This window comes from Mytilus trossulus, chromosome 10 (assembly GCF_036588685.1).
Source record: "Mytilus trossulus isolate FHL-02 chromosome 10, PNRI_Mtr1.1.1.hap1, whole genome shotgun sequence".
Taxonomy (NCBI): domain Eukaryota; kingdom Metazoa; phylum Mollusca; class Bivalvia; order Mytilida; family Mytilidae; genus Mytilus; species Mytilus trossulus.
In genome coordinates this window covers 36,269,311-36,413,489 of record NC_086382.1, presented here as the reverse complement: position 1 = coordinate 36,413,489, position 144,179 = coordinate 36,269,311, and the positions used below count along the sequence as shown (strand labels likewise).

The 144,179-nt window shown below is 33.2% G+C and overlaps 4 protein-coding genes across 4 annotated transcripts; 2 read left to right on the top strand and 2 right to left on the bottom strand.

Moving 5' to 3' along the window:
- Positions 1-23,631: 23,631 nt before the first annotated feature.
- LOC134687277 (uncharacterized) lies at positions 23,632-35,775 on the top strand. The gene is made up of 9 exons (XM_063547429.1): positions 23,632-24,186; positions 26,357-26,425; positions 27,823-27,987; positions 29,068-29,188; positions 30,813-30,939; positions 32,445-32,627; positions 33,254-33,377; positions 33,879-34,304; positions 34,855-35,775. Exons 1-9 carry the CDS (start codon positions 24,006-24,008, stop codon positions 35,178-35,180), a joined length of 1,722 nt encoding a protein of 573 aa, XP_063403499.1. The 5' UTR covers positions 23,632-24,005; the 3' UTR covers positions 35,181-35,775.
- Positions 35,776-38,626: 2,851 nt separating this feature from the next.
- On the bottom strand, positions 38,627-54,067 carry LOC134686208 (organic cation transporter protein-like). Its single transcript, XM_063545886.1, has 10 exons — positions 53,772-54,067; positions 48,542-48,773; positions 47,090-47,193; positions 46,263-46,417; positions 45,505-45,673; positions 43,660-43,869; positions 42,699-42,925; positions 41,573-41,754; positions 40,435-40,586; positions 38,627-38,770 (listed from the first exon to the last, which is right to left on the bottom strand). Exons 1-10 carry the CDS (start codon positions 53,912-53,914, stop codon positions 38,683-38,685), a joined length of 1,662 nt encoding a protein of 553 aa, XP_063401956.1. The 5' UTR covers positions 53,915-54,067; the 3' UTR covers positions 38,627-38,682.
- Positions 54,068-75,605: 21,538 nt separating this feature from the next.
- LOC134687867 (exostosin-like 3) lies at positions 75,606-131,248 on the top strand. Its single transcript, XM_063548326.1, has 8 exons — positions 75,606-75,695; positions 79,051-80,296; positions 82,791-82,856; positions 83,988-84,139; positions 86,575-86,702; positions 88,094-88,244; positions 92,903-93,031; positions 130,826-131,248. Exons 1-8 carry the CDS (start codon positions 75,606-75,608, stop codon positions 131,246-131,248), a joined length of 2,385 nt encoding a protein of 794 aa, XP_063404396.1.
- A 9,228-nt stretch (positions 131,249-140,476) lies between these two features.
- On the bottom strand, positions 140,477-141,874 carry LOC134687866 (ATP-dependent DNA helicase PIF1-like). Its single transcript, XM_063548325.1, has one exon. It carries the CDS (start codon positions 141,872-141,874, stop codon positions 140,477-140,479), a length of 1,398 nt encoding a protein of 465 aa, XP_063404395.1.
- Positions 141,875-144,179: the final 2,305 nt, after the last annotated feature.

Below are 144,179 nucleotides of genomic sequence, written 5' to 3'. Positions count from 1 at the left end.
CATCAAAGCATAGCCAAAGAAATCAAGACCATTTGTTCTGGACCAAGATACAAGGAAGGACAAACGTGGCAACCTGAGTTATCGGACAAAGCAGCACGTATAAAAATCATCTTTATTGGGCAATGAAAAATTGCAATAAGGATCCAGTAAAATTTAAACTGAGTCTATTGAATATAGTTGAACATTATAAGAACAATCACGAACACTGACTGTAGTGAATTATCAAGGTGTAAAACTGATTCGAATTACGAACCAACTAAACATTTAATCAAGGAGCCCAAAGCAGAGATGTTATTAGGTCGGGCTCTAATGAACACCCAGGTACATAAATCGCCAACTGATTATGCTCATTGTACGGAAAGTTATTATGTGGAAAATTTCAATAATGCCATTCTTCAATAAAAAAATTTAAAACAAAAAGTTAACATAAAATATTTTAACTAAAAAGAATGTCATTATAGTTTTTTTTAAATCTTAAATCAGAATGAACAAATAATTAAGTTGACTCTCTCTTTAATGACTAAAATCCGCATACCGTATATTGATACTCGTGATTTCAGTTCATGATCCCCTTAAGTGCGCAGCTAGGGCAAGAATAAATAGATGTTTTAAATAAACCAAAACACGGGGTGTATTAGTAGATGTTTTGTCAACATGTTACGAGTTTAACATCTCCAATTAATTGGCTTTATATATAATTAGGTACCAGTCTTGTATTACAATAAAAAATGGAGGGAAACAAAATAGTACGGAAGCCGATAAGGGCCATTCAAAAAAAATAAATTATGTCGTAATTACGACATAGCATGTCGTAATTTCGACATAACATGTCGTTATTACGACATCGGTTTGTCGTAATTTCGACATAACATGTCGTTATAACGACATCGCTATGTCGTAATTTCGACATATCATGTCGTAATAACGACATCACTATGTTGTTATAACGACATCGCTATGTCGTTATAACGACATCGCTATATAGTAAAGAATATGTATTATGATTGCCAAGAGACTAAATGACACAGATATTAACAACTATACGTCATCATAATGCCCCCAATAATTAGAAAAGCCCCCGCATAGTCAGCTAATAAAGAGGGAGGAAAGATACCAGAGTCCCCGAAATGCTGTGTTGCACACAATGTTATTATTCAATTATTAGCTCCCTTGGTAAAACTCCAAATTTCATATTTAATGCATTTTATTGTTAAATGATTTACATGAAGCTTAATAAGTATATATTTGTTAATTGCATTGCTTTTGTTATTTGAATTAATTGGTTGAAGATATTTATTTATATTGTTAAGTTTAATATTTGCATCGTCGCAAAATCTTTGGATACCTTCTTTGAATACCGTCAGTGAGAAACTTATATATTTTATAATAAAACTAATTGAGGTGAATAAATTAACGAATAGGGCATTCTTTCTGGTTTTATTTTTTTGAACAATTTTTTTCTGATCGATTATAGGTTTATGCTGAATTGAAACATATATAAAGACTTTAAAACAATCTTGCATCTTTTGAGTGATATCAATCCAGGAAAGTGAAAGGAAGGATATCATGTTTACTGGAAGTGGTGCGGCCTAGTAAAAACAGCAAACAGAAAGTAGAAAAAAAAATGTTTTGACTTCAGGTTTACGTAACCTTTTATTCTTCGTGGCATGACCCACTATTTTTCGATTGAATCACAATTTCACATTAGAACATACTGTACATGATATGAACATAAAAAAAATATTCTATGAAGCATTTTTTTTTCAAAGATCAGCTGTTTTGCATGTAAGCCTATGGAGCAGTAAATTTTCAGACTGAAACCAGCATTTGGGCATTTTTTTTTATGTTTACTGCAAGGAAGTAGCTCATGTGGAGTTTTGTGTGCTCAGAAAGATAAAACATTCTGATTCAAGGTTTTTTAAGAGAAAAAAATCATGGGGTATTAAGTTACACGGAAAAACTGAAATAATGTAATAATTATGCTTATTTACACTAGGAACTATTCAAAAGTATTTATAGATATAAAGCACAACAGTTTGAGGCAAATTAAGATTTTTCACTTCTTATCAAGTGAGATTTCTGAAAATCAAGGACAAATAGTCTTTACTATCTATTTATAAATTATTTAAGAACTGAATGGTTCTTTCTGAAATGTATTGTCTTGTAAAATCGTTGATCGGTGCATTGCTTATGTAGCGCAGAAGTGTTCAATCTTCTTCTAAAAAGTTTTGCTAGGATCTTGAAAACACTATTTCTATAAAGTGTTCTTTTTTTTACCTGTGAACTTTATGGTGAGAGCTTGTATCATCATGAATGCTACATTTCATTCAAAATGAAACTTAATTTCACAATGACGCTAGATTGCTGTTTGCCAATCAAGAGCACAAATTATTATGACTAGAACACACCCGCTAGATCGCGGGCATATACAGCTTGTAAACTGTTGTAGGATGATTTTTTGTAATAGATGTTATGACTGGAGAATTTCATATAAGGTATCAAAAACCCATTCCTTTTCTTCCAAAGTCCGTTATGTGTTTCCTTTCTGTTAAATTCAATTATTTTTCGTGTTCCTGGCCTTATACCACAATTATTCTCCCCCTTTGCTACAATGCATTTTTTGGTAAAAGTAAAATTAAGATTAAAAATTTGCACCGCTACAAACATGAAATAAATGAAACTGCTTATAGACCAGTATTATTTAAATCAAATGTGCTTCTAGGACAATCCATCAATGCTTTTCCTTTTGAGAGATCTATAAATATGCCAATGGCAAGATTTGAATCTCGTATAAATGACCAAGGCAGGCTCATTTGAGGGGTGGCTGAGGGGCCCTGATCCCGAAATCCCGGGCTTAAAAACATGAAGTCCCGAGGTGCGTATTTTAACGAAGTTCGAGATCCCGAAATTAAAACAAAAATATTCCCGCATCCAGTAAAGATAAATCCCGAAATCCCGAGCTTAAAAACACCCGATCCCCACGTCCCGAATAAGTCCTGCGGCCCCCCTTTAATCTCTACCCTACTTTCATTTTGGCCAAATCACTACTTTCACTTTCAACAATAAATTTTTATGCCCCATTTATGGGAATTATGTTTTCTAGTCTGTTCGTCCGTTCACTCGTTCGTCCGGCCTTCTGTCCGGCTTCAGGCATCCGTATACTATGGACACATTCTTGTTTCCACATGTTTTACTTTTTTCAATATGTATGCAACTGGTATGACACAAGAGAGTCTCTGTATTTTATAGTAGTATAATCGTACTTTTCAGATGGACCAACGCGAAAACATAATTGTCTCTAAAAAAGTGTAAAAGTTGTGGTTCTTGCGATCTAAAAACCATGATATGGAGAACGCTCTGATTGGCTTATTTATTTTTCATTTTTGTAATCAATCATACGATTGGTTGTTCTTGTGCATGTTTAAAACCGGAAGTCTTATCTTTGACTAAAAGTCAGTCTGATAAAGGAAACCCAATCCGGACACCTATTTTGTCGTTTTTCTCCCAAAATACCTCAATCTGAATAATCATAAGAATGGATGACATATGCGACTATGCATGTTACCCAAAGAACACTAAGGCATGATGATTATATTATTGTGGAAGGAAAAGAAGCGACACACAAAATGAGGTCTACTCGTTTAATAGTATAGATTAAAGGCAACAGTTGTATACCGCTGTTCGAAATTCATAAACCGATTGAGAAAAAAACAAATCCGGGTTTCAAACTTAAACTTGAAACACATCAAATATAAGAGGAGAACTACGATACAACAGAAACACAACATTAAAATGTAACATACAGAAACGATCTATAATATCTCAATGGCCATTTTCCTGACTTGGTACAGGACATTTTAATAAAAAAAAAATGGTGGGTTGAACTTGGGTCTTTGGCATGCAAAACCTCCCGCGTTTATGGCAATAGTAAATATAACATTAAAATGACAACATTTCATGATAGGACTACAAAACAAATAAATTTGAGAACATTAAGAAGAGAGTAACACACGAATAATATCTAACAAAAGATGCCAGCTTAAAAAATTAATCCGCCAGACGTCATACGTTTAATTTTATTATTATCAATTGTTACTTAGTGCTGCAACACGTTTTATAACGGATTTAACTAGGAAATAAAATGGAACTCGTAACAATCCAGCTACATGTAGCTGCATCAATATTGTTCATTTTAATATTTTGAGGATTTTTTTTTTTTATCTTTTAATGATTGTTCCTGTTGTCATGGTAACGTTAAGCCTCCTTCTAATTTTGATTTTTAAAAATTTTATAATCTATATCTTTTGTTAAATTGTTTTCACTTCGACTGCTAAAGAAATGTGTTAAATCAAACCTGGAGATCTTTCTCTGTTTCCATATACAATTTAAAAACTGAAAGTCATATGCATTATAAAGTATCAAATTTCTTCATTATATATTATGCTAGGTAAACTACTTTAAAAGCATGTATATATTTACTAACATATGCGTCCTCTATGCACACTACATTACATTAGTTACGAATCCATTATATGTGATCGACAAGCACTATTTCATCGAGGGAAAACTTGAAAATAGAGAAATGAAATGGAGAATGTGTCAAAGAGACAAGAACCCGATCAGCAGAAAACAGTTGAAGGCCATCATTAGGTCTTCAACACAAAGAGAAAATCTCGCATGCGGAGGCGACCTTCAGCTATCCCCTTAACAAAAGTGTGTACTTGTTCAGTCAAAATAGACGTTATAGTAAATTCCAAAAACATATCAATTAACTACTTTTTTAAAGAAAAAAAACATAAAAGGCTACCAAACGCCAGCGACTACTGACTTATGATCCATACGACTATACGATATATATTCTTTTCTCATTGTTGAAGACCGTACAGTTGCTCATACATTTTAATTGCTTTGAAACTTTCGTGGTTAGTTGTCTCATTAGCAATCATGCCCTATTTTTAGAAAATTAGAACATTAAGAACATTAACAACATTAAGAAATTCCAAACTAGCTAACAAACGTTAAAGACTAAAGGCATCATATTATTTATTATAATATTTAAAAAAAACGAATTAGTATAGGGTAGTTTAACATTTGAAGTTAAATATCGAAGGTGTCTTCCTCAAATGCCAACAAGATCAGTTCAGATAAATATGTCATCGTTTTGAATATCTTTTTAGTAGGATAGTTATTGTGAAAATAAGAAAAAAAATCATTACAAATTAAATTACATAATTTTAATATAGCAAAAAGACACTGTCCTATCCCTCAATCATTTTAAGATATTTAACGTGATGTGTTGGTAAACAAACAGAACTTCTTAACAGATGATAGAAACTTTCAGTGCGCAAGGGTCACGCGAGTGCAATCATTTGCTTTTAAATATACCTTGCAAAATGATAATGCAATGTAGTCTTAAAGACAAACTAAAAAGAAAAACTATCAAGATAATATCAAAAGAATATAGACCAAATGGTTAAAGGTTTTTGATTCAACTGCACAAGTGTTCAATGATTTGAGTATTTTAGTTTTCTATGAATAGTTTTATGCTGCTCAATATTTAGCTGTCTAAGATTAGTTTTATGTTGCTAAACATTTTTCTGGTGTTGTTTTCCTTATTTTTATTCTGTTTATTAATGTATTGTACACCATTCAGGATTATTTTTTATGTCACTAGTACCTGTACCTTTTTTATGCTTGTTTTCAGAAAAATCTATGAAAACAAAAGATTCTAGTGGAATATTCAAATCATAATACGACATGCGCTGTCATGGCAAAAAAAAAAGGAAATAGTTATCACAGATACCAGGTTATATTTCAAAACGCCAGATGCGCGTTTCGTCTACATAAGACACTTCAGTGACGCTCAAGATCAAAATAGTCATAAAGCCAAACGAGTACAAAGTTGAATGCGACGAAAAGACAAACAACAGTACTAGTAGCTATGAATAAGAAACATGAACCACCAACAAAACGTTTAATAGTGTGATGTCAGGTACTCCGGAAGGGTAATCATATCCTGCTTCACTTCACTCGAGAAATTCTAAATTCATTTTATGATCAATAGTCAGCTCTAAAGCAATTGTGAACAAAAACATCCTCTGCAGACAAACAAATTACTCAAATCCGTCCCTGAGAATTTAATTTGACAGCTCTTCATTCGTATTAATACTGGTGAAAGTCCATTGTTGCGTCTTTCTGAGATGAACGGTGCTGATGAAATCTGGAACCATATGAGAAAAAATAAAGTATATCATTCTTCATGTGAATACGATGTTATTACAAATTACCACATGTAAATGTTCTAAAAGGATTAATTACAAATTTTATAGTCTTACGGTAAGTTAATTGGATGATACTAAATAACTGTCGGATCCGCATGTTATTAGACGACGAAGGGATACATGTACATATATTAGATCAAAATGTCGTTAGATAACGAGGTTTTAATTTACATTTATAGATCAGCATATCGCTAAACGAAATTTTTACAAATGATGAAGATCAGAATGTCGTAGACAACAAGGGGATACATGTACCGTCAGAGCAGCATTTCGTGAGACGACAAGGAGATACATGTACCGTCATATCAGCATTTCGTGAGACGACAATGGGGATACGTGTACCGTAAGATCAACATTTCGTAAGACGACAAGGGGATAAATGTACCGTCAAATCAGCATTACGTGAGACGACAAGGGGATACCGTAAGATAAGCGTGTGGTTTGACAAAAAGGAGATACATGTACCTTAAGATCACCTTGTCGTCTCACCTTGTCGTTAGACGACAAGAGGATATATGTACCGTAAGATCAGCATGTAGTTAGACGACAAGGTGATACATGAACTGTTAGATCAGTATGTCATTAGACGACAAGAGGACATATGTACCGTTAGATCATTATGCAGTTACACGATCAGGGAATACATGTACCGTTAGATCAGTAGGCCGTTACACGATCAGGGGATACACGTACCTTTAGATCAGTATGCCTTTACACGATCAAGGGATACATGTACCTTTAGATCAGTATGTCGTTACAAATCATGGGAAACATGAACCGTACTATCAGTATGTCGTTACTAGGTCAGGGGATACATGGACCGTTAGATCAGTATATCGTTACACGATCAGGGGATACATGTACCTTTATATCAGTATGCCGTTACACGATCAGGGGATTCATGTACCGTTAGATCATTATGTTGATACACGATCAGGGATACACGTACCGTTCGATCAGTATGCCGTTACACGGTCAGGGGATACATGTACCTTTAGATCAGTATGCCGTTACACGATCAAGGGATTCATGTACCTTTAGATCAGTATGCCGTTACACGATCAGGGGATACATGTACCTTTAGATCAGTATGTTGTTGCACGATCAGGGGATACATGTACCTTTAGATCAGTATGCCGTTACACGATCAGGGGATTCATGGAACGTTAGATCAGCATATCGTTACACGATCAGGGGATACATGGACCGTTATATTAGCTTGATGTTAGACGACAAGGGGATACATGTACCGTGATAGCATTATGTCATAAGACTACAAGGGGATACATGTATTATTAAAATTACAATTTTTCTATAGCGCTAAATCTAAAACAATATTACTCAAAGCGCTTTACATCACATGTTAAACGAAATATACACACATACAGTGATAAAAATATAAAACATGAACACACAAAATAAATATGTAAGTGTTAAAACTTTTCTAGATAAAAGGATTAATAATGTGGAAATATTTACAAAAAAGTGGAATATATATATCAATGAATCAAAATAAAAAAAACTAGAGGCTCTAAAGAGCCTGTGTCGCTCACCCTGGTCTATGTGAATATTAAACAAAGGAAGCAGATGGATTCATGACAAAATTCTGTTTTGGTGATGGTGATGTGTTTGTACATCTTACTTAACTAAAAATTCTTCCTGCTTACAATTATCTTTATCTATAATGAACTTGGCCCAGTAGTTTCGTGTGGAAAATGTAAGTAAATATTTACAAGTTTTATGAAAATTGTTAAAAATTGACTATAAAGGACAATAACTCCTTAGGGGGCCAATTGACCATTTCAGTCATGTTGAATTATTTGTAAATCTTACTTTGCTGAACATTATTGCTGTTTACAGTTTATCTCTATCTATAATAATATTCAAGATATTAACCAAAAACAGCAAAATTTCCTTAAAATGACCAATTCAGGGGCAGCAACCCAACAACTGGTTGTCCGATTCATCTGAAAATTTCAGGGCACATAGATCTTGACCTGATAAACATTTTTATCCCAGTCAGATTTGCTCTAAATGCTTTGGGTTTTGAGTTATAAGCCAAAAACTGCATTTTACCCCTATGTTCTATTTTTAGCCATGGCGGCCATCTTTGTTGGTTGGCTGGGTCACGCCACACATTTTGTAAACTTGATACCCCAATGATGATTGTGGCCAAGTTTGGTTGAAGTTGGCTCCGTAGTTTCAGAGGAGAAGATTTTTGTAAAAGGTCACTAAGATTTACGAAAAATGGTTAAAAATTGACTATAAAGGGCAATAACTCCTAAAGGGGTCAACTGACCATTTAGGTGATTTTGACTTATTTGTAGATCTTACTTTACTGAACATTATTGCTGTTTACAGCTTATCTCCATCTATAATAATATTCAAGATAATAACCAAAAACTGCAAAATTTCCTTAAAATTACAAATTCAGGGGCAGCACCCCAACAACGGATTGTCCGATTCATCTGAAAATTTCAGGGCACATAGATCTTGACCTGATTAACAATTTTATATCATGTCAGATTTGCTCTAAATGCTTTGGTTTTTGAGTTATAAGCCAAAAACTGCATTTTACCCCTATGTTCTATTTTTAGCCATGGCGGCCATCTTGGTTGGTTGGGCAGGTCACGCCACACATGTTTTAAACTAGATACCCCAATGATGATTGTGGCCAAGTTTAGTTGAATTTGGCCCAGTAGTTTCAGAGAAAAAGATTTTTGTAAAAGATTACTAAGATTTACGAAAAATGGTTAAAAATTTACTATAAAGGACAATAACTCCTAAAGGGGTCAATTGACCATTTAGGTGATTTGACTTATTTGTAGATCTTACTTTACTGAACATTATTGCTGTTTACAGTTTATCTCTATCTATATTAATATTCAAGATATTAACCAAAAACAGCAAAATTTCCTTAAAATGAGCAGTTCAGGGGCAGCAACCCAACAACGGCTTGTTCGATTCATCTGAAAATTTCAGGGCACATATATCTTGACCAGATAAACAATTTTACCCCATGTCAGATTTGCTCTAAATGCTTTGGTTTTTGAGTTATAAGCCAAAAACTGCATTTTACCCCTATATGTTCTATGTTTAGCCATTGCGGCCATCTTGGTTAGTTGGCCGGATCACGCCACACATTTTTAAACTAGATACCCCCCATGATGATTGTGGCCAAGTTTGGTTTAATTTGGCCCAGTAGTTTCAGAGGAGAAGATTTTTGTAAAAGTTAACGACGCAGGACGACGACGGACGCAGGACGCCGAACGCCGGACGCAAAGTGATGTGAAAAGCTCACTTGGCCTGAACAGGTGAGCTAAAAAACGAGTAAAAAAAAAATATACTGAATAAAGTTGGTAAAATAAATAGCCAAAAAAGTCTAAATCAAGATTGCTATTAAAAATTATCAAATATAAGTTAAAAATCAGAAAACGTATTCAAAAAATGAAAAAGAAATATTACCATGTAAAAATATAATCACTGAAATAAAAAATATGTGTGCTACTAAAAACATACAATGTACATATTATAAATGAAACATATTAAAGAAAACAGTTTAAAGAAAGGTTCGATAAATAAAAAGCAGGCTAACGTCTATATCACAGAAACGAATTCAAGGGATTAAAAATGATTGTCGAAAAAAAGTGAGTTTTTAAGTTCTTTTTGAATACAGGCAACGACTTTGCATTTTGAAGTTTTTGGGTAATGCATTCCAAAGGATGGCCGCTGCTTGATCAAATCTTCTATTGCCGTAGGTTTTGGTTCGCACAATAGGAGTTACGAGTGTTAAGTTGTTTTCAGACCTTTATGATCTTGATGGCCTGTATAAATTTACAAGTTCACTAAGATATAATGGCGCTTCATGTTTCACGGACTTGAATACATATAATAATATTTTGTATTGCACCCTGTATTGCACAGGCAGCCAGTGAAGAGACTCAAGTGACGAAGTAATGTGTTCGTATTTCTTTTTTCTTGTAACCACTCGCGCAGCAGTGTTCTGAACCCTTTGTAGTCTCTGAATCATGTAAGCTGGTAGTCCATAGAGTAAAGCGTTGCCATAATCCAATCTAGAAATGATTAACGAATTGACCAGAGTTTTACATGCATCCTCGTTGATGTACGGACGTATGCGGCCTATATTTCGTATTTGATAAAAAAACATGATCTCGAAACTGAACTGACTTGTTGGTGCATTAACAGAGTCTTATCAAAATGAACGCCCAGATTTTTAATACACTCAGAACTTGTAATGATGTTTCCTTTAAAGGTGAGATTGCAATTCTTCAAATCTTTCACTCGATTTTTCGGAGCAAATAGCATCAGTTCCGTTTTGTCCTCGTTCAGTTGAAGTATGTTTACACACATCCATGAACTTATATCGGCCAAACAGTCCTCAATTCGATTCGATGTGTTTTTCCAGTTATCAAGAGATTCGAAAACTAAATAGATCTGCGTATCATCGGCGTAGCATTGATAAGACATGTTGTGACGTCTACAGATTACGCCGATCCGTTAGATCAGCATGTCGTTAGACGACAAGGGGATACATGTATATAATTATCTAATTAAAAATTACTCTAAATGCTTAACATAAAACAATCAATGCAGTTAATAAAAGGGTGTTAAACATTAAAACAATCAGGGGATACATGTACCTTTAGATCAGTATACCGTTACACGATCAGGGGATTCATGGACCGTTAGATCAGTATGTCGTTACACGATCAGGGGATACATATACCTTTAGATCAGTATACCGTTACACGATCAAGGGATACACGTACCTTTAGATCAGTATGCCTTTACACGATCAAGGGATACATGAACCTTTAGATCAGTATGTCGTTACAAATCATGGGAAACATGAACCGTACGATCAGTATGTCGTTACACGGTCAGGAGATACATGGACCGTTAGATCAGTATGTCGTTACACGATCAGGGGATACATGAACCTTTAGATCAGTATGCCGTTACACGATCAGGGGATTCATGGACCGTTAGATCAGTATGTCGATACACATTCAGGGGATACATGTACCGTTCGATCAGTATATCGTTACACGATCAGGGGATACATGTACCGTTAGATCAGTATGTCGTTACACGATCAGGGGATACATGTACCTTTAGATCAGTATGTCGTTACAAATCATGGGAAACATGAACCGTACGATCAGTATGTCGTTACTAGGTCAGTCGTTATAATAGCTTGACGTTAGACGACAAGGGGATACATGAACCGTGATAGCATTAGGTAGCAATACACAGTTAGGAAAAAAAATTAAAGTTGACACTCATAATTTTTAAACACCCTCTTTCCCCTCCTGTCTAACAAAGAAGGCTTTATGTGTGTGTTATGCATGTATATAGTTGTAGAAAGAAAATATTCCATAGATTTGATTTATAATGGTCATAAGGGTGAAATATGATCCTTTTTGGGTGTAACCATGGCAACAATCTGCATTTCTTAGATACAAAATATAGCAAAAAAGGGGGGTAAACATGCCACAAAAGTCTCCAAAATTTGGTCTAAAGGAAAATTTCAATGAATTACAGTGATACCTTTCCTGAATCCATATGTTTATATCTATCAAGTGGTCCAAAAAAATCATATGCTTTCCTGCTCGTTTTTCCATAAAATTGAATTGAAAAGATCGAGCGCAAAATCTTTGTTGATAAACACTACAATAATTTAAGGACCTATGAACGGTACGGATAGGAAAATACGGACTGTCAATCATAGAAATGGCCTATAAAAGATGTTAAAATCAATCAAAATGTTCATATAAACCCACTAAGAAGGCTATATTATTCTTCAATTATCTAAAAATCAATTTTATTGTACAAAAACTTTCATATCTAAAAATTCACAGGGGCCATAATGCGAAACTAAACTTCTAACTGTGTATTGCTACCTTATGTCATTAGACTACAAGGGGATACATGTACCGTTAGATCAGCATATCGTAAGACGGCAAGGGGATAGATGTACCGTGATAGCATTATGTTATTAGACTACAAGGGGAAACATGGACCGTTAGATCAGCATATCGTTACACGATCAGGGGATACATGTACCGTTATATTAGTTTGACGTTAGACGACAAGGGGATACATGTACCGTGATAGCATTATGTCTTTAGACTACAAGGGGATACATGTACCGTTAGGTCAGCATGTCGTTAGACGACAAGGGGATACATGTACCGTTAGATCAGCATATATTTCATTAAACGACAAGGGGATAGATGTACCGTTAGATTAGCATGACGGAAGACGACACGGGGATTATTATTTACAATACAATATTTATATAGCGCATTATCTAATTAAAAATTACTCTAAGTGCTTAACATAACACAATCAATGCAGTTAATAAAAGGGTGTTAAACATTAAAACAATCAATGCAGTAAGAATGAAATAAAATTTTGAACACATATAAAAAAACCAAATGGAACAGAAAAGTTAAAAAAATAATTATCATAATTAAAAGGCATATTATACTAAAACGAAAAGAACAAAGTTAAAAGTCATTGTCAGTATAAAAAGTTACATGTAATCACTGAAAGCGAGTCTAAAATAATGGGTTTTCAAATTTTTCTTAAAAAGTTCGATTGAGTGTTCATGCCTTAGATGGCTAGGAAGATTGTTCCAGAGGCTCGGAGTAGCTTTGTCGAAACGTCTTTCTCCATAGATTTTGGTGCGTACACGAGGTTGTATAAGCTGCATGGCATTTTCCGATCTAAGTGGTCTTCATGGTTGGTAGGCTAGGCCATGCAGGTTTTTGAAAGTATACAAAAGAAGTTTATATTGTATTCGGTACTGCACCGGGATCCAATGAAGAGACACAAGAACTGGTTTTATATGGTCATGTTTCTTGGTACGTATAACGAGCCTGGCTGCCGTATTCTGTACTCGCTGTAACTTATTGACTAAGCTGGCATTCACTCCATAAAGCAGAGCGTTTCCGTAGTCTAGACGTGACGTGACGAGCGAGTAGACTAAAGTTTTACAGGCATCCTCAGTGATATATTGCCGAATTCGACCAATGTTCCTCATTTGGAAGAAGCACGACTTCGTGATGCCATTGACCTGCTTTTCCATGCTTAATGTTCTATTAAAATAAACATCAAGATTTTTTACCACAGATGCATTTCTTAATATTGATCCATCAAATAACAGATGACAATTCGAAAATTCCTTTACACGATTTTTTGGTGAAAATAAGATCAGTTCCGTTTTGTCTTGGTTTAGTTTCAGCATGTTTAAGCACATCCATTTACTAATGTCAGCTAAACAAGTCTCTCGACGGGAAGATATATTGTCCCAATTATCGAGTGGTTTGATAACTAGGTAGACTTGCGTGTCATCAGCATACCCTTGATAGCTAAAAGTTGTGTCGCCAACATATTTCACTGATCGGTTTTGCAAAAATACAATACAATCGGGGTTCCAATACAGAACATTGCGGAACGCCATATTTAATGTGTATTAGATCTGACAATACGGAGCCAATTGCTACACGTTGAGTTCGACTTTCAAAATAGGATCTCATCCATGCATGACAACGCTTATCCAGTTATGCCGTAAGAGTATTCTAACCGATTGATCAGGATGGGATGGTCGATAGTGTCGAATAGATCGAGCATAACAAATACCGCACAACAGTTATTGTCAAGTGTCAATGCTATATCATGGTGAACCCGTAGTAGAGCCGTTTCTGTTGAATGACAAGCACGATATGCTGACTGCATGTTGTCGAAAAGTGAGTTTGCTTCAAGATGCTGTTCAAACCGAGTTTCACTCACCTTTTCCAAGATCTTTGAGGTGAAATGCAAGTTCGAAACGGGACGATAGTTTTTTTTAACTCATCAGCGTCAAGACCGGGCTTTTTCAACAAAGGTCTTAAAACCGCTTCCTTGTAAAATGCAGGAACTTGTGATTCTGCCTTTGAAGTGTTTACTATCTTGGTAATGATAGGCAGTAAGCTGTCGAGACATGATTTTAAGAGGTAAGTAGGGATTGGGTTGAGTTCGCATGACTTTATCGGAGCTCTCTTGATAATCTTTCGAACTTCTTCAGTTGACGCTGGTGAACGCCAAGTAAGCGGATTTCCCTCGAATTTCACATCGGCTTCAAGAGCAATGTCAACTTCTGTTGATGTTTTGTTTGAATTACTCAGGTTGTTGCGAATTGTGTCTATTTCCCAACAAAGAATTCACCAAATCTATTGGATAGTGCATGTTCGTCCTGGTGTGATGGTAGTACAGTTTCTGCTTTATTTCCCATGAAATTGTTTGTAAGTTTGTGCAGCTGTTTTTGATGGTGTCCAATTTCTAGGATTTTGTTAGAAAATTACTCATTTTTACATTTCAAGAGAAGTATGTTTGATTGTACAATTTTGTCCCTATAAATCTGTTTGTGCACCTCTAAATTTGTTTTACGCATTTGTCTCTCAGCTTTTCGGCACTCTCTTTTTGCTGAATGCAATTCATCGGTATACCACTGCGTGTTAGGTCTTAGCAAACTGTCTTTTGTTTGTAATGGATCATGTTTATCGATGATAATTTGAACTTCAAAGTTATATACTTTCACCAGTTCATCAGATGATCCTTCCGGATTACAAAGAACGGCGGAAATATTCAAGTCAGTGATAAGATCTTTGACTACAATATCACGATATTTCCGAAATGTCACTGTTTTAAGCTGTTTTGGTGGTTTAGCAATGTTAATTTGTGACGAAATTGCTAGATGATCGCCAGAGGGTTTGACTTGGTTATCACAGAGATGTGGGTCCTAAAATGAAGGTATATCACTCAAAATAGAACTGTTTTCTCTCGTTATGACTACATCGAGGGTATGACCATGTACATGAGTTTTACCGGTGACATGTTGCGAGAGTCCATGTTCCTCGAGCGTTTCTAGAAATTTATTTGCATCGTTATCCGTCAGATCGTCTAGATAAAGTTTTAGATCTCCTGTTATAATAAGTTCTTCTCAAACAACAACAGTACGATCAAGAAACCGTGACCATTCCTCAAAGAAGATTGAATATCGGAATTTGTTCGCTTTCGATGGAGGTGGACGATATATCACGCATAATCGAAGGTGTTGATTTTTTGTAGCAATTTTACACTCCATTAGTTCGAAATGGGGATACAAGTACCGTTAGATCATGTCGTCGAACGACACGGGGATAGATGTACCATTATATCAGCATATAGTTCATTAAACGACACGGGGATAGATGTACCGTTAGATAAGCATATAGTTCATTGAACGACACGGGGATAGATGTACCGTTAGATTAGCATATAGTTCATTAAACAACACGGGGATAGATGTACCGTTAGATCAGCATATAGTTCATTTAACGACACGGGGATATAGATGTATCGTTAGATCAGCATATAGTTCATTAAACGACACGGGGATAGATGTACCGTTAGATAAGCATATAGTTCATTAAACAACACGGGGATAGATGTACCGTTAGATCAGCATATAGTTCATTTAACGACACGGGGATATAAATGTACCGTTAGATCAGCATATTGTTCATTAAACGACACGGGGATAGATGTACCGTTCGATCAGCATATTGTTCATTAAACGACACGGGGATATATGTACCGTTAGATCAGCATATAGTTCATTAAACGACACGGGGATAGATGTACCGTTAGATAAGCATATAGTTCATTAAACAACACGGGGATAGATGTACCGTTAGATCAGCATATTGTTCATTAAACAACACGGGGATAGATGTACCGTTAGATCAGCATATTGTTCATTAAACAACACGGGGATAGATGTACCGTTAGATATTAAGCATGTCATTAGACGACAAGGAAATACATGTACAATAGATAAGCATTTTGTTAGACAACACGGGGATACATGTACTGTTAAAACAGCATGTCATTAGACACGATGATACATGTACGTGTACGTGTACTAGATCAGCATGTCTGTAAAGACACATACATGTTTCGTCGTGTAGTCTAAAGACATTCTGATCTAGTACACGTACATGTATCATCGTGTAGTCTACAGACATGCTGATCTAGTACACGACCAGCATGTCGTTTGACAGAAAGTTAATTAATGTGTCTACAGATAAACACGGTATTAGACGAAAAGGTAATAGATGTACCGTCAGACTAACGTGTCGTTATACCAAAATGGAATAGTAAAATTACTCGGACGCCCGAATTGAAGGTCATCGTAGACAAAGTTATTCTGGACACCTGTTTAATATTCTCTGAAATCTTTCCATCTGTACTAGAAGTGATAAAATGATTTCACATAGAAATTTGTCACCTCTCATTAACTTCCATAGATTAAGGTATAATACCTTTCTTTAAATGATATATGATAAGATGTTTATCTGCACTTCACAAGTGTATAAGAAGTTTAAAGAAACTGATAAAATCAAAGATAAATATTATTTGAAAATAATATCAAATTCAGGTTTATACTCTCCGCTAAGACTCTTTGTAAAATATATTTTCACAAAATTAGAAGCAAAATGAATTAAACACTATTATAGTTAATGTATCATTTTAAATTTTGCATATATAAATGACTGTTTAAAATTCCCCAAAAATGAGAATTTAAAAAAAGATGGTCATTAGAAAGGAGCAAACACAGTTAATGCATAAACGTTGTTTGTTGATTTTATTCTATAACACAAATAGTCATTTTCCTGAGTCCACGCCTAAAAGCGCATCTTAAAATAAATGCATCGTCATTGAATATGAATATCCTCTATTATAAATTTTTTTGCCTTTTTATTCAGATATGAATACATTTTTTCTTTATACACCATACTAGTGGCTATCAAATTTAAACGAAATAATTGAAGCCAACCTTTTATGATCATAATTTTTATAAAGCAATCAAGTATATCATTGCCCTTAAAATCTTTCTTTTGAGTTCGAAAAAAGTTAAATCACAAAACATACTGAACTCGGAGGAAATCCAATCGGAAAGTCCATAATCACATGGCAAAATCAAATGACGATAGATATTTTCGGGTTATAAATATTGCTTTGCAATTTTGGAACATGGCGACATTTTCAAAGTCACATGTGAATTTTCAGATAAAAAAATAGAAAGCATGTCATTTGTTATTATCTTACCTCAGTCTATGATATACACAGAGTCGATGACATACTATTTGGTAGCGTGTTTCAAAATCAATCCATAACGTTTTAAGACTTGCAGCAGCTTGGGTATTATATGATACAGATATTTTTTTATTTTTTTTTTGTTGTTGATTAAAATATTCAATTTTCTACATTTATAATTATTACATATCTATTACTTCTTTGCATGTCTCGCCTAGTTTCGAGTGATTTATACGACTTAGAGAAAATACACAATTTTACTATATCTATACTAAGAAACAATATGGATAGTAAAATTGGGTATTTTCTCTGAGCCGATTTGTATGTTATTTTGTCTCTTGAATTGAGAGTTGTATCATGGGTTATCATAATATATATATTCTTATTTTCGTACTTTGATAAAGTACCCAGTTAAAACAAGTTTAAAACCAAATGAACCCTCTTTGTACTTTGATACGTATTTGACTTCAATTATATACTAAATTGTTACTTCTTTGTACTATGACACCAACACATTTAACACCAGTTTTAATGTACTAAATTGTCATCTAACTGTTTTTTTAAGGATGAAAAATGAAAAATGTCAACTTCAAATTTATTACTAAAATTTTATACGACTTCAGTTTATAATTATGTTGTATTTGGAAAAAAATTGTGATAATATAGACCGGCTTCGAAATCAAATTGTAATTGTGTAAATCATGATACGATGTTACAGTAACCTGCAATGGCATTCAACCAAATTTGTTTCCATCTCAAGATCGGTTATCACAAATATCACGACCTTTTGACAATAATTTTTTTCTGCATTTTTATTAATTCCCTTGAAGCAATTTGTATGAAAATTAAGATTTTGCCACGAAGACAAAAACTTTATATTATATTATCACAGATGTGGAATTTATCATATTGAAAATAAAAACATAAACCTTCATGGTAATTAATTTCAGAAAAGGGTTGCACAAAACAGAAACCTAACGATTGATAAAAAAAGCTCGCACTTCCTCCCTAAAAAAAAAAAAGGCAAGAACAAAACAACAACATAAGGCATATATATTCATTATCTTAAAATTATTTTTATAAAATTTTATAGAGCAGTAAATTTAGATAATAGATTTAAGAAGATGTGGTATGAGTTTCAATTAGACAACTATCTCATCAAGTCCCGATTTGTAAAAGTAAACCAGTAAATGATGGGCTTTGCTCATTGTTGAAGGCCGTACGGTGACCTATAGTTGTTAATGTCTGTGTCATTTTGGTCTTTTGTGGATAATTGTCTCACTGGCAATCATACCATATTTTCTTTTTTATATACAGTATATGATAAAGTATGGTCTTCATCGCGGGGCCTTTGCTCACACCGATTAGCAAGCTATAAAGGGTCCCAAAAAATGACATGTGGAAACCATCCAAACCGGAAAACCAACGGACTAATCTATATAAAAAATGAATAAATATGAACCCCATCAACACACTATACAGCTACTGAATATCAAGCTTATAATGCTATCGGAGAGAGATTAAAAGCGCATAAAAAATAAATAACTGCACTGGTTGCGCATTTCTTCGGCAATCAATGTCTCTTTAGTGATAACCAGTGATGTTCGAAGTCAAAATATTTGAAATCAAAATATTAAATAATTCATTTTTATCTATTTTTTAAAGTTATTTATCATTTAGCGCTATTTAATAGTAGAAATATAACTCAGTGAAAAGTGCATTTGAACTTAGTGAAAAAAGTAATCACATCATGTATGTGTTGTGGAGTCGTATTTATATGTGTCTCATTACCACCAAGAATATAATTGATTTTAAAGTCACTGTAATATAAAAAAGATATTTAATCTCGTACTTTTACTCTAATTTATGCATTTTTTTAATACCCTCCACAAGTTAAAACGTCACATTTAAAAATTAACCCAAAAAAAATGTTGCAATCATTTTCGGAAAACCAAGAGCTACAAAAGTGCGGTAGTACCTTATGATAAGGGCTTGTTAAGATGGTTAAGGTCTCTCAGTACTTTATATTCCATCCGCAGATACCCCCGCACGTTAGCTCTATTTATTGAAGATTTCAAAGAAACTGAAATGAAAGAAGGACATAATCAATTAATACGGATATAAAAACATTTCTGTTTAAAAAAGTCTTTGGTATATTGTTTTTTTCTTAAAAAAAATGAATAAATTTAATCGTTGTAGCTTTATTAAAAAAAGAATATGTGGTATGATTGCCAATAAGACAACTCTCCACAAGGGACCAAAATGACAGAAACTTTTGTTCATCTTAATAATATGACTCGCGCTGATTTATAAAAACGATTTAATTATGGTATATATACACTGCTCAATTGTTTAAGCAATACTTCCAACATCTTTACTAAATGAAGCTGCACTATCGTATTAAAAGTAAATTGAAACTTTTAAAACTAACAATAATCAAGATTAAAGTAAGGATGGAATATATTTTTGAGATGGAAGTGCTGCAGTAGAAGCAAGAGGAAAAATACCGTTGCAGTATCTGTCGAGGAGGATCGTGCAAGATGTCAGCTTCCGAAGCAAGGTTGTCGGCTCTCCGAACTTTCCCAAAGTCCTGCGCTTATTGCCGAGTATAGATCCTCCCTTGAAATGATTATGTAAGAACTTATAGAACTTATTAATTCTTCTCGCAACAACAAATAATTGTCTAGCTTTTTTAATAAATAATTAATTTTTATTCTTACTTTCCTTACTTAATTAGGAATAATGAAGACGTGGGGTATTCGTCAATGAGACAACAACATGTGAACACAAAAAACTCAAAAGTTTAATCTTCAATAACTGACTGATGTCTTACTCTAACAGTTTGTCAAACTTTAAACCGCTCAGGGTCTTAAAAGTAGGGAATAATGCTTTTTCGCTCAAAGGTGCGAGCTCCTTTATTTGCCTTAATTGGCAATTTAAGTTTGAGTTATAATATCAACTTCATGCAACTTTTGCGATAACTGACCGATTCCATTACAGTTCATGTACCAATACTACATAGACGATAGAAGCGATGTTGTTTGGAGTAAAATTATTATGTCGATGCTAATGACATAGATTGCTTCTTCAACAGTGACGGACCGTCGGTGTTTCAGGTTTTCCCTTAAATTAATAAGAGTACTTGCATACCTTAGTCCCTAGTGCTTTGTCTTCCTACTAAAGTAACCCATTTCCTGTATTAGGTAATGTTTTGAAAATACTCCCACTGTATACTATAGTATTTGTTTACAAAGTCTCAAGTCATATATTATGATTGACTCGTTATGTCATTTTAATCTTTTAAACCACTAGTAATTTCGTTGTTCAATGCGATACTTCTGTGACATTGATGAAATGAATGTAATTCTACCCATGTGTTAAAAAAAATAAAGTCATTTTCCATCAATCATGTTAACAAGGGTAAACAAGATCAGTACGAATAGTGTAAGCAAACAGTTATGCTGCACATTCGTGCACTTTAAATCTGTTATTGTTTATGCTGGTCCCTGTTTGAATGAAACAAAAAGGTTTTCCTTCATTAAATCCCATAAGTCTTAGAGTACGAAAGCTACATACTGTGGATTCATTGTTATTCGTTGCAATTGGATACCAATTTTCATGGGCTTCGTGGGTACAGGTGAAACACGATTTCAAATGTTCAGCGAATAACATATTTTTGATAGGCTCGGTATACAGAGATTGGAAAGACCACGAAATAAAATATCCACGAACAATCCACGAAAATTCATACCCACGAAAATAAATGAATCTACAGTATACAATAATTTTAAGTTGAAAATATATAAATTATGGAATGTTTTTAGGGATTATAAATTAAAAAGTAAAATAAAAGGGATGAAGGTGACGAACACGAAATTCAAACTAAGCAAAGAAATGCAACCAAAGTCTAGAAATACAAACATAATACATACTTGGCATTCTCGGCTTTCATATATTCGGCTTTGAGCGTTCCGGATAAGGATGAATTCTGAAAACTGCTTCGGAAGCATGAAATTATTTAACGAGCTGTTTTCATGAACACTTTGTTCCTATAAAAAGTGCAGTAAAATCGGATTCAATATGTGAAGTTTTTTTGTTGTTGCAAAAAATGATAATCAGAGCAAATGTTTAATAATAAAGGATCTGAATTAGGTTATACAAGAATGTGTCCTCAGTACACGAATGCCCCACTCGCACTATCATTTTCTATGTTCAGTGGACTGTGAAATTAGGGTAAAATCTCTAATTTGGCATTAAAATTAGAAAGATCATATCATAAGGCACATGTGCACCAAGTTTGAAGTCAATTGGACTTCAACTTCATCAAAAACTACCTTGACCAAAAACTTTAAACTGAAGCGGAACAGACGGACGGACGGACGAACGGTACAACGGACGAACGGACGAACGGACGAACGGACGGACGAACGGACGAACGGACGCACAGACCAGAAAACATAATGCCCCTCTACTATCGTAGGTGGGGCATAAAAATAGAGAATAATGAACTTGAAAAATAAAGAATGGGCGATAATAAACAAAGAAGAGAATAATGGGCAAAAATAAATAAAGTAAAGAAAGAAACGATAAAAAAATTAAAGAATGAAGAAATAAGAGAACCTTAACCAATCTCACATAGTACATTTGTGATTAATATGCATAATTCCTAAAAATTGTAGTAATTATCACTAAATTTACCATGGATTATACAAAATGTACATATCAAACACCTTTCTACAAGTTCAATGTAAAATATATCACGTCTGTTTGGTATGGATAGAGAGAATGCGGAATACCAACGAACCCATCATGCAGTTGTTTCAATGGTTCTTTTATGTATAAATTGTGTAACTCGCTCACTGCATGATGCATCAAATACATGTATACCCTACCGAATTTACACATCATGCATAGCCGAACGGACAACTCTTTAAAATATGTTTTACTGTTGGATTGAAGAAAAGTCAGAAACTGTCGTATTTCTGTATGTATACCTATTATAGTAAAACCTTAGAGTTAGTTAAGTAAGGAAAACCTTTAAAAACTATACTCTTTATCATTCGTCTCTACTCGACCGATTCCGTACCCTCATCTAGGAGAGTAACGGATTCTACCGGGAATTGCCGAATGTACTCTTTATACCATTCTTAATCTTAATGTTGATTAAACTAAATAAATGAAACACATGGGATATATATGTCAATGAAACATCAATCCAAATGACATCATAAGCCCAATAATTCACCAAGAGACTGACATGTCTATCTGGATGTAATGTTTGACAGCTGTTTTAATAAGTCAAATACTCTATTTTACTTGTACTTCTTGTAATCAATTATACAATGTAGCTACAAGATTGCTTAAACTTTAGTTTAAGACAAGTTATGTTCTAATGATGAAAGATTAAGATAAGGAGTGTTTTGGTTTTTGAGTTGTCTTATTGGCGTGTGCTAATTTGAGATTTTTCTCCTATTCACACCAACGCACGCATCCAACTCAATCGTATGCTTATAAAACCCCTATTTTACTATCCTGCAGAAAATTTTCAACTATTTCTGATGTAATCATAACAATATTTGTAAATAAACAAACATGCAGAAAGTATTTACTATGATGCATTCAGGTGAGCAAACACGTGACCACAATTTGTATTTGTGGTTTTAAAGGTATGCAAGTCATTGAAAACTAATGATGCTGAAATATGATGGTTTCAATTGAACAAAAGTAACAGTTATCTACATGTATTAATCATTGAGAAATCACTTCCGGTGCATAGACAAAACCCAATACAAACTTTCCAATTATGAAAATTATAATATTTTTTGCGATAGTTAGACTATAGACATGAAAAGAATACCATGCTTCAATCATGTCAATGTGATATATAGCTTGTCTATTAATGACCCTAGCAAAAACGCATTAAAATATTTTAATCAGTCTCTCATATGTTAATTCGTCTTTGTAAAAAATAAATAACTTTTATTCTCAAAGAAACGCACACACGTGTCTGATGTTAAATGCATTTGTGCAATTATGCACGTTCAGATGTAACTTTAAAAGGAAGAATTTTGGTAAAAAGTAAAAATCATTTTGTTCAACTGAAATATACTGTAGCATAGTTGTTCTGGTTGACCACTCAATATCGTTAACCGCAGAGGGATTATGGTTTTAACACACCTACGTATTTATAAATGTTACGACCGACTGAAGTGACCCGCTTTTTATGTACAATAATATTTAGATATTTATGAATGGATGCTACATATTTCATGTGTAATACTACAGTTCCGGTCTTAAAATGCAATGTGACAGCGACACAATACCAATAATGACGTCACAAAATATAAATAACATACGGAAACAATTTGCTCCTTAATTTCAAGATGTATAAAAAGGGCAAAATTTGAACGGACAATTTCAAATAAGAAAATTACTTCAATTTCAAGTGTTGTTTGTTCGTATAAACAATCTAACGGAAAGATAAATAAACTTTGAGTCGTGCACTGACTGTTAACCTGTTGTCTGACTTTCTTTGGACGTGCTACAGATATTGTATAGATTTGATATTTTTCGAGTTATATGATGAATACTAATAGTTATTGTATATTTGTGACGATATGTTTTGCCAATTGCATTACAGCGTTACCTATTGGCACTGAGGTACATGTACACGGACATACGTTTCCTAAGATAGAAAGAATAATTGTCCATGTACAAAAACGTATGGCAGATATTTGGGATTTTTGGCAGCTAAACAGAAGTAAGTTTAATATTTTAAATTGAGTTGTAAGACATATATTTAATATTGTACGTATATAATGGGCATATTTCTTCCTAAGCAATATTTACGTTATAACTAACCAGATAAATTATATCATAAATTTTTACCTAAATTTTTGACGTATAATTGAATTCGGAAATACATTAAAGCACCTCTCAAACAACTTTTAAAGAATTTAAAATTTGAATTAATATTTAACTATGCTTTTTAATACATATGATCGTCTATGTAGTTTATTGTTATGAAATTTGAAGTTCAGTCATTCGGTCGACTCTTTCTTTACCTTTTTTTAAATATAAAATAACCTAAATAACCCCGAGTCGTGTTATAAAATTTTCTCACAAATCTGAACAAAGCACTTTGAGATCAGCCGTTCATTTTCACTTTTGACACAAATAAAAAATGCTAATCAGATAAAATCTACATGAATCAAAAGTGTATAAGCTGTTAAAATCATTATACAAAAACTTCGATAAAATGCATTGCAATATTTTATTACATGTAACAATAACAACAATACTCGTTCTGGTCTGTAACCAATGTTTGACACACATTTAAAAATTGTGCATAATATTCAAAATTTTATCAAAACCTCGGCCTTCTATGCAAATATTTGATAAACCTACGTCCCGAAATGACCACTTGACCAAATCTTTTAATCTAGATTTTGATGACCTGACAAGTGTTATCATAGATTCCAAAGATCAGTAGCATGAGATTTTTTTAAATGTGAAAATAAACAATTCAACATATTAATAATATTTATGTCTCAAGTAATCAATGTTATGTGGTTTATAAATCTTCCATCACTTTGTCACAGTTTGAAATAGTATATGTCTGAAATGAAACGAGTGCCTTTCAAAGCAATCAGTTTTGTTTATCAACAAATTAGTTGAAAACGATGTAAAAATCAGATTTCCTATGATAAGGTATTTTTCTACACGTAATGAGGATGAAATTTGTGCACTGTGCATTAATTACCCACAAGAATTAAAAGAGGTTCAAGATAGGTATTTATTCCAAATTTTTGCTATCTTAAAACTAATATACATTGTATGTTCGTCGCTTGCCCCCCCCTCCCCCCCCAAAAAAAAGGTTTTTAAAGAGTTACTGCATTGTTACAGAAAATCATGACAATAAGCTGAATGAACAAAACTTCTTTAATATCAGAAATATCCCATCGTGGGATTTTATGTTAAATATTTGCACTTAAATGTTCAAGGTAACGGAATTGATGTAAAAACCACAAAAAATAGACTTCTTTATTCCACATGTTCCAATAAACGTGATGTGTTTTCATGTTCCTTCAAAGGGTTGAAAAAGCAAACATTATCTTAGTGTAAATATTTGAGAAAGTCATAATGTCTAACAGCAGACCAGACTAAAACGAAAAATTAGCCAGCGAATAATAAGGTGTACCAAGAAGCTAGCCCAGCAAGTTAGCGAACAATAAGCCAACAAACAATATTAGAAAAACGCACCAAATTGCACTGATCACGTCTAAAAACGGAACATGAAACGTCCATGGAAATCTTTTGAAAATCATTTTCAATAGAAAGATGAAACGATACACATTTTCACAAAGACTTTATTATTTTTCTATTTTTACATTTTTTTAAAACAACACATTTCTTCTTGATAACCGAACATCTCTTACAGGATTTTCCAAATGTGACAACTTGTAAAACTATCAAGATCATTTTAATTTTCAAATGTGTATAACGTCAGTGTCCTATCCACCAACAAATACTGGACAGACAGAACAAAACTAAGCCGGTCAACATTATATAGAATTTGATGATATTCGCGCCTATTCTGATATTTTATGCATGTTCTATTAGAAATACTCTACATCTAACATTACGGACAAAAAGAATATCACTGGGTCAATTTCGCTTTTAAAAAAACCCCAACAAGAACACAAACACAAAATCAAAGGTACAAAGATTTCATTGATGTTCTTCATTTAAAATTCATAATTAGGCTTTCATGGAGCGCCTAGCATCTAGTATATACATGTATCTCAACCAGCTACGATCGGTCGTGCGTCCATATCAACGTGTTGTTCATGTAATAACTACCAATTTACCCCATTTTCTCATCTGATGAACTTTTATCAACATGTTTTAAAATTTTGCTTACATTGTAGATATATGCCCGCCTTCACTGTGTATGTTTTCTGATGATTCTGGAGTACCTAGAAGACCAAGGGGTACCGGTGAGTTTAAAGAAAGTTCCAGATTTAATTCAAATTCATGTGTTTAACATAGAAAAGTTATAAGAATGGATACGGTGATTCATTGCCAGTTAAGACATCAGTCCTTCCTAAATATCAGCTATATGATATAATATATTATCTGAAAATTTAGGTACAGGACAAAACTGTTTTTTTTTTTAAATAGCACCATAACCTATCAATTCCTTGTTTTGTCAAGTTTTGAGGAACTTATGGTATAAATATGAAATATGGAATGACTTTTTGCAAATTATTTAGAATTCTTTTAATTCGATACTTGAACTCGTTATTTTAGCTCGATCATTTCTGCTGATTATGACATCAGAATCAAACCACTTGGAATCGGTATGTAAGTGCATGTCTAGGCATGTAGCCATTATGCTCTTACATGTGATAATGCCAGTGACAACTATTTCGTCAAGACTTTTTATGTTGCAGGATTTCCAGTTTCGTTGCTGGATTGTTATTATCATTTTGTCTTTTATTTCACGTCATGTCTGTTTTTTGTTTGTTTTACGCTTAAGTCAAGTTTCAAAAATCTGTAGCAGCCAGCTAAAAAGAAAAAAATAATAATATAGAAATACTAAACTAAACGCGCATACGTATATTTTTTTTTTAACATAAAACCAATTTGGTTCAATAATTTAATCGTTCAATTTCTACTCATAAGTTATGAATTTATTTAAACCAATTTGCAAAGGCCTACAAAGTTCAAAAATCCATTAAAAATCCATATTCTTTGATTTTCAAAAGATTAACCGAAATATGTTTCGTACTTGTTTTGGACCTCAGTCTCCCTAAAACCTTCCAGGAACTTCCTTGGCCTAAACACAATATTTTTGTCGTGTAATAAACTAGTATTTATATTGGATAATTTTCTGATTTACAACAGAGTTCAACAGCTCAATGACGATTGCGTAACATACAGCTTTTGATTTTTACAAGTAAAGCTTATTTTGTCAACCATGCATTAAGTATCTTATTTTAAGTTGATTGTAGCATAAAACGGTTCTAAACATTTCAATTACTGAAGTTTTACTGGTAAAATAATGGCTATCGTCTGATTAACAATATGATAACAAAAACATATGATGTATTAAACATTTGCATCTCAAAATCAGATGTGGAAAAGAGACAATCGGTACCGTACATGTATGTTTATAAGATAAAAACCTCATGCAATCAAAACTCTGCATGTAAATGTTTGCTAAAATTAGAATTAATGTTCTGAATTGAGCGAGAATCAAAGCAGATTATACAAGAGTTTTAATTTTTTTTTATGAAATTTCATATTGGTATAATTTATTTTATGCAAATATATTTGATTATTGCCAATATATTTTTTTTCGAAATAAAACCTTATTACTTCTTTTTTGCAGGAGGTTCCGTTTTTTATAATGGCGATATTGTCTTAGACAGTTCCAATGAGAAGTATATTTTTGGAGATAACGAAGTTTCCTATCGTAAAAAAAGATCTGCCGTTCGAACTCAGAACAAATTATGGCCTTATGGTATACTTAAATACAAATGGGCGTCGAATATAGGTAAGCTGTATACAAATAGTATTTAATGACAATCTGATCTTTGTAAATATACTATAATCATATTACTTTGACATCTATAGATTTACGGGTGTAATAAAAATTTAAATAGATAAAGTATTTGGTAGTATTTTTCACTTGACTTTTCATACGAGACTCTTTAACATACTTCTTGACGCATTAAGAACTTTTAATGACAAAGTAGTTTACAATTTGGTTAGACAATTACGCTAACTCTACTTTTAAATAAAATTTACTGCTTTCATATACTCAATGACAGTGAAATTAAAAAAAGGAGATGTGTTATGATTGCCAATGAGACCACTCTCCAGAAGAGACGAAATGACACAGTAATTAACAACTATAGGTCACCGTACGGCCTTCAACAATGAACAAAGCTCATTTATGATTTTGTTTGGGGAGGGCAATTTTTTTTTCGATCCCTGTTAACCCAATTATATACACCTGGAAAAATAATAAGAGCGAGGTGGGGTGTAGGGGACAAGGGTCGAACAAGCTTCAACCCATGCATATACAAAATTATTTATGTGAACAAATCTAATATATTGACTATTCCTTTATAGATCCTTCCAAAGATATTTTTTTCAGCACGTATACATACATATCTAAGATTATATTTGAATCGAAAAAAGGGAAATTTTAATCATGGTAGGCATGGAGTCTTAAGTTTACTCCTGGAGACCTTCCAGCAACTGTCTAGATGACTGATTACAACTATAAATAGATGACTTCGAAAACATGACAAAAATTAAAAAAACGAAATTAGTAAATATCCTTAATATAAGAAACGTAACAAGGATTTTTCTTATCTCCTTATCATACAGTTTTCCCAATTTGATAAAATATCGCAACACGCTCATGTTTCCATCGTCTTATATTTTCTCATCACGAACATGTTGAAAACGTCTTATATTTTCTCATCACGTTCATGTTTACAACGCCTGACATTTTCTCATCACGATCATGTTTACAACGCCTGACATTTTCTCATCACGATCATGTTTACAACGGTTTATATTTTCTCAGCACGCTCATACTTACATCGTCTGATATTTTCTGTAGATAAAAAGAGCAAACGAGTGATAAGAAAAGCTATGCAGCATATTGCAAACAACACTTGTATTCGATTTCAAAAAGCCAAAAATAAGGATGAAAATTACGTCAGATTTATTAGTGAGCCGGGGTAAGTTTTTTTTAAATTTCTAATAGACAGAACAAATATTATTTCTTATAATTTAATTATAAATTCCATTTTAAACTGGAGTAAACCATGAAAATACGTTTATGACGTCACGGTCACATGACAAAATTATGTCAATGAGCTGATAAACAAAACAACGTCAGCCAGTTAGAAGACGCGTTACATCCAAAATTTGTTTATTTCAGATTTGGTTTGATCATTTCTATATAGATTCCAGTGTTTTACAGTTATTTCTGCGAATCAATATAAATGCCCCTTTTACAACATTCTAGATCTGCGATTATCATGGAAACATCAAAAGCCACGAGAACAATAATCGAACGTACAACCACTTTGTCAAAAAAAAATAAGACAATGGTGTGCAAGTGGTTCATAAATGGTTCTCACATCTCGTTTTTGATAAAGATAAGACCTTTGGTTTTCCGGTTTAGATTTTTTTTAGACTAGTCCTTTTGGGAGTAAGGGTTTCGCGTTGAAGGCCGACATTTTAATTATAATTGTTTATAATATTATTTATACACTTTTAATTGTCTCATTGGCACTCACTACACATCTTCCAACAATCCACTAAACACAACATCAAAACTAAAGATAAGGGATAATCAGTTTCAGTTCTTGGTGCTTCGGATCATCTTGGAATAGGTGGTTTTCGGCAGATTATGTATGAATAATATGATTGGATAATAACGTCACATGCATGTTTAATTAGAATACTGAAATTTGATTGGTTGACACCAATTGCGAGGCACTCCAATATCATATTTCATTTCCGTATAAAATACAACAGCAATGACGACATGTGCTACATGTATCCGTGACAATGTTAAAAGGATATATAGGAAAACAATGAAAACGCTTGATATAACTTTTTAGTTGCGTGATTGTAACGTTAAAATGTAACTATAAGAATCTTATAATGTTATGGTGTTGTAAAAGCGTTGATCGTCAGCATATTTAAGTATAAAGCGCGTCCACCCCAATACAATTAAATAATTACAATTCTACATTTCGTTGGTGGAGAGTTCCAAAATAATGTAAAAGAGGAGTTAAAGGTTGCAAACATATATGTTTTGCTATTAGGAAAGTATGGAAATATACCTAAGGAAATTAAGAGTACATATTTTAAATTGTCAACAACTTCGAATTATATATAAAAAAAAAAACAACCACCGAATAAAAAACTCATTTAGTTTTTTCTAAATAGATTGTAACAGTGTGCGGTTCACGTTTCGTGACTAAAATTCACATTTCTATAAATTGAAATTGTCAATATGAGTTTTAAGTTACATGCACTGATATTGTGTCACGATATCTAACATTTCACATCAAAATCTTACATATGTTTAAATTTAATGCATGTATGTTTCAATATAATCCGTAGATTTGATTGGCTGGCAGCAGTCGTGAGGCACTATTATATCATATTTTATTTCCGTATAAAACACAACAGCTGTGAGTGCACATGCTATCCGGGACGACTTTAAAACAATGCACAGAAATTCAAACGAAAACCTTGGTATAACTTTGACCGTTATGAGATGTCCGTTTCATAGATAATTTCGGATATGTTCCTTATTTCGTAACTACAATCCCGTCCTTTTTTCAGGTGTTGGTCTAATATAGGACATGTTGGCAATGGAGAACAGAAACTAAGTATTGGAAGAGGATGTAATGAAGTAGTGGGTGTGGCTGTACACGAGTTATTGCACGCGCTCGGATTCTGGCATGAACAGGTAACAACATTTTTCAAGTTTATCTGTAGATAAAAAGAGTAAAATTTAACACCGAAATTCAATAGTGATCAATAGTTGGTGGTCCGTATCCATAAGCGGCAAATGTTTGAAATTTAATTGATAAATAAATGTTTATGCTTTAGCATGACTTATATTATTTCTGTAGTTTAAGAAAGTGTACATTCTGCATTGAGTCCTAAACGCTCTTTCACCTCGTACTTTATTTGTCCTTTTTTTTTCATTTGAGCGTCATTCATGAGCCTTATACAGACAAAATGCCCATCTTGCCAACACAAACTAAATTTTAATCAGCTAATATGTTATATAGATATATAGACAATAACTGTTTAGTGTCTTTAAATATCAGCTGTATTTGTACGAGGCTAGGAAACAAGGTGTATGCGAGCTTTTAGCGAGCTACTACACCTGTTTCGAGCCGAGTACTAATACAGCTGATAATTAAAGACACTAAACAGTTATTGTCTTTATCCTGCTGCAATTAATTCTGTATATTGTTTGTGTTTTGAAAGACACAAAAACTAACATATTTAGCATTTATTTTCGATTTGTAATCCCTTGAGGCCCGCGTAGTAATATCAAAATCACACATTACGCTGAAGACGGGTTCGCAAAAAAGAATCTCGAATGGTCAACAATAATACATCGCTCAAGGCGAATAATTATCTATTTTAGCATAACAACTAATTTCAACAGTAAAAACAAATAAAACACATTGTCAAATTTGAAACAGAAGTGTACGAGTTGTCCTACGCTTCAGACTTGACATTCACTAAACATGCATGCTGAAATTGACATGGTTAATTTTGTAACACAATCATACACATTCAAGTTTTGAAATCGACAAGTGGCATTGTCATTGGAATGCAACTGGAATACACATTCTGAGGTCACACATGTTCAAACAATACTCAGTCCGGCAGTGGGCGGAGCTTTAAAGCGATATCTGTATAGTATACAAATAAAGCATAGCGATATCTGTAGGGCTGTATCTGTATAGTAGGACACCCAATTGCAGGATAAAGGAAGATGTGGTATGAGTGCCAATGAGACAACTCTCTATTTTGGTCTCAATTTATAACAGTAAACCATTATAGGTCATGGTACGGCTTTCAACACTGAGCCTTGGCTAACAGCGAACAGCAAGCTATAAAGCGCCCAAAAATTGGGAGTGTAAAACCATTTAAACGGGAAAACCAACGGTCTAATCTATATAAAAACGAAAAACGAGAAACACTTATGAACAGCATAAACACGGCAACCACTGAACATCAGATTCCTGACTTAGGACAGGTGCAAACAATTGCAGCGGGATTATACGTTTTAATGGCACAGAACCTTCTCCTTTTTCTGATACAATAGTATAACTTCACGACGTATATAGAAAGACACACTATGACATATCAATTGGAATGACTTAACTAAATCAAAAACGTAGTAACACATATTAACACACAATGAATATATGAATCGTTGTTTTTGTTTAGTCTAGGCCAGATAGAGATGACTATGTAGAAGTACTGATGGAGAATGTAGCAGCGAGGTACAAAAAGGATTTTGAAAAGCTTAATAAAACATTAGTAAATTCAAGAGGCTACCCCTATGACTACCTCAGTATAATGCATTACAAAGAATTCACTTTTACAAATACTGGAGACGAAACTATAAAGGTAGATATTTGTTTTAGCTAAAATCTATAATGCAATTATACACCAGTTGATATATTAAACAACCCTACAAAAACACTACAAGCATATCATCTTTCTTTCATATTTTGATGTTCCAAAACCAATTAAAGTCAAAAACATGTACATGTAAACGTACACTTTCATAAGGTCGGTCGGCTTATGTTAGGGTCAACACATTTAGCATGTACATGTAGTAATGATTAACAGGAATAACACAAAATAAAATATTTAAGTAGATATGATAAGATAGTCAAAAACAACTTTTGATCAAAGTCTAAATGAAGTAAATGTTAGCACTTCATTATATAGTTCAACATACGGTTTAACTAAAAACTAAATGCCCATACCACTGAGTCAGTTTTTGAAAGCGCCGACATGACAAAATGTGGAACAACTCAAACAAACAAAAAACAGCAACGGCCTGATATATGACAAAACCATAAACTAAAAAAATTATAACGCAGAGAGCAACGAACGATAACAACTGCACTCAATTGTACTAAGGAAAAAGTCATTTATTAAAAAAATCTATTAATTATTGATTTGATTAGGTTTTTCGATTATTTGAATACGGAAATGTATATTATATTTTGATTTTGTTTCTGTAGGTTAAAGGTATCGGAAAGAAATTACGGATGCCAATAGGACAGAGAACTGCTATGAGTAATATAGACATAGCACAACTTAATGATATGTATCACTGTAATAAGAAGCAAGACGCAAACGAAACTGGTAAGCTATACAAATATATTCGTACTGAATCTGATGTTCAGTGGTTGTCGTCTGTTTATGTGGTTCATAAGTGTTTCTCTTTTTTCGTTTTTATATAGATTAGACCGTTGGCTTTCCCGCTTGAATGGTTATACACCAGTAATTTTTGGGGCCCTTTATAGCTTGCTGTTCGGTGTGAGCCAATGCTCCATGTTAAAGGCCGTACCTTCACCTATAATGGTTTACTTTTATAGATTGTAACTTGGATGGTCAGCTCATTGGTTCACATACCGCATTTTCCTATATCTATGTACAGTCGCATTTATTGTGTAACAAACAAATGTCACTTCTTTTCACAAACAAGTCTTGATATTAGATTAACTCATCATATGAATAACAAAAGTGCATTGAAAAGTAACTGCATTAGAAAGAACGGGCGTACTTGACAAATGAAAATACTAATTAGAAAGGATCGTTTTATTCATAGGAAAGCATTACTGAACATGTTTTGTTTTTATTCAGTGTGCCTACCAGGATGGACAAAATTTCAAAGAAGCTGTTACAACTTTATAAAAAGACCCAAATACCAGTTTGCAGCCGCGGTAAAATACTGCCGAGAGTTCAACAGTTACCTAGCACAAATTGACAATAAATACGAAGACAAATTCTTGCAAAAATATGTGGTAAAAAAATATCCCAATACACTAAGATGGAGACTAGGAGGAAGGAAAATAAATGATACTTTTTACTGGATAAATGAGCATAATGAACCAATAGAAATACACTATTCAAATTGGGCGGAAGGACATCCGGCAAAGTACACATCAATGGTTCTACGCAAACATAACAAGACGGCCGAAGCTATTAGTTGGCAAGGCGCATGGACGGGATCTTTCAACAATTTTCCGAAAAATGCATATGCGTTTATATGTGAACGTCCGGCTAAACGTAAGTTGACAAGTTTACTGTGATGTTACAAAATGATTAGAGATCTTTGTGAAGTGTGTGGATTACAAATCACACTTCTAATTTGACTTCTACAATTAAACATTTGGCCGATCGTGAAGTAAATAGATGTAAATCAATATTGCATATTTGCTTTTACAGGTTTTCATGTGTTTTGAAGGAAAGATGATGTCTTACGTCCTTTAAATAAGACATATCTATACGGAATAATTTGTTTTTGCAATTGTATTCCAGTTTTTCATCCTTTGTTTGAAAACATCTAATCATCTTTGCAAAGCGTTAAGAAGATTGATGCAATTATTCATTTGTCACCAAATATATCTCGGTATTTGCAATGTCTCAGAAAAGATTGTCCTCAATGCTCTTCAACTTTTTACTTGTTTGGCTTTATAACTACTTGTATTTGATCTGAACGTCACCGATGAGTCTTATGTAGACGAATCGCTCGTCTGGCGTATTTAAAAATTAGAATCCTGGTACGTTTAATAACTATAATATATGATATATGAACTATTTTTTTTGTAATTTACAGGCAAATGTATACCTGGTAATCACTCAGATGGTCGTGAGTACCGAGACACATTAGCTCACACATTTAGTGGCATAACATGCCAGAAATGGAATTTGCAGTATCCACATCAGCATAAAGTTATACCAAAAGGTTCATTACAAACAGACCCTGATGGACTAGGGGAACATAACTACTGCAGGAATCCGTCCAAGCTAAGGAGAAATAGACCATGGTGCTATACAACTAAATCTAAAATAGAATGGGAATATTGTGATATACATATATGTAGTAAACCTGTTAAGAGAACAGACAATAAAATTCCAGAAAAATTGATTAGTAGAGATTAACAAAAACGGACAAAGAGGAACACAGTTGAAAAAATCGATGACTGTTGTTTAACTTGAATGCGTGGTAGTTTTTCTCAAAGGACGACAGTGGAAGTATAATAACACTTTAAGTGGACTGTTTGTCTATTATATGGCAATAAAACGCATAGCATCTAGGCTGTAGACAGAATATAGATGGACAGAATGTCAACATTGGGGCCAACGACCATGATGTATACGCATAGTTGTATAGGATGGTATTCCGTTCATATTTAATTAACAGTATTACGACTTAAACTAGTAGTATGACAATCAGGTGACTGAAACATAGTTGTGAAGACTTTTCTTATATCTTGTTGAACATTTTTGCATAGAAGAAATGTGGACCAACTTTGGATGTTTTTATTTTATACATTTTTTATTTGTGTGAAAGAGATGTGAATTTGTTTTTTTAATATACAGATCTATGTACAATGTGCAATAATAGTAGTAACTGATTTATCATAGTATGTTTCTTGTTTTTTAGCATTTTGATAATTATTTTTTTTCGAAATGAATATAATATAAATTATCATTGTCGTGTTAAGTTAGAACACTCTCAGTAGAAAAACAGGGGTTTTATCAACTTTCATTTCTTTGTAACTTTAAAACAACACTTGTCATCATAGTGGAAAGCATAGCTACTAGCTATACAACCAGGATTAACTCACTATTTTCATCGAAAAATACATGTACTCAAGCAGAACAAAATTTGTGATTTTTTCTCTCACTCTTTTGGTTAGTTGATAACGTATGGTGTTGACTGCTGCATCTTGTACATGTTTACCTATTATGTCTGTTTATTTTGTTCCCGCATCGTTGTCATTATGATGGAATTTGATGCGACTGTCATACAAGGGAGAGGTTAAACTAGCTACACAAGTAGGTTCAATCCATCATCCAAGTAAGGAATAAGACAGCTGTTATTCATTCGTTTGATGTGTTTGAGCTTTGGATTTTGCCATTTGATTAATTAGGGACTTTCCTCTTTTGAATTTTCCTCGGAGTTCAAAATCTTTGTGATTTTACTTTTTATGGACTTTACCTTCTTTAATTTTTTCTTGGTTCAGTATTCCTAATAATTTTTTAGAGGGTTTGATAATTTAAGTTATCTGATGGAACATTTGAGTTTAGGGTACGTTTTGGGAAAGTTTCTTGTACTGTAAACCAACTTATTTTCGCGGATACTTTATTTCGCGTTTTACCCTTTCTAGACTTTTTCGAGGCTATTTTATTTCGCGATTTTTATATTATCTTGATGTGGTTTAATAAGGAAAGATCTAAGTTTTACATATTCGCGATTATTTATATTCGCGTTATTTTTCTACTCTCGAAAGTCGCGAAATTAAATCGCTCGCGAAAATAAGTTTAATTACAGTATAGTATCGATGTTGAATGACATGTTTATTATTACGCAAAACCCTTGTTTTCAATTTGAAAAAACTCGTGTATAACTGCCAAGATAACAACATCTTAACTACTTTAATTCTTCTAAAACCATTTAACCAGTTTCTACAGCAAATTCGATTATTCGATAAAATTAAATCTGGATTAAGTCTATTGTTTTAAATATTTCAAATACTGTCAACAGTAATACTAGTATACCGCTGTTCTAAGGTAATAAATTTATTGAGAGAAATTTGGGTTACAAACTAAAACCGAGGGGAACACATCAACTATAAGAGGAAATCAACGAAACAACAGAAACACTAACGTGCAACAAAAAACAAACGACTTTGCAACACAAACAGAACCGAACTATAAGATAACAACTGCCATTTTCCTGACACAGGACATTTTAAGAAAATTGGTGAGTTGACCCTGGTTGTGTGGCTAGCCAAAACCTCTCCCGTTTATTGCAATGTAAACTTACACTAAAATTACAATATTACATGGCGGTTAAATGGTCCACAAAAAAGAAAACTTTTAATTCAATAGCCTTACCAAGAAGATCCTTGAGTACGTAAGAAATTAATAAGTTGAAAAAAATAGAGATAATGTCTTTTTTTATTGACAAAAAGTAAAATTAATGTATATCTTCTGATTTTATTGATTGCACGGTTATGAAATAAATATGATCTAAATGAAAACCTTTGATACAAGTAACCAAATGATCTCTAACATACATCTGGAATGACAAGTATACAGGTGTTTCATATATATATCTATTCTAAGGACAATATAATGTCATATATATATATAATTAAATATTTACCCTATATTTAAAAACATATTTACCCTATATTTAAAAACCCCATTCATTTGAAGTAGATGTAATTATGTCGACTATTAATATGTACTTATTCAAATATAATGTACTTCACTTCATTTCATATCATTCTTAAGAAATTCAAAAGAAGTAAAAAGTTTCAATGAGAAAGATCAAATTATGGAGTTTTGTATTTTAAAGCTTATGCACCGTATTTAAATTTTACTGTTAGTTTTTTTTTAAACGGTTAAAAAATTATGATCACAAAAGTCATGCTACACTACGGTTTATAATTTCATGAATGTGCAAAACTTATCTGTGGTGTATAATCGAGTATGTTTAATTTATTATTTCATGAAGGGGTCAAATGATTCAAATGTAAGTGTGCATAACCATTTGGTATATAATGTTAAAACACAGATTAACTATTTGTTCTACATATGTTCGAACTTTGAATATGTGTGAATTTTAAATAAGTTCCGATGTTCTGAAAATTAAATTTACGATGAATAAAAAACAAGTTTAAAGAATGCATGTATGTATCATCGCAAAAAAGTTTACTACTTTACTACTTCAATTTCAAAAATTCCTGTCCTAACCATTTTCTTTAAAGACAAAATTCTATTGACACTGAACCACATCTCCGTTCATACAATTTGAAAGTAAAATAACAAAAATATAAAACTCCGAGGGAAATTCAAAGCGGATAGTCCCTAATCCGATGCCTAATTAAAAAGTTGAAACACATTAAGCGAATGAATAACAACTGTCGTATTCCGGACTTGAAACAGGCATTTTATTTCTATGTAGAAATGGTGGATTCTACTTCTTCGTCAAATTCATCGTTTACAAATTAAATTTAAAAATTATATCGCAGTTATTTTCACATTAAAAAAAATGAAGCATTTTATGGAAGTCCAGAAAAAATATAAGTTCTACTGCTGCATTGGGTTGTAGAATAATGATGTTCCCCCGTCGAGGTAAATATTGATTACTATTCCTGACGTCATATAATAAACTATTTCTTTCCTTGTCGTTATCATAACACCACACTAATTACATTTGACCAATGTTAAAAATAGGGAACGAACAAATGTCATGTTGAAGTGATAAAATAGTTCTCGTTAATTCTATTATTTATTATATAATAGCTGCAGTCTATTTAAAAAAACGTAACATCTACGGATTCGTTTTCTTGTTTTCACAAGAATTTTATCAACAAAACATGGTATGAAACGGCTACAAAAGCACCAATTTCCGGCAATGTTTTAGGTTTTACAAGGAATCAGATGATACAAGCTGTTTCTCTTTTTTTGATGTGTACTTTTCTACCATAGTTGTGGAATCATTGTAATCATTTCCTCTGGAAGAATAAAAATAAATTGAATGTTTATGCAACACTCCAAATTGATGGGAAGCTATAAATTATATTAGATCGGCGGGTCAGTTATGACACTACATTGAATTTGTAAAATATCCCAGCACATTACATTTACATTTTCGTAAAAGAACAAATGACCGAAATATTTCTGATGTTCATTTCAAACATTTTACAGGGTTAGCGCTATAGAACCAGGTTTAATCCACCATTTTCTACATTTGAAAATGCCTGTACCAAGTCAGGAATATGACAGTTCTTGTCCATTCGTTTTTGATGCGTTTTGTTTTTTGATTTTGCCATGTGATTATGGACTTTCCAAATTGATTTTCCTCTGAGTTCAGTATTTTTGTGATTTTGCTATTTACTAGGATTGTAGTACTGTGTTTGTAGATTTTCGATATTTGACTGTGTTAAATCTTCACACAGCGTACCATCATTCCTTAAATCTAGTATCTTTTTTTCTTTTTACTGTTGGTGCGTTAATTTTGTATGTTTGTTTCGTTTTTTATTCCATTTATTATTAATAAATGTGTCAAAACAGAATACAACAATAAAATTAAACTCATCTCTTTATCCGATAATATATATGAATCAAGTTATCAATATATATTATCAACTTATCGTACATTGTTGAAACGTCCAGAATTATCGTACGTAGCATACCTATACATTTGTGATAATGCATTTGTATAAATAAAATTGAGAATGGAAATGGGGAATGTATCAAAGAGACAACAACCCGACCATAGAAAAAACAACAGCAGAAGGTCACCAACAGGTCTTCAATGTAACGAGAAATTCCCGCACCGGGATGTATACTAGGTTCGATTGAGTTATCTCCCGTACATCAGAAAAATACTAACTGAAATATTAAATATAATTTATTCCTGGTTATCTTCTTTTAACACTGTTGGTGATCATGTATCGAGGCTATACCAAATAAAACATTCGATAAAGGAGAGACGTAAAACAAACACATTATAAACAACTCAACATAACAAACTAAAAATTGAGCAACACAAACGCAACAAAAAAAAAAGTGACGGAAAGGTGAGCAGATCCAGCTCCACATTTTGCACTCGTTTTGTTGCTTATGCACGGACACTAGCTAACATGACTTCGAAGAAGCAAAAAATCGTGATTGCTGATCTTTTCAAGTAATCAATTCAATGTTATTCAATGAAAAATATATCGAAGTTACAGCAAGGCCTGTTTTATTACTTAATTGGTACCTAGAAATGGACACAGATAATAGTGGGATAGAAGAAAGAAAAGGAGGTATTTGGAAAACGTCAATATTTAATAAAGACGATGACGCGGCCTTTTATGTGGTCATTTAACAATTGTTTTGATGTGTTCTGTAATCGACTTATTTTTTTAGAATTTTCAATATGACAAGAACAAATAAAAAGACTGTAGCGAATAAAGCAAGAATGTCAACAAAGAGAGGCATTTGATAATATTAGGAATCCTAAATGTACAAACACACATGTTTTTAATCAAACATTTCTCTGAAGGGCTGGAGTTTCTCGCTGCATGAAGACCTATTGGTGACCTTCTGCTGTTTTTTTCTAAAATGTAGAACATCATGCATTTAAATGTATCATGCAACTACGCAATTGTTATTTATTTGTAAAATATTTTACCTGCCAAATCTGTTGCCATCCTCTATCGTCTCTGGGAGTCTTTGATTCAAGGTCTCAGGTAATAAAAGACACATCAAACCAGCAAATACTGAAGCTGCCCCAAATATTACTAATGGTAAAGCTTTTCCAAACTTGCCATCAACTAATTCTCCCTATTTGAATATTTGTAGAAAATATCACTTAACCAAAAACAAAATAAATAAAAAATAAACAGTACTAACAAAAAAGAATTATGATGTTGCTAATAAAATGTAAGTATACATTCTGTTTACTTTAGAACAACTTTAAAACTTAACAAGTAATGAGAAAAAAATCCCAAAAGTCTTAGATATAACTCGAGACATAATTTGCATGGTTTACTGTTCTATTTAGGCCCTATTGGTTGCCTGGTCAAATATTCTATATGTTGGCGTTTTCACCTTCAGAGTCGATATTATTTTCTTTTTCAAAAGCACGTGTACTGCTTGCATATCTTTATCATTCGTTTTTACATGTTGCCAAAGTGTTTTAATACACACGACGGGTGATTCATGAACTATATATAGAAGGTCCCGTTTAACCTGACCGAGTCAGGAATATGTGAGTTGTTATCAATTCGTTTAAAATGTTTGGGCTTTTGATTTTGCTATTTAATTAGGGACTTTCCTTTTAGCATGTTTCCTCGGAGTTCAGAGTTTTTGTGATTTATCTTTTTCTAAATTTACTCTCCTATTAAAAGAAACACTAGATAAATGTACAGGGCCAATGCGCTGTCATACCGCAATTCCTTCTGTTATGTGTATATTCTTGTGTTCCTTCCAGTGCACCTGAGATCAACCCCAGTGTTTGGTGGGGGTCGGGTTGCTTTGTCTTTAGGTTTTATGCTGTGTCTTGTGTACATGTACTATTGGTTTTCTGTCTCTTTTTTTTAACCATGGCTTTGTCAGGTTATTTTCGATATACGAGTTTGAATGTTTCTTTGGTATCATTCGCCCCTCTTTTGCTTGATTCGGTTCCTTTTTTCAGTTGAGCATTTCTCAGTCATTTACAAGACAAAATATGATTAAAGTAAAACTGAAATGATAATAACAGAAAAAACGAACTTTGTTTTGAAATGATCAATCATGTTTGTTACTACGTTCATTTAACTAAGACTTACAGATTTTGCTACATATGGAGCTAACATTCCACCAATACGTGCTATACACGAACTGGCACCCATTCCAGCATTCCTTACAACTGTTGGGTACAACTCGGCTGAGAAGACATATATCACACAAAAAGCTCCACTTGCACCCAACTTTCCAATTATGGCCAATGCTAAGGTAAGTGGCTCTAGAGCTGTTGTCATAGTGAAAGATAAAGGTACATAGTTTTCAGTTTGAAATACAATGCGCCTGCGCAAACACATTATAATTATGCTTCATTTTGTTTTCTAAGATCCATAATTTAATAATGTTTTTCAATAATTCGTGACTATCTTTGCCTAGAATTTCAACAAAAAAAGGACATACAAAATATTGATAATTTGTGTACGAATATGATATACGTATAGCTAACAGATGGGCGAAAGGCATCAAACTCAAAGATAAAAAATAATCTGACAAAGCCATGGCTAAAACATAAAAATAAGACAAACAGACAAATAATAGTACAAAAGACCCAACATTCGATTCGAACATTTCTTCATAACAAAATTATAGGACCATATCAATGATAGTCCATACTAACACTGTAGAAAGTGCTGAATTCTAGGCTGGGTATACCATGTAAGGAACCCCCCAACAGCAGTGGCATCGACCCGGTGGATAAAATATGCACTTTTTAATATATAGACATCTTTACATACAAATAGATGTGTATCATTTATGTACAAAAATAAGATAAGTTAAAGCTGATTCGCGTTATTTAAAAAAAATTAAAAAAATTCACAATTAAGATTGCAATTAGAGCAAAATACGATTCAACTAATTTAGAAATTGAATATGCCATTGCCTCCCAGTAATCATCTTTCTATCGGCAAATATTGATAATACTATGTTTATTATTTTTTCTTTTGTCAAATATAGCATTTTACACAATTTCTTTTTTAATTGAATATGCATTTAATATTTTTTTTTAATCTAATCACAATATACGGACTTCCAAAGATCATTATTCAAGTGGTATTTGTAAACAAATCTATTTATTGTTTTAAATATGAATGAACATGCATATTGATAACATGAACCTATTGTACTTATATAAATCCTCGCATGAAATAAAAAGATAACCGAAACACTTACATTTCCCTCCAAATAAAACTGTAAAAATTGTCGATGCGCACGCAAATCCTCCTAACAGCATACACCCACAATGCAGTTTCTTTCTTCCTATCTTATCTACCAGGTATATACATATACTATATGCAGGAAATTCTATTAATGCTAGTAAGAAAAAGTTTAGATAAAAATCTCCTCCCATATTTCCAACATTCATAGTAACGCCATAATACATTAGACTAACAACTGCCCTGGAAAGAGAAAGAGAGAGAGAGAGAGTCATATTATATAGTATTTCATATGCAGGGTAGATGCACAAAAATGTACATTGTACTGTATTTTTTCATATTTAATCTTAAGTTTTCTAGGTTGTGTCTTCTGTACTATTATTTGTTTGTTTGTCTTTTAATTTTTACCCATAGCGTTGTCAGTTTATTTTCTATCTCTGAATTTGACTATCCCTCTGGTATATTTAGTCCCTCTTATCTTGTGGTTTTCTTTGAAATATTTTCCAAAGTGTTTAGTGGTTTTCCTACATAAATTTGTCTAAAGGTAGAACATCTCTGATTCAAGTATTGCATCCTCACCAATCTTGATTTTTTTCATTTCTCCCAAAGGTGTGGTACGTACTTGAGAGGTTACTTTTGCATTAATTGCGAGACAATTTTCACTATTTAACGACCCCAAAAGATCCTCTTGTGAAACGTTTTCTAGTATTGAAAATGTTAATTTTCACCAAATGAAATGATCTGGAAATTCAGTTCTTTGCATATATAGAATATTTGTTTTTTGAAACTGTAATCCACAATCTTATGTCCTTTAAACCAACACAAATACAATATTTAGTTAAGCTCGGTCAATTACATGTATTTAATATCGCAGCAAGTCATCATTGTTTTTGGGACAAGAACCGTAATGAAAGTGTTTTCACCTCACCATACATAACAAGGAAGAGAGTATTCAAGTTCTTTTAAATAATACTTACCAATTTAGAAAAATTATCATTGTTCTTACGAAGAGCACCTTTGATGAGAATAGATGCCATAAATTTCCATGTGGGTCGGGTTCATCCTGAATCTGTAGTAATTTTTCTGGAATATTTGCTTTATTTGTTAATGCCACTTTCTTTAAAATTGTTACTGCTTCTTCATGTCTACCCCTACTAAGCAGCCATCTTGGGGATTCTGGTATAATCCTTTGAATAGAAATTTGTAACATTAAAAATCTAAACAGGAGTTTTGCATAAGATGCACATGAAAGCCAGTTATTCTCTACGGTTACGGTGTAGATGATTATTATTAGGTTAATTCTAACAAATCTGATAATAATTTTATTAGCAACACGACGGGTATAACATGTGGAACAGGATCTGCTTTCGGAGCACCAGAGATCACCCAAGGTTTTTGGTGGGGTTCGCGATGCTTAGTAGTGTTCTATGTTGTGTCATGTGTACTATTATTTGTCGGTTTGTCTTTTACATTTTTGGCCATGGCGTTGTCAGTTTATTTTCGATCTATGAATTTGACTGTCCCTCTGGATCTTTCGTCGCTCTTTTATCTTATTAATAAGAACAATTTGGGTTTTCTGCGGCAAACTTATTCACGTGTATTTATTCATTATGTTTATGTAATATGTTCTACCTTGAACAATTATGATCAATTATTGTCAGAAAATGGCTAAAACATACACGAGAGACAAGGCATCTGATATGTTCCAAAAATGAGGTTTCCTCATATTGGCAAAGTAAAATATCAACTGAGAATAAGAAAATTAACTCTTGTGGTGAAGATTATAAAGCAAAGATATTTCAATATGTGACGTATACTTCCGGTTACGTTGGAACGAAAAGAATATACTAATTTATTAAAGCAAACCATTATTTCAAGAAGAACAGATAACAATAGGATCGAAAGAAATAGACAAGACATTATGATAATGAATATTTTATTTTCAAGAATTCACAGGTATATAGAATATTTGACAGATAGAAAGAACCTTTTTTTTTTTTTTTTAAATTAAATGCCCGCATTCGTTTGAAGTGTTTGAACTTTGGATTTTGAAGTTTGATAAGAGTCTTGAAAAAAAAGTTCTTCTACAATTACTACGCCCATTGACTACCAAACTCTAAAGTTCAAATTAAATACCCACACGACAGTGCCATGTGATGATTTTAATTGCACAGTATGATACATTATATCATGTCGACAAAATATAGGCAAGTAATTTATAATTACTTCTGAAATCAAAACATTTCATATAACATCAAATAAATTCACACAAGCAAGATAAAACATGTCAACTGAGAAACACGTCTAATCGAGTCGGCTCTGTCGTGCTGAATGGCTATATCCCATGAGGCGCGGGAAAAGAAATAACGGTCTATGGGAGACAACTAGAAGAAATTAATGTCAATCTAATTCAGTTCCTTCAAACGGTTGAAATTACATTTTCTGTTTTATTTACTTGGAGTTCGGTATTGTGTTACTTTACCGCTTACACCCTTCTCCTTGTCAAGAACTTATGAAAAATTCAACTGAATTCTACTGATATTAAAAAGTCAATGAAAAAAATATTACAAAAAGAAGTTTAATAATTTTATGTTAACTGTGCTACAATCAAAAGTTGAGACGGGTCTTTCTATTCAGTTTCAGATTTATAATAGTTCTTCCTGTAAAATTGTTTTTCTAACAAACAGATTTTTAAAATAAAAGCTTGATAAAATCTATAAAACTCCTTTTTTCCTTTAGAAGAAAGGCAGGTATTCATACTTGGCAATCATTCTTATCTCTTTAATTTATATACTTGTATGGACAAATGTAGTTTAACCTACCACCAATAACAAAGAAACAACACGCATGGAGCTGCAATGGCCAATCCAACATGTTGCCAATTTCTGAGAAAGTATCCCATTCCAGCAAGGTAAACAAGTCCTACTGCAAAGAACATGTGTATGACAATCCCAGCCCAGTTCCTCTTTGAAGGCCCTACCATCTCTAAACCTGTTGACAAACATAGAAGTATATGTTACAATCAACAATAATTATTGCCGTCTGCCATCACAATACATGATCATGATGTGACCGGGATTTTTTTGAACACACTAATTCATGTATTAAAAATAAGAAACATTTATTCTATGGTAACATTGATTCCAAGTCATCAAGTTAACATACTATTTACATCTAATATCTCAAAATAATTCTATACTTAACAGTTGCGAAACGATTTCTACTGTGTGTCTCATAATGTATCGAACGGTGCATTACATTTGCTTGCACTATCATTATATTTGGCGTAAAAATCATTACATTTGCGTGCGACTTTTTATTTCATTTGCGCCCATTCATTTTACAGATAAAAATTGAACGTGTTCTTCTGTGTTGTCAGAGAATATGTTTACGTACGTACGTCATATGATTTCGAATTATGCATTCTTTTTTCAATTAAATTGTGATACGTTTTACATTTAGGTTGCACTGTAATCGGACATATCTTAAATTATTATAATCATTGTAATAAATTTTCTGTGACTGTGTTTGTCTTCATTTTTTTCATAAATTATTTTTATTGATTTTATTCATTACCCACCAAGAACGCAACATATCATGAAAGCTCCATGGTTGGCAGCTCCAATGATGAACTCCAGTATAACGAATGTAATATAGCTAGACGACCAACACACTCCAAACGCAGAACCAATCAATATTATTATAGCTAAATACAGAGATTTCTTTCTTCCAAATCTGCAACGATAAAAAAGGGGATATAGCAATGTTAATATAAACTAGTTCGTCCAATATGTTAACACATTACATAATTTCTTAGTTGGAACTTTTGTTGAATGTTCACAAAGGTGACTGGTGGGTACAAGCTTTGCCAAAGTTGCTGCTGTGCGGAATGTATAAATAAGCAGTTCATCCGGTAAAATAAAGGGAATTTGAAATCGCCGAGTAGAGACAGTGTCACGCTCTCTGCACGTTAAAAACCCTTGACAAAACACTTTGAGGGTCCATTGTGACCAGTCAAACATATGAATACTCTAATTTTCCAGTGGTATACGACCTTCATCCTCTATTTCAGGACTAAACTTTTGTATGAATTGTAATTTGAATAATCTCGCCCTGATCATGGATCAAATATTTGCCACTAGATGTTAGGCAACCAATAATCAATCAATCAGATAATCAAGTAATTTCATAGTGCAAAACGCAGGTACGTCCAAATAAATGGGATTTGTATAAATTAGACTGTTGTTTCTTTTCACGCCTGGTGAATGAAATTGGAATCAGAACAGGACACTTGCTGTATAATGTGAATTATATAGGTTCGTGATTAAAAATACACACATTTGAGCAGACCAGGCATGTTTTAATTCTTTTTTGAAGTATCGTTCACTTTATAATAAAAGTTCTTACGTGTCTGCTAGAATTCCAAATAACAAATCTCCAACCAAAACACCAAAATAAAATATCATCTGAGCGTGTGACGTCAATAATGTATCTTGACATACTAAATGCATCTACAATTTAAAATGCAATATTATGTTTTTGGAACACAACCAAAGAACTCACGCAAAATTGATGGAGAATTAATAATGATAATAATTAGAACAGTGGCAGATCCAGGGGGAGGTTCAGAGGGTTTGACCCCCTTTTTTTGGACGATCAATGCATTTGAATGGGGATATTAGGTTGGAATCCCCGCTTTATCCTGGGTTGGGACTGTATGAATCCGCCTCTGATAAATAACAGTGAACACAGCTGAGGAAACAAAATACACTTCCAAAGGCAAATAAATATAAATTTAAGGATTGACTTCACTACGAAACTGATGAATTTAATACTATTATATAGTTTGAAAACTTTTTCTAGTCGTTGGTGATCGAATTTGAAAATGTTTGTTAAGCCGTCACAATTAAATAATGAAGTATACGTTTCTAATTTTTGTAACTTAATGTTATTTAATGTGGAGACCGATTTTCCAACAAACAGATCACAGTCTGTATTTCTTTCTTTTAACATATCATGTTCTTGGATTTGCAATACACTTTTGTTCCATGTTGATGGTTTTGCTGACGTAAAACATGTAAAACATTAAAATATTTATTTTGTTGATGAATTTTTGTGATTTGCTTGTAGGAAAAATTAAAAACTATTATTTTAGCAAAAAATAAAACAACTCCAAGGAAAATTCAAAACGGAAAGTCCTTTATCTTATGGCAAAATCCAAAGGTCAAACATATCAAACGAATATAAAACAAATGTTATATTCCTGACTTGGTATCGGCATTAAATTTCCCCAGTAACAAACGGTGTATCAAACCTGGTTTTATAGCTAGCTAAACATATGACTTGTATGACAGTCGCATATAATTTCAATATATTGACAATAATGTGTGAGCTAAACCAACAGCCATAATAGATAAAATTGTTTACAATTGGGATTTCTGTTTTGATTAAGGGACGACATCAAAAGTTCAATGTAGGATAAAACACTTAATTCATATAGTTTTTTTAATGACCCCCCTACCCCCCTCTTAACTTAACTTGGGAAAAATTGATTGACCCATATGGATATATGAAAAATCGATGTAGGATAAACAAAACTTGCAGCAAGTTTAACCCCCCACCCCCAAACTATTTGAATTAAGTTTTTTTATCATTCATTGATCTTTTGATGTCGTCCCTAAATGCAGCTGATTATCCCTTTCTACATCTTTTTATATTTTGATTTGTTTTGATTCGGTTGGTTGCTGTCTTATTAACATTGAGTCCAAATATACATATCATGTCTTTAATTTTTGAGTCAGCTTAAAGATAACTAAACCTAAAAGAGATGCCAAATATATCAATCTTTCATTTTCTTACCTCCGATGCAAAAGACTTTGTTATTACTGATTTATCGTATACCCATTCAGTACACGTGATTTTTGTTGCATTCTGCTTAGATGGACTTTCGCCAAAAGGGTAAACATAATAATGACATCGATCATAGTCTATGGTTTCATCGTCTGATTCCGGAATCGTAATGTTGACAAGATGTCGCTGATATTCACTTGTGATTTCGTACGTATCATTGTCCAGCTGAGGCAATTTGCATCTGTCAAAAAATGTATCAAAATATTAAAGATAAAAAATAATGAAAATTATTCATATTGATCATTTATGAATATATTCGCATGCATACCAATAATTGATGATTATTGTTAAGGGAGAAACCATTTAACTTGAAGGAGGGTCATGTTAATATTTTTTGTCTGTGTCCAAAATAAATTCGCGAAATTTTTTTTTTTCGATCAATCAAATATTTTTTTCAAAATCTAACACTAAAAGGTATGGTAAAAATATGCCAATTTGAACATTTTTTAGTTAAAATTAATGCTTGACCACAATATGTTTTCCCATCAAATTGGGAATTAGAATATTTTCTTATGAAAAAATACAATAACTCCCCTTTGAAATTAAATGGTCGTGGTGAAATAACATAACACATTTGTTACAGTGCTCCAATCTACTGTAAACCGGTTTATTTTCGCGGATACTTTAATTCGCGCTTAGCCCTCTGACTATCCCATTTCGCGGCGATTTAGTATCACGATTCTCAACCTTGATTGGTGCAGTGGAATTAGAAAAGATCCAAGTTTTACATATTCGCGACGATTTATATTTGCGACATTTTTCTACTTGCGAAAATAAATCGCATGCGAAAATTAGTTGGTTAACAGTATACTATTCACATTGTTGAAGGCCTGCGGTTGTCTATAATTGCTTATATCAACTACATTTGAACTTTGGTGCAGTCAATAATATACGACATCTCCTTACATATTGACCAAGTCTGTTATATTTTGGTAGTAAGTGATCCAAATAGACGGTGGGATGACCGTCTTTTTTTTTTATTGCCACACATTTTAAAGCGACCACGTGTCACGTTTTTAAAATTTAATAAATGCCTATGTATCTATTTATTTAGACACTCATTACTCAACTTTGACACAGTAACCTGAACAATTTAAACAAATATCTATATCTTTAATTTTGAAGGGGAGATATTCAAATATCAGAATAGTCAACAATTTCAAAATAGATACAGTGATTACAAAGAATCTTCAACATAAAAGAGCGGGACTATTATGGTTTTCAAGATTAATGTTATCTAACAATAAGAATTGCGACTCATTTATTTACAATGTACTAAGAATTTTAGTATATTCTTAATGTAGAGTGAATAATTGCGTATTTGAATAATTATTTGATACGTTTATCTAAACGGCAATTAAAATTGAAAATATGTAAAAAACAAAACAACAAAAAAACAACAAAAAAAAACCGACCCGAAGAAAGACCAGACAACAGACGACGACCACAAATGACCATTGCGTCTTCAACGCAGCGAGAGAATATCGCACCCGAAGGGTATCATCAACTGGCATATGTTCGAAAATTATTATAAATACTTGAAATTCCTTTGATGATTCCCATTTTTATGGTTAATTTTTAAATGAAACGCATGTACCAACTTCTAGTAAGAGTTTAGCTATAGATATCGATCACGCAATTCTAACAGGGGCAGATCCAGAACATCGACTTCGGAGGTTGGGTAGGGGTGGATCATAAAACAATAACTTAGGTATTTGTTTAGATATGTTACAGTGAATTTTTATAATCATTGAATATGTAGAATCCCTAAAATGTTATCGTTACTAAGAGCAATTTTCTGTAACCACCAAGCGTTTTGTTGGGTCCATTTGGTTTACTATTAGCCCCATAATTCAATAATAAATCCTGGTGGCCATCTTGAACAGAAAATTAGCAACAAAGTAGCAACACTTCATTAGCACCTCATAAGAAATATTCATGACATGTTTAGTTTCATTCCAAGCAGTGTTTCTCTAAAAGAAGACATTTGTATGTATTTCCCATAGGGTCCTTTGTTAAACTAAGCCCCCGCTGGAGCGATCTCTTGGATGATGGATCAGCTAAAAAATAAACAACACTTGGTCAGCACCTCATAAGGAACATCCATGCTATCTTTTTTTTCATTCCATTTAGTGGTTCCTTAAAAGAAGACATTTGTATGTATTTCCCGCAGGGTCCAATGTTAAACTAAGTCTTCCGCTGGCGGCCATCTTGGACAATGGATCGGCTACAAAGTAACAACACATGGTCAGCACCTTATAAGGAACATTTATGCTATATTTGGTTCCTTTCCATTCAGTTGTTCTCTAGAAGAAGTTCAAATGTAAACATTTAACGACGACGGACGACGACGACGACGACGGACGCCAAGTGATGAGAATAGCTCACTTGGCCTTTTGGTACTTGAGAGCTAAAAAAAAAAGGAGAACATACACAAAAGTAATAATTGTGACCTAAACATTTTATATTTTCGAGAAGAGCAGAAATTGGAGAAAGTTGGACAAATGTTATAAGACAGAAAATCACAATTTCGTTTTGAAAATTATTATTAGTATTTGATTATTATTTGATTGAGAATCATTACTTTCATATAAAAATGAAGATAAGGTATGCTTGCAAATAAGACATGTTGAACTCTCGAATACATACAAAATGACGTAGAAGTTACATTGTAGCAACTATTGGTCATAATACGGCCTTTAAAAATGAGCAAAACCAATACTACAAAACAAGCTCAATTTGAAAAATATTAAACAATTCAAAAGGTAAACGAACGATCTGATTATGTACAACCGAGTTGAAGTCATCATTGTGACAATGAGACGAAGAACACCATAAATGCAATATACTAAATTTGTGTCAGCGATAGTTACCCAATATAAATTCTTTTCAGTTTAGTTTAAACATATTTTATTTGCTGAATTTAAGCAAAATGGATTAGACACAAGTAAATCATACTTATGAAGTCTTCTCAATAATACAATATAAATTTACAATAATAGTATAATATATTGGACATGCATATAAAACAAACAGTTTATACAATATAATACTAGCTTTCATGGGTAAACAAAGAGGTGAGAAAGTAAAAAGAGAAAAAGAAAGTTTGAAAAATCGTATAATTCTGTGAAGATGACTTGTGAATTGACGACAACGATGACGTTCTGCGTCAGTAATAATAACGCTCTATGAAGGCAAAAAAAATCTGTTTGACCTTTTTATGAAATTTTGAACGTGTTTGAAAATTTGAATATTTTGTTCGTTCGAAAGTTCCAAGTGTCCGCAAATTAATAGTTTTGTATCTAAGAAAATATTTAAATTCTATTAGTTTAAACAATTATACACGAAAAATCCAAAATTAAACTCGTAAGTACATTTGTGATTCAGTATACATTTCAATTGACCAATATTTGCCAGAATAAACCGATATTTACTGCTGGTCTGTTCAATACTAGTAACAGCAGGCTTTTTGCCAACTTTGACGAAAAACAACAATCATTTATACGTCAGTTGATATCAGTGAATGTTCATAGCTACATACAATGAAAGCAAACACACTTATTTAGCTTCACATGGTGAAGAATAAAACAAGTCCCCCTACCCTGAACTTTAATATTGGAAAATCTTGTTTGATATATTATAAATGATATCAAATATCATAAATTACAACTGTTCATCAAAATATTGCTTGTTCAATAATAAATCTATGATTGTAAATAAAATAAAATAATTTTGAAACATATTAATTATATGTATAAACGTGTGTGTGGTTTTAGTAAAATGCATTTTTCCAAAAAATTTAATATACGTTCGTTGCCATCTAAGACGTCGCTGCAAAATCGCATATTTCGAATTATCCGAGTCATACACATTCCAATACCAAGCCAGGAATATGACAGTTGTCGGTCATTCGTTTGATGTGTTTGAGCTTTTGATTTTGCCATTTGATGAGGGACTTTCCGTTTTGAATTTTCCTCGAAGTTCAGTATTTTTGTGATTTTTATTCGATGAAAAATTGGTAAGATGAAAATATGAAAGATTACGAACTGCAAATTTAATTTTTGAAACATGCAATCTTGGAAAACAATGTCTTAAATCTGAAAGATAAATCCATTCTAAAGAGAAACATTAATCATACTGATTTTACTTACTAGCTGTGAATATTTTTTTTCGATTTTAATTTGTTTGTTTATATTTGTATAATTACACGGTGGGTGGGCAGATTGTTTGAGTTTAGACAGGGGGCTTGTTTAAGTTGCAATTGAAATGTGCACGCCGCTACTATATGATACAATATTGTAAATATACATTTTTTACAGAAATATCAGGGTAATTATCATAGAAAGACATTCATCATTTCATTAAGTACATACAATACGTATTATTTATGATTACATGTAAAATAGAGCCAACATTTTTTGTAATGATAATTGTTTGCAGCATGAAGCATTCGTCAAAAACCCACATAACTCATAGAAAATATGTATTTTTTTTTACATCAGAAAATATGCATCATTCAGTGACATTAATAGGACAATGACCTCAAACAATGAATCTGTACATAGTGATCATCAGAAAATATGCATCGCTGCACTCGGTGACATTTATATAATAGAGGCACCCCGAACCTCAAACCATAGATCTGCGCCAAGTGGTCATCAGAAAATATGCATCCGGCTGCACTCGGGACAATATAAAAAGCATAGATACACCCGAACCTGAAACAATGGATCACCGCCAAGTGGTAATCAGTTGAAAATACTACGAATTGTCAGAGTCAAGTTATATTAATGATTCCACCCCGCTTACCCTACGTTTATTTCAAATAACTTAGGGAACAATCGTTTAACTTCCAGGGGGAGGGGTGAGTGGGTTATGTATTTTTTTTCTTAAATAATATTCTGATCCCCAATTTTATGAAAAAAAATAATAATTCTGTTCAAGCAGATGACATTTTTTTTAAAAATTCTGAATGCTAATTCCACACATACCTTATGTTGTTAAATTCTGAATGCTAATTCCACACATACCTTATGTTGTTCAATTTTGGGAAAAACATTTAATGATTGATTGCATGGAAAAACTAAATTAATTTATTCGCTAAAAAAAACTTCCGATTAAGAAAAAACAAAATACCCCCCCCCCCCTTTTTGAAGTTAAATAATGGTTGCTCCCTTACCTGTGCTCGGGTGTCTTCATAACAAAAACTAAATTCATCATAAAAGATCCGACAAGAATTGCAGGCATGCAAAGTAAAACATATAAACGTTTTTGGTAAAAACCAAATTCTCCAAGTTTCATCAAAATATCATCGAATTTCATGTTGCCAAATTTGATGTTATAAAATTTGACAGAAATTAACGAATCAATGATCGTCAAATTTTGAAAAGTGCAGACACTTCGAACGTGTTGCTTTTCGGACGGATTTTACACTGTGCGAATAGTACTTGCAACCTTAGTACATGTACATGTGTAAAGACGGTTTAAGAAGATACTGATCATGATTAAATGTTTGACCCAGTTTTAAACTAACGTGAGAGTAGAAAAAAAAGATAACTGATATAATCGAAACTTCTTCTTATACATTGAAGAAGTGTTATCAAACTAAAACAGCTGGTTAAAATTTCCTAAATGATTTTGTTCTTCTGTATTTACAAACAATTGTCAATATTAAGTTACTCTTCGTTTGTATTAAGTCACAATAATCTAGAAATAATGCAACGAGGGTTATACACAAAGTATATATTTTCTATCAGATGTAGTAACACACAACTTTTACTGGGTATAAAATTATCGTTACCTTTACTTCTCCGGTCCTACGGTAAACCCATTATAATGAGGCAGTGGCGGATCCAGAACTTATCATTAGGGGTGGGAGGGCTTCTGACTGACCTAAAAAAAGGGGGGCACTTCAGTCATGCTTCAGTGATTCCCTAAACCAAATGTTCCCCACGAAAGCCCCCGCCCCCCTGATCCGCCAAGTGAGGGTACACGTTCGGATGATAGGGATGTATAATTATACAGTAATGACCGTATGATGAATTGTGAAGAGAATTTGCCACGCACCCCCTCTTACACATCATTTTTTCCCTCCGGTCCCCAAAGCTTCCTCCACAAATAAAAAAAAACAGAGACAGCTACACTGTAAATGACCAATGGTGCGAAAAATGCGTTAAATACCAATACTCACTCAATCAATCAGTCTTTTTTTTAATTTAATGTTTGGAATGCAACGTGTTGATTACATTGCATACGTTCTATGCATGTTAACAGTGTCGTTCGGGTTATTGAGAACTAAGACCGGTAATTGAAAATAAAATTGAAGTTATATATAATAAGAAAAAAGTCCATTTGGTCATTCTTTTTTTTTTTTACAAAAACACCATACTTTCAGCACCTCAAAATGGTGAAATGCCGACGTGGTTAAAAGATAAAGAAGACATCTTACTGAAGGATGTACTTAGGTGAGGTTTTGGAATAAGTGTCAAATGTTCTGACTCCTTTTTTTTTCCATACGAAACAAGGTAAAATGTTTCGCGCCATAACACCTATTTATCTTTTAACATAAGACTTAATAGCAAATAAAAGGTCATTTGAAAAATTTAAGCAGATTCTTGATTTTCTTTCTTTTGATTAGTGACCCAAATAATACCAATGCAAATACCAGGTAAAGTCCGAGTCAGCCTTTCCCGCCATATTTTATAAATCAAATATCTCGAAAGGGAGCTGCATGACTTATCAATATTTTTTTAGCTTATTTTTAACCTTTACTAATACTCTTCCAGTTTAAAGTATCAAATTTAAATTCTTGATTTATTTAATTTGACGTTAGAACACCTTAGAATATCCTTAATTGTTGATTTTGCAAGAACAAAATGTAAACATTCGAACTTTTCTACATATACATGAAATACAATATACAGTGAAACCTGACTAAACCGAATCCTGTATAAACCGAAAACCGGTATAAACCAAACATGTTCGTGAGAACCGTCATATTATGTGCGTTGTAAACCTGATAAAACCGAACTTCGACTAAAACCGAACACAATCTTAAGTCCCAAAGAGGTTCGGTGTAAACAGGTTTCACTGTATTGCAGTTTTAAACATAAGCATTCAATAAACATGTATAGTTATACCAACCAGCCTTTAGAGGCTTATGATGCACTGTCATTTATGTACGAATAATTATATTGATCACATGAAATCAAAAATATTTCAAAAGTTGCGGGAAGCTGTCATTGGTGTGGTTATTTTGTTTTATCTACCTAGCATCACCTGCATACACAAAATTAAGATAGAAAAAAAGTTCTTAAACGAGAAAGTTACTTAACTTTGGATTTGTTGATCAATTCAACTTCAGTAGAGCTAAAGAACATTTTTCTTAGTTTAAACTGATTGATTGATTGATTTTTACTGAACGTCAGGTTGCAAATATTATATGACGAATTAAAAATATACAATAGGTAGGTTGTTTAAAAGAGGCCATCTATGATGAAGGTTTGGAAATCTGGATCGTCACTGTGAACGAGGGTATATTAGAATAGATAGGGACTGAAATTTTGCCTTGAAACAGGTCACCTTTCAATTCTCATAGAGTTGTTTCAATGGCTATTGACGAACATTAAGCATGACACTTTCACTAAACGAGGTATCTGTTTTAACATCCTTATTCTGAATGGAAGTTGCTGCGTACTTGTACATCCGAATCAGCCAAACGGACGTCCTACTTTTACTGCCTGTCAGAAGAAGACACAAGTGACCATATGTCTATTCACATTCACCCTTGGTGGCCATCTTCTTGAATATCGTAAACCGATACTGTTTAAGGAAGTTTGCTTGTCATGTGTGGGGCTTTTTGTCACATTTTCGGAATTCTCTGGTTTTATCCATTTGAATACCTTGATTATTTTTAATAGTTTTTTGAGAACTTAAGGATGTACTACGGTGAGGTTTTCGGATAAGTGTCAAATGTTCGAAATCCTTGGTGTTTTTCCATACAATGTTACATGTAGGTAAAATATTTTGCCCCATAACACATATCTATTTATTAACATAATACTTATTAGCTCATAAAAAGTCATTTGACAAAATTTAAGCAGATTCTAAATTTTCTTGCTGTTGATTTGAGATCAAAATAATAATAATGCAAATATATGGCAAAAGTCCGAGTCAGCCTTTTCCCGCCATATTTTATAAATTAAATATCTCGAAAAGGAGCTCAATGACATATTATTTTTGGCCTATTTTTATCCTTAACTAACAATCTTCCAGGTTAAAGTATCAATTTTGATTTCTTAATTTATCAAATTTTACCTTAGATCACCTAAGTACATCCTTAAACTTGTCAATGATAAAGCTATAAAAAGTCAAGAGAGAACATTTTCCCGCCCAAATTTTAATGGCTAATATCTCGAAAACAAGCACATTGACCTGTATAGACGTTACGCTCGATGTTGGTGTCACTTTTGGTAACGTCGTATGTTAACGTCAAAGTCATGTTCTATTGACGTTTCAGCAGTTGGGAAGCAAGTCCCTCGATACGGCCGTTGTCGTCAAGCTCTATCAGCAACAATAGCAGGGTGAATTAATTAGGTGGCGCTACGGTAGTCGTCCGTAACGTCAAAAAGTCCGCCAAATCAATCGGCCAAAAGATTTTCTTCAACTTGTCATGCTTTTATTATAATTAAATTTTAAAATTTGTAGGTTTTGTGATCAATATAATTTCTTTACGACATACAAACATTACAAACAATAGCTTTTTATTGCTATTCCTTTATCCTGTCCGTTCTGAAAAAAATAGCCATCTTTTTTGTTCGCCAAAAAGATCGATTTTTCCTAATTTGACGTTTGCGTATCCAAATACAGAAAAGAATGGTTATAACCTTAAATGAAACCGGGAAACCTATTTCAAATTTCTACACCATTTTGAAGCCATCATTTTTTACTTGTATACATCAATTTTGGTGACCACCAGCCATGTCAATTTGTATCTGGTTTTAGCTACGTTTCTACTTCAAAACAGTGATGTTTAGCTTCTTTTCATTGTACCTGTTTCAAAGTGCTCTAAAATACTGATTTTATTAAAGACACGAATGAAATTTTGATTAAAAGTTGTGGATTTTCACAATTCCATACGATACTTGTATTTTAAAGTAACTAAAACCCCTATTGATCCCCTACATAAATTGACGGTGACATTGTTTTCTTTTTTCAACATACGTCATGTAACGTTTATAACAAAAATATATGTGTCAGGGTCATGTGCATAGTAAAAATTTACACATTGGAAAAGTGAAACAACAAACAAAGATCTTCTTTATTGCGTTTGAAACTAAACGTCTTGGAAAATTCTGACAGATCTGACAAATTATTGATAGCCTACTGTACTGTATGGATGGACAAAAGCACAACAATAGCAATAGAAAATACATTGCAAAGAAAATTCTGTAGGAAAAAACATATGAAAAAAGGAAATGAAGGTCAGTTAATAAAATCTTGCTTAGATAATTATCTCTTTGCTTAGTAAGCTATAGTAATAAGAGCAAAAACTAGCTTATCAAGCCAAGTCAGCAAAACAAGAAGTTAATTCATAGAGATATGTTCTTACGAAATGGAATATATGGCAAATTCTTGTCAAATTTAAGCATCATTGATCATTATTGAAGTAAAATGCACAACATTTGTCCCACCAGTTTCATTTCATTTCCTATTACTAGTATTCAAGTAAAGAATATATATACAATACTTTGTTTATAAATATGTAATTAAAGCAGCTGATACAGCAACCTGTTCAAGAGAAGAAGCCCCATTTTTTCAAAAAAGTTTACTTTCATAATCTATAAAATACCCTGAGAAATAAGACAAAGGGCTAGTGTACAAGCTAATCTAGCTAATAAGTTAATTTTATAATAATAATGATTCTGAAATTCAAAATTGTGTCACTTTCACTTATAATTTAACTCAAGCCTATGTTTCTTAGTAAAATACAGAAAAGGAATTTCTGTCAATATTTTTGGTACAATTCTTATATCATTTGCATATCTATAAATACTTGAATTGGATTGGTCAAGTAGAATTTTTCTCTTGGTTTACACTTCGATAAACCATGTTTCCGAAACTACTTTTGTAATCTATTCATGCGCGATACACATTATTGCAGGGATACTCGGATTTTCAGCAAGTTGAGATTATAAAACAATTGCATAACAGTTTTTTCTGATCTAATGCATATATAACCAAAAAAAATATGAAATAAAATAAATGCACTAAAGCTTCGAAAATGTATAAAAATAAAATTTAAATAAAATTCCGGGAAATTTCACGAATGATTTGGCGAATTTACGTCATGGCAATACACGACGTCATACGATTGAAAACTTTCAGACGGGAGATTATTTCGTTACTTGTACGCTTCAAATTTGGAAAATATCTAATTAAAATGAAGTTTTTGAGGTAGGTGCTAGTTCATTTTAGATTCTGTTACATTTATCGAATATTTAAGCTTTTTAGAAAGTCAAGATGGCGGCGTACTCCTTAGTTATCCTACCGTAGTCTAAGATCGTTCATCTTGTCAGTTCGTTAGGTATTTGTGTTTGAACTTAACACACGGGGAAACTCCGCATTGATGTCACTACGGTACTTCTGGCGTAGAAAAACAGTGCAAAATACGTTTTTTCTCCACTTTTGAATAAAAAAACATTTCTAAAGGTAAGTTTTCATTGTTGTTCTCAATTATTGCCAAAAAATGCCAATTTTCTAATGCCCGTTTCAATCCCAACTTCCGAATATTTAAAAACATTCTAGAACTTCACAAAATCCCCATTTCCGGCCTCCATTGCTTTGTGTACATTCCATTCAGCGTCATCAATCTTGTGGCAGGCAATACAGGTCAAGCAAATCGTATTTTTAGGAATTTATAAATGACATGCTCCTTACCTCTTTCTCGATTTTCCCGCGAAAAAAGCCCAACCAAAATAAAAGGAAAACTATATGAAAAAAACGATGTCCATGCCATAATTTTGAACAGGAAAATAGAGTTGGTTAATAAGAAACAATTTACATTTATTTTTCATAGAATTTTCTTTTTATTCATTATAAAAAGATCGATATTCTGACCATCATGACTGTAGGTAAATATTCATACAAAATTCCCTTGATGTCAAAAGGGATGGCAAAACAAGAGTTTTCCTGTTGAATAAAACCCAGAACTATTGCAAAATATTTTGAAGCAATATCCCAGAAAGAAATAACGTAATTGCTGTAGACTGAAAAATCCCCTAATTGACAGTAGAGCAATTTGATTGGATATAACGAATTGACATCACGTGATTTTGACGCCATTGAAATTTTAATGTAAACAAACAAGGTCAGAAGGTTCCGTATGGGACATCATCGTACATTTAGTTACTGACAAACAATTACGAGTTATCAAGCTTGCCAATGCATGGTTATAAAAAATTAAAGCTAAGTCTACAGAAAAAATAAGAAAAAAATAGCCTTAGTATAACGACTTAGCATTACACCTGGATACGACATGTCATTGTGCTTCTGATGGTACATATAGTAGCCATCATAGCAATAATGTAAATTAATAATCGCGTATGTTTGGCTGAAGAATTATAAGGATTAAACACATTTTTTCTAGAGGTTATTGATGTGTAAACCTGGTCTCTAACTCACAAACTTGACATAAAAGTCCTTCGGACTTTTATTCAGTTTGTGAGTTAACCGCCCCGGTTTACACATCAATAACCTCTAGAAATTTACGTGTACGCCCGAACCTTCGCGAGGGATATGGGAGTGCCAACCGCTCAATGATAAAGCACCTGCTGATAGTGGGTTCCAAAGGGGGGAATCCTTGATAGCAACATTTTTTTTAATCTAAATGGTTTATTTGTTTCGGTTAAATTTTGTTATATGTTAACTAATTCATCGTGTTAAACTTGAAACTAGCCTAATGGTCATTAGTTTTAGAGAAAACGTTCAAACAAATATTATTTTTTAAATAAGTTTACCTCATGAGAGAGTATACAATCAACAAAAGCACCTTTAAATGAACACGAAAAAAAACATCTTAGAGTTGCTATATAAAAAAAAATCTGGAACACCTAGGATTTCTTTCCAAAAAAAGTGAATCAATTTATAATTCCTTTAAAGTGATTTAAATAAAAATCGAAAATTTTATTTTGATATTTTGGTATTCCACGACAATCTATGAAGATTTATAATTTGAGCATGTAAAACAATTAATTGCATAAAGAAGAGTCCGGCTATCTGTCTATCAGAAAAGAACAGAAAATTAACGAAAACAACTGCTTTCAAAATTTTAGCTTTAGACATTAGTCATAGAAAAAACTTCTTCGGCATTTTCATAAAATTCGATGAAGGTTCGATAAGTAGTTAATTTAATTGAAAAATAACAAAATGTAAGCCAAAACGGCGACCACTTATTATTTGCAGTCCTTATAATACGAGAAATAAAAGATATAATTGCATTATTATAGTGATTTGAATACTCTTTCGATCATAAACAGTTTCTGTCCAATTTACGTACAATTTCACGGAGAGTCATTCAAAATACTTTATCCACAATCGGAACCTTATTGACACCGCTTTGTCTCGCTTTTGGGTCATAAATCACAGGCTCGACAAAAATACAAACATAAAATTGAGAATGGAAATGGGGAATGTAAACAGCATATCGCATCTGAGCAGATAGTACATTGCTTTAAATATAAGAAAAGTACGTAGAATTCATAGTAGATTCAGACGTTTGCAAAAGATTCGAACAAATATAGTAAATGATCTATTTGAGTAAATGTAGTCCTTTTTTTATTCAAAACTACAATCCATTGAAAAAAGAAGCACAAGGCTGATGTGATTTTGACCAGTTTTTCTTATTCTCTAGCGATTATTTTTTTATTTTCAAAATTCAAGTGTACGCCCGGGCGTTTTGACGTAAACGTAGCTACGCGCATGAATCCCTTTTCTGTATTTTACTAAGAAACATAGTCTTGAGTTTAAAGGCTCTCTTGATTTGAAGAAATTTGTTGTGACTCTTGGTCACACTTTATAAAATATAAAATATATACAGTATGGTCAGTACTATTTATTTAATAATTATATCAATTTTCAGAATGATTATTCAAATTGTAAAAAACTATCATGTTTTATTGCATTAAATATTATCAGAAGTGTTTAAAAAAATTCTGCTAGGAATGATCCCACATATAAAAATTACATGTAGTATATTTCATCCACAAGATCTAATTTCTTTCAATATAGCTAGTTTTTTATTTACATGTAGGTGTCATTATCCACATTTCTGAATTGTTTTTTTTTTTACCTATATTTTGTCTTTTAATTTTTTACATTTAGTCCTTCTCTGAAAAATAGGGAAGTATCTCTTCTTTATATTATCATAACATAGTTATAAATCGAGTTTCGTTTATTTTCTTTCTAATTTTTGTAGAGTAAACTCCTTTCTTAATTTTTATGCATTTTCCTGTGTTGTTTTTATTTGACTGGTGATAGTAAGGGGAGATAATCACTCGCACAAATCGGCATAAAAACCACCGCTTCGTTTTGAAATCAATTTGACGTTTGCGTATCCAACATTCTATTGCCGAGATATTCATATCGAGTTTTTGTCTTAATGAGATGCTTTATTAAATTTAAATTCAGCCCATCATTTTTAGTTTCCTCGTAGATATTTAGATTTTTCGATCAGGAGACTTGACAATTTTCACCCAAACTCCAAGTTTGCAGATAAAATAAAGAATAAAGGACTTTGATTTGATGCGTGAACTTTGACGAGAATAAACTATGGATACTCAAGATTATTTAGGTCAATAGGTTTTTATTACGACAATTGTATTTAGTGAGTTAATATGAGGTTTGTCTCGTCCGTTTTTTTACTGAATTTTCACGGTCACGTGACTCTATTGTTGCTGATAAACTTGGGGTCAAACCGTGACCTGCTTTCCAACTGTCAGTATACTCGTTAAACACTTGATTGTTTGGGGAATGGGATAATTATAAAAGAATCGCCTCCGGGTGCAGGAATTTCTCAGTCCATTGGTGCCCTTCGGCTGCTGTCTGCATGCTCTTTAATTTGGTCGGGTTGTTGTCTCTTTGACATATTCCTTGTTTCCATTCTCAATTTCATATTTCATGTTTTACTTTGTTCTGTATTTGATTTGCTGTTATTTTTCTCTCTCTCTCATTAACGTGTTTTTGTCGCTGATGGTATCTATTTAATTGTTCTTTTTTGGCGCATTCTTTTTTTCTCAACGGAACGATTTTCTGTTCCTTAGAATACAATTTAAGTAAAGATGTACTTTAGCATGATTAGTGTCATGTGATTTTCTCCCGAGTAATCATAATGTTGCTTAGGGCCATTTGATTTTTCGGGGGGTGGGAGGGTGCACATGTGTAAGTTGAAAAATTGTAATCTGTGTCCTGACTTTTTTTCTACATAAATTGTCATCCTGACTTTTTTTGGCAGGTTGATCTTCTAGGACTTTTTTTTTATTAACTAAAAACTATTGTCCTGTTTTTTTTTCAATTTAAATGTCATCCTAGGCCCTCTTCACAATAAAAATAAAATGGTAATTACCTGATTTTTTTTTGTGGGGGGGGGGGGGGGGGGGTTTCTACTGCTAGACGTTGCACGTTGTATCTTTATCACTTAGCAATCATGAAAGTTTTTATCTGATTGTGTAATACATAAACAATATAAGGTCAATGTCAGAAATATATATATATATATAAACCTTTTTTTGTACGTGGCTGACAAGTTTGGGATAAGCGAATTTTATCGAAACCTTCCCAATTAAGTTCCTTCCAAAGTTTTATGCGGATACTTAAAAGTTTATATTTTTATGAAATTTACTTATTATTTTTATACTGCAACTTAAATTAATACATTGATATTTAACTTGTAACACAAATTTATAACTTATTTTCATTCCTTAATGAACCCCTACTTATGGGAAAAGTGTTTCATCATGCATCTTGCACAAAATATAACTGTGCTACTATATCAGCATAATCAGGGAATAAACACACATAGTTTGAGTTTAAAAATAGTTTGTTCTTTATTAATAATAATAATGAAATTAGTTTGTACTTCAATGCTAATAAAAAAAACATCCGATAGATATGACAATGAACTACATGTACTGTAATGTTTATTGGTCGTTATGGTTATAAACCTGGAGAATCTTGTTTAATATAATATGCATATTTTATGCTGAAGGAAACGTTGTGTGGATTTAGACGTTTGACGTGAAAATTAGTGGCCGGGTCGAAAGTTATAGGGATGATCGTAAGCGACTTCTATGATCCATACAGGTAACAAATAGACAACACCCTATCAAGGAAATAGCGGTATCGACCACGGGTTTATAAGAGAAGGAGAAACGACATTCGACGCAAACGACCGTGCAAGTAGATATAGGAAGATGTGGTGTGAGTGCCAATGAGACAACTCTCCATCCAAATAACAATTTAAAAAGTAAACCATTATAGGTTAAAGTACGGCCTTCAACAAGGGCTGTTTAGCCAGTCAAGGTCGTTAAAACTTCCCGATGATTTGTTGTATTCGATGCTGTCGGTTGGTTGTCGATGAGCTGTCAACCTTCAACAGAGCGTATGTCGGATATATAAAGCGCTAGAAGAGCCTTGATATTTATTCAGAGGACACCTTGTACTGGGTACAAAGTAGATAACATGCGTACCATGTGACTTGATTGAAAGCAAAATCTTTTAACAAATATTCATACAAAAAACAAAAACCCCAAAAATCACCCTACAACAACAAAACAAGGAAGTTCCAAAAGTATTGCATTGTATAGCCATTTCGATGGAGTTTGTGTTTTCGCAGTAAACTTTTATGTATATATTATTCAGCATTTAAGTTTAAAAGCGTTCGTCCGGAATGAAACATTTATTCGTTAAAATTCATGTGAATCCTACGACTTAAATGGCTGCGTCTTCATCTCAAAATTTACTCTGAGAACAGGGTCGTGCTTAATATCGTAGCAGCTACGTAGCTGGGCCGCGTTCAACTTAACTATGTAGAAACAGTCTATTATAGGCTAAATAAAAGTTCAATAGACAAACATCTACGTAGCCCTACGTAGCTGCTATGATATTGAATGCGACCCATAGGGCTACGTAGATTTATGACATTGAACGTGTAGCTAGCATAGCTGCTACGACATTGAACGCAGTCCCTATTATACAGGGATAACACCATAATTTGTATTTACCTCGTTTCAACAATTTTACTTGGATCTGTAAATTTGCATAAACAAGTTTTATTCTTCTCGTAGAGGTATTCGAACCCCAGCATCTTGGCAACACTGCCTGCGCTATGTCCAGCTCCATAGAACACTTGACCATCACTAGGCTAAACATAAGCTGTTTCGGGTATATAGAAATTAACGTTATGCAAATGAATATCGAGTTAGAAAAAAATCTATTTGCAAAGTCTGTAACTGTTCGAAAACTAAGTTAATTTAAAAAATAAACAACACAGACCAGTATCCATCTTTTATTTCGTATTTGAATACAGTCAAATTAAGTTCCAAAATCAGTCAAAGTCTTACTCACGCCGACGAATATGAATACAGAAAAGGTTTATTTAGTGTTATTTTTTTTATGTTAACCCCGACGTAACCTATCTCCGTGAAACGTTCTCCTGTGTATTGCAGTTTAGCTCTGGTATTGCAATATTCTGTCAGAAGCTGTTGACAGTCCTTCAATTTCAATCCGAAAAAGTTGTCAGGTAGGTCAAGAAGAGTAGCTGATAACGAAAGATCTATCGCTCTTTGATTGACTTGAAGTAGTTCCAGAACTCCAAATTTTGAAATGTTGGAATTCTTACATATAATCAACTTTTCTATATTTTGACCCTGAGTACCTACCGATGATAGTACTGTGTTGGTAAATTTAGATCGTCCAAGAGTTGAACCTCCCGAAATATCCGAGATACTTATATTAAGACATTTCTGGAGTAGGTCATGTATTGCCTCATCACAAATTATACGAGTACCAGTGAGGTAGACTTCCCGGAGGTCACGACAATAGTCTGCAATTTGCTTTATTGAGTCGTGGTCTATATTTGGACAGAATTTCAAGCTTAATTTTCGAATATGGGAGTGTTGAATGATGTTATGGGTCATATTAAATGTTGTTTTGTTTTTCAAATCCCATTCTGTATTTTGTTTATTTGCGTCTTCTGCTATCATGAATGATCCGAAGTCCAAATTGTATATATGATTGCAACTGTTAAACTTTGCTGTTTTCAACCAAAGGCATTAACCGATTAAACGATTTATACTTTTATGTGTAATTTTCACGCATGTAGTAAAATTCACATGCTCCAAATATCTGCATCTATTCGAAAGGTCCTCTGTCCCAGTGTCAGTCACCCCCGAACATCCCGACAGCTTTACCGACAGTAAGTTTCTACAATGGTTTGCTAACGAATGCACTCCGTTGTCATCTATTCCCTCACAATATTTTGCTACAATAACTGGTAAATTATGAACAATACTGGTACCTTCTTTAGACGACGTGTCAACAAGGACCATGTTTTCCATGGTAAATTTTGAATATTACTGGTACCTCCTCGGACGACATATCGACCAAGCCCAAGTGTTCCTCTGGTAAATTAAGAATAATTCTACTATTTTCTTCAGATGACATGTCAACCAGGCACAAGTTTACGCCTCCTGAAACAAAAATACGTTTTCAAGAATGTGTAATGAATTATAATACTAGAATGCATACTTTGGATGTGGTGTACAGAATAGAAAATAAAGAAACTTGGAGAATAAAGGCAAAAAAGTGTGAAGAATATTTACAGTCAGAAATATGGTGATTCAGTAAATGTGATACATTTTGTATTATCGGAAAGGTTCATCTAAAGTTGTGTACGTTGCTTATAAATCTGAAATCTTCCATTCCCAACTGTATAATATACGGTGAGCTCGGACGTTTGTCACTTGCTATTGATGTACAATTTCGGATGATATCCTACTGGTCGAAATTGATTATAGGTAAACATTTAAAGTATTCTTTCATTATGTATAAAAGATGGACGAAAGATACCAGAGGGACAGTCAATCTCATAAATCGAAAACAAACTGACAACGCCATTGCTAAATGTGAAAAAAATCAAACAGACAAACAATAGTACACATGACACAACATCGAAAACTAAAGAATAAGTAACTCGAACCCCACCAAAAACTACGGGTGATTTCAGGTGCTCAGGAAGGGTTTATTAAGTAGATCCTGCTCCACATGTGGCACCCGTCGTGTTGCTCATATTATATTATAAAATACTGTACCATTTGTATCGTTCCAAAAGCACATAGATTTTATATGATTAATATTTGTCAAACATAATTATATATGTATTTGATGAATGTGGACTTTCTTATATCTGGAACACACAGCTCATTTTAAATGTTTGGTTGAAATATAATATCAAAGCAAGATTGCGTGATTGATTCAAACAAACATGTTTTTTACATATCAGAAAGATGGGACAGTGATTACTGTAAAACAATTCTGCAATATTTGAAACCAACAAAATGATAGAAACACGAAAATGACCAGATTATAGTACCTACCGGTTTTATACCATCAAGTTTGTTCCGCTTTACGAAATATAAAATATAATAAAAAATTACTTTTACAATCTTTTATGTAGTATTTATTTAATCTGTATCAATTCAAAATCAAAAGTACACTATTTACTGTTAAAGTCGAAGTTATCACACAGATATATTATATATAAGTATACATATGTTACAGTACACTTTAACCTGATGTCAGCTGTAAAATGTGTTAACAACGATTGATTGATTTATTGGGCGGTTGTTTGTTTCTTTCTTTAGGTACATTAATGAATATCTTATGGATATCCAAGACGAGAACACATATTAACAAGCAATACAATATGTATGCTCTTCATCAAAGTAATAAACAGGAAGCATTTCCTATAGGCTATGTTCCGTACGAAAGAATATATTTGAAATGTACATTTTTTTTTTTTTAATTTTACATCCTTTATTGAAAACTTTCACATTTGTTAGTTTGATACAGAAAGTACCGGTACCTTATCCCGGCCTCGTTAAACGTTAGATTGTATATTTATAAAATTTGTTAGTAATTGTTAGTATTCAAAATTATAAAATATATACAATATATTATTGTGTATCAATTATTTCAATATTGATCAATAAAGGGAGAATTTTATTTAAGAGAGAAAGTGAGATTAAGTTTTATCACCAGACTAAGCTGGCAGCCACTTTTTTCCTGCAGCCAATAAAGATGATAAAAAAATTTACGTCTTAAACAAAAAAAGCTGGTCAAGACTCAAACGTTCCAAAAATCACAAAATCTGTGATAAATAAAATTTAACAGCGGATTTTCTCCAATTTCACGGCTTATAGTGAATCTTAAAGCAATTCAGCCCGTTTTAAGGGGGTAGGCCTTGGTAATACTAAAATGTTTATCTCATTTAATTTTTCCTATATTTACATCATTGAAAAGGTAGGAGTCCATGGATTATCTGCTGAAGTCTTGGTGAAACTCAGTTTTATTTTAAAACAGGAAATTTCAAATAAAGCTAAAGTGAAAACAACATATTAATATATTACTATGTATACGCCCGTCTGGCGTTTTGAAATACAAAATTTAGTGCTGGTATCTATGATGATTTTGTATATTATTCATAGTTTTTCGTTGGATACTAATTTTCGAAGATTTGGTAGGTATAAATAAACCGCGAATTTAAATGTTCAACGAATAACGAATTCCCAATACGTAAAGTTTAATGCAAACTTGGCAAAACGACGAAATTAAATACACACGAAAATACAAGTTAACATCAACCCAAGAAAATTGGTATTGTGTTATAATCTCAATCACTATAAAAACAAATAATTTCGAACAAAACACATAAAAAGTTGCATATATACAGTCTATGAAAAGAGTGCGTAAGCAAATACGAAAGAAATGGACCATATCACGATAACACAATCGTGGGATATATAAATACCGAGCCACGTCATAAGCATATTACCAATTATGGAATAAACAGTAAAGGTTATAAATATTAAACATACACAAATAGAAACACTTTAACACGTAATTAAGATGATAAACCAAGTCCTAGAATATACACGCCAAGACCATCATTTATTATTTATGGTGTTTATATGGACTAATACATGTAAATGGTGTTGGTATATGCAAACTCCAGAATACCAAATGAACTGGAAAATAAATATCCCATATAATGTTGTTGATTTTTTTTTACAGCTGTTAAGGTTTAGGGACATGAACTCATATCGTTTGTCATATATTCTTCACCTTTACACACACACAATGTTCTTTGGAGAAAAGTGTTATACCTAATTTTCTTAAGTCAGTTAGTTGACCAATTTATTCATATTTAGATGAAAACTTTGACTTAATTGTGGTTTATAACATTACAGGGAGATAACTCTTAAAAAATAAGGATGTAAGTAAATGACATAAAAGGGCATTATGAAAATTAAACGATCCAAATTTAATAATGATCAAGGTGTTTGGGACCACTTTAATTGAAGAGACATATATTGTCGAAATGCGCATCTGGTACAAGAAAATTGGTACCGTTAATTTAATTACTACCACTGGGTCGATGCCTCTGCTGGTGGACTATTAGTCCCCGAGGGTATCACCACCCCAGTAGCCAGTACCTCGGTACTGGCATGAAAATACGGATTTTTGTTTTATTAAAATTTGCTGTTACAAAATGATAAAATTTATTTTAAATTTATAAGGAATGTATCTCCCTCTTGCAAAGCTCTGATTCCTTTCACGGATTTGGCTATACTTTTTGGACCTTTTGGATTACAACTCTTCATCTTTTATATAAGCTTTGGATTTCAAATATTTTGGCCACGAGCATCACTGAAGAGACATATATTGTCGAAATGCGCATCTGGTGCAAGAAAATAGGTACCGTTAATTTAATTAATTGGTATTTGAAAGCAATGAATGTGAAAGGCTATATCTATATTTCATCAATCACTAACATTGTAATACCACTGCGGTTCATAAATCAAAAAGACTGGAATATATTAATATAATATTTGGATTTAGTTTGTGACTATATTTATTATACACCCGACAGTACTCTAACAGTATTCTCTACGTCATTAATATATACTTGATATTTTATTTCAAAGGCATGATACGGGAAGGTAATAAATCATTATATGAACCTTTCAAGCAGACATTTTGTTTAGCTATATAAAGTGTGCTATTCAATATCAAATCATACATATGAATTGATTTTGAGCAAGAATAACCCAGACTCCAAGTTAAATCAACTAGGTTTTGTGAAATGTCGAACACATCAGGCTTTCTAGAAGGAATACAGAGTGCAAATGAAACAGAAGCTTACGTGCAAGAACCAAATATGTCGTCATCATTGATTGTATTTATAACAGGATTTGCTATTTTTATTTTGAATGTCTGTTGCCTTGTTGTACTGTCAAAAGAAAAGAAACTAAAAGAAAAAAGGTTTTACAAATTAACCATATGTTTGAGTGTGAGTGATGCTGCAATTGGTTTAATATCATCAGTCTTGAGCTTTCAGAATTTTTATTATATCTCAACGGGAAACGGATTAGCACCATTTTGTTTTCTTTTTACGCCGTTGATTACAACAACGATTTTGTTTTCTTTATTGCAAACTTTGTTGATTTGCTTGGACCGACTAATTGCAACTTTCCCAGCAGTAAGAAATCCTTGTCGAAATGTGTCTGTTGTTTTTGCGACTGTAGTATTGTTTTCATTTTGTGCAACATTTGTTTTTCCAATGTATGTAGATTTAGGAAATGTCTGGGCTCCGGGATGTTCAGTTCATACTATCTTACTGAAGAATAGATTAACTGTTTTAAGTATCATTCAGCCGACCATGTTAGCGATTATTTCAATTATAGTTATTGTCTATATTATCACTATTTTGCGTATTTTGCTATCATGGAAACGAGTTCATCCCCAATCGTCTGAAATTCAAAGACAACAGATACAAAACAGTTATTCTAATCGATTTATCCGACAAACATCGTTTTCAAGACAAGCTGTAACCGATGAAACCACCACCAGTCACATTTCAAACAGAACTACTATTCAGATCCCCGAAGGACATAACCCAAATGAAAACGTGCAAAACATAACAAAACTGAATTGGAAAACATCTGTAACACTTGGCCTGATTGTGTTAATTATGCTTTTGTCGGTATTACCAAAGGCTGCACTTGGATTGGCGGAAGTTTATGATCCATTTAATATCAAACTTACCAACGCTGTTAGGACTGCGGACTTGCTCTTATTTCTTAACCCGTTAATGGATCCTGTTGTTTATGTGCTCAGAATACCAACGTTTCGTAAACGACTTAGATGCAAGTAGATTAAAAATAATAGATTCAATTATAGACTACAAACAATTACACTTGTTTGTAATTTTGTTGTAACAGAATGGTAAACGACTTGCCGCTTTCTTTTATACTGTGTTTACAATTGTATGCCTGTTTGTGCTTCTTTGTTACATTTGTTTGTTTTATAGTGATTAAGATGATAACACAATGTTGACTGCTGTTCTCTATTCCTGACATTTTTACTAATTATGTCTCTTTGTTTTGTTCACGCATTCAATATAACGAAATTTGATGCGACTGCCATACAAATGAAAGGTTAAGCTAGCTATTAAACCAGGTTCAATCCACTATTTTCTAAATAAGTCCGACATATGACAGTTGTTATCCATTGGTTTGATATGTTTGAGCTTGTGATGTTGCCATTTCCTCGGAGTTCAGTATTTTTACAGCATGCAGGTATTTGATAAATAGTGATACATACGTACAGTAGGTCTGAATGAAAACAAATCCAAAATAAATCAGATATTTCGAGCAGACTATTTCACGAAAAATTTGTATTATTTAGATAATTTAATGATTGATATCAAATATATCAGAAGAGATTACATTTTTGTTTTACAAATATAAATCTATTTTCCTTTGGTAAAAGATAAATTCATTTGCTACCATATTGAAAAATCAAAGTAGAATATGAAAGTTCAGAGAGCGTGATCAGAAAAAGTGGTCAACAATTAGAGTCGGCATTGCCGAAGGGAGTTGCAATCTTATTTTTTAGTTTAAATATCCCTTTTGTGTCTTCCACCTTGTTGTAAACATTTATTTCAACGGAAATTACGAAATTTATCAAACTTGGAATCATGTCAAAACTTTTCATTACCGAAACATCAAACAGTAAAAATCAAGAACGTATTGCAACGTATCTGTTCTGAAAAGGAACAGGTAGGAATATATTATTTCTGTATTGATGTTCATGTTCTGTGGCATATATGTCATACATGCGCAGGTCAAGAAAAAATTAACAACAGACACAATAGATAAATTCTGCAAGGTATAGGAATATGTAGGGATGTTCATGTCCTGTGGCATATATGTCATACATGCGCAGGTCAAGAAAAAATTAACAATAAACACAACAGAAAGATTCTACAAGGCATATGAACAGGTAGGAATATGTTATTTATGTATTGATAAAACTTCTATCTTTAAATCAAAATACATCCAAATGACAAAGTGATGGTTATTTATAGCCATGGAGCTAGCTTAGACGTCGTTGACACAGCAAACCTACGACAAAAAAAAAACAAACCAAAAGGACAATGTATAAGTTTTCAAAAGTAGATAGTTTGATTTATACAAAATGAAAGTGTAAGATAATCATGAGTGCTGCAAGTTTTTAAGTAATTAGAGAGAAACAGTCGAAGATCTGCCAGCATTACCTAATTAGAAAAAAAGAACAACAAAACAATTAACAGTTCACATATGTTCACCTTCTTCGAAGTTCCAGATATGTTACTGTGGACATTGCATAGGTAGGAACAAAAACATCAGCATGTGGACAAGAAGCAATTTCTTAAACATACAATTTAAAAAAGGACATACTTAATAAAATGAAAGAGACAATACAAATCTATAGTCGAAAATAACAGACAAAATGTCATATTCATTTATTATAACATCAAAAATAATAATGCATTAGCAATAAAATGTCAAATAGGAACTTCAACTTACCACAAATAGAAGAACAATATGTTTCTGACTTGAAAGACAACTCTTTAAACAGTGCTCTTATTTGTTTGCTATAAAGTAGTCAATGTCAAAAGAACCAGAAAAGGACACAATCGATGAACTCAGATCAGACGGCTACTGTGGATTCATTTATTTTCGTGGGAACCTATTTGTCAGCGATTAAGGAAAACTTATATTTGTGTTGATATTTAATTTCGTAGGTTTGGAAAGGTCTACATACAAGCCTATAAAAAAATTGTAATTCATTGAACATTTAATATCGTGGTTAAACTGAACCCACTAAACCCATGAACCTTGATGTCCAACGAATAATAATGAATCCAAAGTATTCTAGTGTCTTTGAAAACATCAAAAGCATCTCTCGTGATTTACTTGAAAAGGAAAGTCAATACAAATGTTATCAATTATCTTAGTTTAAAAATATTTAAAATAAAATAAAATAAAAGGCAAAATTATAGCTAGTTCATCAAAGTTATTAAATATCTTAGTGTATTTTTATAATACCATACAGAGCATGACTGGGCCCGAACTCAGGAAAAGTGATCTGCTATGCAAGCATCCCAATTCATACGAATCTAACCAAGGCAAAAATTGTTCATCAAAACGAAAAAGACAAGATAGATAAAATTTAGAAAAGATGTCTATTCAGTGTTGTTTGATGTACATTTGTAAGACATCTATGGACACGAAATCCACAAAAAAATATACTTCGACATTTTTACCTTTTAAGTCTGTTTGTTGTGATCACAAATTGTTGTCAATAAAATGGAATTTTATGCGAATGTCATACAAGTGAGAGGTTTAGCTAGGTATTAAACCAGGTTTAATCCACTATTTTCTTCATATGAAAATGCCTTTGCACAGTCATAAATAAGAGTTGTTGTTCATTCCTTTGATGAGTATGAACTTTTGATTTTGCCATTTGTTTATTGACTGTCCGATTTGAATTTTCATCGGATTTTGATATTAATTTTATTTCAATATCTTATAGAAATTAATGCTCAATTTCAAATCAAAATTTATGCCCATAAAGTTTATTATAAAATTTATCAATCAGTAATACATAATTGATATCTTTACAGTTGAAGAAAGCTGTCTCATAATGTTCGCTATTATCTTTTATTAGCAACCATTAACGTAATTAAAAGGTAATGACGACTATGTGCCAATTAATAACTGTTTTTCCGACTCTTGTCTGATTTTTCAAATGTGAAAACAATTTTAAGTTGAACATAGAGATATCCATTCAATCTCTTATGCTGTTAGAGGACTTAACCGAGTCAAAAATTTTACAGCGAGAATAAATACATTGCGATATTTTGTTTTATTTAAAGAAAATATATTTTTTTCAGAGGAAATCGTTCTTAGATTTTTGAAAAAAATATATCGAAAATTGATTAAAATTGTTATTGTTGTATGTCTTCTGCATTCGTTATTAATTACAATATATCATGGAACAGTTTTGATTAAAATACAACCAGGAAAGATTCAGATTAAGACGAAAAGAGTAAAATAAGAATTATAGCTTATACTTAATTAAAGGTACTAAATTCCGAGGCTATACTACTTTATCGGTGTTCTCATCATTTCATCTAGATAAGTATCACACAAAACACAAAACAAAAACAAAATTTGATATTTCTTTCTGCTATGCATGCACCAGTCGCCATTGGAATCCACATTCATTTAAAATGTCACAAACGGAGATAAAAGAAGGAGACTAACGGCAGAATTAATAGATCATACCACTTTACTTTTCCAAGAAACAATGTTCTTTGTGGTTTAAAGACACCCAACATATAAAATCGTTCAAGCAATTCGTGATGGTGATCATACAACTTTTATTGTTCATGAAAAATAAAGGCAACAGTAGTATACCGCTGTTCAAAACTCATAAATCCATGGACAAAAAACAAAATCGGGGTAACAAACCAAAACTGAGGAGAACACATCAAATATAAGAGGAGAACAACGACACAACACTAAAATGTAACACACACAGAAACGGACCAAGCATCAGACAAAATCCCACGAGAATAACAAATATAACATTAAAACCAAACACATGAATTTGGATAACTCTTATGTAGCAACTCTTTTGAAGTATTTTGAACTCAAGAAACACATCATGTTAACGAAGTCCTAAGAGTGTTAATATGCTCGAGCGTAATACACACCATACATATATACAGTCAAACCTGTCTTTAAATACAGGTTCAATTTATATGAAATGTACTACAGATGAATCTAAAATTTGTGGTCTTTTAACACAGGTTTTTGCTTAATACAGGTGGTCCCTTAAGCAGGTTTGACTGAATTGCTAAATATAAGAAAGAACAGCAAACCGTAATCGTTCGCGTATGTTTAGTTTTTGAAGGCCAGAGTGTTATTAGACTTTTATTAAAAAGGAAATATGAAAAAAGGGAATACAAACCAATAACTGGCGAATGATCAAACTACGACGCAACAAACACACATCAGAAAATTTTCGAAATAAAAAACCTTTGCTTGTCCCAATATTAGATGTGCTTTTCGTCTACAAAAGACTTACCAGTGACACTTATTAAAACGGTAATAAAATATCCGTGGTTGTTTGGATGCACTGGTATCCTATAACGTTATGATAACAATTTTTGTTTGGATGTAGGATACGAAATTGTTATATCATTAAGTTAGTCTCATAATAGACATTTTCAACAACTCTCGACATCGACACCTACAGTTTACTCATGCCAGACACACACTGGTGGTTGTAGACATTGCTGGGTATATTTGCTACGTAGACAGTGACTTTCTAGGTCATCAGAATGATGTCCAATAATTCTAGGCGGCACGTTGATGCAGCAAATAGTGAGAGATGGTCCGCTGGAGACAAAATATATCCACATCGTCACCCTTTAGTAAATAGATATAGGAAGATGTGGTGTGAGTGCCAATGAGACAACTCTCCATCCAAATAACAATTTATAAAAGTAAACCAGTAACACCTTTTGCAATAGCTCAGATTAAATGTTACCCAGAAAATTTGAAAGAGTAGAAAATTTAATCGTGTCATCGATAAATATATAGAATTCAAGTTGAACACCAAATCGGTGAATTAAAAATTTATAAAGTAATAAGTACATTCGGAAGACATCTTTAACCAAAACTAATAGACATTGTAGAAATATGTGCCGCCTTTGTTTGACAGACTATGTCTAAAACATGAAATGTGATTTAAAGCCCATCCTTTTCGGCATACTGAATTAAATAAGTCTACGCCATTCGGAATCTTTTGGAAGTTGTATCATTACAAATTAAATGAATTTCAAGCAACAAAATCGATAGTGATCAATGCTATTATTTTCAATTCTTTTTTTTGAGACGACCATCACATCTTACAAATCGTAGTCATTCTCAACTATAGGTGTAGACAATTGTTTAAAAGGACTAATACGAACAACAAAAAGTTAATCGGCTGTCCATGATGCCGTCACGCAAATTCAAATATGAGCATACATTTTAGGTGAAAAATATATATCATTCATTTTGAATTAAATTACCTACTAATCGAAGAATTCAAATAGAGAAAAAAAAATAAACTGGTGACCGAACAACTTAATTTAATTGGATCATATATCAGCGAATTTTCCCAAAATTAAAAAATTAGATATAACGTGTAAAAAATTGAACACTAAATACTTTGTAACTACCTGTTCAAAATGTATAACTCACACATAAACTATAAACAAAAATCATTTTACCCATAGTTAAGCATTTAATGTGACGCTAATCAATGAATAATATATTGGTGCACAATGTAACTGAACAATTTAAAAGTTCTAGTCTGTTCAATATGATATGATATGATATACAAGTAAGCCAAATATGTTGTTATAAAGATTCGAACTATTTGCAAGAATTAAAAAGACTTCCAAACGAAAATATGTTTTTTTCTCTCACAAAAATTAAATTACAAAACTAAAATCGTCCAGAAAATAGAATTGCAGTAAATATATTAATCTAGCATTAAAACATAATTATGTTCGTATCTTATATATGAATTAGCCTGTCCTTTTGTTTTCCCTCAGGTCAAATCACGAAAAGCGTTTAATTTTCTATCAAATTAAAGCGTGGAAAACCGCTTATGAATTTTTTAGTAAAAGTAAGACACTTATTTCGTCAAAAATTAGGATATACATAAATCTTGTTACGCAGACGATATTCTCAATTTGTACATTGATTCCAGGACGTATATTAGATGTTAGTTATACGTTCTTAATGAATGAATATTCGATATCTATACTGTTTTAATAGAAAGCTGTTTCAGCAGAAAGCTGTTGTCCGGTTAAATTATCTAATGATTAAAGGCAAAATTTCTACATCGGAAAAGAAATACAATGCGTGATTTTTATTTTAAGAAAAGGTACTTTTTGCAAAAGAAACCATTCTTAGATTTTCTGAAATTCATTATTCGAAAAGGGATTACAATAATTGTTGTTGTGTGCCTTCTTGATATGTTCATATCATATAATGGAACAGTTTTGATTCAAGTGCAACCAGGAAAGATTGAGGCGATTACGGAAAAGGTAAACATTGTTTTTAAATTTATACTAAAAAAAAGATAATAAATTTAGGGGCTATACTAGCTTATATTACTGGTAATGAAGTCTACATAATTCATCAATATACGTATTCTACAAAAAAAAAAAACACCAAAAAAAACCCATAAGTTGGAACTTCTTCGTTTTTAGTAGAAAGACACCCACCACATCATATAGTTTAAGCAACTCGTGATTGTGACCACAAAACTTACGTAAAATCGAAATCGTCGTTCTTCTTGATAACTCTTCTTTTGCAGCAACTCTTAATGGGCAGTTATAATTCACGAAGAACGTCAAGTTAATAGAGCCAGTAAATGTTTACATGCACGAGCGTAACGTGAGAAATCAACCATAAACATATATTGCAAAATATATGTTTAAACAGCAAAGAGTAGTCTAGCGATACTGTTTTGTCGTTTACAGAGTGGTAAAGAAAAATATGAGAATAGAGAAATAAAAAAGAAAACAAATAAATGGCGAATGATCAAACCACGAAAAAAAAAGATAAACAAACAAACATCGGGAGTTAAAAAAACGTTCGAAATGAAAACCTTTTCTTGCTCGAACATCAGACGCGCGTCTCGTCTAAAAATATTAAGTAAAGCTAGCAACATTTGTTCAAAATTTTAAAACTAATCCGTGGTCACTTGATGCTGCTGTATCCTTAGATGCATATTTTTATTTGGATGTATGATTTTAAAGTTGTAATATCATGAATTAATTTCTATAAAAAAAAAACACACGTAAAAAAAAAAGAAAAAAAAGTCGGATGATCATGATGGCGGCAATTAATCTGCAAAAGTATTGACAAACTTCTTGGGAGGCTAAGCAATCAGTAGAATATCCAAAATTGCAGTTAAATTCTCTAACTACAGGTGCTGCTTAAATGACTATGATGGCGTCAATACAACTGCATCAATTTAATTATTATCTTGGTAGGCAATATAGTCAGCTGTTCACGATTGCATCAATATATATAACTGACGACCTATCAACTTAACTTTTTCCCTAGTATTGAAAGCAATCAGTATATAATAAAATCAATTTATAATATATTCAAAATGCATGTGCTCCATGAATTCTGCTACATTGATAAAAAGAACTCATGCTACTCACTATCAATAACTAGATCTGAATTATTTTACTGAGGATTCATTAATTTTCGTGGGCACACATTTTTGTGGATTTAAATAAAACCTTAACTTTCGCTAATAATTGATTTTTGTTGTTTTGCCACAATTTGAATACAACACTGTAGAACATTTGCAATTGTTGGTTTTGACCTTTCATTAACTTCAAATAAGATAGAAATATTCTTCTCTGAACCATAACTTGAATTAATCAGTGAGTTGACACCATCTTTTTTTAAGAATTGAATGCTCTTTTTTGTAAATTTATTGGGGTGTAAAAGCGTTGACCGAAGTACATTTTGTATGAAGCGCGGTCTTATTTTATTATGTCTGTTTTAATACGCTTTATGAGTATTTGTTTGATTTATTCGGATGATCTTAATTTAATTTTTATAGTAATTTTATTCTCGGTTCTAAGGGAAGAAAAGGATGTTTCTCCTCTTATGTTTGATGTGGTGTTTTTTAAAAATCGATTTATGAATTTGGAACAGTGGTATACTACTTCTTGTCTTTATTTATTAAGGTTTTATGTTGTTTTTTAGATGGCAGTCCTGGATTTAAAAAGTGATTCAACTGAATGTACCATGACAAGTTGTTTTAATTTTACCAAATGTTCTGTCACAGAAGGACTGCGAGTGTATTATTATGGCTTAAATGGTGCTTTTAGCAGCTCACTGTCTGCCTTGAACCTATTTCACACAAGAAATATCTATATAACATCTGATCCATCAGAAGCATGCTTATTTGTTATCGACACGTCGAAACTTGTTGATTTTGATAACAACAAAAACTTCAATGCACAGTTACCAAATCAATCTACGAGATATAATGATGCCCCGAATTACATATTGATAAATTCAGAAGCTAAAGACGAAAATATTAATAAGTTTCTACAGTTTACTACTGCGCGAACTATATTAGCACAATCAAACTTTGTTGAAACGAAATTTCGACCAGGATATGACATAGTTATTCCAAAAATGTCAAACACAAAAACGGAAGACACGTGGAAGAGAATGAAGCCGATCATGCCTATTGAAAGATTTGTTTTATTTTCGTTTTTAGGATCTTTCTCTGGAAAACTGCATAACAACGGCCGTTTCAATGTTAACGATCTTGTTAAATATTTCAACATTATTCAATCAGAATTAGGCAACAACGTGTACATAAAAACTTCTTGCAAACATTTCAATTCAGATACCATTCATGATGAGTTTCTACTTTGTATGAATGAGAGTGAGAGAATGGAAGTGTTGAAACTTTCTACGTTTTCTCTAATACTTCCATCTAATAACATAAGTCATAAATCTACAGAAATCATTCAATTTCGAATAACCGAAGCATTAAAATTTGGCGCAATTCCAGTTATTTTTGGTGATGATATAGAACTTCCTTATAGTGAGATATTTGACTGGAGAAATGCTGCTATTATCATACCAGTGTCTTCGATACAAAACATTAATCTTATACTCAAGAAATACACAGTTAACACAATAATGTCAATACAACACGCGGGAAAGCTTATGTATCAAGCATTTTCTGATTATACCCATACCTTAAGTCTTATATTGACAGTTCTTAAACACAGACTGGGTTTTCCACCTGTACTTGTTGATGAGAAGTCAAATAGTGTTGTTATAGATAACAAACAAGGCGAAAACATCAATATTTCTAAGCTTTTGAGTACAAACAATTTTGAATTTCTCGATCAGAAAATGAATTTATTTGGAAACCCGTTAATGAGCCACTTGCATACACCATTGGAGAACATCAATCCGAAAAATAAAGGTAACTTTTGATATTAGCATGAAAGATTAGATAAGGAAGAAAATATGTAAAAGTTAAATAAATTGATCATTTCATGAATTTATTGAAAACAAAACGAGAAAAGAAAGGGGAGCACTGTTCTTTTTCTTTTTTTATGTTTATTGTGCATGACTATGATTAATAGTTGAAATTAGCAATATATATTCATTGTAATATTTTTCAAAGCTTTTGTGTTCAGGATTTCCGACCGTTGTTTCTGACAGTTTTTGTCTATTCGTTTGATGTGTTTGTTCTTTTAATTTTGCCATTTGATTCTAGTTTTTCCATTTTAAATTCTCCAGGGGGTTCATTTTTTATGTGATTTTACTCTTTCATGTCCCAATCATTTCTAATTGCTCTGTCATAGTAATAGTAGCAGTATTATTCAGTAATAAAATAAACGATACCAATTTTTCTGCACCAGATGCACATTTCGACAAACAATATCTCTTCAGTGATACTCAAGGCCAACCATTTTGAAAATCCAAAGCTTATTGAAAAGACGAAGAGCTAAAAACCAAAAAGACAAACAGAAAGTATAGCCAAAGCTGGTAACGGATTCAGAGTTTTGCATGAGGAAGATACAATCCTTATCAGTAGGCTTTGTGTTATTACGTTTTGCTATAGGTTGCAGTCTGGTAATTGACTCCTCCATAGGCTTACATGCAAAACAGCTGATCTTTGAAAATAAAAAAAAATTAAAAATGCTACATAGCAAATAATTTCATGTTCATATCATATATGTACTAATGTAAAATTGTGATTTAATCGAAAAAAAGGGGATCTTACCGCGAAGAATAAAAAAATTACGCAATCCTGAAGTCAAAATTTTTTTTTTCTACTTTCTGTTTGCTATTTTAACTAGGCCGCACCAACTTCAGCAAACATGATATCCTTCCACTTTCCTGGATTTATATCCCTAAAAGATGCAAGATTGTTTTAAAGTCTATAAATATGTTTCAATTCAGCATAACCCTATAATCAAACAGAAACAATTGAGTTCAGAAAAAAATTCAGAAAAAAATGCACTCTTTTGTTTCCCTCCATGTTTTGACACCGGAAACTGGAGTTGTAATACAAGTCTGGTACCTACACGACTTGTACTTTAGTAAAAGGTAATATAATAACTCCCGGGTAAAGTTTAAAAAAAGGCATCACCCTTCAAGCTAGCTGAACGAACATCAATGTACCAGTCTTTGGAAATAAAACTGGGTTGAATGTTGTAATAGTGTATACAAAATACTGAACTCCGGTGTAATTTTGAAAAGATGGAAGTTTTATGCAGGAAGTTAAACAGGTTTTGTGTTGAACTCAAACTGGAATCATCTATATACAAAAAAATGGAAGTGTTTTTGCATTTTACAAAATTATCTTAATGACTAACTTGATTTGTAATTTCTTCGGTAACTTATAATTCCGAATCCGAATTTAGTTAGTACAAGAACTAATCTAATAAAAAATTGTAAAGACTTTAGTGAGCGAAAAAAAGTAAGAATTCTTGATGTATCTTTTCTTGTATACTGTACATATTTCTGTATTTATTCTTAAAAATAAACAACTATATCAAACATCAAAGAAAAAATCTTTATAACTACAATTCTGAAGTAAAAAATAAACTTCTTTAGATATTTGTAACATGTTTGAATCATTTAAACTAGTATGACATGACTTTTTATAACGTTATTGACCTTATGTTCACTTTTGTTGATGTTATAACCCTTTTTTTTCCCAAAAATGATAGTCGTTCAGGGTTATTTTAAGGGCATACGAAACAGTTTTTGTGAAAACTTCTATACAGGCTATTTTTTACCTGATTAAATCAAATATATAATGAAAAATATGCCTATATGTGCTACTTTTTGAGTAAAATGAGGTCAAAATTTCAGATATTTGCTAAACATTAGGATTTATGGACTTACTTTTCCTTTTACCATATATACATAACTTTTTTTGTTTTAAAAGACAAACACAAGCTGGTTTTTTGTTAAACTATTTGTAATTTCTGTTTTATATGAATGTTCCATTAATTCATGCATTTTTTTTTTTACAAATAACTCATATTTATCAAATGTACATGAATGTCGAAAAAAAACCACATGTTTTTTGCTGTATATATATCAAATTTAAAAAAAATCCAATATTGACTTTTTCATTAAAATTGGTGCAAATAATCTTTATACGTATTTAAAACAAATCTAGTTTTAAAAAAGGGGGTCCATGAACTAGTTTTCAAGTTAAAACGTTTGAATAATAAAAATCAGTCGAAAATTGCATCTGTTTACTGATATGTCACAGATTGACGTCGCGAAAAAAACATTTTACGTTAGCCACGTCATTACCACCCCGGTAACTATATCGTATGCCCTTAACCTCTTGGTATAACACATCATATATCAACGAGGTTAAATAACCATGTAGACTATGAGTTTTCTAACTAATATAATTTGTATTAATTAGTAACGTTTTCATTTTACAGAGGAAGAAACTGGACATAACAATGTTAAACATCCTAGAGGAGACCGATCTTATGAACAGTTTACAAGTAATATTTTCACATTACTGAAAGCAGTATATAATTATCATATTAAACAAACATATTTTTCACTAGATTAGAAAACATACGAAAAACTTTGGAATGTGGGAAAATATTCTTTTATGACATTTGTGAATATTGATATAAGATGATGTGGTTGAAAAAAGTAAAATCACAAAAATACTGAACTCAGAGGAAAATCAATTAGAAAAGTCCATAATCACATGGCAAAATCAAATAACAAAACGCATCAAAAACGAATGGACAAGAACTGTCATATTCCTGACTTGGTAGAGGAATAGTGAAGTGCCAATGAAACAACTCTTCATCCAAGTTACAATTTGTAAAATGTAAAACATTATGTGTCAAAGTACGGCCTTCAACACAGAGCCTTTGGTCACAACGAACAAGAAGCTATAAAAGGCTCAACACAGACTAGTGTTTAACCATTGAAACAGGAAAACCAATCTATATTAAAAAAAAAACAGAAAAAAGAAACACGTACCAAGCGATAAACACTGAATAACAGGTTCCTAACTTGGGACAGGTGCAAACAAATGCAGCGGGTTTTAACATTTTAACTGGCGCCAACCCTTCGCCCAACCTGAAATAATAGTATAACATTGATATATAGAAAGATGTACTAGTATGTTTACTTAAACCATACATATTGTATGTACGTCAGATGTGCCTTTTGTCTATGAAAAAAACTCTGTCTTGTATTAGCAGGAAGTGTGTTTATTCTTATAAATACTGGTGCGTTAATTAAACAGGTCGTTAGATTGCCTTTTTGTGTTCAAAAGATGTCAACTGAAAGACTAGTAACAAATAATAACGTAAAATAATGTTTTTTAAGTTGCTCGTACATATTGGAATCTAAAAAAACAAATGCAGCAGAAAGAGATAAAAATTATTGGAAACACATGCCCTTTATAAAAATTATACTTGTTTGACTATCTAACTATTTGATCTACAAATGTAAGCGCCACTGATAAGTCTTATGTAGACAAAACGCGCTTCAGGCTTATCAGATTATAAGTCTGCTACCTTTGCTAACCATGGACTTAATATTCACATACCATTGTACCATTTCCCGTAGAAATTAGGTTATAACAGATTTATATTCATATCTATTTTCAGTTGTGATTCTAGTGTATGATAGAATAGATACTATGTTGGAAAATGTTGCAAGTTTAAAAGGTCTTCAATTCTTGAGTAAAGTGATTATTATATGGAATAACCCTATTTATTCGTCTACACTAACATGGCCAGACATAGGTGTACCGATTCACGTACGTGGTATGACATTGTCTTACGAGAAATTAAATTGAATTCAACAAAGGATAGATTTTACTGATTATTTGTGTTCTTCACTTCAGTAATAAAATAACTCTTTTTTTTTAATGAAAGATAGAACAATGAAGGTTAATCAATGAGATAAAACTAAATTCTTCTTTGTAACACTGACTGTTCACAAACACCTTCGTTTTAGAAGCTTTTAGTCAAACAGAAAAACCCACTCGTAAAGTGATGCCAAAAAGTAAAAACACAAAAATACCGAACTCCGAGGAAAATTCAAAAAGGAAAATCAAAAATCAAAAGGCAAAATCAAAAGTCCAAACACATCAAACGAATGGGTAACAATTGTCATATTCCTGACTTGGTACAGGCATTTTCTAATGTAGAAAATGGTGGATTGAACCTGGTTTTATAGCTAGCTAAACCTCTCACTTATATGACAGTCGCATCACATTCTATTAAATTGTCAACGATGCATGAACAAAACAAACATACTCAAAGAGTAAAAATGTCAAAAATAGGGGTACAACAGTCAATATTGTGTTATCATCTTACTATCTCTACATAAACAACAAATGTAATGTGATATGGATGACAACAGCGATATTTTGTTGTATATCCAAGTAACATTTTATACAAGTAAATCATTATAGGTCAAGGTATGGCCTTCAGCACGACGCCTTGACTCACACCAAACAGCAAGCTATAAAGTTCCCAAAATTACTAATGTAAACCATTCAAACGGGAAAACCAACGGACTAAGCATATAAAAATCATTTCCACATTGTATTCAGAATACGCATGTACTTTGTCAAAAATAGAGCAGTTATGTTGAATTCGTCCAGTTAGCTTAAAACAGTCTAACGTTTGATCGTGTTTCTTTGTATGGACTTGCGTTTTTAAACATACCTTGAAGTTTGGTGTTTTATTTTTGATTTATGTTTTTTTCTGCCAACATAGTGATTTTTTTTCATATTGATTGCGAATCTCATGACAAATATATTTATTTTTTAGCTCATCTGGCCCAAAGGGCCAAGTAAGTTTTTCTCATCACTTGGCGTCCGTTGTCTTTCGCCCGTCGTGGACGTCCGTCGTCCGTCGTGGTTGTCGTTAACTTTTACCAAAAATGTTCTCCTCTGAAACCACTGGGCCAAATTTGACCAAACTTGGCCACTATCATCATTGGGGTATTTAGTTTAAGAATTGTGTCCGGTGACCAGGCCACCCTACCAAGATGGCCACCATGGCTAAAAATAGAACATAGGGGTAAAATGTAGATTTTGGCTTATATCTCTGAAACAAAAGCATTTAGAGCAAATCTGACATAGGTTAAATTGTTAATCAGGTGAAGATCTTTCTGCTCTGAAATTTTCAGATGAATCGGAAAACCCATTGTTGGGTTGCTGCCTCTAAATTGGTAATTTTAAGGAAATTTTGCCGTTTTTGGTTATTATCTTGAACATTGTTAGAGATAAAGACTGTAAATAGCAATAATGTTCAGCAAAGTAAGATCCACAAATAAGTCAACATGACCAAAATAGTCAGTTGACCCCTTAAGGAGTTATTGCCAGTAAATTTTTAACATTTTTTTGTAAATTTTTGTTATCTTTTACAAAAATCTTCTCCTCTGAAACTACTAAGACAAATTTAACCAAAATTGTCCACACTCATCATTAGGGTATCTAGTTTAAAAAATGTGTCCGATGACCCCACTTGCGAAACCAAGGTGGACAACATGGCTAAAATAGCACATAGAGTTAAATGGAGTTATTTAACTCATATTTCTGAAACCAAAGCATTTAAAGCAAATCTGCTATTTATAAATTTGTTCATTAGGTCAAGATCTACATGTATCTGCCCTGAAATTTTCAGACCAATCGGGAAATTTGTTGTTAGGTTGGTGCCCCTGAATGTGTTATTTTAAGAAAATATTGCAGCTTTTGGTTATTATCTTGAAAATTATTATAGATAAAGATCAACTATAAACAGCAATAATGTACAGCAAAGTAAGAGCGACAAATAATTCAACATGACCAAAGTGGCCAATTGACCCCTTAAATAGTTATTGCCCTTTATAGTCAATTTTTACAATTTTGTAAATTTATGTATTTTTTTACAAATAATTTCCCGCATTTCTTATTGATAGAGATAACTGTAAGCAGCAAGATTGTTCAGTAAAATAAGATTTTCAAACACATCACCAACATTAAAACACCATTTGTCATGAATCCATCTGTGTTTAATATGCATATAGACGAAGGTGAGCGAAACAGGCTCTTTATAGCCTCTAGTTTGTTGTATACAGCGTTACAAGTTCGTTTATTGAGAAATGTTCTGTGTAAAAATAAATAAAATAGTTATTTATTATATATATTTATATGTAAGTAATGAACTTTCTGACTTCACATTCTTGTTGTTTTTTAAACAGTTAATTCGACCATCTAGAAACAGTCTGAACAACAGATTTTTGCCATATGATGAAATACAGACAGATGCTATCCTGAGTTTAGACGATGACTGCATTATGAAACATGATGACATCCTGCTGGCGTTTAGGTAAGAGTAATTTGAAATGAACAAGAACTTTCCTCTTTATTCTGAATTTTGTTACTTACCAGATTTCGTTAGAAATTATAATAATCAAACGTTCTTATTCAAAAGCAAAAACACGGATCCCCAGAAAGCAGTCGTGTGATTTGGTAAACAATTTGTGCTCAAAGAGAGACGAAGGATACCAACAGGACAGTCAAATTCATAGCAGTAGTCGAAAATAAACTGACAAACCAATTGCGTGCAAAAAGTAAAAGAAAACTAGACAAAAAACAATACACCACCAAACATAGAAACCCAAAGGATAGGTTGTCTGTGTTGTAATTCTTGCAAAAATGAAAATGAAGAAAATAAAAGATACTCACCTACTAAATAGTCATACCATCGCAGACCTAATATACACCAGTAGAGATATCGACAAGTGGAAGTAACAAAATGCACTTAACCAATTCACTAAACCAGATGCACTTTTAACAATAATTTGTTTCCACGGGAGGTTCGAGGCCAAAGTATTGTCGATAAACCAACATTTATCAATAAGCTTAAGACATGTTCAAACCGGAAAGATCATAAAGTAAAGCTAAACCCGAACAAGTAGTCAGAGCTTTGCATAAAGGAAATAAGTTCAATAAATTAGTTCTAAAATTTAATAACAGCAAACTTTAAATAAAATGCCAGTTAATTTTTAATTTTTTTTTTTTTTCATGTTTTCAAGTTCTGAGCTTCTGAGCAGTTCATACCCATTTAAAAAAATATATAACCTAATTCAATAACACTCATAGTACTTATTTTACAACACCATCAGCGTGTTTAACTTTAAAAATCACTTCGGTAAAGGTCAAGATCAAATCTGAAAAATCCATCTGTGGTACAGAATTATGATTTGCTAAAACGAGATAAGCAATTCATGATTACGATATGAATCCGTGACAATGATTCTTTTAATTTGTGATCTGAAATTAAAAATAGACTGTTTGGAGGCCTTTAAAAGGCTGTCATTGAACCTCTTTGTGACCAAATATTTTAACATTGATTGATGCTTTGATTTATTAATATTTGTGGGATACATATTTCCAATGGTTTCATTGCCATATGTGAGTCACAAATTTTCTAAAACAAATAGGTACATAAATAATAGTATTTTCAAGAGAATAATTCCATTAGTTAAAACTAATCTCCCAATCAGTCCTCTTAAGGAGCATGTACAGAAATTTTGAAAACCCATGAAATTAAATAACAAAAAAAAATATCCAAAATATATCATGGAATTATGTACATGTTTCAAGGTTCAAAATAATTCGTTTATAAATGTCAAGTTCAAACCTATGCAAACTTTAAACTGTTTGAGTCATCCATGTTAGCAAATTATTAACTGTTTTATTTTGAAACATCAATAGGGTTTGGAAAAAAGAGAGAGAAAGAATAGTTGGTTGTCCAGGTAGAGTTCATAAATGGGATCCTGTAAGAAATGAATGGAATTATAGTTGGCAGTATTCGGATCTGTGGAAAGTGTCAATGGTTCTAACGGGAGCCGCATTTTTTCACAAGGTATGTTAAATCTTCTGTAGGGCAATTCATAATATCATCATATTCTTTTGATCTTAAAAGATCTAATTATGAATAGACTGCAAGCGAACAAAGGCAACCACTCAGACTTTGTAAATCATCACCAGTGTTTGAAAGCTGACGAAACAGGGGTCTCGTCACGTACTTTTTCTAAACAAGGTTAATCGAAAGGTATCAGGACCTTGTTGATAATTATTCCGCATCAACTTTGCAAACAATACACGATGGTCTTGAAGTATAGAATTTTGGTACTTAAGTTATTTATCATCTTAATAACGTCTTATTTGTCTTCATGAATACATTTCTGTATTATTTTTACTGTTTAGTCTCTTTCGATGGTATGCATTTGACGTGGCTCGGTACTTATACCCCTCATTGTGTTGTTGCTCTATGATAATTTTTGTATTCTTGACTCTCGTATGTGATAATGTGCTTTGATTGTGTGCCTTTTTGTGCTTCATTCTTGCATATGACGTGGCTCTGTTCTTACACATCCGGTCATTGTGTTATTGTGTTATGGTAAATGTTTTTTGCTTGGATATCTGTTTGTTTTTGTAGTTATTAGGATAATAACACAAAGTTGGCTATTCTACTCCCTCCCCCACCCTCCCTTTCATTTGTGTTTACAGTTTTACCTATTATATCTTTGTTTTGATTACACATCTTTGTCAATATAATAAAATAAAATGCGACTGTCATACACGTGATAGGTTTAGCTAGATTTAAAACAAGATTAAATCCACCATTTTGTACATAAGAAAATGCCAGTGCCAAGTCAGGAATATAAGTTGTCCATTCGTTTGATCTGTTTGAGCTTTTGATGTTGTTATGTGTTTAGGGACTTTCTGTTTTGAATATAAATTCGAGTTCATTATTTTTGTGATTTTACTGTTATGTTCATTCTCAAGTTTTTACAACGTGATACGCAAATATACTTACCCCGCCACATTATTTAGGTATGTGCCTGTCTCAAGTCAGGAGCCTGTAATTCAGTGGTTGTCGTTTGTTTATGTGTTACATATTTGTTTTTCGTTCATGTTTTTTTACATAAATAAAGCCGTTAGTTTTCTCGTTTGAATTGTTTTACATTGTCTTATCGGGACCTTTTATAGCTGACTATGCGGTATGGGCTTTGCTCATTGTTGAAGGCCGTACGGTGACCTATAGTTGTTAATGTTTGTGTCATTTTGGTCTCTTATGGATAGTTGTCTCATTGGCAATCATACCACATCTTCTTTATTATTTTATACGATATACATATGTGATGTGCAAAAATATAATTATACGATATAAATGGTATTTTACATGGCAAGATCCGTATCGCATACGGCTGATATTGGTCGAGAATCAGAATTGTGATATGTAACTAAACTCATCATAGATACCAGGACTAAATTTAGTATATACGCCAGACGCTCGTTTCGTCTTCAAAAGACTCATCGGTGACGCTCGAATTCAAAAAGTTAAAAAGGCCAAACAAAGTACGAAGTTGAAGAGCATTGAGGACCAACATTCCTGAAAGTTTTGCCAAATACAACTAAAGGGACAACCATTTTAATTCTGAGGTGGAAGCCTGGTAGATTTAAGAAATAAATAATCTTGTTTTATCACACATAAAATTATAGATATTCTGAGCATATGTTCTGGACTAATGTTACCACTCATATGGATTGATTTGTAATTATCTTACATTAGATGCTGGAGACAACTGTTTTTACATAATGATGTATAATTTGAACAAATGTTACCATTTGTATAACTTCAGCAAATGTTACCATTTGTATAACTTCAGCAAATGTTACCACTTAATGTTAAGTTGAATATTAAACTGTTAATCGTATACTTTTAACAAAATCATCATGATATGTAATGGGACAATAATTTCATTCTGAGGTGGGGTATGGCAGATTTTTGAAATAAATATTCTGGCCTCAATTTAGATTAAAATGAATAATCTTGTTTAATCACAAAACACATATTCTGGCACGATATACATTCTCGCAATCGTCTACTTATATATCATGTGGTTCGGCTGACTTCCCTTTTTTATTATGTCAAAACGTCCTTATATGATGTGCTTTCATACTTGTTATGGCCAATAAACATGATTATGATTAAAACAGTTACTGCCGTCATTACTGATTCCGAACTGTCTGTCCGACATATTTCTATTGACTCCACTAATTACTGTAGTTATTACTGGAAAAATTAGAGATTTTACAAGATATAAACATTGGCCCGTTGGAACCTTTTTTTTAAAAATAACAATTTCACATCTTATATCATTGTTGGAAAATTGTCAAAGTATTGATTTTAGTTTGAAGTCGTCAATCTGTTTCAGTATCGAGGAAAAGATCAAGGCTTCTACTTTATAGTAGAATACAAATAATTAATCTAAATATATGAAAAAAGATGAGGTATGATTCCCTATAAGATAACTGTCATATGTTTTCCGAACGAAATGGCGACCTGCCGGTTCAGAATTACTTTAAATGGGACCACTTCTGTACAATGTGGCTTTTGTTTGAGAAATGATTGAGATTTTAAAAGTTATAAACATTGATAAGTTGGTACCTTTTTTTCTAAATGAAAATTCCACATCTTATATCATTATTAGAAGATTGTCAAAATATAGATTAAAAATTGAAGTCGCCAATCTGTGTCAGTCTTGAGAAAAATATCAATATATGAAGCGGACTTTCTTTTTAATAGAAGTACAAGAAATCTAAATATAAAAATAAAATGAAATATGTTTTTTCGGTGACAAAAATATATTTGAAAGTGAAAGTTAAGAACTATGCAAGATGCTTTCCTTTTTTTGAAAATGTAAACGGACACTGAAAGACATTTTTTTTTAGAATTCTACATATTTGAATACATACTCTCTTCTTAAATATCTATCCACCAACTAAACATTGTTCCTTAATAACACTCTCATTTTTCTTAAAACACCTCTTTTCCGTTGTTATTTTTCTTCTTCTGAATTTTCTTTAACTTATTGTAACAATTGACTGTATTTTGTTATATACATATTCGTTTGTTATTCACGATTATTCATAGATTGTGATTTTATTTTTGAATTTTGGGACACGGATTTATACAAGAACACTGCTCTTGTTTTCTTATCCAAATTATTAAATATTTTGTATAATCCGTATTTATATCTTTACCCTAGTAGCTATATATAGGTGTAATACCACCATTGATTTTCCCCTATTAGTCTTTGTTAAATTTGCACTTTTCAAAAAATTTTGCAGAATTTATCTTTGTTTCAAATAGAGAAATACTTGGCATGAGTAAAATTTGATCCTGTCCAGTTCTATAGAAAAAGTTTCACATAACATTTCATTGCATATAAGAAAATAACCATCATTGGAAGTTAACCAATCAAATTTCACCCCTTATTCTATCTGTGTACAAGGTTTAGTCACCATGTAACCTCAAGATTACAAAATATTCTATAGAAATCACAAATAAAAAATAATGGTGTTTTAAAATATATAAGACATATGTTTATGACACAGAAATAGTTTTACTGCAATAAAATGTAGGATTAATTACCAACAACGGTCAAATTCAAGGGAATATTTTTTTAGACCTACTTTCTTATGCAACCGGATGTGACGTACCATGATTTGGTGGTATTACACCTATAACGAAATCTGTAATAACATATTTTAACAGTTACTCAACAAATAGGTTCCCGATGAAACAATCCAATTTTTTATTATATCATTCTCAAACACTGTTTTGAAAAAAAATCCATAAGTACACGAAAAAGAAGGTATATAAAAATCGTTCTGTTTTACATATTCCGATGAAACAATCCAATTTTTTTATTATATCATTCTCAAACACAGTTTTGAAAAAAAACCATAAGCACACGAAAAAGGAGATACATAAATATCGTTCTGTTTTACATATTCCGATGAAACAATCCAGTTTGTTTAGTATATCATTCTAAAACACTGTATTGAAAAAATAAACATTAGTACACGAAAAAGGAGATACATAAATATCGTTCTGTTTTACATATTCCGATGAAACAATCCAGTTTGTTTAGTATATCATTCTAAAACACTGTATTGAAAAAATAAACATTAGTACACGAAAAAGGAGATATATAAATATCGTTCTGTTTTACATATCCCGATGAAACAATCCAGTTTGTTTAGTATATCATTCTCAAACACTGTATTGAAAAAATAAACATTAGTACACGAAAAAGAAGGTACTGTGGATTCATTATTTTTCGTTGTATACCAATTTTCGTGGGTTTCGTGGATAAAGGCGAACCACGAATTCAAATGCTCAACGAATAACATATTTTCTATAGTCTTTATATATACAGAGATTGGCAAAACCACAAAATCAACTATCCACGAAAATGCAAGTTTTCAGCAATCCACGAAAATTGATACCCACGAAAATAAATGAAACCACAGTATATAAAAATCGCTCTGTTTTACATATGTAATTACAGTAAACCAAAAGGTATACATTTCTAAATGACACATGTAGTTTTGCGTACACTCTTTATCCTTTCACGAATTTGGTTGTGGCTATTAACAAGTGTCATTTCTTTGGAAAACAAAACAATATCTTCTAAAGCTATAACTGTTATTTATTATTTATTACAGTACTATGCTTACCTGTACAGTTATGTGATGCAATCAGGTATTCGTGAATTTGTGGATGAAAATTTAAACTGCGAAGATATTGCAATGAATTTTCTCGTATCACATATCACACAGAAACCTCCTATTCAGGTGAGATGTGTTTATGTGTGTTTATGTGTGTTTTATTGGTTGTGTGTATGTGTGGGTGTCGCAATAATACAGTGATACAAAACAAATTAATATCAGACTTCCTTTGAATAAGGAGTAATCTAAAACAAATATTTGTCTTCTCAACAATCTACGTTTAATGTTTTAACTTCAAACGTACTTTCTGAGATTTTGTAAACTGATGCATAGCTATATTAACACGTCTTAATTGAAAACAACGTTTAAACCTATGATTGCGATTGATAAAAGCCGCAAATGTTATACGTGCTAATTCAAAACACATTTCTTGGTATAGGGGAATAAATACAGCACAAACAACATTTTCCAAAAGGCCAAAAGGGTGAAAAAGTATATTTTTAAACAAAACCCATTTAACTAGCAAGTCGTACATGGTTGTTCTTAACCCCTACTGACTGTGGTTGGCGATTGTCAAATAAACGGATCCAGATGTAAAAAAATGGATCTTAGTTATTAATCAAATACCAAATTAAACAGAAAACTATAAACTTCCGGAAAAGATGGTTTACTGCAACAAAAAAAAAGAAGAGAAAAAGGTGCAAACATTATTTTAGTACACCATATCTCGATTTTGACAATTGGTGACTCTTCAGTGACGTTAGGCATCAACACGATATGTGGAAGCCATATAATTTAACTCAATTAGGGTTAACGTGTTTGATGAACGGATCATATAAACCCACAGGCAAATATAATACAAGTCCATACAAAATAATATTATCAAATAGGCACAGTAGTATATCGCTATTCAAAAGTCACCAATCGATGGAGAGAAAACAAATCCGAGTTCCAAACTAGAAACGAGGGAAACACATAAACAATAAGAGTAAACAACGAAATAGTAAAAAAACTGAAGTGCAACAAAAAACAAACGACAACACACATAGAAACGAAATATAAGATAACAGTTGTCACATTCATGACCTAGTACATGATATTGGGTTGAACTTGGTTCATTATGTTATTGTCAAGATAATATTTGGCTTTTATTTCCTTTAAGAACTACAACCGTACACAATATAATGTATTGTTAAAATGTTATGTTCATTTTATATCGTATTGTTTCCATCATTTAAGAAAACTTAAACGATGAATTTTTATTTTTATTTTTTAGGTGCAATGTAAAATGAAGCCTTGCCATAGCTGCAAAAAACATAAATCAATATCTTCTGATCAAAATCACTTGGACGAAAGACATAAATGCTTGAACAGTTTTGTCAAAGTGTATGGTTATATGCCTTTAATTTATACACAATACTCAGTGAAGATACTTCAATAAATATTTAACTGGACTAGTATGTACATTTCTAGTGAAGGTTTAAGAACAACCTTACCCATCCGGAGCACCTGAGATCACCCATATGTTTTTAATGGGGTTAGTGTTACTTATTCTTTAGTTTTCTAGGTTGTGTGTACTATTGTTTGTCTGTTTGTCTTTTTCATTTTTAGCCTTGTTTTTTTTCTCTATTTATGAGTTTGACTGTCCCTTTGGTATCTGTCGTTACTCTTTTCTAAGATTAAGATAACTGAAATGCCTACCAAGAATAATCAATGTCTTGTGGTCAAAAAGCAAAATTGTGATGGTTCAAAAGAGAGTCATGCGTCAATGGTTCTTATTTACGAATGAACACCTAAACTGTGAAAAAGTCCGTATTTACCACCTTTTTCTTTTTGGCCCATTGGGTGCCCACTGACTGCCTAAGAGGGGACCCGCTTCAGTCATGCTTCAGTGATTCCCTATATAAGCAACCATTTTTTTCCGGAAAAAATGGGGGCGGCCCCCGCCCCCCCTAAATCCGCCTCTGGCGACGTAATCAGTCAAACAAACTTTATTAGATAACGATCGGTTTCTTTGGTCAATTCAAACCTTCGCCCATACACCTGCGAACTAGAACACGCGTACTGTGTAGTTGAATGGACGAATCAGTATTCATGTAGACGGTCAAAGTTTTCATAACCCTCCATCGTTGCAAACACGTACATGCTTGTGTGCTTGATAATCCCATATCAATTCTTACTTTTATTTATGTGCATGTAAAATTCATTGATTTTTTAATTTTGTGTAATAGTAAAATTTTAAACTTTAAAATCTTAACATTTTTCATATCAAAATATTTAATTGAGCTGTCTCCTATCAGTTTGTTCTGATTTAAACAATCTACCATTGGGCCGCTACCATTTTATTTTTAATGGGGGGAGGGGGGACTTGGATGAAATATTTGATTTTTTTCAAGTTGTAATCTCAGTCCTGTCTTTTTATTTTTCAGTCTATTCTGTTCTGCCTTGTTTTTATTAGTTTGTCTGGATTTTTTTTTAACATATATCGTCGTCCTGCCTTTTTTTGCCAAGTTGCTTATCCTGTCTTTTTATATCTTTCGCAAGTTTTATGTATTTGACTAAAGATAGCGTGATTTTTTTTTCTGATTCAGTTTACTTGATTTTGAGGAAAAACACGAAATTTTAAGTAAATTCAGAACATCTAATAACCAACCATGCTTTGATTAGAGAGATGGCAAACAATGATATATTTCATGAATTTTATAAATAACTGTTTTGCTATTCTCGGTTGAAAAATGAACGTAAATTATATATTGTAAATATTTAATAAATAGAAAACAATTAGTTTTTAAAAGGGTGTTTATTTATTACATGTATTGATAAAAAGATGAGTCCCTTTTTGTGCATGCAAGCCATTCAGTCATCGTTAATTTTTTTATATTATAATTATCAGTTTATTACACAAAGATATAGGATATGAAGTATGAGTGATAATGAGACAACTCTCCATCCAAATTACAATTTATAAAAGTAAACCATTATAGGTCAATATACTGCCTTCAACACGGAGCCTTGGCTCACACCGAATAGCAAGCTATAAAGGGCCCCAAAATTACTAGTGCAAAACCAGTCAAACGGGAAAACCAAGGGTCTAAATGTATGATTTTGTATTTGATTTTGAATACGCATGTAGACTACACGTCACTTTGGAGGATAGTTCAATAATGTTATGCAAATCACTATTCTTACGGTATGAAATTAAAAGATAACTTTTCATCAAATTAAATTCGAAAACAGAACATTTATATTGTTCCTTATAAACTACGATATTTCTTACCAGTATTTATTTGTTTTGTTAGTTCCACACATACAAAACAAAACATCTTCGCCGGCGATGTAACATTTTAATCCCCTTTTCCACCAACCTTCACTGAATTAATTTGAATTTCGTGGTGACCATGACAGTACATTGATATTACGTCAACAAATGAAACGATTATTGTTGTATTGTTTCTATATGGCGGGAACAATTTTTTCGTTTATGATACGTAATTTCTGAATTACCAAACGCTTAGCTACTGTGTATCGTTATGTGTGTTAGTTTCATAGCATGAAAACACCAGAGAGGAATGTGCAACCCATCATAAATTTTTGTGAATATTGTAATGAATCAGTATTATGAGATCTTGATCATAAGTAACTACGAAATTGAAAGAAATTAAAAATGGTTCATTATTCATCCGTATAATAGCGGCACATGTTTTTTTTATTCTATTCTAATGACTTATATTTTTTATAATGATTGTGTTGCTGCAGTATAATATATCGACACAACTATTTGAAATTCACAAAACATCTGTATAATTCTTTTGACTAAAGATTTGTAAACTAAAAAATCATTGTTTTATGTTCGTAATAACATAGTACATTGCATTGTCAGTCACTTGTGTCAACTCACGTGCACCTTACTACTGTTGTTTTTGAATCTTTCGACCAATGCAATGAGACGTTACAAGTTGTTTGTTTGTGATACGCCAGAACGTTATCAATGAACTATCAATCGCTTAACTTGACTGCATTTCAGTGTATGCACGAGTAGACTCGATATATTTATGACTCTGTTCGGATATGTATGGAAAATTACCTATCTTGCAATTATATGTTTGGTAGTGACGTCAATCTGTTAGGACACTTTTTTGTTTGTGACCTTATTTTTTTTAATTCAATTCCCTGTTGACAAAAATGAAACATGTTTGTGAGCAATCAATTCCGCGGCTCAACTTCATGCAATTAGGGTTAGGTATAGTAAGAACTATATTATAGATATCTTTGACTCAATAGAGGACCCTTCATAGCAAATTTAGCTTCCTACTTAAAACCGGATTTAACAGTACAGGTTTGTATGCAGTAATTTCCGCAAAGTATACCCATTCATTCCTTCAACATATGGACTTACCACAAAGACTCGCTTTTGCAGTCAACATAAACATATAAGTTTATCTATAATGCATCTTCCACTCAAAAATCAAAACCGAGTCGTTTACCTGCAGACTCAAATTCTCATTGGTCCATAAAGTAGAAACATTACAAATAACCTTTAACCATGGGATGCAGTTTGTTCGACAAATATAAAAGTTCTGCCTTTCAATCGTGTGCCTACAGAATCTGTTGTCCCTTGGTTCATTTGACTTTTTTTTTTTTTTAAATTGATACACTTTTACTAGTATCATCATATGTTTTTTTAGTCCTTTATCATGAATGGGGATGTTAAATCCAATGTTTCGTGCAGACAGAGGGATTCAATCGCTGCATTTTGAAAAACATTTGCTTGAAATATTTGCCACTGGACATAAAGCACACAACAATCAATCAACCATGAAAAAAATTACTTCCTAATTTATGTACAAAATTATGAACGAAAAAGAAATGTGTAACACAACAACAAACGAGAACCACTGAATTACAGGGTTTTGACTTAGGAAAGGCACATACATTAAGAATTTCGGCGGGATTGAACATGTTAGCAGAGGTCCAACTCTCCCCTAACCTCGATGTAACAGTACAACATAAGAACAAACTATAAAAATCAGTTGATAAAGGCTAAACTCAGATGTAAAAAAATAGAAAAACACAGAGTGGACCTGGCCCTCCATCAACAAATAGACATTAAGTACACATCTGAGAGTACTCTTAGTTACTAATACCTAGTTCAAAGTCAATAACAACTGATAAATAAAGAATCAATCATTTCACAACCAATATCCAGTAGATTGCACAAACAGTCAGAGAAAAATATGACCTCGTGCAATGATAAGATACAGATATCGACAGATTGTAGAGCCATAAATGTGCATATGTATATAACAATAATATTTAGTTTGCTTTAAATTTAATGATAACAAATGAATATAAATAATAATAAATCTATCTTCAAAGATATAATTATAGTGTTGAAAGCTTAACACTTCAGAATGTACAGGGAAAAAGGTCTCAAGTGACAAATTCGCAAAATACATTTGGTATGAACTCCTCTAACTGTGTCTTCGCTTATTGTTTGGGTTTTTTTCTGTGCGTTTACTGTGTCATACCCCACATCCTTTGTTTTTCTATTATATATATTTTGTTAGAAATTGTCAAATGGCCATATGTATAAAGAAAAAAACCAACACGCTATATATTTAACAACCTTGTTTGCGAGGTTTGTCAATATTTTTCAGCGAAGAATGCTATTTTGTATTGCTAAGCATAATTCTACAAGTTAAAGGCACCTTAGTTTGTGAAATTGTGATAAAAATCCCAAAGCAAAAGATAAATGTACATGCCCGTGCACTGATACATGTGTTGTCGTATTTATTTTAAGTTTCATATCTTATTTGAAAAAGAAGCGTGTTAGACAGCTTAACATATTTTCCTACAAGTCCCATGTTCTTTATAAGCTTTGAAAATTACGATGAAAATCGTTAAGCGAGGGAAAACCTGTACAAGCCCGTGTACTGAAACATTGTTTTAAAATGTTGACGTTTCCTATATAATTTCAAATTCTAACATTTACAATAATTAATCTGGTACCTTGATACAAATACTATTTTTATCATTATTATTAATCAAAACCTTATTTGTTTTATTTATTTATTTCATACATGTAAAAATTTTATTTTTTAATGCTTCTTATATTTTTTTTAATTTAGTTTTTTACATATTGTGACTTTTTTTACCTGTGACCTTTTTCCTTTTTTGGATTTGATGACTTTTCCTGGATTTTTTCTGTCCATTTACAATTTTCATAATCTGCCCTTTTTGTGTCAAAATATGGAGGAAAGGAGTAGGTTCAGTAAGACCCCTTTTTGGCCCCGAAATATAGCAGTTTTAGAAAATTGTGAAAATATAATCTTTATACTATATTTTGGAAAGTAAAATGCTTCTGTAAAAAGTTCTGTTACATAAATATCAGCTGTTTTGACAATACAATGCACAAATATTTCGTTCTAGCATCATTAAGTCATGTTAAATTACTGAAATCTTCAAAGTTTTAGCATTTTGGTTCATTTTTAGACGGTTTCGGTCTCATATGAAAGTGGCCGCATTCGTGTTCATTCATAATATTAAAAGTTAAGTTGTATTTGATGATAATACAAAACATATATAAAGGTTGAGGATGAACACGGATGCCGCCCCTTTCATTTTGACAAAACACATCTGAATAGTGACGTTTTTTTGGCATATTTGATTTTTCATATTTAAGCTTGAATCAGAGCGTTTTTAATGACTTAATCAGTTAAAATCTTTCACATAAACTAATTGAATCAATTGAAATAGACACTTAAGTGTTTAAAAATTGTCCAAAAGCTTCGTTAGATGAACCTGAATTTGAGGCCAAAATCGGCGCCTACTACTTTGAAACTGATCAAGAACTTTTTAATATGGATATTATTGCTAATATGGATATTGCTCATTGTTGAAGGCCGTACGGTGACCTATAGTTGTTAATGTCTGTGTTATTTTGGTCTCTAGGGGATAGTTGTCTCATTGGCATACCATCTCTTCTTTTTTATATTGAATTATGAAGCATTTTTTACTGGTTGAACATGAATAAGACTAACAAAACTCTTACATGAGTAAGGTAAATTATAAAAACGACAGGTTCATGAAAACTTCAAAATAAGACGTTAAATTATATCAATTAAATAGACACACAAGTGTTTTAAAAGTGTTTAAAAACTTTCGTTAGATGAACCTGAAAATTGAGGCAAAATCGGCCCTTCCCGGACCTACTCCTTTGTTCGTCTTATTAATCGTAAGTTGAAAAACGTATTGTTGAAACACCCAAATACACATAAACAAGTTCAAAATAAAAGTACACGTTTGAACAACTTGTGGGATAGTGCAATGCCATTTTCTCTGAAAACAAGTTAGAAAATTGAGTTTTATGATTTTTGTACTGCTCCTAATAACAATATTATAAAGTTGTCTTTCTGAACAGTCGTCTGAACTCTTGTCTAATTTCTGGTATTCTCCAAGCATATATAAAAGGATTTGAAAATGAGTTTATCAGAAATGGAACAGTAAGTAGAAGTCGTGTTTGTAGCGTTAATTCTACACTCGAAAACATCTCTATCCAATAAGACGCCACAAACGTTCCTGTCAATGCTATAGTTTGGAGAGCAATAATGATAGTTGTTAAAAATGCTCTGATCTCCCAGGTTTTTATCATATGTGTATGACATGTAGAAGCAGCAGAACTTTCGACGACGTCAGATAATGTAGTGTTTGTTTTGCGTTGCATATTAATCGTATTTATTTTCCTGTTCTCTTTTGTTTTGCTGTCATTTTTTCCTACGTCCGAATTCCTACGAAATGTTTTCTGCACTTCCGACATACACTTTGGCGTTAATTCTTGATCAAAGCTGCAAGTGTTGTCAAACTGTGATAGCGTCTTAGTTGTTGGGCTAGTGGTACAGTGTAGACAATTCAAGACATGGTGATCTGGACTGCATACAATTCGACATGAAAGTTCTTTTTCAATGCTGTTATTGGCATTGCACTCAACGCGATTGATTGTTATATCCTGTATTGATATGGCGTCTACTTTGTCGTCCCCTTGTCTTTTGTCACATAGGGCTTTTTGAATGCCTTGCTCCTTTGTCACGATTGTTGAATGCACATCATCAGTATTTTTATTTCCCTCGCTTAATACTCGAAACGGTGCAATTGTTCCCTTGAAATGTAATTTCCATATGCGAACACTAGTGAGGATTGATAGCGTCAAAAGAAGAAAAAAAGTTATTGTTACTGGTAAAATGATAACAAAAATATACAAACTGTCCACATATACAATAGGAGGTCTGCAAATATGTATGAATTCGGCACGTGGTGACAATATTGATCCAGAAAGCGAAAGAATCAGTACAGTGAACATTGCTACCCCAATGATTACAAATTTGTTCTTATCAAATTTATCACTGGTTCCAAAGTTAAAAGACCTCACTACTAAGTACCTCTGTAAACACAGAAGAAATATCAAACAATAGTTTGATTGAATGCCAAACGAACCTAGAAATATCTGTAGGAGACAAGGTTCAACATTTTTATACTTTATTAAAGGTGAAAGCGAAAAAAGTACTGATGTAATCCCCAAAGTAATGTCACTACAAAAAAGACCTAGAATTGTTAGATTGTAGAAAGTTTTCCTCAAAGCTTTAAAACAGACCACAATGTAACTGATATGCACTACAATTGTCACTGAGGAGAGTGTAGTCAATAAAATTGTAACTGCATCTTCAACCTTTGAAGCCGCTAGTGATGTATCTGTGTCCTGAAAATGCAAATCAAAATAAACAAAACAACAAAAAACACTATTCTACTGAATTGTTACTTTTCATTTATATATGATATGTTTGGATGACTTAATTTGATGGAAGACTGAGTCGAAAGTCTTGCAAGCGCAAAAATTGTGAACCTCAACTGACCACCTTATCTAAATTAAGTAAAGCTGTTTGGTAAGCTATTAAGAAACTCTTCCAAAAAATATGATATGCCACAATCAAAAGGGTAATTAACTTTTTCCGGTAGCAAAGGGTTGTGAATGGCATTGTTTTCAATCATGAAAAAAATGTCATTGTTCCAGCGGACAAAACGTCGAAAAATCAGAACATTGAGAATTCGTTGTTAATATGGGAACCCTATCTATACTTTTTGTTATTACGAACTAGTGATTTTCGAATACTGTGGATTCATCATTATTCGTTGAATACCAATTCTCGTGGCTTTCGTGGGTACTGCTGAACCACGAAATTAAATGTTTAACGAATAACAAATTTAATATCGGCTTGTTTATCGACTTCAGCAAAACCACGAAATCAAATATCAACGATCTTGCAAGTTTTCCCTAATCCACGAAAATTGATACCCACGAAAATAAATGAATCTACAGTATCAGAAATCTGTCCTTCTCTCCCTTTGTATATCCATAAAAAGACGATGGGAATCTTTATACTTGAAACTTAGACTTAAACAAAAATATGTATTGCAGTTCATTATATAGTCATGCATGTTCGACCAAGAATTTATCTAAGTTCCTCTCTATATTCTTTGTACTGTAACAATGAACTTCAAACGTAATGGAAAATGTGTACAGATCATCTTTTTTTATAGCTATTGTTGTGGGCTACTCAAAAAGTGGCAATCACGAACTTTCAGTAAAATCAAACTTTTTTTTTCTATGCTCTTCTGCTTTTCACTTTACTTATTTGAACGATTTGTCTTTTTACTAAAATGTGCCTTTTCCAAAAAAAAAACCAACCCACAGGAAATCTGACTTCGTACAGAACCATACTGATCCAACCAACAACCATACTGATATCACAAGATTGAGCTTTCTAAAAAGCTATGAACTGCTCTGCTCTATCCTAATTTTATGTAACATGCGTATATGTGGGTGTTTTGTATTGGAAATATGGTATTATTAGATACTGAATGACATTAAATGGATTAACTATGATTAACTGCGTTATACACCCATGCGTTTTTTTTCACTTTACTTGATCTATTGAAAAGCATTAACAAAAAGACACGGCTCTGTAGGTATATTTCTCTGAAGGTCTGCCTAGATTAGCAGGAGTAATAAAATACAGATGATGTATTTTTGTAAACATTGCACATATGCTCATTGTTAAGCAAAACAATTTGTGTATATTGCAGATTGACATGGCAAATATACATGTAGTGACAATTGATATTTCAATACTAAATTTCAGTGTGCAATATATGCATAATGCACGTACATGAATTAATGACAGATGATCGGAACTGAAATATACACAGTCAACTTTCCGGCAGTTGAAGTCTTGTCCTGAGACGAGACAAGTCTGTAATTAGTATCTCATCTAAGCCAATAGCTGTTGCTGTATCTCAGCCGCCTCATAAATCAACATCAGAATATATATGGGATTCATTTCAGGATGGTGCGAAATGAAGAAAATTAACCAGTAATGTTTACCCAAAATACAAAACTAAGTAAGGAATAATGGTTACACCAAATACGAAACTAAACTAAACGCTCTAAAGGGTATATGTCGCTCACCTTGGTCTAAATGCATATTCAACAAAGGACACTCTACAACAATGTAGAAAGGAACATAATAAACGACAAAAGTCTCTTGGTTAAATTTTTTGTTTGGTTTCTCTCTATCTTATTTAAATTTTTGCTACAAACACAAACGTGTGTAAAAAAATATTCTTGATTTGAAGACAATGAATTACTCAGGACTATAAAGTTTACGTACACTATTCTTTTCTATCTTTTATAAATTCTGTTTCATATAGAAAAGAAAAAAATTGTCATTTAAAGGCAATTACTCCAAGAATGAGTCGTCGTATGATTTCCGTCCTTTTTCTGAAATGTACATCTTGTCTTGCTGAATATTTTGGTTAAATGAAATTTCTCTCTATCTTTTATAATTTTTTTTAAATACAATGTATAAGAGAAAAAGACTAAATTTGTATTTTAACCTTTTGTTCTATTGTTAGCTTCGTCTTAGTTGGAAAGGGGGGGGGGGGGGGTCATCGGACACATTTTAAAGCTATAGCCCAAACGTTGATTGCATTGTGGTCAAGTTTGGTAAAATTTCGTCACATAGTTTCAGGAAAAGCAGATTTTGTAAAAGTTAACAGACGTCGACTGCCCTTTGGTCAGGTGAGCTAAATAGGAACACGTGTTATGTTAAGTAAGTCATTTATATTCCTCAATATTGTTGCAAAAGGACTTCTTTGCAGCTGAGTTTTATTGTGCCAATTGCTGTGAGTTTGGCTGGATGATAGGGGGAGCGTTGATATCAAATAAACATGTTTACTCCCGCGTCGATTTTATGCCTGTCCCAAGTTAGGAACCTTTTGTCTTTGTTAGTCTTACATTTAAAAGAAAACTGTTTGTTTATTTATATGTTTCGAAATATTATTGAACTTCCACTGAATCAATACCCTTTTTTGTTTAGAGGCTAAATGAAGCCCGTCTCCGGCTGCGCGTCTTCTCTCGCTAAGGGTTGTAGGGTATTCTCGACTGTATTTTTATGCATGTAATTATTGCAGCAGTAATGAGTTAGGAAGTCATAAATATACACCCCTTTTAATTAAAAACACCAAACGTTTCCGCTTATACCATGTATACTTACATTCATCTTTTTTGCATGATTTTAAAACTTCTTATGTGGTTTTCTATAATAAAAATCTATAAAAATATATTTATCAACGGTTTACTAGTATATTAAAAAAAAAACGTTTCCGCTTAAACTTACATTCATCTTTATTGCATGGTTTTAAAACTTCTTTTGTGGTTGCCTACAATAAAAATCTATAAATATATATTTATCAACGGCTTAGTATATAGATAAAAAATTTATAAATATATTTATTGACGGCTTAGTAGATTTCTAGGAATTTGATTGGTTAATGCACGTCGTAACGACACTCATAGCATCTGCAGGTTGCTGCTAATCCCGGTATATCCGGACGTTGCTACCCATTACACATGGGAACTTCACGCACGTTTTCTAGTTCAATGGTCGTACTCTATATTCTCTTAAAGCCATTCAAGTACAACATGTACAAAGGTTACAGAGAAGTTAAACAATACTATACATAAAAATAAAAATGCATTAAAATGTTGAATTCTATAGTTTATTAATTATATCTGTAATGAAATATTTACATTACTTTCATATGTATTCATTAAATGGTTAAATTCATAGTATGTTCACTTGTGGTAATATGCCTTTAGATTGAGTTAAGCCATTACAAGTGATATTTCAAAGTGTGTCTTTCTATTGTTTCAGATGGGATGAATGTTTGGTACCATTAAAACGTTCAAACCTGAAGCAATTATTTGTTCCTGTCCTAAGTCAGGAATCTGATGTTGAGTAGTAGTCGTTTCTTGATGTGGTTCATAAGCGTTTCTCGTCTTTTTTATATAGATTAGACTATTGGTTTTCTCGTTTGAATGATTTTACGCTAGTAATTTTTGGGCCCTTTATAGCTTGCTGTGCGGTGAGAGCCAATGCTCTGTGTTACAGACCGTACTTTGGCCTATAAGGGTTTGCTTTTATAAATGGTGACTTGAATGGAAAACTGTCTCATTGGCACTCATACACATCTTCTTATATTTATAAACCATTTCACATTCAATTCTATAAATTAAAAAATAAATCCAACATATATTGCAATCTTTTCAACACCCAAATCCATATCTTCTTTAGTTACAGGATTATGAATATTTAGATGTGCGGTTTTCCCATTTACAACTGCACCGACCGCTTTTAAGCCTTCCAAAGCTTTAAATGTAAAAAAGTTATCTCTATTCTAATGATTTATAACAAATCATTTATCATGTTTAATATAAGATATATATTTGTATTAGTTATTATTTCTGTGTAAAATTTTCATTAAACGAAAATGCATTGAAATGAAGTAATTTTCTTTGGCAACTTACTGATTTTAAATTTATAACTGCATGACATCATCGTAAGTATACTCTGGTGCCAAACATTAATGCATAGCATTTTCGGACTAGTTTGCTCTCATTTGTAATTAACCGTGAAATAGAGAATATGTTACCAGTCTACCATTGGATGCTAAAATATCAAAATTTACAAAAATAAGTCACTCTTTTATTCATTCTAAATTCGAAGATAAAAGAATATTTAAGTCAATAAATTCTTGACAAACAAACAAGAAAACAATGTTGATTAATACGTTTAACGTACATTTTGCCTTACCCTTATTAAGAATAATTATGGTAACAACTTATATATATACAAGAATTACTACTTTTGTGACCACCGCATACATCTTACCTTTCGTAGTTCTTGTCATCTGTAGGTGACGACTATTGTCGAACAGGATGAATGCTACAAATAACATCAACGATTAATAACTTTCCTGCAATATATTTGGTATAAGCACGTTTCGAAAAATAATGTTCCTTCATTAAAATGTAAAGTAAAAAAAACGTTAGATCCAATCTTCATGCAAATGCATTCGTTCCAACTCGGCTGATTCCGTACCTCCACCTAATAGGTAGACAGAGAGCAACGGAGTCGCCCGAGGTTTGCCGATTGGATGCTCATGTGAAGGAACTGAAAATTCAAGACAAACAGTATACCGAACGTTAATGAGGAAACACAGCTTTGTTGTATGAAAGATATCTAGGTTTTATTAGATGAGTATCTATATATTTATGACAATATCAAAGACTGTATCCCTGTGTAACATTACTTTTATCAGCAACAGAAACAAAAGGTTTGTGATAAAAATCAATAAATTAAAGAAGCGCAGGTGATTAGTATCGACCGCTTACACACGACCATGATATACTACTGATTGTTGGTCTCTATTCATGACGTATTCTATACACCAAAGACACTATCCAGATAGTTGTAAAAAATTATTTCAAAGGCATGACAAAGAAAAGACATAAAATTCTTTTAAAATCACCTTGATAAAATGATTTATTTAGAACATTCAAATAACTTTGAAATAACACATTAGAATAAGTGCTTTCGAAATATAACTGAGTCGAAATATTTAATTAACTAAATATCAAATATTGCCGCGCACTTAATTAAAAACGTGAGAAATTAAGAACGAAAAGGAGACCGACATTCATAAGCTGGCCACACTTATACCGCAAGAATTGATTGTAGTTTTGATAACAGGCCGTGCAATATTTATTTTTAATGTATTTTGAGAAAAAAAAAATGAAAGAAAACATGTTTTTTTTTAATTTACACTGTATTTGAGTGTCAGTGATTGCTCAATACGTCGTACTTCACGTTCGATTCATTATATACAGTCCGCCACCTGTTTTTATTGCACAGATTTTTTTTCCAATTTAAAAAATCAATTATTCCACGAAAAAAAGAATACAATCATATTGCAATTTTGCTAATGTATACCATAAACAAACCAGAAATGTAATTTTAGTCACTTATGAAGGTTCTATGCATGTAGGTTTTCCATTCATAGAAATAGTGTAAATTACTGAATTCAGAAACAGAATTTAAGTTTCACTTTGATTTTATTTTTTTACAAAAAATGATCACCCAATATTATTAAAACTTTCTACACATAAGCTTTGGTATGTTTGGCAATTTTAATGACAACATTTGAGTCAATAGCATGCATAACAACCTCACTTCCGGTAGAGTTTCAAAACACGACGTTTCATTCTCGGAATAAGCCTACAAGCTTTAGTTTAGGAAATCTGTTGCATTAAACAACAAATACCACTTTTAAATCGACAAAATATTGTGAAGGTGGATCTCTGTGATTGAGATTTCCGCCAATGGCATCTCAGACATGTTTGATAGGGTTTATGTATGGGGACATGGAAGGCTAAAAAATAGTGAAAATGGCTTTTTGCTCTTTGGACTCGTTTAAAATCCTTGCTCTGTGTGTTCTAGCGTTGTCGTCCATGTAGAAGAGTCTTGGCAATGTAGACGCAAGTGGGGGATTATTAAAATGAGGGACTAAAATGTTTTAAGGCTACAAATCTCTGTTTGTCTGTCCGTTTATGCTACCCTGCAGAGCATGCATACCCAGCTTATAACGGTATAAGAAGCAACCCCGTACTGGAACACCACCAGCACTAAATGCAGTCCTTGTGCAAACATTGTTTTTGGTCATAGGTCGTTTTGTTTCCCCGCGAAATTCGTATTTTGGCGTCTACTGGCAGTAAAAGAAACTGACTACCATCTGAACAATGAGTGTTTTGTCAGCTTCTTATGTTCAAGCATATATAGTCATTATCCTATTAAAACCTGACGGTGGAGTGCCTTCCTGTAAGTACAGGTCTCTATACACCAAGACTTGCTCTTCAGTTGCCTCTGAGAAGTCGACTGACCAATGTGCGAACACTTACACGACCACCTGGAGAAACTGTGTATTTGTAAACGCGCAGATGACATTTGATAAGAGGTTGCTTGAATGCTTTATCGGAGTTCAATCTTTTTGGTCGTAATTGATTTTCTTAGTGTATGTTGAAGGTAATTCATAACACCAAACATTAATATTTTTTTCGCAATAGTTAAAAAAATATTGCCAGTTATATTTTGGTGGTGCTTAACTTTTGGCGGACTGTATATATCAACCAGAAATGGACTAGCGCCATTATGTCGTCACTTAATAATCATTAGTTACAACAACCATTTTGTTTTCAACTATTGTCAATTTGCTTGAAACGACTGATTGCTACATTCTCAGCTACAAAATTCTTTTTTTCTTATACTTTATTCGCGTTGTGTTGCTGTATTTTATATGTGCAACAATTGAGTTTCCAATGTTCATTGCTTTTGGGAATTTCTTTTCTTCGGCATGTTCAATTGATTACAACAAGTATAAAACAGTTCTTCTAAGCCAAAAAGATCGGATTCATTTCTTACAAGACAAGATATATAGAACATCCATACCAGACAACGTAGTTATACAAATAATTTGACAAGTTAAACTTCAAATGACAGTATCATATATAGCTATTGGAAAAAGATGATCAGAATCAAAACGAATTTTGAAAACATTTTTGACAATTGGCTGCTTGTGTTCATTATATACTAGGCAAAAAAAGAAACGTTACATTGGTTTTTAATTTGAAAATATCACTTATATCAATTTCAAATTTGTTCATGATTAAAAATAGTAACCTGAATGATTTATCTATCAAATTTACTAATTTATAAAAGTATCGGAAATGACGTAACGTCATTTTCTGATTTCAAACAAATAACCATTTTTTTCAAAAATTTATCTGTATAGAGTTTGAAGAGAGTTGTCCTTTTTGTCATTTATTGTGTCGAACACGATTGTTAACAAAAGGTCGCATTAAAAAATTGAAAAAATGTTACATGTAACACAATGTCCCGTCTACGCCAAAATGAGAGAGAACGAGTAATTGGGATGTTGGCAGCAGGAACGACTCAAGTGCAGGTTGCAAATCATTTTAATGTCTCTAGAATGACTATTGCAAGGCTTAAGACTCGCTTTAGAGATACTGACACAACAAATGATCGCCACCGTAGTGGCAGGACCCGTGAAACGACGTTACGTCAAGACAGACAAATCCGCATCATTCATCTCCCGAATCGATTTGTAAACGCGTTACAAACTGCACGACAAACCCACGGAAGACATAACAACAGTTCGCTCAAACAGTTCGTGACCGATTGCGTCAAGTTGGTCTAAGAGCTCGTCGTCCGTTGAAGGGACCTTTCCTGACGCAGCGTCACAGGATGGCGCGACTTCAATGGACAAGGGTACGGATTCGATGGAATAGGCAAACATGGAGACAGGTTCATCTAAATGTAACTAAATTTAGCGACGGCAGAGCCAGGGCATACCGAAGAGACGCAATGAACGATTTTCTGTTGCGTGCGTGCAGGAAACAAATCGGTTTGGTGGTGGCGGATTCATGGTATGGGGCGGAATTACCTACCAGGAACGCACCGAGCTCACAATCATCGTTGGTAACCTAAATGCAATAAGGTATAAGGACGAAATTCTGGCTCCAGTTGTTCTACTGTTTCTCCGAAGACATCGTTTTAACAACGTTTTTAAGCAGAACAACGCCCGTTGTAACGTGGCACACATTTCGTAGAACTTTTTGGAGAATAACCATATTCGTGTGTTGCCTTGGCCAGCAATGTCTCCAGATTTATCACCAATTGAACATCTTTGGGACGAACTTGAACGACGAATTAGAAATAGCACAAAATCCACAGGAAACGCCAGCCCAGCTCCAAACCGCACTTTTCAGGGATTCGAACAACATCCCTCAGGATTTTATTCGTCGCGTTTAGATTCATGCGACGGAGGTGTCAGGCGGTCATAAATGCTAGAGGTGGTCATACAAGGTATTGACATGTTAACACATATTATGTACTCGTCCTGTTAAAATTGTCCGAAAATGTGCAATATTGTTTTCAAAAAAAAAAAAAATTGTTATGGTTCTCTTCTTATGTTAGCTATATAATTATTCCATTTAAAAATTTGTTGTTATAAAAAAAATTAAATGACCTTTTTAGCATGTTACGTTTCTTCTTTTTGCCTAGTATATGTTACAAAATACTTTTTTTGGGATTGTTACAGGTTTATAAACCATATGATCTTAAACTTAAAAATGATGTCAGGATTGTAGAATGATTTATATTAATTCATATTTATTAATTATTTGCTGTACTACCCGGTATATTTCAATGCTCTTCAACTTCGTACTTTATTTGGCCTTTTAAACATGTTTTTTATTCGAGCGTCACTGATGAGTCTTTTGAAGACGAAACGCGCGTCTGGCGTTAATATGGAATTTTAATCCTTGTATCTATAACGAGTTTATTACACGTTAAGATTACCCCCGTTCCGAAAACGCTTTGTACGAAGGTACACTAGATAAGACGTTGTTACTATTAATCTTTACAGATTTTGATATATCACTGATTAATACCTGCCACTTAGTGTTGATCTTAAAAAAAAATCCGTTGATACATATAGAAAATAATAATCACTTTAATTATTATTGAATACAGATAAGTTTTTCAACTTCCTTAAACAGTTAAATCACAAAACAAAACTGAGCACAGAGGAAAATTTCTGCGGGAATTTCTCGCTACATTGAAGACCTGTTGGCGACCTTCTGCTGTTGTTTTTTTTATTTGGTCGGGTTGTTGTCTCTTTGACACAATATTCCCCATTTCCATTCTCAATTTTATTTCGTTTAGATGAAACACATTGTACTATCATATGAACCTATAATCCTTCAAGTGATGATATAAAACTAAACATATACTGTGACCTCTAAGAGTCCAGAAGTCTAAATGAAGTATACAATTTTGATCATTTGATTTAAATGTGTAGAACTAAGTACTTTGCTGAACATTTTTGCTGTTTACTGATTATCTCAATGTATTATATAACATTCAAGATAATAACCAAAATCTGAAAAATGTCCTTAAAATCACCAATTCAGGGCAGCAACCCACCAACAGGTTCCATTTTTAGCCATGGCAGTCATCTTGGTTGATGGGCAGGGTCACCGGATACATTTTTTAAAACTTAATATCCTAAGGATGATTTAGGCCAAATTTGGATTAATTTTGCCCTGTAGTTTCAGAGGAGAAGATTTTTGTAAAAGATTTCAAAAAAATTACTTTGAAGGGCAATTACTCCTTTTGAGGTACATGTATATTGATAATTTTGGTCATGTGTACTTATTTGTTGCTGTTACTTTGATTAACAATTGTGCTGTTACAGTTTATCTCTATCTATAATAATGTGCAAGATAATAACCAAAATCTGAAAAATGTCCTTAAAATCACCAATTCAGGGCAGCAACCCACCAACAGGTTCCATTTTTAGCCATGACAGCCATCTTGGTTGATGCACAGGGTCATCGGATACATTTTTAAAACTAGATACCCCAAGGATGATTTAGGCTAAATTTGGAATAATTTGACCCAGCAGTTTCAGAGGAGAAAAATTTTGTAAAAGATTGCAAAAAAATACAAAAAATTGTGAGAAACTGACTTTAAAGGGTAATACTAGTAACTCCTTATGAGGTCAATTGACAATTTTAGTCATGTTGACTTATTTGTAGCTCTGAAACTAAAGTACATGTTTTTAGAACAAATCTGACACGGGGTAAACAATGTTCATCGGGTGAAGATGTATCTATCTGTGCTGAAATTTTCAGACGCATTACACAACCCGATATAAGCAAAAAAAAAAGCAGTTTACTCCCATGTTGTATTTTTAGCCATGACGGTCATCTTGGTTGATAGGCAGGGCCATCGGATCCTGCTCCACATGTGGCACCGTCGTGTTGCTCATGTTATTATTACAAATCCGGTAAATACCCGTAGTCTTATTCGGTAGGTCACATTTGTGAAAAGGGAACGGGATTATAGTTACGACATAAGGAACATATCCTATATCATCTGTGAAACGGACATTTCATAACGGTCAACCAACCCGTGATGGCGTCCGTAAAAGTTACGATGGGATGATTTCAACTTCACCATTTGGAACCTTTGTTTTAATAGCTTCCTTCTGAGCAGTAACCCTCTACCAAAGAAATCATGATAGATATATACAAGCCCGGGAATATCGTATCAATTAGGAGATAATCAGGAGATATATACTCCGTATGCAGGTGGTGCTGGAATGTTGCTACATAGAAATGGAAAGTTCACAATTGGTTTCATTTGTCGAAAAGTTTTGTTGTAACTGACTCTCTTTGTCAATTTCTAGATGTAATTCAAAATATGAGGCAGACTTAACTTTACCTGTTGTATTCTTTATCTCTAGTTCGACGGGATAGATGCATTTAAAAGAAAAAATCTCAAAATACCTAGTCACCAAATTTTGAATTATTTTAGTGAGAGAACGTCATCTATATAGCGAAAAGTAAAGTAAGAGGATATTGCTAACTTTTTTCTTTCTTCCAAAGAAAATCCTGTATTAAGTCAGCCTCACAAGAATAAAGGAAGAAATCGTCAAGAAGTGGGCACAATTGGTTCACATGGGAATGCCGATAGTTTGTCTTTCAAACGTAACTAATTTGTTGTCATTTAAGAAATCCAGCATCTCGATAATGTCAGTTTCAGAAGAAAGAACAAATGGTTTGAATCAGAGTTTTTTTTTACAAAGTAGTCTGTCTTGGACATTAAAACTAAATATAAATAAAATACACTGCTATTTAAAAGTGTTTGGTAAAGGTATGATGTCACTGTGCATCACAATTCAACTATAAACATATGGGGGAACCAGAGGCCCCATTCTGTCCGAAAACGCTATTAAACATCCAAACACACTATATCACTGATCTTTGTCCACACTTGTTAGATATACAAAATTGTTGTTTTTAGTAGTAAATATATGATATATTGATATACTGTTCCCAGCTGTCAGTTGATCTCGCATTTATATCGAACACTTTAAATTTTTTTTTAAATACATTACTTTCGGATTCAATAAAGTTGAACAGTGGTTCACTGCACAGGCACTTGTTTTCTATCCATGGGAAGATCTACTATCCATATATATTACGCGTAATACATAGGGATAGTAGATCTTCCCATGGATAGAAAACATCTCTATATATTACGCGTAATACATAGGGATAGTAGATCTTCCCATGGATAGAAAACATCTCTATATATTACTCGTAATATATAGGGATAGTAGATCTTCCCATGGATAGAAAACAAGTGCCTGTGTCACTACATCAATTATGAGGTACAAAAAAGCGATTAAATTTACGGTAAAACCCATTAAATGATGCACAATAGTGTTATAAAAAGAGTTACGAGTTAGTTAAAATATATGGTACGAAATGGAAAAGGTACGAGTTGGTCTCAATATCAATTATCTCCCTTGTATTTTAGAAAGTCTATTTTATAGATCTTTTTGTAAAAAAAAACCGTAAAAGCAAGGGTAAAAGGTAAACAAAAGGGCATTGAAAAATCAATCTGAATACATTTTTCTTTTAAATGTTCATAAATTTTCTGCATTCCAAATCGTTTTCAGGAGGGTAAAAAAAACCACCAAAATTATAGTCGTGTATTAGCCTTTATATACCACGGGTATGGTGGTGGATGTAGATTATATTGGTGTAATAGTTTTTATATACCACTGGTATGGTGGTGGATGTACTTTATACAACAAATGGAAGTTTTTAACTACCTTGACTGGCTATACAGCCCTTGCACGGTCGGCTATGTAGATTATAGACCGGTTTTAGTCTTAAATACCAGGGTATGATGGTAGATGTATATAATAGTAGTATATTAGTCTTTATATACCACGGGCATAGTGATGGATGTAGATTATAGACCGGTATTAGTATTTATATAACACGGGTATGGTGATGGATGTATATTATAGTTATGTATAAGTTTTTTATATACCACGGGTATGGTGGTGGATGTAGATTATAGTAGTATATTAGTCTTTATATACCACGGGTATAGTGATGGATGTAGATTATAGACCAGTATTAGTCTTTATATACCACGGGTATGGTGGTGGATGTAGATTATAGATCTGTATTAGTCTTTATATACCACAGGTATGGTGGTGGATGTAGATTATAGTAGTATATTAGTCTTGATTAACCACGGGTATGCTGACGGATGTAGATTATAGACCAGTATTAGTCTTTATATACCACGGGTATGGTGATGGATGTAGATTATAGACCAGTATTAGTCTTTATATACCACGGGTATGGTGATGGATGTAGATTATAGACCAGTATTAGTCTTTATATACCACGGGTATGGTGATGGATGTAGATTATAGACCAGTATTAGTCTTTATATACCACGGGTATGGTGGTGGATGTAGATTATAGACCAGTATTAGTCTTTATATACCACGGGTATGGTGGTGGATGTAGATTATAGACCAGTATTAGTCTTTATATACCACGGGTATGGTGGTGGATGTAGATTATAGACCAGTATTAGACTTTATATACCACGGGTATGGTGGTGGATGTAGATTATAGACCAGTATTAGTCTTTATATACCACGGGTATGGTGGTGGATGTAGATTATAGACCAGTATTAGTCTTTATATACCACGGGTATGGTGGTGGATGTAGATTATAGACCAGTATTAGTCTTTATATACCACGGGTATGGTGGTGGATGTAGATTATAGACCAGTATTAGTCTTTATATACCACGGGTATGGTGGTGGATGTAGATTATAGATCTGTATTAGTCTTTATATACCACGGGTATGGTGATGGATGTAGATTATAGAATTGTATCAGTCTTATATACCACGGGTATAGTGATGGATGTAGATTATAGACCAGTATTAGTCTTTATATACCACGGGTATGGTGGTGGATGTAGATTATAGACCAGTATTAGTCTTTATATACCACGGGTATGGTGGTGGATGTAGATTATAGACCAGTATTAGTCTTTATATACCACGGGTATGGTGGGGGATGTAGATTATAGACCAGTATTAGTCTTTATATACCACGGGTATGGTGATGGATGTAGATTATAGACCAGTATTAGTCTTTATATACCACGGGTATGGTGGTGGATGTAGATTATAGACCAGTATTAGTCTTTATATACCACGGGTATGGTGGTGGATGTAGATTATAGACCAGTATTAGTCTTTATATACCACGGGTATGGTGGTGGATGTAGATTATAGACCAGTATTAGTCTTTATATACCACGGGTATGCTGATGGATGTAGATTATAGACCAGTATTAGTCTTTATATACCACGGGTATGGTGGTAGATGTAGATTATAGTCGTGTTTTAGTCATTATATACCACGGGTATGGTGGTGGATGTAGATTATAGATCAGTATTAGTCTTTATATACCACGGGTATGGTGATGGATGTAGATTATAGACCAGTATTAGTCTTTATATACCACGGGTATGGTGGTGGATGTAGATTATAGACCAGTATTAGTCTTTATATACCACGGGTATGGTGGTGGATGTAGATTATAGACCAGTATTAGTCTTTATATACCACGGGTATGGTGGTGGATGTAGATTATAGACCGGTATTAGTCTTTATATACCACGGGTATGGTGGTGGATGTAGATTATAGACCAGTATTAGTCTTTATATACCACGGGTATGGTGGTGGATGTAGATTATAGACCAGTATTAGTCTTTATATACCACGGGAATGGTGGTGGATGTAGATTATAGACCAGTATTAGTCTTTATATACCACGGGTATGGTGGTGGATGTAGATTATAGACCAGTATTAGTCTTTATATACCACGGGTATGGTGGTGGATGTAGATTATAGACCAGTATTAGTCTTTATATACCACGGGTATGGTGGTGGATGTAGATTATAGACCAGTATTAGTCTTTATATACCACGGGTATGGTGGTGGATGTAGATTATAGACCAGTATTAGTCTTTATATACCACGGGTATGGTGGTGGATGTAGATTATAGACCAGTATTAGTCTTTATATACCACGGGTATGGTGGTGGATTTAGATTATAGACCAGTATTAGTCTTTATATACCACGGGTATGCTGATGGATGTAGATTATAGACCAGTATTAGTCTTTATATACCACGGGTATGGTGGTGGATGTAGATTATAGACCAGTATTAGTCTTTATATACCACGGGTATGGTGGTAGATGTAGATTATAGTCGTGTTTTAGTCATTTTATACCACGGGTATGGTGGTGGATGTTGATTATAGACCAGTATTAGTCTTTATATACCACGGGTATGGTGATGGATGTAGATTATAGACCAGTATTAGTCTTTATATACCACGGGTATGGTGGTGGATGTAGATTATAGACCAGTATTAGTCTTTATATACCACGGGTATGGTGGTTGATGTAGATTATAGACCGGTTTTAGTCATTATATACCACGGGTATGGTGGTGGATGTAGATTATAGACCAGTATTAGTCTTTATAAACCACGGGTATGCTGATGGGTGTAGATTATAGACCAGTATTAGTCTTTATATACCACGGGTTTGGTGGTGGATGTAGATTATAGACCAGTATTAGTCTTTATATACCACGGGTATGGTGGTGGATGTAGATTATAGACCGGTATTAGTCTTTATATACTACGGGTATGGTGGTGGATGTAGATTATAGACCAGTATTAGTCTTTATATGCCACAACTATGGTAGTGGATGTAGATTATAGACCAGTATTACTCTTTATATACCACGGGTATGGTGGTGGATGTAGATTATAGACCAGTATTAGTCTTTATATACCACGGGTATGGTGATGGATGTAGATTATAGACCAGTATTAGTCTTTATATACCACGGGTATGGTGATGGATGTAGATTATAGACCAGTATTAGTCTTTATATACCACGGGTATGGTGGTGGATGTAGATTATAGACCAGTATTAGTCTTTATATACCACGGGTATGGTGGTGGATGTAGATTATAGACCAGTATTAGTCTTTATATACCACGGGTATGGTGGTGGATGTAGATTATAGACCAGTATTAGTCTTTATATACCACGGGTATGGTGATGGATGTAGATTATAGACCAGTATTAGTCTTTATATACCACGGGTATGGTGGTGGATGTAGATTATAGACCAGTATTAGTCTTTATATACCACGGGTATGGTGGTGGATGTAGATTATAGACCGGTATTAGTCTTTATATACCACGGGTATGGTGGTGGATGAAGATTATAGACCAGAATTAGTCTTTATATACCACGGGTATGGTGGTGGATGGAGATTATAGACCAGTATTAGTCTTTATATACCACGGGAATGGTGGTGGATGTAGATTATAGACCAGTATTAGTCTTTATATACCACGGGTATGGTGGTGGATGTAGATTATAGACCAGTATTAGTCTTTATATACCACGGGTATGGTGGTGGATGTAGATTATAGACCAGTATTAGTCTTTATATACCACGGGTATGGTGGTGGATGTAGATTATAGACCAGTATTAGTCTTTATATACCACGGGTATGGTGGTGGATGTAGATTATAGACCAGTATTAGTCTTTATATACCACGGGTATGGTGGTGGATGTAGATTATAGACCAGTATTAGTCTTTATATACCACGGGTATGCTGATGGATGTAGATTATAGACCAGTATTAGTCTTTATATACCACGGGTATGGTGGTGGATGTAGATTATAGACCAGTATTAGTCTTTATATACCACGGGTATGGTGGTGGATGTAGATTATAGACCAGTATTAGTCTTTATATACCACGGGTATGGTGGTGGATGTAGATTATAGACCAGTATTAGTCTTTATATACCACGGGTATGTTGGTGGATGTAGATTATAGACCGGTATTAGTCTTTATATACCACGGGTATGGTGGTGGATGAAGATTATAGACCAGAATTAGTCTTTATATACCACGGGTATGGTGGTGGATGGAGATTATAGACCAGTATTAGTCTTTATATACCACGGGAATGGTGGTGGATGTAGATTATAGACCAGTATTAGTCTTTATATACCACGGGTATGGTGGTGGATGTAGATTATAGACCAGTATTAGTCTTTATATACCACGGGTATGGTGGTGGATGTAGATTATAGACCAGTATTAGTCTTTATATACCACGGGTATGGTGGTGGATGTAGATTATAGACCAGTATTAGTCTTTATATACCACGGGTATGGTGGTGGATGTAGATTATAGACCAGTATTAGTCTTTATATACCACGGGTATGGTGGTGGATGTAGATTATAGACCAGTATTAGTCTTTATATACCACGGGTATGCTGATGGATGTAGATTATAGACCAGTATTAGTCTTTATATACCACGGGTATGGTGGTGGATGTAGATTATAGACCAGTATTAGTCTTTATATACCACGGGTATGGTGGTAGATGTAGATAATAGTCGTGTTTTAGTCATTATATACCACGGGTATGGTGGTGGATGTAGATTATAGACCAGTATTAGTCTTTATATACCACGGGTATGGTGATGGATGTAGATTATAGACCAGTATTAGTCTTTATATACCACGGGTATGGTGGTGGATGTAGATTATAGACCAGTATTAGTCTTTATATACCACGGGTATGGTGGTGGATGTAGATTATAGACCAGTATTAGTCTTTATATACCACGGGTATGGTGGTGGATGTAGATTATAGACCGGTATTAGTCTTTATATACCACGGGTATGGTGGTGGATGTAGATTATAGACCAGTATTAGTCTTTATATACCACGGGTATGGTGGTGGATGTAGATTATAGACCAGTATTAGTCTTTATATACCACGGGAATGGTGGTGGATGTAGATTATAGACCAGTATTAGTCTTTATATACCACGGGTATGGTGGTGGATGTAGATTATAGACCAGTATTAGTCTTTATATACCACGGGTATGGTGGTGGATGTAGATTATAGACCAGTATTAGTCTTTATATACAACGGGTATGCTGATGGATGTAGATTATAGACCAGTATTAGTCTTTATATACCACGGGTATGGTGGTGGATGTAGATTATAGACCAGTATTAGTCTTTATATGCCACAAGTATGGTGGTGGATGTAGATTATAGACCAGTATTAGTCTTTATATACCACGGGTATGGTGATGGATGTAGATTATAGACCAGTATTAGTCTTTATATACCACGGGTATGGTGGTGGATGTAGATTATAGACCAGTATTAGTCTTTATATACCACGGGTATGGTGGTGGATGTAGATTATAGACCAGTATTAGTCTTTATATACCACGGGTATGGTGGTGGATGTAGATTATAGACCAGTATTAGTCATTATATACCACGGGTATGGTGGTGGATGTAGATTATAGACCAGTATTAGTCTTTATATACCACGGGTATGGTGATGGATGTAGATTATAGACCAGTATTAGTCTTTATATACCACGGGTATGGTGGTGGATGTAGATTATAGACCAGTATTAGTCTTTATATACCACGGGTATGGTGGTGGATGTAGATTATAGACCAGTATTAGTCTTTATATACCACGGGTATGGTGGTGGATGTAGATTATAGACCGGTATTAGTCTTTATATACCACGGGTATGGTGGTGGATGTAGATTATAGACCGGTATTAGTCTTTATATACCACGGGTATGGTGGTGGATGTAGATTATAGACCGGTATTAGTCTTTATATACCACGGGTATGGTGGTGGATGAAGATTATAGACCAGTATTAGTCTTTATATACCACGGGTATGGTGGTGGATGGAGATTATAGACCAGTATTAGTCTTTATATACCACGGGAATGGTGGTGGATGTAGATTATAGACCAGTATTAGTCTTTATATACCACGGGTATGGTGGTGGATGTAGATTATAGACCAGTATTAGTCTTTATATACCACGGGTATGGTGGTGGATGTAGATTATAGACCAGTATTAGTCTTTATATACCACGGGTATGGTGGTGGATGTAGATTATAGACCAGTATTAGTCTTTATATACCACGGGTATGGTGGTGGATGTAGATTATAGACCAGTATTAGTCTTTATATACCACGGGTATGGTGGTGGATGTAGATTATAGACCAGTATTAGTCTTTATATACCACGGGTATGCTGGTGGGTGTAGATTATAGACCAGTATTAGTCTTTATATACCACGGGTATGGTGGTGGATGTAGATTATAGACCAGTATTAGTCTTTATATACCACGGGTATGGTGGTAGATGTAGATTATAGTCGTGTTTTAGTCATTATATACCACGGGTATGGTGGTGGATGTAGATTATAGACCAGTATTAGTCTTTATATACCACGGGTATGGTGGTGGATGTAGATTATAGACCAGTATTAGTCTTTATATACCACGGGTATGGTGATGGATGTAGATTATAGACCAGTATTAGTCTTTATATACCACGGGTATGGTGGTGGATGTAGATTATAGACCAGTATTAGTCTTTATATACCACGGGTATGGTGGTGGATGTAGATTATAGACCGGTATTAGTCTTTATATACCACGGGTATGGTGGTGGATGAAGATTATAGACCAGAATTAGTCTTTATATACCACGGGTATGGTGGTGGATGGAGATTATAGACCAGTATTAGTCTTTATATACCACGGGAATGGTGGTGGATGTAGATTATAGACCAGTATTAGTCTTTATATACCACGGGTATGGTGGTGGATGTAGATTATAGACCAGTATTAGTCTTTATATACCACGGGTATGGTGGTGGATGTAGATTATAGACCAGTATTAGTCTTTATATACCACGGGTATGGTGGTGGATGTAGATTATAGACCAGTATTAGTCTTTATATACCACGGGTATGGTGGTGGATGTAGATTATAGACCAGTATTAGTCTTTATATACCACGGGTATGGTGGTGGATGTAGATTATAGACCAGTATTAGTCTTTATATACCACGGGTATGCTGATGGATGTAGATTATAGACCAGTATTAGTCTTTATATACCACGGGTATGGTGGTGGATGTAGATTATAGACCAGTATTAGTCTTTATATACCACGGGTATGGTGGTGGATGTAGATTATAGACCAGTATTAGTCTTTATATACCACGGGTATGGTGGTGGATGTAGATTATAGACCAGTATTAGTCTTTATATACCACGGGTATGTTGGTGGATGTAGATTATAGACCGGTATTAGTCTTTATATACCACGGGTATGGTGGTGGATGAAGATTATAGACCAGAATTAGTCTTTATATACCACGGGTATGGTGGTGGATGGAGATTATAGACCAGTATTAGTCTTTATATACCACGGGAATGGTGGTGGATGTAGATTATAGACCAGTATTAGTCTTTATATACCACGGGTATGGTGGTGGATGTAGATTATAGACCAGTATTAGTCTTTATATACCACGGGTATGGTGGTGGATGTAGATTATAGACCAGTATTAGTCTTTATATACCACGGGTATGGTGGTGGATGTAGATTATAGACCAGTATTAGTCTTTATATACCACGGGTATGGTGGTGGATGTAGATTATAGACCAGTATTAGTCTTTATATACCACGGGTATGGTGGTGGATGTAGATTATAGACCAGTATTAGTCTTTATATACCACGGGTATGCTGATGGATGTAGATTATAGACCAGTATTAGTCTTTATATACCACGGGTATGGTGGTGGATGTAGATTATAGACCAGTATTAGTCTTTATATACCACGGGTATGGTGGTAGATGTAGATAATAGTCGTGTTTTAGTCATTATATACCACGGGTATGGTGGTGGATGTAGATTATAGACCAGTATTAGTCTTTATATACCACGGGTATGGTGATGGATGTAGATTATAGACCAGTATTAGTCTTTATATACCACGGGTATGGTGGTGGATGTAGATTATAGACCAGTATTAGTCTTTATATACCACGGGTATGGTGGTGGATGTAGATTATAGACCAGTATTAGTCTTTATATACCACGGGTATGGTGGTGGATGTAGATTATAGACCGGTATTAGTCTTTATATACCACGGGTATGGTGGTGGATGTAGATTATAGACCAGTATTAGTCTTTATATACCACGGGTATGGTGGTGGATGTAGATTATAGACCAGTATTAGTCTTTATATACCACGGGAATGGTGGTGGATGTAGATTATAGACCAGTATTAGTCTTTATATACCACGGGTATGGTGGTGGATGTAGATTATAGACCAGTATTAGTCTTTATATACCACGGGTATGGTGGTGGATGTAGATTATAGACCAGTATTAGTCTTTATATACCACGGGTATGCTGATGGATGTAGATTATAGACCAGTATTAGTCTTTATATACCACGGGTATGGTGGTGGATGTAGATTATAGACCAGTATTAGTCTTTATATGCCACAAGTATGGTGGTGGATGTAGATTATAGACCAGTATTAGTCTTTATATACCACGGGTATGGTGATGGATGTAGATTATAGACCAGTATTAGTCTTTATATACCACGGGTATGGTGGTGGATGTAGATTATAGACCAGTATTAGTCTTTATATACCACGGGTATGGTGGTGGATGTAGATTATAGACCAGTATTAGTCTTTATATACCACGGGTATGGTGGTGGATGTAGATTATAGACCAGTATTAGTCATTATATACCACGGGTATGGTGGTGGATGTAGATTATAGACCAGTATTAGTCTTTATATACCACGGGTATGGTGATGGATGTAGATTATAGACCAGTATTAGTCTTTATATACCACGGGTATGGTGGTGGATGTAGATTATAGACCAGTATTAGTCTTTATATACCACGGGTATGGTGGTGGATGTAGATTATAGACCAGTATTAGTCTTTATATACCACGGGTATGGTGGTGGATGTAGATTATAGACCGGTATTAGTCTTTATATACCACGGGTATGGTGGTGGATGTAGATTATAGACCGGTATTAGTCTTTATATACCACGGGTATGGTGGTGGATGAAGATTATAGACCAGTATTAGTCTTTATATACCACGGGTATGGTGGTGGATGGAGATTATAGACCAGTATTAGTCTTTATATACCACGGGAATGGTGGTGGATGTAGATTATAGACCAGTATTAGTCTTTATATACCACGGGTATGGTGGTGGATGTAGATTATAGACCAGTATTAGTCTTTATATACCACGGGTATGGTGGTGGATGTAGATTATAGACCAGTATTAGTCTTTATATACCACGGGTATGGTGGTGGATGTAGATTATAGACCAGTATTAGTCTTTATATACCACGGGTATGGTGGTGGATGTAGATTATAGACCAGTATTAGTCTTTATATACCACGGGTATGGTGGTGGATGTAGATTATAGACCAGTATTAGTCTTTATATACCACGGGTATGCTGGTGGGTGTAGATTATAGACCAGTATTAGTCTTTATATACCACGGGTATGGTGGTGGATGTAGATTATAGACCAGTATTAGTCTTTATATACCACGGGTATGGTGGTAGATGTAGATTATAGTCGTGTTTTAGTCATTATATACCACGGGTATGGTGGTGGATGTAGATTATAGACCAGTATTAGTCTTTATATACCACGGGTATGGTGATGGATGTAGATTATAGACCAGTATTAGTCTTTATATACCACGGGTATGGTGGTGGATGTAGATTATAGACCAGTATAAGTCTTTATATACCACGGGTATGGTGGTGGATGTAGATTATAGACCAGTATTAGTCTTTATATACCACGGGTATGGTGGTGGATGTAGATTATAGACCGGTATTAGTCTTTATATACCACGGGTATGGTGGTGGATGTAGATTATAGACCAGTATTAGTCTTTATATACCACGGGTATGGTGGTGGATGTAGATTATAGACCAGTATTAGTCTTTATATACCACGGGTATGGTGGTGGATGTAGATTATAGACCAGTATTAGTCTTTATATACCACGGGAATGGTGGTGGATGTAGATTATAGACCAGTATTAGTCTTTATATACCACGGGTATGGTGGTGGATGTAGATTATAGACCAGTATTAGTCTTTATATACCACGGGTATGGTGGTGGATGTAGATTATAGACCAGTATTAGTCTTTATATACCACGGGTATGGTGGTGGATGTAGATTATAGACCGGTATTAGTCTTTATATACTACGGGTATTGTGGTGGATGTAGATTATAGACCAGTATTAGTCTTTATATACCACGGGTATGGTGGTGGATGTAGATTATAGACCAGTATTAGTCTTTATATACCACGGGTATGGTGGTGGATGTAGATTATAGACCAGTATTTGTCGTTATATACCACGGGTATGGTGGTGGATGTAGATTATAGACCGGTATTAGTCTTTATATACTACGGGTATGGTGGTGGATGTAGATTATAGACCAGTATTAGTCTTTATATACCACGGGTATGGTGGTGGATGTAGATTATAGACCAGTATTAGTCTTTATATACCACGGATATGGTGATAGATGTAGATTATAGATCTGTATTAGTCTTTATATACCACGGGTATGGTGATGGATGTAGATTATAGAATTGTATCAGTCTTATATACCACGGGTATGGTGGTGGATGTAGATTATAGATCAGTATTAGTCTTTATATACCACGGGTTTGGTGGTGGATGTAGATTATAGACCAGTATTAGTCTTTATATACCACAGATATGGTGGTGGATGTACATTATAGTTATGTATTAGTCTTTATATACCACGGGTATGGTGGTGGATGTAGATTATAGTAGTATATTAGTCTTTATATACCACGGGTATGGTGAGGGTGTAGATTATAGTCCTATATTAATCTTTATAAACCACGGGTATGATGGTGGATGTAGATTATAGACCGGTATTAGTCTTTATATACCACGGGTATGGTGGTGGATGTAAATTATAGAACGGTATTAGTCTTTTTATACTACGGGTATGGCGGTGGATGTAGATTATAGTCGTATATTAGTCTTGATTAACCACGGGTATGCCGGTCTATTACCTATATAATCTACACCCTCACCATACCCGTGGTATATAAAGACTATTATATACCACGGGTATGGTGGTGGATGTAGATAATAGACCGGTATTAGTTTTTATACACTACGGGTATGGTGGTAGATGTAGATTATAGACCAGTATTAGTCTTTATATACCACGGGTATGGTGGTGAATGTAGAATATAGTGGTATATTAGTCTTTATATACTACGGGTATGGTGGTGGATGTAGATTATAGACCAGTATTAGTCTTTATATACCACGGGTTTGGTGGTGGATGTAGATAATAGACCAGTATTAGTCTTTATATACCACGGATATGGTGGTGGATGTAGATTATAGACCAGTATTAGTCTTTATATACTACGGGTATGGTGGTGGATGTAGATTATAGACCAGTATTAGTCTTTATATACCACGGGTTTGGTGGTGGATGTAGATTATAGACCGGTATTAGTCTTTTATACCACGGGTATGGTGATGGATGTAGATTATAGACCGGTATTAGTCTTATATACCACGTCTTTTGGCGGTGGATGTAGATCATACATCTGTATTAGTCTTTTTATACCACGTGTAAGGTGGTGGATGTAGATAGTATTCGTAACAATCTAATTGAAATGTTGATCTCTGATTACGATATACTGCTCATATGCAGTATATATAACGTAATCAGAGATCAACATTTCAATTAGATTGTATTCGTAATTTAGTCTTTTTATACCACGGGTATGATGTTGGGTGTATATTATATTCGTGTATGAGTCTTTATATACCACGGGTATGGTGATGGATGTAGATTTTAGTAGTGCATTAGTCTTTTTATACCACGGGCATTGTGATGGATGTAGATTATAGGCCGATATTAGTCTTTATATACCACGGGTATGGGGGTATATAGATTATAGATCTGTATTTGCCTTTTTATTTTACGGGTATGTTGGTTGATTTAAATCAGAGATATAAAAACGAGGATGTGGTATGATTTGTCAATGGGACAACTCTCCACAAGAGACTAAAACGACACAGAAAATAACAATCTGTATTAGTCTTTGTATAGCACGGGTATGGAGGTTGATGTTGATTTTAGACCGGTATTAGTCTTTGTATAGTCTTTGGAGGTTGATGTTGATTTTAGAACTTTACAAGTCTTTTTATAATACGGGTATGGTGGTGGAAGTAGAGTCTAAACGTGTATGAGTCTTTAAATACCATAGATATGGCGTGCTGGATGTAGATTATATTCTCCTACTGTACTAGCATTTATATACCATAGATGGTGATGCAATAACTGCTTGAGCATTTTTATTTCACGCGTAATATGGTGCGAGTGTTGGCCTTGGATGTTTGGTTAAGGGTTCTGGGTGTAATATATGCCTGTTTTTAGACTTTTTATACCCGAGGTCATTTGTATTTGTCGTTGTTATATATAGAGAATTTTTTAATAAAATATATTTACATAGTTTTTAACACATATGTACTGAAAATAATAACTTTAATAATTTTACTGAAGAAGAAAAAAACCATTATTTACTAAATCCATCAACGCCTCTACAAACAAATAAGTTAGGATCCTTCTTGAAAAAATCATTAGAACTGAGGACAGGGGACTCTTAACAGCTTGTTTGTTGTTAAAAAATTTGATGCTGTTTTTATTGTGTATGTTTGATATGTATGTATGTATGTATGTATTGTGTTAATATATGTTCGTCACAAACTGTAAAGTTTATACGACAATAAAATATTTGATTTGATTTGATTTATTTAAGAGTTCCTAGAGAATACCAAAACCTGTTGGAATGATGTTAATGAGACAGCAAACAAAACACATATAAAAACAATGGTGACATCATCACAAAGTCTTTCCGACTTTCTAGTGGACGTTTGTCAAACAATAGAAAGAAAAATAAAGGAGACCTCTGTTCATCCCCTCCCCATACTAGTATATATTTTGAATGACTTGAATATACATGTCATGCATGTACATCATCAATAAAAGTTTGGAATACACTATCAGTACTACCGGTAAAGCTGGGTAAAATAAAACCACATTTACGCATGGCTTGTGCTTTAGGAAAACTTTTAATGTAGACAGAAGAATTTAGAATAGAAATAACTAACATCAAAATCTAAATACAAATGCATTAATTACCTATATCTTACAAATAGGGTTAACAATAGACATAACCATTATGATTGAAAATAGAAATCTGAGTCCCCTAAAACAATGGGATAAACTACATGAAAGGAATCGATAAGAAAAACCTCTAGTACCAACTATTTCAAGTCAGTGAGATTTTTAAAGCTCTAGCTACATCTCTAACCTCTTTTTTGTCGGTCGCTTGTATTCATTACAGCAACTTTATACAATAGTTATTTGTTAGAGATATGTATCCTTAATTACTATATCAAATTTTTTTTATAATTCGTTTTGAATCATTGAAAAAATACCGTCTGACCTTCAAACAACACAAAATTCTGTATTAAGAATACGTTATTACACCAACGTGGATCTGTATAAGTCGAATAACTGATGTTTTGTTTTACTTACCAATATTCAGAATAATTTTACATTTGTCTATCATGGCAGTGACATATATATATATACATGCTTCCCTTATGTATCCTTACTATTCATTTCAGAGGCAGATTTAGGAAGGGTCCATGCAGGGAACCCCGCCCCCCATTTTGTAGGAAAAAATGGTTATAAGTAATTAGTGAATCAATGAAACAGGAATGGAGCGATGCCCTCTCTTATGTCAGTGGGCATCCAGTGGCGGATCCAGAAATTTTCATAAGTTGGGGCCCACTGACAGCCTAAGAGGGGCTCCAGATTACCTATATAAGCAACCAATTTTTTCGCCAAAAAAGGGGGGACCGGGCCCCCTGCCATCCCTTAATCTGTCTCTGGGGTCCCCTTATGACAATTTCCGGATCCGCAACTGCAATTGTGGATGGAAAAAATGACAGACCCATTTTAATAATTATTAATACTTCATCACCATTGGCATTGGCGGATCCAGGGGGGTCCGGGAGTTTGAACCCCCTTTTTTTTTGAAGATAAATGCATTTAAATAGGAGCATATAGTTGGACCCTCCTTTTTTAAAATGACTGGATCAGCCCCTGATTGACAATAGAATACGAGTACATGTAAGTATAGTTTAATATGTCAATGTAGACGCCCATTAAGGATCATTAAGACCATAACAATTTATGATATATACATATGATTTAAATAAACTTTAATAAAGGACTATATAGTGCGTACATGTACTATGTAACAAACAAACATACAAACAAATATTGTATTGCTAATCAAAGAGCCCACAAGGAGCAGAACAATCAACATTAATTACATACTAATGATTACACTTGATTAAATATGATTAAGACACAATGTCATAAAAAATAAGAATACAACAAGCACAGTGTTAATAATATAACTAGGTTAAGAAAAGGACGGTTCCGTTGAGGAGGTGTTCCATAATTGGAAGGATAAACATAAAGAAGAAGAAGTTGCGACATAATAAGAGCTAATATGGTGTCAGACCACCAATTACTCCCTCCAATTTAGAACGTAGCCCTACTCTGACACAAAATAGTGCTTTTGATGTACTTGTTTACTTAAACTAACCAACAAATATGCAGAAATGAAACTTTTGGTGAAAAAGACATATATCTAGATCATTTTGAGCCAAAATTTACTTGTCTATGAGTTTGCATTAAAACTTGAGGATTAATGCGCTCCATAGTATACTAATTTTAGATTTTCAGAAAACCAGGTTTGTTTTTTTGAGTATCTCTGTTTGATGGTCAGTTAATTTGTTAGAAGGCTTTAAAGGTATGGTGAAAATTGGCATGTATAATGCTGATACCACAGGTTTTTGGGGAATGGACCCCCCTTTTTTTTGGACCTCACTAAAATAAAATTTTGGCGTTTTTTTTATTCATTTACAATTTTCTACAATGTATAAACATATATCAAGTCTCAACAATCCATTGCTAGTCGATTACAATAATTTTTTTACTATCCATACGAGCCCCAAGTGAAAAAAGAAGAAGGTAATTACCTTCGATGAACGACCTACTTTCACTTTAGAGGATCAGGTCAGGAAATCGATAAAAAAATCATACAAAAACTCACTTACTTTTCATAAAAAGTACATCCTTAGATTCCTGAGATATTTTTCTCGACGTTTAAATAGTTCACATGGTGATCTGCGGCGGTTTTGTGTCTTGTTTTACTGATTTTGTTCTACAATTGTCGTCCGTTTGAACCTCGATTCCCGGAAGAGAAAATGCAGCGCCATCTGCGTGGTCTTTCGCTATGTTCTATAACTCCGTTTGACTAAACTGTTTCCCTGTTTTTGTTTACCAGTTTTACAGATGGGTTCCGAATGCAATGTAGCTATAAGAAAAGGTAAGAGATATTCGAATAAAGTATTTTTGGCGGACTTTTACAAATCCAAAAAAAAAGGTTATAAACATAAAACTTTGTTTTTGTGAAAAGGTGTTCTTTAAGATGTCTTCTGATCAAACAAAGCTACATTCTTGGTTAATTGATAACATAGAAAAATGCAGTGATACTAGTAATTATGTTGACCTTAATGAAATTAAAAAAAAATACTGCTTACCAGTGTCCAGTGCAGCTATTGGAAATTGTATTGTACAATTATTCAGGGATGTCACAAAAAAGAAAAAAAGGTGTCAAGATGACTGGAGCAAGACTACTCAGGTTTATTATGGACTGTCATGGCGTACACTGTCCGAAACAAGTTCTTTAGAATTTAAAAACATAGTTTCTATTGTGCCAAATGACTTTTTTGTGATATCAAAACTCCCAGATAAAATATTGCTTGGTTATTTCACAAAGTAAATCATAAATGGCAACAGATTCATGATTGAAATTAAATTTGATTCCAACGGTCAATGGTTCATAATTGCAAAAGGAAAGACAATTAAGTTTGATGAATTAAGTATTGAAAATAACAGTTATTTAAACATGTCAAATCATTCTGTGTTTGAAACTGTTAGACAATTAAATTTTTGTAGTGGTTTTTCCGGCTGTTGATGGCAGTCATATTCAACCAGATGTTTCTGTATACAAAGAGCACGTGGCTATTGTTGGAGATGAAAACTCAGAAACAATTCGTTTAAGGTCAAAATCATGTAATATTGTTTTACCATTCAAAACATCAAATGTTGCTTCACATTTGTGCTATTTCTGTAAAAAATATAAATGTTCTCAAGAAAAGGAAAAGGAAAATGCTAGCTGTACTGAATTACCTCTTGAAAAAAATCTAAAATTAATGAAAATAAAGATAACGAGGTTAGTGAAGAAGTAACTTTAAATGAGGGTGATAATGCTGACATGACCGAAATATATAATAAAATTTTTCCAGATTGTTCTGTTAAAATGCAAACATTTTTATTTTCTCAAAAGATGGCTTTAGAGCGCCATCCTTTTGGGAGAAGGTGGAATAAAGAAATTATAAGACTGTGTTTGACACTGTGGTGCCGAAGCCCGAAAGGTTATATTGAGCTAAGGAATAGCAATTTTTTAATTTTACCATCCCACAATCTTTTGCAACGATACAAAAATTCTGTTGAACAAAAAAGTGGAATAAACAAAGAAATCATGCGTTGGATGGCAAATGAGGCTAAAATCAAAAACATTCCACCAGAGGGCTACAAAGGAGGTCTTATGATAGATGAGATGTCCATTCAACCAGATTTACAGTTTAGAAAACGAAATGGTGATATTGAACTCATAGGTTTTACCGAGTGTACACCAGATTCAATTGTGTTCGAAAACATGAAACTGGTAAAAGAGACAGGACTCTTGCGACTCATGTGTTACAGCTAGTGTTTTTAGGTTCTACTGGTTTTCGATTTCTGTTTGCTCATTTCCCTACCACCACAGCAACTGGTTATGAGCTCTATTTATTACTTTGGAAATCTGTTCACATGTTGTCAATGTTTGGTTTCTGTATTGAGTATGTAAGCACAGACGGAGCTCAAAGTAATAGAGACATGATGAAACTTCTGCTACCTGGATTTGATTCTGCTAACCCTATCACATGTTCTTTTCAAAATGTATACAATGTAACTTGTCAGAAGCTGTTTTTTATCATGGACTTTTCCCATGTTATAAAAAAAATCAGAAATAATGTCTCTACAAGTGGAACTGCTGCATTTTGCAAAAAACATTTGAAAGCTATTGACAAGTTCATTGAATGGAACCATTTTAAGGACGCCTACCTGTGGGATCTTCAAAATCCATTTCCAATCTACAGGAAGCTCACACAGGAACACATTTTTTTGACATCTGAAAGTAAAATGAGAAATCATTTGGCGGAGGACATCTTAAATAAAGATATGTTACATTTAATGCAAGTATACAAAGAAAGCCAAAAGAAAAATGATACACTGAATGCAACTATCGAACTTATCAAACATACCAGCATCATAATCAGCAATTTCCGTGATCCAAGGCCAATAATTGATGCCGATGATCATAGGTTAGCCGAAAATCAAGAGGTATTAGATTGGTTTATTCATTGGGAAAAGAGTGTAATAATGACCATACAATAACAAACAAGCAAAAACATCTAATTTCTTATCAAACTAGACAGGACATTGTATCCTGTATCATGGGATTTGATGAATTGTGCAAGTATAAACTTAAGAATTCACATGCGTCTATAATTGCGAGTAGAGTAAATAGTGATGTTGTGGAAAATATGTTTTGTCAACAGAGGACGTTACACAATGGGGCAAATACCAACCCCACATATTTGGGGTACTGTAATACAGTAAATTCTGTTATTTTGGGACAACATGCGATTTCAAAAAAATCTAATGCAGGAGGTGTAGAAGAATCATGTAACATGTCTCTACAGTTAAAGAAAAAGGTATATATATTAAAATCAAGAAATCTAGACAATTAAATCAGATATTGGGTAACATTCAAAGAGACAAAAAACAAATTATATTCTTATAAATACAACCAGATGTGGTGTTAAATTTTAAGGAGACAGCAACCAGACAACACAAACAGTTCAAAAACAACATATATTGAACATAGGTCTTCAACAATGGTCTGACGACCTCACATATATGCATTTTGGGGTTTTCCCCCTCCATTTTTAGGTCCACTGCACCTATTTTAAATATATTTAATGAAAAAAATACTTTATGATAGATACATTGTACTTGTGATCATAATTGAACAATAGTGTTGTTATTCAACAGTGGGAGCCATCTTACTACCTTGCATACTAAAGAGGGAGACCCATTGTTAAAAATACCCGTCTAATTACCATTGTCATGATTGTCAGTGCTTTGATTAAGGTACATAAAACAATTATTTTTTATTTTCTCAAGAAAATAAGGACAACTGATCATGCCCCTCCCCTATTTTTATTTCATATTTCAGAAGTAATTTTGGAAAGCAATAAAACTTAGTGTATTCTATCATCAAATGTTTCCCAAGTGAGGAAATATTATGTTTCCTTTATTTAAACCCTTCTTTAACCAAGAATTAATTAATTTGGATGTATTTTAAGTTTAAAAAAACAACAATTGTTCCTAAGTTTTAATATTGAAATTTGATATTATATATATGTATGCATTTTATAGCTGACTATGCGGTATGGGCTTTGCTCATTGTTGAAGGCCGTACGGTGACCTATAGTTGTTAATGGCAGCAGTGTCATGTTGGTCTCTTGTGGACAGTTGTCTCATTGGCAATCATACCACATCTTCTTTTTTATATATTGACCAGATGACTATTATAGAAGTGAAAGAAAGCACTTAGACACTTCAGCTACATGAACCTTAGCAATAAATTAATTTCTATATATGACATATTTGCCACTGGATGTTAAGCACTCAACAATCAATCATTTTCTAGCAATTAAAGAAGTTGGATTTCATTACATTACTCCTCCAATTTAAATCAACTTACCTAATTACTGACAAAGGGGACAAGTAAACTGTTCACCATCTTCTGTGTAATCAGTCCACTCAGTCTCATCTTGTAGATTAACACAATTTCTGTGAAACCACAACCCACAAACATCACAGCAAATCCAATCTTCTCCTTCCCTGTATGCAAGATTACAAATAGCACATTTATCATCTGATTCGTCATGTTCAAATGTGATTTTTTTTCACTTTTCCCTTTCCTTTTCCCTTACCCTTTCCTTTTCCCTTGCGTTTTCCAACTGATTTTCTTTTTCTCGATTGTTTTGTTATAGGTTGGAGTACTGAAGCCTCAGAACAAGAATCAGAATTAAATGTACATGTATGTGTGGCTGAAGTGTTAGAAGGAGAGTGTGGTGTTTCAGTGCTAGGTCCTGGTGTTTGATCATCTACAATGAATGGTCCTGGTATCAACATATCCAGTATTAGAGATGGTCTGGTGTCACTTTCATTAAACTCACAAGGTATGCTATCACTATTTAAAATGACATTGCTAAGCAAAGAACTTATTTCATTCTTCTTTTTGGACGAAGACACTGTGACATTATAAATTTTGCATAACAAAAGCAAAGCCTTTTTAGTAAAACTCTTTTCTGTTAAAAAAATTGAGTTTGCAACAAGTTCAGATTTTAGACGAAGGTGGGAAACTGTTTTTCCATCTGATTTATCATCTCTAAAGAACTGCATATTAAAAGCTTTGACAGATTTTTTAGATTTCTCCATGACCTTTTTCCTTAGGGCTTTTCCTTTCTCTTTCTTCAGAAACTGAAGATAATCTCGACGAAATTGACTTAATGCAACTTTTATGAATAAATCCACAACCGCATTAAAAATTCAATATACTCCACACATTGTTGTACTAATGAAGACAACGTTTCAATAATGTCACATTCATTTTCACCTTCTGACGAAGATCTAGCTTTTGTTAGTGTTATACTCCAAAGTTCAAACAGGTCTTTATCTTTAATAATTTGTTCTTTCACATTACTAAACAGGTATTTTCCATGCTGAACAAGACTGCCATGTGTAAGGCTGTTTCTACACAAGAGTTCTAATTTAGTGAAAAAAGTGAAGGCATTGTCAGTTATATTGGTTAAACCTTCTCTCAAATTTTGTTTTCTTTTAGTTTCATCTAAACTCTCAACATCACTTGAGTTAAGCTGAAGTTCATTGTAAGATGTTGATAGGGAATTAAACAAATTTAACTGCATTTGTAATTTAGTTATTTTAGATTCCATTCCTTCAGAAAAAAATGCATTTCTAATTTTTACAGACATTTTATGCTTCAGTTTTGCTATAACATAACCACTAACATATCTAATTTTGCCTCTTGCAGCTCCACATAAGCCATCATCAACAGTCAGTTTTGGTAAATGTTCAGGAGGTTGAAGCTGGAGATGAGTGGACAAAATCTTAAACAGTTTATTTTCAAGATAAAATAGAATAGATGTCAAACACTGATAGTAGGGCCCATTTGCACTCAATCCATACTTTGTAAGTAGTTTTAATGTAATGTCTTTATAATCATCTGATGTGATATACATGTTAAATTTTATATTAATTCATAATACTTACGTAATTGGAAATTACATAAGGATTATCTCCCCCTAATTAGTATTCACACCGCCGATCGCGCTTTAAAATATCAATAAAGCGCTCAGGTATATCGACTCCCACCACGCATGCGTGATTCCCCAGTCTTCTTCTTCGGCGAAAAGTGTTCACACGCTTTATTTTTTCCTCTCGGAAATGTAACTTTTTTGATTTATATATCGTGTATTTTCATAGTTTAATTTTAAGTTTTTGAGATAGACGCTTTTCATTGTCAACATGGCAGAAGCTTTCATTACGGCCATTAATTCGGCAAGTGAAGAAGCTAATTCTCCTAAAGCTACTCCGTCTCGCTCTGATAATAAAAACGAGAAATCGTCAGGTAAACAGACCGGAAGTCGTAAAAAGACGACAAGTAAGTCTCGTAAAGCTAGCAGCACGTGTGCTAAAGAAGTATCAGAGGAACCGGAGACAATGTCAACAACAGGTTTGTCTGTAAACATAGAAAATGAATTGAGGGCAGAAATTTCTAGTGTCAAAGAGACCGTTAATTCGGTGAATTCTCGAATGGACATTTTTCTACCTCTTTTCGAGAAGTTCGTTTCACAAACTGTCACTTCAGGTGGACAAATAGAAACGGACAGAGAAATTGCCACTTCAGGTGGGCAGAACATTTCTCAGGACTCGAGGGACATTGCCACGTCAGGTGGGCAAAATTCTCTCAGACATGATAGTGTTGCAAATCATGATAATGACATTGATGATGCAATTTCCCTTCAACCGGATAGAGACGAAAGAAGGGGTCTTGATTTAGATTTAGATTCTGACAATGAATCCCAACATTCTTCTGTGAAAAACAGTACACACAACCGTTTTCAGAGATATTCGGTAGTTGATAAGGACTCTCTTGATACTGAAAATGTCAGTAGAGATATCCTTGGTGACATTTTTGGTGAAGATGCCAAAACTAAACCAGACAAATCTGAAGCTGGTATTGTTCTGGATCAAAGTCAGATTAATATTTTGAATCAATCATGGCACTGTGATAATCCTTTATTATTGTCAACTTATAAAGAGGAATATAGGGCTAGTTTTCCAGTGAGTGATAAATCAGCTGATATTCTTAACTTACCAAAACTAGATGACATTACTCAAACTTTACTGTGTAAACGACATGGTCCTAATGCTGGTAAAGCTCATAATAAACTTTTTTCTAAACCTGAGAAAATTTTTGAAAATATGGAATTCAAAGGTCAGTCAGCAGCTAGAATGGGTTTGATTATTACGGCATACATGCAACAAGCCTTGGGTTCATTAATGGAAAAACTCAATGATTCTGAACCAAATATTGATTTACTTGTACAAATGGTCAAAGATATTTTTGCCATGTCAGTGAAATCTATGGATCAAACAGCTAGAACAGGTGCATTTCATCATCTGATCCGTAGGAAAGCTACTTTGTTAGATACAGGTCTAGAGGACATAACTGAGCTTAATGATAAGTTTTTATCTCTTAAATTGTCAAGTGATGGTGTTCTTGGGAAAGATTTTGAAGAGAAACTGAAAAATCGTTCTAAGACAAACAAACAAATCAAAGATTTACTACCAGTGTTAACTCGTAAATCAGCTACCTCAACTTCAAGTTTTAAGAGGAAGAGTGCTATCATTCATAATAGCCAAGACACTAATGGTCCTAAAGTAGCTAAAAATGACTTTTCCAATTTTCGCATTCCTAAGGTAGCAGCTAAACCTAGTGAAAACAAAGGTGGATTTAAACCTAATTTCAGACGCTTTGGTTCTGGTAGAAAAGAGGCTGATGGTGAAAAGAAAGGTTCTTTTCGTGGCAATGTTAGATCTAAATGACTACAAAAAGCAGGTAAATATTTTATGTCAGAATCCAGAGATACCTGTAGGAGGTCGTTTAAAACTTTTTTGGCAAAATTGGGCAAAAATAACAAACGACAGTTGGGTTTTAAAAATAATAAAAGAGGGTTACAAATTGGAATTTTCGGGGAAAATCCCACAAACAGGAATAAAGAAAACAAATGTTCCTGCGAAAGATTTACCTATTCTGTTAACAGAAATAGATCAACTTTTTGGAAAAAACGCTATAGAAAATGTACCTGTAAAAGAAAAAAACTACGGTTTTTACAGTACGTTTTTTCTAGTACCAAAAAAGACAGGCGATTTGAGACCTGTCATAAATTTAAAACCTCTGAACAAGTGTCTTCAGAAAAAACACTTCAAAATGGATTCTCTAAACAGTGTCTTAAACTTAGTACAAAAAGGAGATTGGGCAATTTCTCTCGATCTGAAAGATGCTTATTTCCACATACCAATTCACGAAACACACAAAAAGTATCTAAGATTTTGTGTCAACAATCAGTGTTACCAATTTCTGGTGCTGTGCTTCGGTCCAACATCAGCACCACGAATTTTCACAAAAGTGTGTTCTGTAGTGGCAGCTCATTTACGAGCCCAAAATATTCGTCTAGCAACTTATCTAGACGATTGGTTTTTGCTAAATCAGACCAAAAAAATCTGATTTCAGATCGAGAGAAAACGCTAAAACTCCTAACAAATTTAGGATTTGTAGTAAATCTAGAAAAGTCAAGCCTAATTCCAACACAATCAATAACATACATAGGAGCACTGTTTTCTCTAAAAGAGGGAATGGTTCGTCCTACATCAGAAAGGGTGTCAAAACTCCTTTCTGCAGTAGAACTTATTTTAAACAAGCAAAATCAAGCAACAGCAAGAGATTTTCTACAATTATTAGGTATTATGGCTTCATGCATAGAATTAATTCCAAATGCAAGACTCTTTATGAGACCAATTCAGTTACACCTCCTTTATCATTGGAAACCAGTTTGTCAAAATCTAGGAATAAAAATTCCTTTTTCGAAACATCTAAAAGGTCACCTCAGATGGTGGTTAAAAATAGAAAATTTGGTCATAGGCAGATCAATAACACCTTGGGAAACGTCAATAACAGTAACAACAGACGCATCAAATTCAGGGTACGGAGGTCACATCAACAACAGTCTCATAGTTCAGGGTACATGGTCAGTAGAAGAAAAACTTCTCCACATACATTCTTTAGAAATGGAGGCAGTTTTTCTAACTGTAAAACATTTTCTCCCAAAATTGATAAACAAAAATGTTCTTATTCGGTCAGACAATTCAACCGTTGTTCGTTACATAAACAAACAAGGAGGCACTCGTTCTCCCCAGCTATGGATTAGAACTTGGAAACTTTGGCAATTAGCACTAGAAAATCAAATTTTTCTGAAAGCTGCACACATTGCAGGAAAAAAGAACATTCTAGCAGACCATTTAAGCAGGGTAAAAATTCAACCAACGGAATGGTCATTAAACAAAGAGATAACTCATGCAATGTTTCAGATTTGGGAGACACCTCACATAGATCTTTTCGCCTCTGCGAAAAATCGACAAACACAGATCTATTGCTCCTGGAACCCAGACCCTCAGGCTTATGCAATAGATGCTCTAACAATTCCTTGGAACAACATGTATGCATATGCTTACCCTCCAATTTGTCTAATACCAAAAATACTAAAACACATGACAAAGTACAATTGTCAGTTAATTCTAATAGCCCCACATTGGCCGCGCAGACATTGGTACACAAATCTTCTGAAGTACATAATAGATTATCCAAGGAGCCTGCCAGTCAGGGAGGATCTATTACACCAGCCAAAACAAACATATTTCATCCAAATCCAGCAGTATTCAATCTGACTGCATGGTTTTTATCGACAAACAGTTTAAAGAGAAAGGTTTTTCTAAAGAAACTAGAAAATTACTCAGAGCCTCATGGCGCTCTGGGACTCAAAAAGATTACTCTGTCAAATTTCGAAAATTCAATAGCTGGTGTAGTTGACGGGAAATTGATCCCTATAGTGCCTCTTTGACGGAGGCGGCTGAGTTTTTGACATTTTTATTCTCAGAAGGTCTTCAGTATAGAACCATAGCTGGTTATAGATCTATGTTATCCTCATTCCTAGCTCCAATTGGGAAAATTCCAGTAGGACAACATCCTTATATAACTCGTCTTATAAAGGGTGTTTTTAACTCGAGACCTCCAAAAGTAGTGCTTTTACCTGAATGGGACTTACCCTTAGTTTTAAAAAAATTAAAACAAGCACCTTTTGAACCAATGAAACATGCTCATTTGAAGTTTATTTCTTGGAAAACTGCATTCTTAATTGCAATTACTTCTTTCAGGAGATGCAGTGACTTACAATCTTTGTGTATTGGAGAAGAGTCGATTGTTGTGCAGAAGAAAGGGGTAACTTTTGTTCGTCATGGACTATCAAAACAGGATAAACCGAAACATTTTGGCAGCAAGATTTTTATTCCGTCTTATCAATCAGATAAATTATTAGATCCGAAGCGGTCTATTTATTATTATTTGAAGAAAACTGCACCTTTTAGAAACTCTGACAGTGAGTTTGAGATCAAGTTGTTTTTATCTTTTATTGAACCGCATAAACCGGTTACATCACAGACTATTTCGTCTTGGATTGTTAATGCAATTAAATGTGCTTACAATGAAAAAGACAAAAAATTTCGTGCTCATTCTACAAGAGCCTTGGGCCCATCTTGGGCACTTTTTAACGGCGCATCTGTGAAGTCTATTATGGACACAGCAGACTGGACAAAGGAATCAACCTTTACTCGTTTTTATTTACGTCACATAGATGTTGAAGTTTTAAATTCTGTGTAAATAAAAATTTTGTATATATATGGAAGAAAATTCTGAAAAAGAAAAAAAAGGAGAAAAATTTATAGAAAATGGAAGAAAATTTTTTAACTGTATAGTGTTGTGTTATTTATATCTGAACTGATGTGAAGAAAATACAGTATACAAAGTACAGAAAGATTCTTCAGCTGTGGATAGCTTAGAAATCTCCTAATGTAATTTCCAATTACGTAAGTATTATGAATTAATATAAAATTGGGAAATTTGTTCTCAAATTTTAATTTTATGATAGAATAATACTTACGTAATTGGCTCCCACCCACCTCCCCTTTTGAATCTTTTATTGGTGAACACTTTTCGCCGAGAGAGACTGGGGAATCACGCATGCGTGGTGGGAGTCGATATACCTGAGCGCTTTATTGATATTTTAAAGCGCGATCGGCGGTGTGAATACTAATTAGGGGGAGATAATCCTAATGTAATTTCCAATTACGTAAGTATTATTCTATCATAAAATTAAAATTTGAGAACAAATTTCCCAATTTTACAAAGAAGTCATTCTGAAATTTAGCAGAATATTTTAAACTCCCTTCAGGAAAACAGTTTAGTCCAATATCTTCAATAAGTGAATTTTGTAGTTCAAACCATTCATCAAAGTGTTCATAATTACATAAAATTAATTTTTGGAATAATAAAATGTCATTTTCAAGGGGAGTGTCAATGAACTCAGTAATTATTTTGTCTAAAGCCAATTTTGACGGAGAGCATGCTTGTCCTTCAGTTAATACGTTATCTGCAATGAAGGAATCTAGAAAATCCAAATGTTCTATTTCACTGTCCGAAAAAATCTGAGTCTGCATACTCATTAACACAAACGCTAGTATCTGGTGGAGCAGGAGGTGAATCATCTTGATCCTCAACAGATTTAGTATCTTTTTTACCTCGGCAGCATGTCAAGTCCTTGTAAATGATACCTAATGTGAAACTACTATAAAAGTTTGTCACATGGACAGGATGTTTCTTACATAATACTTTTTTAAAGTTTAATACTCGAAGTCCTTCAACACTTTCTGCTCTTCCGACAGCAACCCCTACTTGACCAGGTTGACTGGAATTTTCACAATTTACTACTAAATTTTTCAAAGTCATTCCCTGTGCCTTGTGTATAGTCATGGCATATGCTAATTTTAATGGTAGCTGAGTTCGCTTTGCTAAAACAGTTTTATCAACCGGGTCAAACACAGTAAAGTCTGTTGCTGTTACATTAGTAGTTACAGACTTATCATCTATCATAAATTCAACATCAACAGATTTTGCATATAATTTAGTAACTTTTCCACGTAAACCATTTACTAAGGATTCACTAAGGTTCTTTACCAACATAATACTACAATCATTTTTAATTCCTAGATTTTTTGGAGCTAACATCTTGTTTAAATAATGTTCAGACCCTTGATCTATTGCATTGTATACTTTTAAATCTCCTGGGATTGACTGCAATTTGTTATAATTAAATAAGTCAACATCTAAATTCCTGGCAAAAAGTTGCACAGCATTATGTTCATTTTCAGTGGGTCTATTCAGTGAGTTTAAAAATGCTAAAATCTCATCTGACGGATTGCCAATTTCCAATTCATTAATGCATTTAATAAGAGTATGGTCGCTTTGATGATGGATCAAATGTAAAATAATTTGATGAGGAAAACAGTCATTAAACCAACTAATTCTAAAACAATGGTTTCCAGGATCACCTAAAAGTTCATTTGGTACAGGGGGAAGCTGGTAAAAATCCCCCACTAATACAATTTGAGCACCACCAAAGTATTGATTTGATTTCCTCACATTTCTAATTAAAAATTCCACTTGAGAAAGAACTTTGGAACTAATCATAGAAATTTCGTCTATAAAAAGAACATCAACATTGAGAAAATTCTTCTTAACAGAAATAAATCTTTCATCTGTTTCAATGAGATGCAGTAAGTTTTGATTCATATGCCTACCATCTTCAATTCCTGCACATCGATGTAAGGTTTGTGCTCCCAAGTCGGAAAAATGTGTAGCAGCAATTTTAGTAGAACACACGATTTCTGCCTTTCTTTGATGTTTTCTTAAATATTTAACAGCTTTTTTAATAAGGAATGTTTTGCCAGCTCCGGCTTGTCCACTTACAATTAGATTGTGGCCATCCTTGATTAAATTAAATGCTTGAATTTGATCTTCGTCAAACATTTTAGAAATTTCCCGTACTTTTCGCCAAAAATACTTTATTCGAATATCTCTAACTTACCTTTTATTATAGCTACATTGCATTCGGAACCCATCTGTAAAACTGGTAAACAAAAACAGGGAAACAGTTTAGTCAAACGGAGTTATAGAACATAGCGAAAGACCACGCAGATGGCGCTGTATTTTTTTCTCTTCCGGGAATCGAGGTTCAAACGGACGACAATTGTAGAACAAAATCAGTAAAACAAGACACAAAACCGCCGCAGATCACCATGTGACCTATTTAAACGTCAAGAAAAATATCTCAGGAATCTAAGGATGTACTTTTTATGAAAAGTAAGTGAGTTTTTGTATGAAATTTTTATCGATTTCCTGACCTGATCCTCTAAAGTGAAAGTAGGTCGTTCATCGAAGGTAATTACCTTCTTCTTTTTTCACTTGGGGCTCGTATGGATAGTAAAAAAATTATTGTAATCGACTAGCAATGGATTGTTGAGACTTGATATATGTTTATACATTGTAGAAAATTGTAAATGAATAAAAAAAACGCCAAAATTTTATTTTAGTGAGGTCCAAAAAAAAAGGGGGGTCCATTCCCCAAATACCTGTGGCTGATACATGTACAATTCAGGATATACCTGGTTTCTATGAAGTTAAACTTAAGGTAAAATATTTAGAAAGCTGTGAAAATTGCAAAATTTGGTTGAACAGATAGGGATTTTTAATTGGTGGTCTGACACCATAATGTAGACGTAAAACATAAACTGAATAAACTTTTATTAATATTACAATGAAAGCCGTAACGGTTTGTTATTTATTTGTTTACAAGTTAAATATAGATCAGATCACTGTTATCTAAAAATATTTCTGGTTTCACTTTAGATAATTATTTCCGGTACAATGGTATCTTTCCGGTATACTAGTGGACGGGTATGCTGATGCCTGTACGCTGACTGATGCCTCTCCAAAATACGCGGAAGTGTCAACACTTGTTCAGGTCTGATGATTTTGTTCAGAGTTATGGTCCTTCACTAAAATAATCCTTTTCCACACTTTTTTTTATCCTTGAAGATAATTGTTAGAGACTTTTATCCTTACAAGTTACAGTTCAAGTTATTCGTTCCGGTCTGATGATTTTCTGCAGAGTTATGGTCCTTTAACTAAGAAAATTCCCTAAAATAATCTGTTTTCCACACATTTTGTCTTCATACTTGAAGGTATTAACTTGATATTTGGTTGATTATTTTATCATGACTAGTAATAGATCAAATTCAAATCTTTTAAGAGCTGGTGATTTTGTACAGAGTTACATGGTCCTTCACTAACATGACTAAAATAATCTGTTATTTGCACTTTTTATACAACCGCAACGAGGACAATAATGTGATAGCAATGTACGACAACCAAATTTTTGCCAATAGGGCCCAAATAAGCACTTTTCTAGTTTCCAGACAATATTTAATGATACGGTGTATGGATCTCTCTTAAAAAAGGTTCCATACCAGAAAGGGATGGTTATGATTTTTGAGGGGGTTGTGGCTCAAATTGTTAGGAATTAGGGGCAAAAAAGGGGGACAACAAGGGTGTCCTGGTTAATGGACAATTTCTTTTTAAGTAAAATTTGGATTACCTCCCTTACACTGCTTTTGAATTATCAAATGGGTAATTATTGTTGCAAATTCCATTGGCATTTTGAATTGAGATTGGAAGGAATTGTTTTTTTGGGAAAAATTGGTGGGGGGGAGGGAGGGAAAAGAAATTAGAGGGGGGTAAAATTTACTACAGTGCTCATGGTGTATTGTACAGTAGCATACAAATTGATTATCAATTCAAATCATATAGAGTGGGGTACAGTCTACAGATGTTAGCTGGGGACACAATTTCGCCGTTTTATGATTTTGAGGTGTAAAAACTTTAAGAGATGGTTGAAATGGAAGAAATATGCTGTTAAATTATATTTTTATAACAAATATGATTATTTTTTAAACTTTGACAAAATTTCTGCACTTACCTCAAAGGACAAAAAATTAAAGGACAATGATTTTTGGCCAATTACCTGAATGAAAAACCGATTTCAAAGAAGTATTTCTTAGTTATTCTTAGACTGATTGCCTGAAATTTCAGTTCTTTATATAAACACCTTTGAAATGTCTGCTATTCATCTATAATGAAATTGATTTGAAAAATAATGTTTAAAGCTGCAGTTACAAATGTATTTTGTTTTTAACATGTTTAAATAGATGTGTAAAAACAGCGAATATGTGTTTCCTTTTGACAAAACATCAGGTAATTTCAAACAGCATTTAAT

Bases quoted from the DNA above. Each gene is read 5' to 3' on its own strand.
- LOC134687277 (XM_063547429.1), top strand. From the start codon at position 24,006: ATGATGAATACTAATAGTTATTGTATATTTGTGACGATATGTTTTGCC. The intron at 24,187-26,356 runs GTAAGTTTAATA...CTTACATTGTAG, and splicing joins TTTTTGGCAGCTAAACAGAA to ATATATGCCCGCCTTCACTG. The intron at 26,426-27,822 runs GTGAGTTTAAAG...TCTTTTTTGCAG, and splicing joins TAGAAGACCAAGGGGTACCG to GAGGTTCCGTTTTTTATAAT.
- LOC134686208 (XM_063545886.1), bottom strand. From the start codon at position 53,914: ATGAAATTCGATGATATTTTGATGAAACTTGGAGAATTTGGTTTTTAC. The intron at 48,774-53,771 runs GTAAGGGAGCAA...ATTTTTTGACAG, and splicing joins ATGAAGACACCCGAGCACAG to ATGCAAATTGCCTCAGCTGG. The intron at 45,674-46,262 runs GTGGGTAATGAA...GTTTGTCAACAG, and splicing joins CATGATATGTTGCGTTCTTG to GTTTAGAGATGGTAGGGCCT.
- LOC134687867 (XM_063548326.1), top strand. From the start codon at position 75,606: ATGTCCAATAATTCTAGGCGGCACGTTGATGCAGCAAATAGTGAGAGA. The intron at 84,140-86,574 runs GTACGTGGTATG...TTTTTTAAACAG, and splicing joins ACATAGGTGTACCGATTCAC to TTAATTCGACCATCTAGAAA. The intron at 88,245-92,902 runs GTATGTTAAATC...TATTTATTACAG, and splicing joins GAGCCGCATTTTTTCACAAG to TACTATGCTTACCTGTACAG.
- LOC134687866 (XM_063548325.1), bottom strand. From the start codon at position 141,874: ATGTTTGACGAAGATCAAATTCAAGCATTTAATTTAATCAAGGATGGC.